Below are 122431 nucleotides of genomic sequence, written 5' to 3'. Positions count from 1 at the left end.
TTGAGCACTGTAAATTCTATGATCTAGGAACATTCTGAAAAGTCCGAGCCTCCATGCCGAAATTGAGATCGGCGCGGGGGCGGAGAACGGGTGTCAAACAAGAGATCGGGTCCGACGCCGCCGCCAATCGCGCGCGCGCACGGTCGACCGCCCCCGCCGCGATTCTCCAAGGTCAACTGGCCGAGTTCCCGCCGGTGTGGTGCTCTCACGGTTCCACCCGGCGGGTACTCGGCGTGGCAGCTGCAGACTCAGTCCGCGGCTGCCCTGGTGGGGGGGCGGGGGGATCATTCACCAGGGTGGGGCCTCCAGGATGGCCAGGCTACTGATCGGGGGCCACCGATGCATGGGCGCGCGCGATCTGGGGGTAGCCTATGTTTTCAGTGCCGGTCTGCAGTGTGGGCCGGCCATGCCGCGCAGGGCGGGTAACACAGGCCGCGCCGCGTGCATGCGCAGACCCCCGACCGGAAGTGCAGGGCCCTGTATCGGAGCCGGAGCTGCGAGGGCTACTCTAGGGCCCTGCCAGCCCCCTGCAAATCGAAGAATCACCCTGGACTTTGAAAGCAGGTACAGGTTTTATAAAGTGACCAATAAAACGCATCAGTAAACAGAAATTTAATCCAGTCGGATTTATGATGGCAGCAACTTGGCTGAGTTAGCCATGGGCCAGTAGTAGCAGGCATGCCTCCAGGTTAGAAAGTTAGGTGCTCTGGTCCCACCCCAAAGACTTGAATGAAAAACACAGACTGACTGTCTCAATGACATCTTTCAGATGACATGATAAACCACAACCCCATGTGCTCTCTCACAAAGTTGTAAAAGATCTTACATTACCATTTTACTCAATGTCCCAGTCAATGTTTGCACTTTAACTAAAACAGTGGGCGCAATTCTCCACTCCCGCGCCGAAGTGACCGCGCCGTCGTGAACGCCGTCGAGGTTCACGACGGCGCGAAACGGTCCCGGTCCCGACCGATTCAGGCCCTGACAATGGGCCAGGATCGGGGCCGCGTCATCTACAAGCACCAGGCCTTGTCGCCCGCGTAAAAGTGGTGCCGCATAGATGACGCGGCCGGCGCCGCATAACGGGCATCACCCGCGCATGCGTGGTTGCCGTCCTCTCTAAATCCGCCCCGCAAGGAAATGTCTGACGGATCTTGCGGGGCCGCGGAAGGAAGGAGGTCCTCCTTCAGAGAGGACGGCCCGACGATCGGTGGGCACCGATCGCGGGCCGCCCCACATCTGAGGTACCCCCCGGTGCAGGATCCCCCCTCGCCCCCCCCCCCCGCAGGCCGCCCCCCCCAGCGTTCACGCACCGCTCACGACAGCAGGGACCAGGTGTGGACGGCGCCGGGGGGGAACCCGCCGTTTTGGCCTGAGAATAGCGGGGGTGCCGGAGAATCGCCATTTTGGGTGTCTCCGGCGATTCTCCGGCCTGCGGCCCGCGAAACTCGACCGGGCCGTTCCCGCCGCTTGGGAGAATCGCGGGAGGGCGTCGGACCGGCGTCCCGGGAAATTTTGGCGGCCCAGGCGATTCTCCCAACCGGCGTGGGAGTGGAATCGCGCCCAGTATATTTGGTCACTAACTCATTACGGTTTGTGATCCTCTCTGTGCACAGATAGGCTGCTGCAATTCCAGGTTACTATAGTCGCTACTCACCGGGCACAATTAACGGAAATTAAACAGAGTCCCATGTCGGGGCCATTTAGCCGCGTTTCCCAGCGCTGGAAACTGGGACTCCACTTAATTTCTGGGCCTCAGCAAGGAAGGCCCCGCCGACGCTACACTTCATCCCATTTCCTGCACTAACAAACTATCGCTAGACCCCCCCCTCATCTGTCCTCCCGCATCACACCTCATAAGGGTACGGTCTGATCCCAGGTACAGGATAGATGTCACCTGGGCGCCTTGGTGGTGCTGCCACAGTGCCCAGGTGGCATCACCTGGGTGGCAGGATACTACCCTACATACAGCCTGACCACCCAGGGGCCCCCGATTGTCTGGAAGACCCCCAAGTGCCAGTACGTCCGGTCCACGCTTGTGGAAACCAGAGCTAAACGGCGCTCAGTCGGAGTCTCTAAGGCAAGGCTGTTTGATCCTAGGTGCTGGGTAGATTCGTCGTAGACTAACTACTCACTTGAATATGCTAATCTAGATCCCGACTTCAATGGGATCAAGATCGCTGCGCCTTGCACGTCGGGTGCGACCAGACCGATAGATGACGCCAAGCAAAAATATTTTCCTGGCTATAAAGCATGTGACTCAAGGTCATGAATGGTGCTGTATACAAATGCAAATTCTCTCTTTCATTCTTCGCCCATCAGGGGAAGTAAAATAAAACAGTTAGCAGTTTCTTCATCTCAATCCAGCCGCTGCTCCTTCTTTCAGAGTGAGAGATGGACATTCTGAATTCCTGTTGCCTTGAAGGTTGAGAATGCACTGTTATTTAGATAATGCCATCACTGAGATATGGAGTAGGGTCACCTGTCGAGCAGCAAACAGGCGGTCCACTCTGCCTCAAAGTGCTGAATATTGAATGGCATTATTTTTAATACAGTAAGCAGTCTTACAACACCAAGTTAAAGTCCAACAGGTTTGTTTCGATGTCACTAGCTTTCGGAGCGCTGCTCCTTCCTCAGGTCCACATCATTATTTTTAATAATAGTTATTATGTTTACATAGGCAGAAAATGCCCATTTGTCCACAGCATGGTCCCACAAACAGCAAACGTATGAAAGCAGTGCTTAAACTCTGCCTGCAACGAACAACCTTGCCTCAATGCTTCATTTGAAAAATGGCTCCTCCACCAATGCAGCACTCTTATAGTACTGCACTGGAATTTCAGCCCAAGTTATGAAATAGCTGATTGGCTAGATGTAAAATGAAGTGTCAGAAACTGTACTAACTGCTCCAAAACACAATGGGAATAAATTTGTCTTCAGCGGTAGCACAAATGGGCAATAGCAAATCAGTAGAAAATAAATTCAGGCAGGATTTAAAACCCCGTTTGTCACTTCTGGCTTTCTGTACAATTGCCATGGGAGTGGGTTGACTTTTGGAGGAACAAGGTGCCAATGTAGCAATTAAGAATGTAATTCAATACTTGCTATCCTTCCTCAGTCTACCCTCTACGTGACTCCTATCCCAAATTACTGTGGTTGACGCTTAACTGCTCAACAAAATAGCCTAGAAAGCCATTGAGTTCTACACCACCTTATGGCGGTAGCTACATTTTGGAGATAAATGCCATCTTCACCCACAGCAGCCACATCGCAAGAAAGAATAATAAAAAAAACAGTTCATGACACAGAACTTGAAATGAGAACTAGGATCACAGTCTTCAACAAGTCAACTGATTCAATAATGCCAGCCCTAACGGCACTGTACTTGCTGTGCTCCACAGGACATTTCTGCTCCTGCTGTGACAGCTGATCTCACTAGATCCATACATGTGATTAGAATATGATTCCTGCTGCACCTTTTTCATGGCATGTTGACTGCTATAATAATTGGAAGCAGAGGGAGAGTAGTGCTGATGGTGGTGGTGGGGGGGGGGGGTGGATGCTTGGGAGGGGTATCTGGAAACGGTTGTTTTTAAAAAAATATTTTTATTAGGGTATTTGCAAGTTTTTATAACAATATCAATGACATAAACATGGTACAATAAACATTTCCACCCCCATCCCAATCTTCACACACCCCAACCATAAAACAACAATCCGGCCCTCCCCCCCACCATCCCTTTGGAATACTGCATCTGCTGACATTTTAATTTTCCCCGTGAACCCTAACATTGACCCTCTTAAGGCGAACTGTATTTTCTCGAGACTGAGAAACCCAGCCATGTCACTAACCCAGGTCTCTACACTCGGGGGCTTCGAGTCCCTCCACATTAATAAGATCCGTCTCCGGGCTACCAGGAAGGCAGAGGCCAAGACGTCGGCCTCTTTCGCCCCCTAAACTTTCGGCTCTTCCGACACTCCAAAGATCGCCACCTCCGGACCCGGCACCACCCGTGTTTTGAGTACTGTGGACATTGCCTTCAGCTTCGGGCATGTGGACATGGTTTGCTGGGCTTCCCGTGTACCTCGCACACCTGTCCTCTACCCTGAAAAACTTGCTCTTCCGAGTGAGCGGTTGTTTTTTAATGAGACTCTTTTACGCGCAAAATTAAATTGGCAGTTCATCAGTGGAAGCTGGGCATTGAATCTGGCCACAGCTAACCCCTCTCGATGAAGACAACTTGGATTTTTTTTCTGGAAGAGATGGAGAAGGGGACGAAAATTTTTATATGAGGCTGAAAAGAAATAAAGATGGTAGGAGGTTGCTCACCGAGCCACCAGCAACTCCCTGCCTGTGAGCTGTGGGAGTCAACGTGGGAAAGATGCCCTGGTCCGAGGAAGAGTATCAATTAAAATGAAGCCTCTGGTAATATCACACATGCTACAAAACATTGTGATCCATATTATATTACTACTTCTGATAGCAATGTTATATTGCTTTGTGCAGTTTACGTTGCTCATTTACTTCTTGCCAGGATGATCTTTAACTCGATGCTGATTTACACTCGTAGTCTTCCAGAGCAAATACTTTATTCAGCGATGTTGACAAACTAACTGTGAGTTTGTTGTCTCTCCAATGCTTAAACTAGATTAAATAAGAAGCACTTATGATTGACTACACCTGCGCTGAGCTGTCTTTGTCTACCTGTGCTCACTAGTCCCTGTCCTTGCGAAGGGGCGGATCTTGGCTTCAGTCTGTCTCTTATACCCGTCTCTTGTGCTGCCTTTTGTGATTACTTAGCTGTTATGTCTATACATTAACCCCTTGTGTACATACAGATATGCAAATCACTACAATCCAGACATAATGTATCAATGAAGGAAGAATGAATGGTCTTTATTTTGGCCCCCTCATGAAGATACCACAATCACAGGCACTAATTCAAGTTTTTTTTATTATTCATTTACGGAATGTGGGTGTCACTGGTTATGCCAGCATTTATCCCCATCCCTACTTGCCCTTCAGAAGGTAGTGGTAAGTTGCCTCCTTGAACCGCTGCAGTCCTTGAGCTGTAAGTACACCCACTGTGCTGTTAGGGAGGGAGATCCAGAATGTTGCCCCAGCGACAGTGAAGGAATGCGATCTATTTCCAAGTCAGGTTGGTGAGTGGCTTGGAAGGGAACCTCCAGGTGGTGGGATTCCCAGGTATCTGCTGCTCTTGTCCTTCTAGATGGTAGCGGCCACGTGTTTGGAAGGTGCTGCCTAAGGAATCTTGGTGAGTTCCTGCAGTGCATCTTGTAGATGGTACACACGGCTGCCACTGTTCATCGGAGGGTTTGAATGATTGTAGAAGGTGGTGGTGGTGGTGGGGGACGGGGGGCAATCAAGCGGGCTGCTTTGTCTTGGATGGTGTTGAGCTTCTTGAGTGTTGTTGGAGCTGCACCCATCCAGGCAAGTGGAGAGTATTCCATTACACTCCTGACTTGTGCCTTGTAGATGGTGGACAGGCTTTGGGGGGGGGGGGGGTCAAGAGGTGAGCTACTCGCCGTATGATTCCTTGCCTTTGACCTGACCTGGTAGCCACAGTATTAATGTGGCTAATCCAGTTCAGTTTCTGATCAATGGTAACCCCAAAAATGTAACTCCACAAGACATCAAGAACAGTTGAGTGCACTGGCCATCGCAACGGTTATGGATCCTGATGATATTCTGGCTGCTGTACTAAAGACAGGTGTTTCAGAACTAACCAGGCCTCTAGTTAAGATGTTCCAATACACCCAGTGGTGGAGAAGATTATCCTGATTTGTCCTGTCTAAAAAAAAAAGCAGGTCAAATCAAATTTGGAGAATTACTGCCCTATCAGCCTACCCTCAATCATCAGCACAGAGATGGAAGAAATGTTAACAGTGCTATTAAACACTACTTATTCACCAATAACCTGCTCACAGATACTCAATTTGGGTTCCACTAGATCTATTTGACTTCAAAATGGTTACAACCTTGGGTCAAACATGGGTCGAAGAATGAAATTCCCCAGTTGAGGGAAGAGTGACTTGCCCTAGGCATCAAGGTGGCATTTGATCAGTTATGGCATCATCATTAAAACTGAAATTGGTTTGAATTCAGAAGCAAAACATTCTGGTTTCTGGAGCTGCAACTAACGCGAGGAAAGGTGGTTACGGTGACTGGGGACGATAGTCTCAAAACATTGCTGCAGAGATGCCTCAGGATAACATCCTAGACGCTAAAATGTTCCGCTACTTCATCCATCCCTCCTTCATAAGGTTCAGAGTGTTTGCTGTTGATTACGCAGAGTTCAGTTCCATTCATGATTCCCCAGATGATGAAGCAGTTCATGACCATGTGCAGCAAGAATCTGGACAACAGCCACGCTCAGGCTGGTAAGTGACAATTTTCACCAGGAAATGATCATTTCTAACCACCTCACGTTGATTTTCACTGGCATACCATTAATCAATCCCCCAGCAAGTCAAGTCATTTGGCAAGTCAACTGTTTAAGGGAATCTGGATGGACATGTGACGGAGAAAGGAATATAACGTGAGTGAGCAGGGCAGCAGGTGCGTGAGAATACCATCACATCTAAGTCATGCACCATCTTCACTTATATATTACCATCTTTTGACTGAGCTAAAATCCTGGACATCCCGATCTAATAGCTCCGTGAAAGCATCTTCACCATGCAGACTATTGCTGTTCATGAAGGTCCACCACCGCTTTCTCAGCTGGACTTGCCCAGATGTGCAAACATCCCAAGAATGAATCATTGAACAGCAGGTTGAAAGCAGGCTTATGACTGGTACAGTTAGAGTTGTAAAGAGCATCGCCTGTTCCTTTTGCAGCTTCAACAACCTTGTAGGTAAGCTGATATGTGGTAACATTATGACCACAAGTGCAAATGAGTGAAGGTTATGGAACTCGCCCATTCATAGCTGTGAGATAGTGAGCACATGGAATGCTGAGCTGACCTAAGTTTACATAAACTGGCAGTAAAGGCAACGGAATGCTGGACAGCAGTGCTGCTGAGGGTTAAAAACCCAGACTTGTAACATGAAGTTAGGGAAGACCAGGGCTCTGTGGTATTATCATACATGAAGGCAATACAAGGGTCAATGAAATGTATACAGACAGCCACTAGAGGGAGCTAGTCCTATCATTTGTTTATTTATTTATTTAAGTATACAAGGGATGATGCAACGCCTGGTGGGTCAGATGATAGAAAAGATGGTAACAGAAGCTTAGAGACGATGATGAGGTATGAGAGAGAGCAGTTGTGTATTTGAGAGTTCTGCAGTTAGAGATAGCATAGTTTAATGTAGAAACCTTCTACTTTAGGAATGTGAACAAATCTTAGTTAGTAGTGTAATAAATAAGTTTTGCTTGTTAACAAAGCTTTGTGTTCTTTATTCAACACTGTGCATCCGAACCATCCAGGTAAAGCAAAGCAGAGAACAACACAGGCTCATCACCGGAGCCTCTGCTGAGCTTAGCAACTGTAATGTGAGGTTTCCCCACAGTCCAGGCGTCTGTAACAATCATTCTCTGGAACAAATACGTGAGATAAAGACACTGCACCCAAAATCCTCTTTCCTGGCAGCATATAAGGCAACAATTCCAAGCTTATCTCTTCAGCAGCATATCCAACAGAACATCTCACCGCATCTAATAAAGTCCCATAGAACAATGGGCGATCTGCGAAGTTTGAAACTGCAGTGGGAGATAGAATGTGCCGGAGTCATGGTTCTATTGCATAGGCAACATCCAGATCCATTCAAATTATTGCCAGCACAAGATTCACTATTGCTTTGAAAACGGATAACCAAATAAAACAGCCCAAGGTATTTTCCAAGAGCATTATTAAACAAAACGTTACACTGAGCTCCTTAGGGAGGTGTTCGGCTGAAAGCGTGAGGAAAGAGGTCCATTTTAAGAAGTATCTAAAAGGACGACATGTGTGAAGGTGGAGCTGAAGTTTAGTGAAGGAATTCCAGAGCTTAGGTCTTTGTGACCTGAAGGCAGGGCTGGCCATGGGTGCAACGCTGACAATAAGGGATGTATGTGCAAGATGGCAGAATTGGAGCAGGGCAGAGATTCTAAGGGGTGCAATGATTGAATGAGATTGGAGATAAAGAATAGTGATGCCATGAGCGTCCATTCAAATGTAAATTAATTCCAGGTCAGAGGGTATAATGTTAGGAATGGGTTAACAGACCTTCCAATGAAATACTAATTTGATGTCAATTATCCAATAGAAGTCACTGATATATAAAGGGGTTACAGGTGGCATGGTGGAGTTTGTATGTGAGGAAGGAAGGAAAGGAAAGGATTGGATTGGATTGGATTGGATTGGATTGGATTGGATTGGATTGGATTGGATTGGGGCCCAGAGGGCGACTGTCCATATCAGCTGCCCAGTGTCGGGAGCGCAGGGTGCACGAGGCGCTCTGTAGCGGGTTGCGGGGCTCACTCGCGTATGTCGCCCCTCACCCCCTCTGGGGGCTGCCGGAATCAGTCACATCATAATTGAAGGTTCTTTTGTTTTTCTGGCTTCGTAGATAGTTCAGGCAGTGCCCTATTGGGCCCCCTCTTCACCAACCCTCCGACTCCCTCCCTCCCCACCATCCTCCTTCCTTTCCCCTCGGTTGGTACAGAGGTGAGGGTATCTGGTCTCTCCAGCGCAAGGTTTAGTGCTTGTACCATTTTGGTTTTTTTGTAGCAACGTGTTGTGAACTGTTTGAATAATCAGAGTATCCACCCCCCTCCCCGTACATTGGTACTGAGGGGAGGGTACCCTGTTTCTCCAACACAAAATGTGTGTTTGTACCGTTTGGCCTTGTATATATTTTTTACTGTTTTAATAAAATGATATGGCTAATCCACCTAACCCACACACCTTTGGACTGTGGGAGGAAACTGGAGCACCCGGAGGAAACCCATGGGGAGAACGTGCAGACTCTGCTCAGACAGTGACCCAAGCTGGGAATCGAACCTAGGACCCTGAAGCTGTGAAGCAACAGTGCTAACCATTGTACTACTGTGCTGCCCACTTTGACTCCAGCTTAATAATAGTGCAGCTATTCTTTCATCAAGAAAACAAAATGGTAACATATCGAAGGGGATGAGAGAAATTGAAATCTATAACCAGCTCAATGAAAAGGAACTTACCCATGATACAGGACAAGAACAGGGAGAGAAGAGTAAAAGCAGAGAATGGTTTCATTCCCCTGCAGCGGACGCACTGGGTCAGTTGCAGGCAATCGTCTTCTTGTATCGACACTTGTCTCTCAGTGTTACACTGCACATGGTGGAGCTGCTTTATATAAAGGGGCGGATGGTCACTGACTCATTCAGCAATGTGAAACACAGGAGGAAAACATGGACTAAGGATGGCCAAGTGTATGTGTGAGGCAACAGTCATTGGTACTAAACTGGGACAAGTGCTACAATGTTGAACAATGCACAGGTCCAGGACAGGAAGAACCTACAAGGATACAATCACTTGAAGGCCACCCAGAGTTGCCATCCTTTTACTGACGTACACAAGCCCTTTCTCTCACTCCCCTCCTCCCTGAGGCTGAATGTAACAAATACTGGCAACTAGTCACATCCTTTTGTATAAAGGTTCGGTGAAGTTCTCCTGCCTCCCCACAGCACACTGTGTACTGGGAGGGAATGGCAACAGTCATGACACGAGAGCTGTGACTATCTTGTAGTTTGCTCCAGGAATCTTACAGTGGCTAACTGTACATAAACTCTAGAAAGAACTTGAATTAATAAACTAGGTTACAGAATGTACACCCATTTTCCCCTGACGGCCGAGGCACAGCAGGCCTTCGCCCGTATCAGAGCAGATATCGCCACGGCCGGGATGCACGCAGTGGACAAGACACTGCCCTTTCAAATAGGACGTCGCCCTAGCCGTCACATGAAGGCTACCGACCGTTGGTCAGTGAGGACAGTCACCCTCGTCACCCTAGCCGTCACCCTCAATCAGGCAGGCAGACCCGTGGCATTCTTTTCCCGCGCCCTTCATGCCTCTGAAATTCGGCACTCATCCGTCGAAAAAGAGGCCCAAGCTATCGTTGAAGGCATTGGAGGCATTACCTGGCCGGGAGGAGATTCACTCTCCTCACTGACCAACGGTCGGTTGCCTTCATGTTCAATAACACACGGCGGGGCAAGATCAAAAACGATAAAATCTTGCGGTGGAGAATCGAGCTCTCCACCTATAATTTCGAGATTTTGTATCGCCCTGGCAAACTCAACGAGCCCCCAGGCTCCCTATCCCGAGGTACATGTAGACAGACTCCGGACCCTGAACGACAGCCTTTGTCACCCGGGAGTCACATGGTTGTCCCATTTCATAAAGGCCCGCAACCTGCCCCACTCCGTCGAGGAAGTAAGGACAGTCACCAGGGACTGCCAGGTCTGTGCGGAGAGCAAGCCTCACTTCTACCAGCCGGACCGTGCGCGCCTGGTGAAGGCCTCCCACCCTTTGAACGCCTCAGCGTGGATTTCAAAGGGCCCCTCCCCTCCACCGACCGAAACACGTATATTCTCAGTGTGGTTGATGAGTACTCCAGATTCCCCTTCGCCATTCCATGCCCCGATATGACGTCTGCCAACGTCATCAAAGCCCTAAACACTATCTTTACTCTGTTCGGTTTCCCCGCCTACATCCACAGTGACAGGGGATCCTCATTCATGAGCGATGAGCTGCGTCAGTTCTTGCTCAGCAAGGGTATAGCCTCCAGCAGGACGACCAGCTACAACCCCCGGGGAAACGGGCAGGTAGAGAGGGAGAACGGGACAGTACGTAGGGCCATCCAACTGGCCCTACGGTTCAGGAACATCCCAGCCTCTCGCTGGCAGGAGGTCCTCCCTGATGCACTCCACTCCATTCGGTCACTGCTGTGCACCTCTACCAACAACATGCCCCATGAACGTCTTTTTGCCTTCCCCAGGAAGTCCACATCGGGAGTGTCACTCCCGACTTCCAGCTCCAGGATCAGTCCTGCTCCACAAGGCGGACCCGTTGGTGGAAAGGGTGCAGTTGCTCCATGCCAACCCCCAGTATGCCTACGTGGCGTACCCCGACTGTCTCCCTCAGGGACCTGGCACCAGCAGGTTCCACACACGCACACCCTTCCGGCCCGGCGCAACCCTCCCCTCCCCCGGCGCTCCCAGCATTAACCCCACCAGGACCATCTGTCCTTCCCCTGCCCACGCCCGAGGATGAAGAGGATTTCGGCACGCTCCCGGAGTCACCGAACATCAGGCCAGCATCGACATCGCCGCCACCGCTACGTCGCTCCCAGCGGAACATCAAGGCACCAGACCGGTTAAATCTCTAACTGGCACCGGACTTCAAAAGACATGTTTTTTCTGATCAAGTACTGTAAATATAAACTCATTGCTGTATATAGTTCTCCACCACCCCCACTGGACTCAATTTTAACAGGGGGTGAATGTGGTAAACCACTGTTGCACCTGTAAGGTAGGACCTGTATTACAGGTTCGCCGGTAGGCCCTGCCTGCTGGCTCCGCCCAGTAGGCAGAGTATAAATATGCGTGTCCTCCATTCAGCAGCCGTTTCGCCAGCTGCTGTGGGAGGCCACACATCTTAGAGCAATAAAGCCTCAGTTGTATCCAACTCTGGTCTTTGTTGAATTGATCGTGCCTCACCCGATAGCATGTTTCCTGATCCGGCGGAGAGTGTAGCATCAGTCAAAACCTGGGTTCGGCACCGGGTGCCTTTCCTGTTCCGATGCTCCGGTCCCCCACTGGCGGTGGTAACATGCTAAACGCCATGGATGCAAATGGGCTGGAAACCTGAGTCTTCACCACCCCTGTTGTGCACCGATCCCCACAAGGGATCTCCTCCCAGTGAGAATTGGTGCAAGGTTTCCCATGCTTGGCCCTGTCACAGTACTGTGGTGTGTCAAGGGGGTCTGTGCATAACTGAGGTGCCCCCCCCCCCACACCCTGAGGCAGCAGATGTAAGAGAAGGGTAGGTGAAAATGCAGTGATATTTTACTATACTGCCTGGACTGCTCTTCGGCTTTCAGGAAGGGTCTCTGATGGGGGGGGGGGGGTCTGATCGGGGTTCCCTGATGGGGGAGACTGGTGGGGGTCTCTGTTGGAGGATCTCTGGATGAGGAGCTGGGGCGGGGGGGGGGGGGGGGGGTCAGTGGAGGGGGGGTCGGGTCACCCTCATTCATGTATGCTGTCGGAAGGGGGGGGTAACCCCAACATGTCAGTGGAGGGGGCAGGATGTGCATTGTGGGGGTGAGGGGGACTACTGCTGGACCTCGATATCGGGTCACCCACTCAAAATAGTGGCTCAATACTGGGATTACAACGCAATCAAGTGAGCTCTCCTCAATGCATGAATTAGTATGGTAAAGGAGAGAGACTTACACCTAAGCGCTGCTCCTAGCACTAGCGGAGACCAGGGGCGAGGCTGCACTTAGTCTCCAGAACGGAGAGTCCAGCCCACTATCTCACAGAAGCCTGCAGCTTTGTGGCTGCCAGTCATTGACAGGAATTGATCTGAGGGAAAAGCCCGTGCTTGCTCGGGTGAACCCTCACCCTTGTCCCCAGATTGTTTTTTCCAGGTCTTGTGACCCTATCGTCCAATCGCCCCTTAAACACCATGCAAACCATTGATTACTGGTTCTTTAGTAATAGGGAGCTGTAATCACTGATAATACGTGCAAGGGCAAAAGTTAGTCCACCCAAAGAAATCTAGCTATAAATATATTTTTAATTAGGCTTTCTGGGGAAGAGGGCATTAGCTGCTGTTGAATGATAAGAGTCAAAGTCACGACTTCCGGGTGCGGCGATGACCAGCTGAGTCGCACGTTTCGGCAGCTCCCTGTGAAACGGACTTTTGGGCTCTTGATAGGAGCCCCAACGGCAATTTTAACGGCTGAAAACACCGTGCGGTAAACCAGAAGGGTGTTCCCCCTGGACACGGATGGAAAAAGGAGAGGAAAGTGGCCGGATTGCAGCGGATCCTTTGGAACAACGGCAAGGAAGGCAAGCAGAAACCAAGATGGCGTCGGAAGGTGGCAGTTTAACATGGGGCCCTGAACAACAAGAGTTTTTGAAACGCTGCGTGGAGGAGATAAAAAAGGAAATGAAGAAAGAGTTGTTGGCCCCGATACTACAGGCGATTGAAGGGCTGAAAGAGGAACAAAAGACCCAGGAGCAGGAGCTTCGGGTCGTGAAGGCGAAAGCAGCAGAGAATGAAAACGACATACAGGGCCTGGTGGTGAAGTCGGAGATACAGGAGGCACACCAGAAACGATCTGTGGAGAGGTTGGAGGCACTGGAAAATAACGCAAGGAGGAACAACTTGAGGATTCTTGGCCTTCCTGAAGGTGTGGAGGGGGCGGACGTCGGGGCATATGTGAGCACGATGCTGCACTCGTTAATGGGAGTGGAGGCCCCGACGGGTCCGTTGGAGGTGGAGGGAGCATACCGAGTTATGGTGCGAGGACCGAGAGCAGGAGAAGCTCCCAGAGCCATAGTGGTGAGATTTCTCCGTTTTAAGGATAGAGAAATGGTCCTTAGATGGGCGAAGAAAACTCGGTGTAGTAAATGGGAGAACGCGGTGATCCGCGTCTATCAAGATTGGAGTGCGGAGGTGGCGAGAAGGAGGGCGAGCTTTAATCGGGCCAAAGCGGTACTTCACAAAAAAAAGATAAAGTTTGGAATGCTGCAACCGGCAAGACTGTGGGTCACATATCAAGGGAGGCACCACTACTTTGAGACGGCGGATGAAGCGTGGACTTTTATTGTAGAAGAAAAATTGGAATGATTGGACTACGAAAATGAACGTTTGGACAAAGTGGTGGGACGAGTGGGGGGGGGGGCGAAGAGGGATTGTATGATTAATCCTGCGGTATGGTAACTTTTCTTTCTCCCACAGGTGGTGAGGGGGGGAGGTGGGGAGGGAGAGGAGATGGGGCGTTGGCCATGGGAGGCGGGGCCGAGGGAGAGGCGCGGGCTTGGTTCCCGCGCTATGATAATTATGGCGGGAATAGAGAAGCAGGAAGGAGGGGGCGCCGCACGGGGCGAGCCGTGATCACGGGGGGAAGCCGAGGTCAGCCAGAGTTTGCTGACTTCTGGGAGCAACATGGGGGGAGTAATTACGCTAGCGGGGGGTCTAGCGGGGGGGGGGGGAGGGGGGAATTACTGGGTTGCTGCTGCTGGGGAAAGGGGGGAGTGGGTGCGGGAAAGGATGGGCGGGGGGGCACCGTCTGGGAGAAATACAGCCGCGTGGGAACTGGGCGAGAAGCTGGAAAAAGATGATGGCTAACCGGCAAGGGGGGGGGGTGGGAAGCCCCCCAACTCGGCTGATCACGTGGAACGTGAGGGGGCTTAACGGGCCGATAAAGAGGGCACGAGTACTCGCACACCTTAAGAAACTTAAAGCAGATGTGGTCATGTTACAGGAAACGCACCTGAAACTGATAGATCAGGTTAGGTTGCGCAAAGGATGGGTAGGGCAGGTGTTCCATTCGGGGCTGGATGCGAAAAACAGGGGGGTGGCTATATTAGTGGGGAAGCGGGTAATGTTCGAGGCAAAGACTATAGTGGCGGATAACGGGGGCAGATACGTGATGGTGAGTGGCAAATTACAGGGAGAGATGGTGGTGTTGGTAAACGTGTATGCCCCGAATTGGGACGATGCCAATTTTATGAGGCGAATGCTAGGACGCATCCCAGACCTAGAGACCGGAAAGCTGATAATGGGGGGAGACTTTAACACGGTGTTGGAACCAAGGCTGGATAGGTCGAAGTCCAGGACTGGTAGGAGGCCGGCAGCAGCCAAGGTGCTTAAGGATTTTATGGAGCAGATGGGAGGGGTGGACCCGTGGAGATTCAGTAGACCTAGGAGTAAGGAGTTCTCGTTTTTCTCCTATGTCCATAAAGTCTATTCACGCATAGACTTTTTTGTGTTGGGTAGGGCATTGATCCCGAGGGTGAGGGGAACGGAATATACGGCTATAGCCATTTCGGATCATGCCCCACACTGGGTAGACTTGGAGATAGGGGAGGAAACAAGAGGGCGTCCACCCTGGAGAATGGATATGGGACTAATGGCGGATGAGGGGGTGTGCTTAAGGGTGAGGGGATGCATTGAAAAGTACTTGGAACTCAATGACAATGGGGAGGTTCAGGTGGGAGTGGTCTGGGAGGCGTTGAAGGCGGTGGTTAGGGGGGAGCTGATATCAATAAGGACACATAAAGGGAAGCAGGAGAGTAAGGAACGGGAGCGGTTGTTGCAAGAACTTTTGAGGGTGGACAGACAGTATGCGGAAGCACCGGAGGAGGGACTGTATAGGGAAAGGCAAAGGCTGCATGTGGAATTTGACTTGCTGACCACAGGCACTGCAGAGGCACAATGGAGGAAGGCGCAGGGTGTACAGTATGAATATGGAGAGAAGGCGAGCAGATTGCTGGCACACCAATTGAGGAAAAGGGGAGCAGCGAGGGAAATAGGGGGGGTGAGAGACGAAGATGGAGAGACGGAGCGGGGAGCGGAGAGAGTGAATGAAGTGTTTAAGACATTTTATAAAAAATTGTATGAAGCTCAACCCCCGGATGGGAGGGAGAGAATGATGGAGTTTTTGGATCGGCTGGAAATTCCCAAGGTGGAAGAGCAGGAAAGGATGGGATTGGGAGCACAGATCACGGTAGAAGAAGTGGTGAAAGGAATTAGGAACATGCAGACGGGAAAGGCCCCGGGACCGGACGGATTCCCAGTTGAATTTTACAGAAAATATTTGGACTTGCTCGCCCCGCTACTGACGAGGACCTTCAACGAGGCAAAGGAAAGGGGACAACTGCCCCCGACTATGTCAGAAGCAACGATATCGCTTCTTTTAAAGAAGGAAAAGGATCCCTCCTCAATGTAGATGCCAAGGTCTTGGCCAAGGTAATGGCAATGAGAATAGAGGAATGTGTCCCGGGGGTGGTTCATGAGGACCAAACTGGGTTTGTGAAGGGGAGACAGCTGAACACGAACATACGGAGGTTGTTAGTGGTAATGATGATGGCCCCACCAGAGGGTGAAACGGAGATAGTAGTGGCGATGGATGCCGAGAAAGCATTTGATAGAGTGGAGTGGGATTATCTGTGGGAGGTGTTGAGGAGATTTGGGTTCGGAGAGGGGTATGTTAGATGGGTGCAGCTGTTGTATAGGGCCCCAGTGGCGAGTGTGGTCACGAATGGACGGGGATCGGCATATTTTCGGCTCCATAGAGGGACAAGGCAGGGATGTCCTCTGTCCCCATTACTGTTTGCACTGGCGATTGAGCCCCTGGCGATAGCGCTGAGAGGTTCCAAGGGATGGAGGGGAATACTTAGGGGAGGAGAAGAACACCGGGTATCTTTATATGCGGATGATCTGCTACTATATGTGGCGGATCCAGCGGAGGGGATGCCAGAAATAATGCGGATACTTGGGGAGTTTGGGGATTTTTCAGGGTATAAATTGAATATGGGAAAGAGTGAGCTGTTTGTGGTGCATCCAGGGGAGCAGAGTAGAGAAATAGAAGACCTACCGTTGAGGAAGGTAACAAGAGACTTTCGTTACCTGGGGATCCAGATAGCTAAGAATTGGGGCACATTGCACAGGCTAAATTTGACGCGGTTGGTGGAACAGATGGAGGAAGATTTCAAGAGATGGGACATGGTAGCATTGTCAATGGCAGGGAGGGTGCAGGCAGTTAAGATGGTGGTCCTCCCGAGATTCCTTTTTGTGTTTCAGTGTCTCCCGGTGGTGATCACGAAGGCTTTTTTCAAAAGGATAGAAAAGAGTATTATGGGTTTTGTTTGGGCCGGGAAGACTCCGAGAGTGAGGAAGGGATTCTTACAGCGTAGTAGGGATAGGGGGGGGCTGGCACTACCGAGCCTAAGTGAGTATTATTGGGCCGCTAATATTTCAATGGTGAGTAAGTGGATGGGAGAGGAGGAAGGAGCGGCGTGGAAGAGATTAGAGAGGGCGTCCTGTAGGGGGACCAGCCTGCAGGCTATGGTGACAGCCCCATTGCCGTTCTCACCAAGGAACTATACCACGAGTCCGGTGGTGGTAGCTACACTGAAGATTTGGGGACAGTGGAGACGACATAGGGGAAAGACCGGAGCACTGGGGGGGTCCCCGATAAGAAACAACCATAGGTTTGCCCCGGGGGGAATGGATGGGGGATATGGAATGTGGCAAAGAGCAGGTATAACGCAATTGAAAGATCTATTTGTGGATGGGAAGTTTGCGAGTCTGGGAGCGCTGACCGAGAAATATGGGTTGCCCCAAGGGAATGCATTCAGGTACATGCAATTGAGGGCTTTTGCGAGGCAGCAGGTGAGGGAATTCCCGCAGCTCCCGACACAAGAGGTGCAGGACAGAGTCATCTCAAAGAAATGGGTGGGGGACGGTAAGGTGTCGGATATATATAGGGAAATGAGAGACAAAGGGGAGACTATGATGGACGAACTAAAAGGGAAATGGGAAGAAGAGCTAGGGGAGGAGATTGAGGAGGGGATGTGGGCAGATGCCCTAAACAGGGTAAACTCGTCGTCCTCGTGCGCCAGGCTAAGCCTGATTCAGTTTAAGGTATTACACAGGGCACATATGACTGGAACACGGCTCAGTAAATTTTTTGGGGTGGAGGATAGGTGTGCGAGGTGCTCGAGAAGCCCAGCGAATCATACCCATATGTTTTGGTCATGCCCGGCACTACAGGGGTTTTGGATGGGGGTGACAAAGGTGCTTTCAAAAGTAGTAGGAGTCCGGGTCGAACCAAGCTGGGGGTTGGCTATATTTGGGGTTGCACAAGAGCCGGGAGTGCAGGAGGCGAAAGAGGCCGATGTTTTGGCCTTTGCGTCCCTAGTAGCCCGGCGCAGAATATTGCTAATGTGGAAAGAAGCCAAGCCCCCGGGGGTGGAGACCTGGATAAATGATATGGCGGGGTTCATAAAGTTAGAGCGGATTAAGTTCGTCCTAAGGGGGTCGGCTCAAGGGTTTACTAGGCGGTGGCAACCGTTCGTCGAATATCTTGCGGAAAGATAGATAGGGGAGAACAAAGAAGGCAGCAGCAGCGGCCCAGGACTTGGGGGGGGGGGGGGGGGGGGGGGTGGCCTGAGACAAGGCAGGGGGGGGGGGGGTGTGGCCTGAGACAAGGCAGTTGCCAATTAGGGCTAGTTTTTATTTTTATTTTTTTTTGTTATTTAATATTTATTTATTTGTTGTTGTTTTTGTTTAAATTTAAAAAAGGTCATTATTATCTGTATTGTTACAATATTGTGTAAAGGATGCACAATGTACTGTGTTGGTTGACCAAAAATTTTCAATAAAATATTATTTAAAAAAAAAAAAAGAGTCAAAGTCACACTTCTAATTAAAAGCTTCACTTGGTGGAATAGCCGCATGCATGAAATCTGTAACAAGGGGCAGGATTCTCCCCTACCCGGCGGGGCGGGGGGTTCCGGCGTAATGGAGTGGCGGGAACCACTCCGGCGTCGGGGCCTCTCCGCACCTTTAGGGGCCAAGCCCTCACCTTGAGGGGCTAGGCCCACGCCGGAGTGCTTTCCGCCCCGCCGGCTGGCAGGAAAGGCCTTTGGCGCCACGCCAGCCGGGGCCGAAAGGACTTCGCCGGGCGACGCATGCGCAGGAGCGTCAGCGACCGCTCACGGCATCCCGCGCATACGCAGCGGAGGGGTTCTGTTCCGCCTCCGCCATGGTGAAGACCGTGGCGAAGGTGGAAGAAAAAGAGTGCACCCATGGCACAGACCTGCCATGGATCGGTGGGCCCCGATCGCGGGCCAGGCCACCGTGGGGGCACCTCCCAGGGCCAGATCGCCCCGCGCCCCCCCCCCCAGGACCCCGGAAGCCCCCCGCGTCGCCTGCTCCCGCCATTCAAAAGGTGGTTGAATCCACGCCAGCGGGAGAGGGTTGGCAGCGGCGGGTCTTTGGCTCATCGCGGGCCGGATGAATCACCGGGGGTGGGCCCGTCGACCGGCGCGATTCCCGCCCCCGCCAATTCTCTGGTGGCGGAGAATTCGGGACACGGCGGGGACAGGGGGCGAAATTCTCCGTTATCGGCGGAAACTCCGCCGATCGGCGCAAAAAACGGCGCAAATCCCACTTGCGTCACGTCATAAAAATGGGCCGATAGTCTGCGGCCCGAAATGGGCTAGCAGCGACGTAACGGGATCCGCGCTTGCGCAGTGGTTCACGCCGTGCAGCGTCATACGCGCTGCACGGCGTGACGGCTCATAAGGCCGCGCAGCTCCCCCCCACCCGACCGGAACAGCCGACCGCAACACCCGACTTGATGGCTGGCCGTCGCTCAGCCCCGAGATTCGAGTCACGCGATGTGGAGGCGCTCCTGGATGCGGTGGAGCAGAGGAGGGACGCCCTGTATCCCGGGCACGGCCGCAGAGTTGCCCCACGCCACAGCCGGCGTCTGTGGAGGGAGGTGGCAGAGGCCGTCACCGCTGTGGCCCTGACACCACGGACAGGCACCCAGTGCCACAAGAAGGTGAACGACCTCGTCAGAGCAGGCAGGGTGAGCCTCCCCCATATCCCCCATATCCCCCATATCCCCTCTCCCCCAAATCCCCCCCTCCCCCATATCCCCCCCTCCCCCATATCCCCCCCTCCCCCATATCCCCCATATCCCCCCTGCCCCCATATCCCCCCCTCCCCCATATCCCCCCTCCCCCATATCCCCCCCTCCCCCATATCCCCCCTCCCCCATATCCCCCATATCCCCCCTCCCCCATATCCCCCCTCCCCCATATCCCCCCTCCCCCATATCCCCCATATCCCCCCTCCCCCATATCCCCCATATCCCCCCTCCCCCATATCCCCCCTCCCCCATATCCCCCCTCCCCCATATTCCCCATATGCCCTCCTCCCCCCATATCCCCCCTCCCCCATATCCCCCATATCCCCCCTCCCCCATATCCCCCATATCCCCCCTCCCCCATATCCCCCATATCCCCCCTCCCCCATATCCCCCCTCCCCCATATCCCCCCTCCCCCATATCCCCCATATCCCCCCTCCCCCATATCCCCCCTCCCCCATATTCCCCATATGCCCCCCTCCCCCATATCCCCCCTCCCCCATATCCCCCATATCCCCCCTCCCCCATATCCCCCATATCCCCCCTCCCCCATATCCCCCATATCCCCCCTCCCCCATATCCCCCCTCCCCCATATCCCCCATATCCCCAAGTGAATCCAGCCCTAACCTTAACCTCTGCAATGCACGCGCAACCAATGGCGTGCATTCATATACCTGCCTAACACTGTTGCCTTTTACCCCTGCCACCACCACCCCCCCAGGAGAAGCGCGCACACAACAATAGGGAGCATGTGAGGACTGGAGGAGGGCCCGCTGATGAGAGGCCACTGACCGTACACGAGGAAAGGGCCCTGGAACTGGCTGGCGGACCTGACGACCGGGAGGTTGCTGATGCAGAGGTCGGGGCCCCACGAGCAAGTGAGCCACCAACAGCCCGTCCCCATATCCCCCCTCCCCTATATCCCCCTCTCCCGTATCACCTGATCACTGCCTGATGTCTAACCATGCATGCTTCATTGTGTATCGCAGGACCAAACGTCCAGGCACCCATCCCCGCAGATGCAGACCGCCCGCAGGATGCCCCTCCGAGACCACGGGAGACGGAGAGACCCGCACCCTCCAGCATGCGACGCCCGCAGGATGCCCCTCGGAGACCACGGGAGACGGAGAGACCCGAACCCTCCAGCATGCGACGCCCGCAGGATGCCCCTCGGAGACCACGGGAGACGGAGAGACCTGGAGCAACAGGGAGACGACACCCCCGTCACGTGCGGGAGCGACCACCCAGCGATGAGGGGGGCAGCCACAGGCCCCCGTCACATCCGAGCCAGGACACCACTACCCAGGACACCACTATCCAGGACACCCCTACCCGGGACACCACTACCCAGGACACCCCTACCCGGGACAGCACTACCCGGGACAGCACTACCCAGGACACCCCTACCCGGGAAGACGAAATACCGGACAGTGACTCAGAGTGGAATGGGTGGAGACGAACCCCCACCCCCAAATGCCATGGACTCAGAGTGGGACGAAGAGCACGACACAACGCCACTGCTGTCACCAACACCCTCCACCATCGCAGAAACACTCACCACGGTTGGGCACTTTAGTGATGAGGCGTCTGGTACACTCACTGGTGCGCACAACACAGCCGTCCCGGTACAGCAGGTGGAGGTAGGAGCAGCAGAGGGACCGGGCGGTCGGAGGGCAGCCCAGGCCAAGCGAACATCTGCCCGCCCAGATGGATCCCGGGTTCCTGCAGTTACCACACCCACACATAGATCCGATGCAACCACCCGACACGGAGACGAGCGAATAGGGTGACGGGTGGCTTGCGGCGGCTGCGGTCGCAGGTGGAGGAGTCCACCCGCGTCCAGGAGCTGGGAGTGGTCCCGGTCATGCGTGCCACCCAGGCTGACACCGCACGGGTGGGCGTCCGCGTGGAGGCAATGGGTGCGACGGTGTCAGACATGGGGAACGGTTTGCGAGGTCTGGGGCCTTCCGTGCAGGCGGCGTCTGTGGCCCAGGAAATGGGCTGCCCTCTCACAGGAGGCCATGAGCCAGTGCCAGCGCCAGATGGCAGAGGCGCTCAACGCCATAGCCCAGTCTCAGCAGGCCATGGCCCAGTCTCAGCAGGCCATAGCCCAGTCTCTGCAGGCCATGGCCCAGTCTCTGCAGGCCATGGCCCAGTCTCAGCAGGCCATCGCTGAGGGCATCGGCGCCAGTGGCCATGTGCGAGCTGGCGTCGCACTGTCGCAGACAGGGTTCGACAACCCCCTGGGCTCCATGGCTGCAAACCTGCAGACCCCTGTCGATACCAGCACGGGCCTCCAGGACTGGCAGCGCCAGATGTCGGGGGCGCGTCGGATGGCCAGTCCGTTCGCATCCCCCACCCATGTAGAGGCCTGGGGGCCATCGGGCACCCCGAGGGAGGAGGAGGTGGTGTGGTCCGTCCCGGCTCCCTCTGTAGGGGAGGTCCCGGTACACCGCGACACCTCGGGACTCCCCCCCTTCCGTCCCAGGTGCATCGGGTGGGCAACGGGCAGGACAGGCTGGCAGCTCGCCATCCCAGTCGCCCGGGCCGCAGCCTGGCCCATCTAGGCCAGGACGCCCCAGGAAACGGCCGCCAAAGGGATCCAGTGTCAGAGGGCAGGAATCACAGGAGTCCACCTCCAGTTCTGCTGTACCGTCTGGGGAACCACGTAGACGTAGTCAAAGGGCCCGTAAGGCCAAACAATTAGACACTGAGTAAGTTGGCACGGGTGCAGGGCACAGATGAGTTTTAGGCGCTAGGGCACGTGCATGAACTCCTTTGGTTATTAAAGTCAATGTCACACCTACCGAAGCTGCCCTTTGTGCTCTGTCCAAAGTGTGCGGGGGTGTCATGTACGTTGAGCGCAAGTGTGTGTGTGAGGGGTGGTCTTACCTCAGCCCCAGGTGAGTCTGCCCCCTTCCCCCTGGGCCGCCATCAACATCCCCCGGGCAGAGGACGGGACCGTGCGCTGCAGTGTCACAGCCGCATGCAGGGATGGTCCCGGGTGGATGGTGGTACTGTGGCCATGGGTCAGACATAGTCCAACGTTGTAGAGCCAGGAGCTCATCGGAGGCGGGCTGTCATCATTCTCCATGGCCTGCGATAGACACGCGTCCACCCGCAACTGGGTGAGCCCGGCCCGTTGTGCCGCCGGTGGATCGGCAATTGTTGGTGGGGGGGTGGTGTGCATGCGGGTGGGGTGTGTGGGGTTGGGGAGGGGGGTGATGGTGCTGGGTGGATGGATGGGTGGTGGGTGTGGGTGGTCGGCTGTTGTCATGGTGTGCGGTCTGTGGCCATACTACCCGATTCCCACGCCCATCTAGTCAGTGAAGGCGGGCGTCTATCAGTCTGTCCCGTGCCCCGCTGGGCCAGCCGGTAACGGTGGACAGCCACCCGTCTGTGTCTACCCCGTCTGCCCTGACCATTGCCCCCCATCCCCCTCATCTGGGGAGGACTGGGCCTCTTCCTGCTGCTCCTCCACCTCCGCCCTCCTCTGCCTGCGGCACATCGCCCCTCTGCTGGGCTATGTTGTGCAGGACGCAGCACACCACAATGATGCGGCCGACCCTATCTGACCGATACTGGAGGGCGCCCCCAGAGAGGTCCAGGCACCTGAAACGCATCTTCAGCACGCCAAAGCACCTCTCGATCACTCCCCTTGTCGCTACATGGGCATCATTGTAGCGGTTCTCCGCCTCATTGCGTGGCCTCCGTATAGGCGTCATCAGCCACGATCGCAATGGGTAGCCCCTGTCGCCCAGCAACCAGCCCCTCAGCCGGGGATGGCGTCCCTCGTACATGCCGGGGATGGATGACCGCGACAACACGAATGAGTCGTGTACACTGCCTGGGTAACGGGCGCAGACGTGCAGGATCATCATGCGGTGGTCGCAGACCACCTGTACGTTCATCGAATAGGTCCCCCTTCCTATTAGTGAACACGGCCCTGTTATCTGCAGGTGGCCGCACGGCGACGTGCATCCCATCGATCGCACCCTGGACCATGGGGGAACCCGGCAATGGCAGAGAAGCCCACGGCCCGGGGCATCTTGCTGGCCCGGTCCACGGGAAGCGGATGTAGCGGTGCGCCATGGGCATAAAGGGCATCTGTCACTGCCCGGATGCACCGATGCACCGATGTCTGCGATATGCCGGACAGGTCCCCCACTCGGTGCCTGGAATGACCCCGTTGCATAAAAGTTCAGGGCCACCGTAACCTTGACGGACACGGGGAGAGGGTGTCCCCCGCCAGTGCCACGCGGTGACAGGTGTGCCAGCAGGTGGCAGATGTGTGCCACGGTTTCCCCGGCTCATCCGGAGTCTCCTCCTGCATTCCCGGTCCGTGAGGTCCTGGTATGACTGCCGGGGCCGGTACACACGGGGCGCCCTCGGGTGCCTCCGTTGCCGTGGGGCCGCGACGTCCTCCTCCCCCCCTCCTCGTCCTGTCGGTCAGGTGTCCCTCCAGCCTGGGCGGCTGCCGCCTGCCCCTCTGCGGCAGCCTGCGCCGCCTCTCTGCACGCTCCTCCTCCTCCTCCTCCTCCTCCTCATCCAGGCAACATAGACATGAGCGGCTGCCACCACGGCGGCCAACATCGCTGGATGATCTGAAAACATGACGACCTGGTGGGGGGGAGGGGAACGACGACATGTCATCATTGCCCATATCCCCTCCTCCCCCCAGCCAGGTGGCATGGACCGCATGGGTCCAACTGTTGGAGGCTGGCACCTGGCCAGGTGGACCAACTCATTTGCCCTCCCATCACCCACCCCGGCACGGACCCCCGTCCCCAACCCCCACCCCGGCACGGACCCCCTCCACAACCCCCAACCTCCACCCCGGCACGGACCCCCTCCCCAACCCCCAACCTCCACCCCAGCACGGACCCCCCCCCCCCAACCTCCACCCCGGCACGGACCCCCCCCCCAACCTCCACCCCGGCACGGACCCCCTCCCCAACCTCCACCCCGGCACGGACCCCCTCCACAACCCCCAACCTCCACCCCGGCACGGACCCCCCTCCCCAACCTCCACCCCGGCACGGACCCCCTCCACAACCCCCAACCTCCACCCCGGCACGGACCCCCTCCCCAACCTCCACCCCGGCACGGACCCCCTCCACAACCCCCAACCTCCACCCCGGCACGGGACCCCCTCCCCAACCTCCACCCCGGCACGGACCCCCTCCACAACCCCAACCTCCACCCCGGCACGGACCCCCTCCCAACCTCCACCCCGGCACGGACCCCCTCCACAACCCCCAACCTCCACCCCGGCACGGACCCCCTCCCCAACCTCCACCCCGGCACGGACCCCCTCCACAACCCCCAACCTCCACCCCGGCACGGACCCCCTCCCCAACCTCCACCCCGGCACGGACCCCCTCCACAACCCCCAACCTCCACCCCGGCACGGACCCCCTCCCCAACCTCCACCCCGGCACGGACCCCCTCCACAACCCCCAACCTCCACCCCGGCACGGACCCCCTCCCCAACCTCCAACCCGGCACGGACCCCCCCCCAACCTCCACCCCGGCACGAACCCCCTCCCCAACCCCCACCCCGCACGGACCCCCTCCACAACCCCCAACCTCCACCCCCCACCCCCTCCCGGCACTCCCCCGGAGCCCAGCCTACTCTAACCACCCCCCACCCCCCCCCCCCCCCCCCCCCCCGCCGCACACACACACAAGCCGAGACACACCTCTCCTCAGGCAATCAGTCTGCGGCCACGCCATTTCCTGCCCAGAGCCAACCCCCCAGGCCGTCACTCACCTCCTCGCTGGTCGGCGTGAGCCTGGAGCACCGGGTCACGCCGATGAAAAGGAGGTTTGATTCACGTCGACGTGAACGGTCATCACGTCGACGGACTTCGGCCCATCCGGAAGGGAGAATATCGGCAGGCCGAAAATCGGCTGCCTTGCGCAGACCCGTGACATTCTCCGCGGCAGCGGCGCCATTAACGCCCCGCCGACTTTTCTCCCTTCGGAGACTTCGGCGGGGGCGGGGGCGGGATTCACGGCGGCCAACGGCCATTCTCCGACCCGGCGGGGGGTCGGAGAATGACGCCCAGGATTCACGCCAGCCCCCGGCGATTCTCCGACCCAGTGGGGGGGTCGGAGAATCGTGCCCAAGATAACAAAGTAACACTGATCCTGTTAGCCTAACTGAAAAAGAACTTGCCAACTGCAGCTATTTGAAAAATAAAAGTCCAGTTAGATTGCCCTTGTATGGATAAAAGCAAATTACTGCGGATGCTGGAATCTGAAACGAAAGAGAAAATGCTGGAAAATCTCATCAGGTCTGGCAGCATCTGTAGGGAGAGAAAAGAGCAAACGTTTCGAGTCCAGATGACCCTTTGTCAAAGCTAACAGAGTGTGGTAGTATGACTAGGGGTATTACGGTACCTTCAGAGGTGAGCTGCCATTGGTGCAGAGGACTCGCTGCCCATTGGCCCAGGTAAGTCATGTGCCTCCTCGTGTTCCCCGGCAGTCGGCCATTCTTCTGTACGTCTGCTGTCGGGCACACATCTTGTGTATTAAAGCCTTTTGTTTGGATCGCGTCTTCGCCTCGTGTCCAATTGATGGTGCATCAATTGAATACAAAAGTTTTAAAAGATGGAGCTTCGTATCAAGCTGGAGTGCCTTCGGCTCAGCACGCACGCAGCAAACGCAACAGCTGAATTTAAACACTGGCTGGCGTGTTTTAACAGTTATTTAAGCACAGCCGAAAGCCGCCCATCGAGGGAACAAACTTCATACCCTCCACTAATGCCTGGGCACTGCCGTGTACACACTCATAGAGGACAAACCAGACTTTGACGCAGCTATGGACTTACTAAAAGGACATTTCATTTGGCCGGTTAACCAGGTCTGCGCATGGCACTTGCTGGCCACGAGACAGCAGTTCCCCGGTGAGTCCTTAGATGAATTCTACCAGACCCTCCTTGTTCTGGGGAGGAACTGCCCCTGTCCACAAGTTTCTGCGGCAGAGCACACCGAACTTTTAATTCGAGACGCTTTCGTAGCGGGTATTCAATCTACCCAGATCCGCCAGAGACTCTTGGAGAAGGAAACTTTAAGCCTCGCTGAGGCGCGGGCACTCGCCTCCTCTCTCGATATCGCAAACCGCAACGCCCGCGCCTACGCTCCCGACCACGTGGCAGCCCCCTGGGCGGCATGGAACGCCACCCCCCCACCTCCGCAGACTCTGACCCCCCCCCCCAGGCCTGCGCTGTTGGGCACCCCGATAAACCCAAGGGGCCTCGCTGCCACTTTTGCGGCCAGGCCAAGCACCCCCGCCAACGCTGCCCAGCCCGCGCAGCAACCTGTAAAGGCTGCGGCAAAAAGGGCCATTACGCGACTGTTTGCCAGTCCAAGGCGGTCGCTGCAGTCCCGAGCAGCGACCACGGGTCTCTCTCTCCCCCCCGGGCTCCTCACACGCCCCGTGCGGCCCGCGGACCTCGCTCCCCCCACCGCCATGAGTGACCACTGGGCACCGCCATTTTGGGCCCCCGACCCCACATGCAATCCCAGGGTGCTGCCATTTTGTTCACCCCCCCCACCATGTGCAGCCGACGGGCGCCGCCATCTTGGATCGGCACCGAGGACCCCGCAAGTGACCACTCGCTGCCGGATGACGACTCGGAGTTCCTGCCTCGACTCGCCTCAGTAACGTTGGATCAGTTGGATCAGCAAGCTTTCCACGGCGACCACAAATTTTCCTCAACGGTCACGAAACAAGCTGCCTGTTGGACTCAGGGAGCACGGAAAGTTTTGTCTACCCCGCCACGGTAAGACGCTGCGCACTTCCCGTTCATCCGGTTAGACAAAGAATCGCTCTGGCCTCCGGTTCGCACTCGGTCCAGATCACAGGATGCTGCATAGCAGACCTCACGGTCCAGGGGAGGGTGTTTAAAAATTATAAGCTCTTCGTCCTTCCCCACCTCTGTGCGTCAGCACTCCTGGGGTTAGATTTCCAGTGCAACCTCCAGAGCTTAACTTTCAAATTCGGCGGCCCTATGCCCCCCCCCCCCCCCTTACTGTCTGCAGCCTCGCGTCCCTCAAGGTCGATCCCCCATCCTTGTTTGCAAACCTCATCCCGGATTGCAAACCCGTCGCCACCAGGAGCAGACGGTACAGTGCCCAGGACCGGATCTTCATCCGGTCTGAAGTCTAAAGGCTAGCAACAGCCCCTGGCGAGCACAAGTGCTGGTGGTTAAGACAGGGGAGAAAAATCGGATGGTCATAGACTACAGTCAGACCATCAACCGGTTTACGCAGCTGGACGCGTATCCTCTCCCACGTATCTCCGACCTGGTTAACAGGATCGCGCAGTACAAGGTTTTTTCCACAGTGGACCTTAAGTCCGCCTACCACCAGCTCCCCATCCGCACGAGTGACCGAATGTACACTGCGTTCGAAGCGGATGGGCGACTCTACCACTTTTTAAGGGTTCCTTTCGGTGTCACGAATGGGGCCTCGGTCTTCCAAAGGGAGATGGACCGAATGGTCGACCAACACGGTTTACGGGCAACCTTCCCGCATCTCGATAATGTCACCATCTGTGGCCACAACCAGCAGGACCACGACGCCAACCTCCGCAAATTCCTCCGTACCGCAAAACTCCTTAACCTGACCTACAATAAGGATAAGTGCATGTTTAGCACCGACTGTCTAGCCATCCTAGGCTACGTAGTGCGTAACGGAGTGATCGGACCCGACCCCGAATGCATGCGTCCCCAATTGCACAGACAAAGCCCATCCCCTCATCCAATCAGCCACGTTCCCCCTGTCGATGGAGGCCCGCCAGGCCTTTAACCGCATCAAAGCAGACATTGCAAAGGCCACGATGCGCGCTATCGACGAGTCCCTCCCTTTTCAGGTCGAGAGCGACGCGTCTGATGTTGCTCTGGCGGCCACCCTCAACCAAGCGGGCAAACCCGTGGCCTTCTTCTCCCGGACCCTCCACGCCTCCGAAATCCGACATTCCTCGGTCGAGGAGGAAGCACAGGCCATAGTTGAAGCTGTGCGACATTGGAGGCACTATCTGGCCGGCAGGAGGTTTACCCTCCTCACAGACCAATGGTCAGTAGCTTTCATGTTTGATAATGCACAGAGGGGCAAGATAAAGAACGATAAAATCTTGCGGTGGAGGATTGAGTTGTCCACGTACAACTACGACATCTTGTATCGTCCTGGGACGCTGAACGAGCCTCCTGATGCCCTGTCCCACGGCACCTGTGTGAACGCACATGTAGACCGCCTCCGAACCCTCCACGCGGACCTCTGCCACCCGGGGGTCACCCGCTTTTTCCATTTCATAAAGACCCGCAACCTGCCCTACTCCATCGAGGAGGTCAGGACAGTCACCAGGGACTGCCACATCTGCACGGAGTGCAAGCCGCACTTCTACCGCCCTGAATGAGCGCACCTGATAAAGGTTTCCCGCCCCTTTGAATGCCTCAGCGTGGACTTCAAGGGTCCCCTCCCATCCAACAACCGCAACACGTACTTCCTCAACATGATTGACGAGTACTCCCGCTTCCCGTTCGCCATACCCTGCCCCGACATGACCACAACTACAATCATCAAAGCCCTGCATACCATCTTCGCCCTGTTCGGTTATCCCGCATACATTCATAGCGATCGGGGGTCCTCCTTTATGAGCGACAAGCTGCGTCAATTCCTGCTCAGCAGGGGCATCGCCTCCAGCAGGCCGACCAGTTACAACCCCCGGGGTAACTGGCAGGTCGAGAGGGAGAACGGTACGCTCTGGAAGACCATCCTGCTGGCGCTACGGTCCAGAAATCTCCCAGTCTCCCACTGGCAAGAGGTCCTCCCAGACACCCTCCACTCCATCCGGTCACTTCTCTGAACCGCCACTAACCCAAACGCCTCACGAACGTCTTCTTGTTTTCCCCAGGAAGTCTTCCTCAGGGACCCAGCTCCCGACCTGGCTGGCTACGCCCGGGCCCATTCTGCTCCGGAAACACGTGCTGGTGCATAAGTCGGAACCGTTGGTCGAAAGAGTCCAGCTACTCCACGCGAACCCGCAGTACACGCATGTGGAGTATCCCGACGGCCGACAGGACACGGTCTCCCTCCGGGACCTGGCACCCGCCGGATCAAGGCCACACACCCCCAGCACCAGCCACTCCCCCCCCCCCAACCCCCCAACACCCACTGCCCCCAGCAACGACGCACCCACAGCTCAGCGGACAGGGACCCCCTCCCCCGGCCTGGCCCCCGCTAGCTCCAACTAGGGGTACGGACACAGAAACAAGATCATCGCTCCCGGAGTCACGGACGACCACCGCTCCGACGTCACCTACCACTCCGACGTCACCGGCACCACTATGCAGGTCAAGCAGGACATCACGGGCGCCCACTCGACTGATTGAATCAATGTGACCTACGGGTGGTCTTGGGGTGGACTTCTGGCTGCGGGTGGACTCTTGTGATTTTTTTGTTCTTTAACTATTCACCCATTTTTCCCCCCCCTGATTATTGCACACTGTACATAGTTATTGTTCTGTTCTCCACTTGAATAGTGGTTACGGGTCAGTGGGCAGCCATTGATGCAACGGAACGGTGTAAACATCTCTAGTCATACTACCAGCCTCACGTACTCACGCCCCCCCCCCCCCCACCCGCCCGATGCATTTTATTTTCTCTCTCCCCCCTCGGCTTCCTTTTCAACAAGGGGTGAATGTGGTAGTATGACTAGGGGTATTACGGTACCTTCAGAGGTGAGCTGCCATTGGTGCAGAGGACTCGCTGCCCATTGGCCCAGGTAAGTCATGTGCCTCCGCGTGTTCCCCGGCAGTCGGCCATTCTTCTGTACTTCTGCTGTCAGGCACACATCTTGTGTATTAAAGCCTTTTGTTTGGATCGCGTCTTCGCCTCGTGTCCAATTGATGGTGCATCACAGAGAAAGTGGGAAATATTTATACTGTGGAATGAGAATGAAAGATGAGTCATAGCCACAGAAACCTAGGGAAATGGGGTGCTAATGGCCACAGAAACCAAGGGGAAAGAATACCTATGGCAGTCCCCAGAGAGAACAAAATATGTGAAAGGCCAAACAGCAGAGAAACGAACATCAAAGGGTGAACTGTAGATGTGGGAAGTCTTACAACACCAGGTTAAAGTCCAACAGGTATGTTTCAAATCACTAGCTTTCAGAGCACTGCTCCTTCCTCAGGTGACCTGGAGGTGAGGAAGGAGCAGTGCTCCGAAAGTTAGTGATTTGAAACAAACCTGTTGAACTTACTGTGCTCACCGCAGTCCCAACGCCGGCATCTCCACATCATGTAGATGTGGGGGGAGAGGAAGGGGGAAGCAAAGGGGAGAAAGGGTAAGGAAAGGTGGATAAGATGGTGGGGAGGGAGGGGGGGGGGGTTAATATACATTAAGAAAGAAAGAAATGGTAAAAGACAGTTAAAATGAAATGGGATGAAAACAAATGGGTCGAGGTGGGGTAGAGCTAATCATCTGAAGTTGTTGAATTCGATGTTGAGGCTGGAAGGCTGTAGCGTGCCTAACCGGAAGATGAGATGCTGTTCCTCCAGTTTGCGTTGAGCTTCATTGGAACATTGCAGCAGGCCCAGGACAGACATGTGGGCATGGGGGCAGGGTCTTTTGGTAAAATGGCAAGCAACGGAAGGTCAGGGTCCTGAATGCGCAACCTTGTATGTCCTTATATGTCCTTATATTAACATATAGTACCATTATGTAATCCAGAAACATACACATTATCAAAGACAGGATGAAAAAAATGTATTAAATGTGGCAGATTGCAATCAGTATTTGAGTTTGTAATGGTTTGATTTGAAGTGCTGAACTCAACTTGAATGCATTTCTTTTGTTGGGGTAACAAAAAATGTGGGAGTCTCACATACCAAACTTAAAGCAAGAACATACATTTATATTCTCATCAACCCAAAATATTAACTGCTTCTCTCTCCGCACCTGCTGCCAGACTTGCTGAGTGCTTCCAGCTTTTTCTGGTTTAATAATAATAATAATCTTTATTGTCACAAGTAAATGAAGTTGCTGTGAAAAGCCCCTAGTCACCACATTCCGGCGCCTGTTCGGGTACACAAAGGATGAATTCAGAATGTCCAAATTATCAAACAGCACGTCTTTCGGGGCTTGTGGGAGGGAACCGGAGCACCCGGAGGAAACCCACGCAGACACAGGGAGAACGTGCAGACTCCGCACAGACAGTGACCCAAGCTGGGAATCGAACCGGGTACCCTGGAGCTGTGAAGCAACAGTGCTAACCACTGTGCTACTGTGCTGCTCCTTTCATTCATAAATTCTAGATTCAGGAAAGGCTGACATCTGATTTGATTTGACTTATTGCCACGTGTACCGAGGTACAGTGAAAAGGATTGTTCTGCGTATGGGCCAGGCAGATCCTTCCATACATGAAAAACATAGGGCTTACGATAAATACACAATGTAAATACATAGACACAGTCATCGGGTAAAGTATACAAGAGTGTAGTGCTACCCAGTAGAGAAGATGTGTGAAGAGATCAGTTCAGTTCATAAGAGGGTCATTCAGGAGTCTGGTAACGGCGGGGAAGAAGCTGTTTATCGACAGGGCCATTTATACTGACATCTGTTGTTAGCAAATTGCTCGAACCTCGAATTCAGGATTACAAATGTGTATCTTTGTTTACAGAATTGCATGGATAAATTCAGCAACTACAGACCAAACAGTTTAACCTTGGTGGTGGGTAAACTTATAGAAAGAATAATCTGTGACAAAATTAAAAAATTTGACAGTGTGGCTCAGTTGAGGAAAGTCAGCACAAATTTGTTACTGCAAATTTTGTTTAACTAACTTGATGAGTTTTTTTGATAAGGTTTACAGAGAGTTGATGAGGGTAATGTGGTTTAAATGGAGCACATGCATTTGTGTTTAATGAAGTGCTGCATAATGGGCTTGCCAGCAAAGTTGAAAGCCCTGGAATAAAACGGGCAGTAGCAGCATGAATACAAAGTTGACTAAGTGACAACAAATAGTGATATTTCTGGAAAATATTTTTTAGACTGGGGGGGAAAATACAGAGGGGTTCCTTAGGGGTCAGTACTAGGACCACACTTTTCTTATATTCACGTCTTGGACTTGGATGAAAAGGGCATAATTTCAAAATTTGCAGATGACAAAACCTAGAAATATTTTGAATTGTGAGGAAGTTAGTGATGGACCACACGGCCATTAATCCTTCATTCACCCAGCGCCCGGGATGGGTGGCCAAAAGAATGGCCGCCGTAATGGGGCTCCCCGACTGCACGGCCTGTTCCCCCCCCCCTCCCCCACCTTCCACTCCCCTCTGCTGACCCTGGCAGACCGCACCTCCCCCCCCCCACACCTCCCCAGCCTTCCCACTCAACTGGCGATACCCACGGGGGGGGGGGGGGGGGGGGGGGGGGGGGGAGGAAACACCCAGGACCACACCAATAGCAGGCCCTGGTGGCCCTGGCAGCAGGGATGACTGCCAGGAGCGGGGGCACCGGCGGGGTGGGGGGCATGTGTGGCTGGGCTGTGCGATGCCAACCGGGGCAACCATGTAGCCCATGACACCTGGTTGTGCACAGGGGCATGGCCATGATAACTTTTTCTCCCCTCACCCCCTGCAGATTATCACGTTTGGGAACCAACCAGCGATGTTCACCGCTGTGGCGGGGGCTGCTGCATGCAGCCCTGTGGCAGCGTCAGCGGAGGCAGCGCAGAGAGGAGGTGGAGGCAGCAGCAGAGGCCCTGTCGAAATCACTGGGGATGGGGTGATGGGGATGGTTGCGGAATGGGGTGGGGCTGCATGAGAGGGGGAGTCCGAGGTGCGGCCCTGTTCCGGAATCTCACCTGCAGGAGTCACCGGCAAGGGTCCCAGCTCCTCCTCCTCCTCCCTCGGGGTGTCCGATGGCCCCCGGGCTACTCCATGGGACTGGGGTGTGAGTGGAGACAAACCATGAGGCCCACGCCTGCCGCTTCCAATCCTAGAAGCCCGCTCTGGTATCGACCAGGGTCTGTATGTTTGGGGCCATGGAGCACAGGGAGTGGCCCATCCCTGTCTGGGACTGGGCCACCTCCTTCTGGGTCTGTGAGACGCTGGCCAGCATCTTGGCAATGGCGCCGATGCTCTCAGCAATGGCCTGCTGTGACTGGGCCACACTGAGGAGCGCCGCTGAAATCTGCAGCTGGCTCTGGCTCATGGCTGCCTGTGAGAGGGCAGCCCTGTCCTGGGCCATGGCCCCCGCCTCCACAGAATGACCCAGGCCTTGCAAAACTTGACCCATGTCCGACATCATCGCCCCCACTGCCTCCACCGCGGACGCCACCCGTGCGGTTTTGACCTGGATGGCACGCATGACCGGTACCACTCCCTGCTCCCACAGGCAGTTGGACTCCTCCACCTGCGTCTGCAGGTGCTTGAAGCTGGGCATCATCCCCTCCTCTGGTCCCTGGGTCCCTGACTGTACCTGAACTATGGGTGGGAATGGATATTCTTGAAACCCGGGACCCACCTGGGCGGCAGCTGGTTGCTGGGGCTGGGCTGCCCTCCGAGCGTCCGGCCCCTCGGCTGCTCCTACCTCCACCTGCTGTACCGGGACGGCTGTGCGGTGTTCACCAGTGAGTGTCCCAGAAGCCTCCTCACTAAATAGCCCAACCGAGGTGATAGTCTCGGAGATGGTGGATGGTGTTGGAGACAGCTGAGATGGAAAGTCCATGTCTTCATCGGACCCGAAGTCCGAGGTCTTTTGTGTCGTGGTGTGCTGTGTATCTGTCCCCTATGTCATGGTGTCCTGTGTGTCTGTCCCCTGTGTGAGGGGTGTGGGGGGGGGCACACGTGTCATGCAGAGCCCAAACAGGCAAGGGGGTCTCAGTTCGTGGCGCGCCTCCGACCTCCGCATTGGCAACCTCCCGCTCCTCCGGCCCGCCAACAATGTCTAGTGCCCTCTGCTCGGGCCCAGTGAGGGGACGCAGTTCTGGTGGTCCCCCTCTGGTCTTCTCCCGCACCCGGCGGTTATGCATTGACTATCCTTGGGGGGTGAGGGGGGGGGGGGGGGGGGGGGGGTGGCAAACACAAACAACAACAATGTTAGACGGTCTGCCGCATGCAGCCCAAGGGTTTGATCTCTGATGGCATTGGTGCACAAGGCACACGGCCATTGCGGCTGGCATGGGTGGGTGCAGCCATGTGGGCCAGGGTCGGGGTGGGAGCGTCCCATGGGGGAGGGGGGGGGAGGGGGGGTAGGGAGAGCGGGCCACATACGTGTGGGGGTAGGGTGTAGGGTGGTTTGTGCCAGGGGCACAGTGCTGGGTACTCACCCTGGCCACTCTGAGGTTGTGCAGCTTCTTTCGGCACTGGTCTGCGGTCCTGGCCACTGCCCCGACGCCACTGACAGTGTCTGCCACCTCCACTCAGGCACGCCGACCTCCATCCTGGCGCGGGGTACAGTATCTGCCTCCTCCCCTCCACGGCATCCAGGAGGGTGTCCAACTTGCTGTCCCTAGCGACGCTGAGTGTGTGTGTGGGGGGGGGGAGAATGGTTATGAGCAGCCGCAGCGTCGCATCAATGACGGACCCGGTGAATCGGCTGCCGCTCCTTCACATTCCGCCAGTGCTAGGCCCTTGTGGCCCATTGAATAGCTCCACCTGGGGGCCCAATGATGCCGTCGTGAAACTCCACGGTTTTCACGATGGTGTCAACATCTAGCCTCATTTTGGAGAATCCAGCCCCAGATTTAACTTCAAATCGTGATTCCATACAATGCCAGGATGCACTCAAGCTGTATCATTGATGTATCAACACATGCTTTTGTGTGTGTGACAATGTGTGGAAACAGATGGACATAGATAAGGAAGTGACCCTCGGAGTCGTGAAGACTACTATTCTTGCCCTGTTAGCAGTTTTCAGAATGCACTACAATTATGGCCAAGTATCCCATCATGCCTTGGTTATAGTTAGCCAGAAATCTACATTTCTACACTAGTAAGTCACATATCCAAACTTGCCAATGGCACAAAGATACACAGCATTACAAACAGTGTAGACAGAAAAGACTGACAGGCAAAATAAAGGGGAATCCCAAAGTCTTCTATAGACATATAAATGATAAAAGGGTGGTAAAAGGAAGATTAGGGCCGATTGTTCAGAAACCAGCCTCTGTTTGGACATGACAAACGCCCTGGATTCCACGGATTACAGTTTAGGAACCCCTGGCTTATGGAATAAAAGGGGCAGTAGCAATGTGGATACAAATTTGGCTGGAAAATAGGAAACAGTAATGGCCAATACATATTTTCCATGCTGAGGGGAAGTTTGTCATGGTGTTCCCCAGGGGTCGATATTGGCACCCTTGCTTTCCTGATATATATATTAATCTAGATCTTGATGTGCAGGGAACAATTTCAAAGTTTGTGGATGATACAAAAATTGGAATATTGTAAACTGTGAAGAGGACAGTGTAGAACTTCAAAAAGGACATAGGCAAGTTGGCGGAATGGGTAGATTAGTGGCAGATGAAATTCAATGAGGAGAAGTGTGAGGTGATGTATTTTGGTAGGAAGAACAGGGAGAGACAATATAAAAAAGGGGCAAAATTCTTAAAGGGGTGCAGAAGCAGGGAGACCTGGCTGTATATGTGCATAGATCATTGAAGGTGACAGGACAGATCGAGAGAACAATTAATAAAACATACAGTACCCTGGGCTTTATTAATAGGGGCAGAGAGTAAACGGCAAGGAGTACTTAATGCTGAACTAGTACAAGACACGGGTTAGACCTCAGCTGACCTAGTGCGCGTTAGGAAAACAAAGGTAGTTTTAAGGAATTTATATTAGTAAACAGTAGAACGAGATCGCAAGAAACTGCAGAGTGTGGTGAACTCAGCCCAATGCATCACACAAGCTTGCCAACCTCCCGTTGATTATGTCTACACCTCCCGCTGCCTCAGGAAGGCAGACAGCATTATCAGAGACCCCTCTCATCCAGGCTTTGCCCTCTTCCAGAACCTTCCATCAGGCTGAAGGTACAGAAGTCTCAAGACCCGCACATCCAGACATAGGAACAGCTTCTTCCCCACAGCTACCAGACTCCTCAACGACTCCCCCTCGGACTGATCTGTTCCCTGTAAGAACACTATTCACAACGCCCTATGCTGCTCTTGTTTGGCCCTTGTTTCGCACTGTAACCAATCACTATTTGTTGATGTGCCATTGTCAATGTACTCTGTCGATTATTCTTTTGTCTACTATAATAATAATAATCACTTATTGTCACACGTAGGCTTCAATGAAGTTACTGTGTAAAGCCCCTAGTCGCCACATTCCGGTGCCTGTTCAGGGAGGCCGGTACGGGAATTGAACCCACGCTGCTGGCATTGTTCTGCATTACAAGCCAGCTGTTTAGCCCACTGTGCTAAACCAGCCCCTATACGTACTGTGTACATTCCCTTGGCCGCAGAAAAATACTTTTCACTGTACTTTGATACATGTGACAATAAATAAATATCAATAGAAATAATGTATAGTTTTAAGTGGGTTTAATTTAATGTTGAGATGGTTATTTGAATAGAAGCATTGTGCAGGGGGAGGGGGGAAAGGCAGGGGAATGGCACTAAGCCATGATGCTGTTTGGAGGGCCAGTGGAGACATAATGGGCCAAATAGCCTCCATCTGCTCCGCAACAGTTCTGTTATGGGACAAACGAGCTGATTTCCAAAGGTGATGTGAGAGTGACAGTTCTTGACATCAAGACAGCATTTGACTAATGTGGCAACAAGGAACCTAAGCAAAAATGAAGTCAATAGGAAAGAGGGTGAAAACTCTCCATTAGTTGGAGTTAGTTTAAGGGCAGCGCGGTAGCATTGTGGATAGCACAATTGCTTCACAGCTCCAGGGTCCCAGGTTCGATTCCGGCTTGGGTCACTGTCTGTGCGGAGTCTGCACATCCTCCCAGTGTCTGCGTGGGTATCCTCCGGGTGCTCCGGTTTCCTCCCACAGCCCAAAGATGTGCAGGTTAGGTGAATTGGCCATGATAAATTGCCCTTAGTGTCCAAAATTGCCCTTAGTGTTGGGTGGGGTTACTGGGTTATGGGGATAGGGTGGAGGTGTTGACCTTGGGAAGGGTGCTCTTTCCAAGAGCCGGTGCAGACTCGACGGGCCGAATAGCCTCCTTCTGCACTGTAAATTCTATGAGTTGGAGACATAGCTAGCACTAAGGAAGATGGTTGTGGTTCTTGGAATTCAATCGTTTCAGTTCTGGGACATCGCTACAAGACTTCCTCAGGGTAGTGTCCCGGACACAACAATCTGCAGCTGCTTGATTAATGATCTTCCCCCTTCATAAGTTGAGAAGTCGGAATGTTTGCTGATGATTGCACAATGTTCAGTTCCATTCGCGACTCCTTCGATACTGAAGCAGTCTGTGTCCACATGCAAGACCTGGACAACATTGGGCTTGGGCTGATAAATGACAAGTAACATTCATGTCACACAAGTACTAGGCAATGACCATCTCCAACAAGAGAGAACCGCTTTGACATTCAATGGCATTACCATCGCTGAATCCCTCTCAAATTAATATCCTGGGGGTTTCCATTGACCTGAAACTGAAACAGCTTTATACATACATGACTATAGCAGCAGGTCAGAGACTGGGAATTCTGCTGCAAGTAACTCACTTTTTGACTCCTCAAAGCCTGTCCACAATCTACAAGGCTCAGGTCAGGGGTGTGATAGAACACTCTCCACTTGTCTGGATGAGTGCTGCTACATCACTTACGAAGCTTGACACATCCAAGACAAAACCATCTGTTTGATTGGCACTCCAACCACCACCTTAAATATTTGGGCCCTCCACCATTGATGCACAGTGGTAGCAATGTGGACCATACAAAATGCACTGCAACAACTCGACAAAGCTTTTGACTCAAAAATAATTTTATTACAAAATAACTTTTCATTATTACAAAATAAATTCACAATAACAGCTTAATATATAAAAATAACATACATGAATATTACATTCCAACCATTTTCAACCTTACTAACACCCCCCTATCCCCACGCCCAACTGCTGACGGTGACTAACTCTTTGAAAAAGGAAATGAATGACTGCCACCTCAAGTAAAGCCCTTCCACCAGCTCTCTAATGGTGTACTTGATCGTCTCAAGATGTAGGAAATCCATTAGATCATCCAACTGTGCCGAGGTGCTGGGCGGAATGGGAGAACGCCACCCCGGCAGAATGCGTCTCTGGGCTATCAATGGGGCGAGGACATCCGCCTTCACCCCTGTCTGCTGCACCGTCAAGTCCCGAGACCCCGAAAATGGGCACCAGCGGACAAGGCTGCAGTTTGATTTCAAGAAACGCTGTCATGGTGTTAAAGAAGGAGACCAAAAGCCAACAGGTTTAGGACACAACCAGAACATACGGGTATAATTTGTCGGTTCCCTGAGGGCACTGTTCGCACCTGTCTTCCACCTGAATAAAAAAAAACACATTCTAGTAAGGAAGGAAAACGGCAACAACACCACCATTTGCAAGTTTTGCCCTAAAACACATACAGTCCTGACTTGGAACTGTTTCTTTATTGTCGCTGGATCAACATCCTGGAACTCACTTCCTAACAGCACTGTGGGTGTACCTAAACCACATGGGCTGCAGAAGTTCAAGAAGGTGCAAGGACAATAGATGTTGCCGTAGCCAGTGATGCCCGCGTCCTATGAATGAATAAGAAAGAAGATTGATATTGGTAAGATTACCCCCTCAATCTTCTATATTGAAGGGTATAAATTCTCAGGACCATCCGCTGAACTGTGTTGTCATTGTTTGAGGGATTAAAAGGAAGAAAGATTTGTATTTTCTCATCAATTAAAATGTTGCAAACTTTTTTCGAATCACTTGTGGTCAATTGTTCAGTCAATTTGTGTACAGAAAAGTCTCTCAAAGAGCATTATTTTTTGCTGTTGTTGTTTGGAAAATGAGTAGCTCTTGGTGACCTTCAAGTAGATGTGACCTTCTCAGTTCATTCTGTACCTGGATCTACACTTCGTTCCAGTGATCTGTTCCTTCACATACCCTTGGCCAGTGTGCGATTCACATTGTCTAGTGAGTCACTAGGCAGCCATCCCCTTGAATCCCAAGATGGCGCCGGAGTGTGGCAGCTTTCTCACACAGATCCTCTTCCTACATCTTTTCTAACTGTACCATCCCTTTAAAATGTTATTCTAACATTAACTCTATCTCTAACCTTTCTCTTTTATATTCCCTTGCAGGTCTGAAGATCGTCCGACATCCGTGGGTCTACCCACATGATCGAACCTGACCCGGCAGGACTCCTCCAACGACCCAACCCTGGCCTTGACCTGGAAGCGGATGAGGCCCGACTGGGAAATCCAACCCCGACCTCGCGTAGGACCTAACCCAGCTCCTTGGAGCGCCCGACCCGGACTGGGAAGTGAGGGAAATGCGGTGATCTTCAGGTGAGACTGAAGTAACACAGTTTCAAGTCTCCTCTACCCAGCATGCTCCTGACAAACGTCCCAGCTAGCGAAAAAAAGCTTACCTCTCAGAGGGAAATAAGAGATGGCCGTGTGCTTTGTTTCACGGAGACATGGCTCACCCCTGCCTCACCGGACTATGCCATACAACTGGATCCACCTAATGGACTGCACGGCGTCATCGGGCAAGGCGAAGGATGGAGGGGTTTGCCTCCTCATCAACTCCTCCTGGTGCTCGGACGTGGAAACCCTGGTGAACTGCTGCTCCATGAACCTGGAACACCTGACTGAGAAGTGAACCCATACTACCCTCCACGGGAGTTCACTTCTGTCATTATCACGGCAGTCTACATCCCACCCCAGGCGGAAGTGAAGAAGGTGCTTGATAAATTGTACACTGCTGTAAATAACAATGAAACAGAACACCCGGAGGCTTTGTTCATCATGGCTAGGGACTTCAACCAGGCCAACCTCAAGAGTGTACTGCCAAACTTCCACCAACACATATCCTGTCCCACCAGGGGCCCCAACACCCATGACCACTGCTACTCAAACATTAAGGGCGCCTACCAATCCATCCCCTGGTTGCACTTCAAACAATCGGACCAGAAGACGGTGCTCCTTCTCCCGGGATACAAGCAGAAGCTTAAGCAGGAGAATCCGGTTAAGATGGTCGTGCAGTGCTGGTCCAAGGCAACAGAAGAGCTCCTATTAGACTGCTTAGAGTCAATGGACTTGTCCATATTCAAGAACTCAACGGCCAACCTATGCCACCACCATCACAGACTTCATCAGCAAGTGTGTAGAAGATTGCGTGCCGAAGAAGGTAATAGGTACGTTCCCTAACCAGAAACCATGGTTTAATCGGGAGATCCACTCCCTACTGAAGGCCAGCTCTGAAGCATTCAAGGCAGTTGACCCTGACCTATACAAGAAATCCAGGTACGACCTCTGCAAAGCCATCAGGGACGCCAAGACACAATACCAGACTAAGCTAGTCACAGACTAACGACATGGACTTTCGTCAGTTGCGGCAACTTATAGGGCAGCACGGTGGCACATTGGTTAGCACTGGGTCACTGTATGTGTGGAGTTTGTATGTTCTCCCTGTGTCTGCGTGTTTCCTCCGGGTGCTCCAGTTTCCTCCCACAATCCAAAGAAGTGTGGGCTAGGTAGATTGACCATGCTAAATTGCCCCTTAGTGTCCAGAAATGTGCAGGGTTACAGGGATAGGGCAGGGTGGACAGGGGAGTGTAAATGGGTAGCTCATTCAAAGGTCGGTGCAGACTCGATGGGCCTAATGGCCTACTTCTGCACTGTAGAAATTCTATGATTACATGGTGACTATTACCTGATGCTTTATCATGGCACAAGAGAGAATTGGGTGCAATTATTCATTGTTCAGAATGCAGTTGGTGTAAATTTGTCAAGAAGATGGAGCACTTGGTGAATGATCATGATTATGGCATAAAACCTGCATGGCAGAGCTCATTTAGGAGGCTATGTTTAGAATGCTTCCAAAGGTTTCCCTGCTGCTGCTGCTCCCATCTTCCAACTTCTTTTTAATCACCCTATTTCACCCATTTATTTATCCTGTTCTCCCCCTCATGCTGATTGATCACAGTCAAACTGCAGGAAAGAGTTATATTTTTGGCCAAGTTCCTGACTCCCTAAATCTTTTCTTCATCTACAAGGCACAAGTCAGGGCGGTAATGGGATATTTTTCACTTGCTTGAATAAGTGCAGCTCCAACAACACAAAAACCTCAACAGCATCCAGGAAAAAGCAGCCTGCTGGACTAGCACCAAATTTCACCTTCAACATCCAATCCTTCCATCACTGATGATCATAGCTGATCTCTTCCTGGTCTCAAAGCCTCCCTACCTGTTCCACATATTCCTTGCGCCTGTTTTTTAAAACAATCAAAATATATCTATCTCCCTCTTGAAACCATTTAATGATTCGAACTTCACCAGCAAGTTCCACAAGTTCACCACCCTCTATGAGAGGTATTCCTCCTCGTCTCAGTTTTAAATCTACCACCTCTCACTCTATATCTCTGACCTCTTGTTCTAGATTGCCCCACAAGGGGGAACATTTGGTTTACGTTTACGTTATTGTGTTATGCTTCTTCACGTAGCATAAGCTGCTTCCTTGATGTATACTCTGACAAAGGAAGGTTCAGACTTGGAGATAGATTTAACACATTTATTGAACAGTTAACAATTCTCCTACTTGGGTTCGACTCTCCTGCTAATCTATCTATAGTAACTCAATCTAACTAACCAGTCTGCTCTAATCCATGCAGTGGGTGTGATGCTTCCCTGATCTGCCCCTGTCTCTCCGAGTGTCGCCTATGGAAAGAGAAAGAGCATGTGTGCCCTGTCCTTTTATATGGGGAGCCCCCTTGTGGTAGTGTCACCTCTGGGTGTGTCTTGACTGCCCATTGGTCGTGTCCTGTCTTACTGACCTATTGGTTGAATGTCTGTGTGTCATGATGTCTCTGGTGCTCCCTCCAGTGTTTATTTAGTTCTAGTGTATTTACATTAATACATGTCCTTCACAGTTACTCGTGTCAGCGTCCTTTGTGGCATCTGCTCTTTCCTTGAGCGTGCCGTCATTGAGTCCGCAGCGCTCCCCGTCTGGAGTCATGTCCGGCTGACTTGAATCAGCTTTGGCTTGTCGATGCTCCCCGTCTGGAGCCCTTTCTGGTTCAGCTGTGTCCGCTGAGGTTTCTTGACGCTCCCCATCCGGAGTCATTTCAGGCTCACTTGAGTCAGCTGTTTTTTGATGCACCCCGTCCGGGGTCAAAATGTTCAGAAATGCATTTGCTTGTGGAGAGGCTCGGGCGGATGAGGTTTGAATTAACGTGCTGTCACCAGTAGTCTCACTGTGATTGTCAAGTGCCTCTGTACACACTAGCTGAGGTCTGTCACGTTACACATCTGGTATGGGAAGTGGGATGCTGTCGTCACTTGTCGTACATACAGTGGGTAGAGCCTCAGTGTCTTCTTGTCGTTCACTTGAGCTGGGTAGACTGTCCAAGTCTTCTTCAGGTGACTCAAATAATCTGGGTGGACTGTCATAATCTTCTTGCTGTGCACTTGAGCGTGGTAGACTGTCATAGTCTTCGTGCTGTGCACTGGAGAGTGGCAGGCTTGCATCATCTGCTGCTGGTTGCTCAACCAAGGTTGCTAGACCTTCATGGTCTTGTTCATGCAAGGACTGCACGCTGGAGTCTTGCGTTGCTTCCATCGTGGAGTCTGTCCACGAGCTCACGGTGGAGTCTTGTGTCACTCTCTGTGGAGTCTTGCAGAATTCAGTGTGTGGAATCGTGCATTGGTCTCGCTGTGGGGGCTTGTGTCACTCTTTCTGTGGAGTATTGCAGCGTTCCGCGTGTGGAATCATGCATTGGTCTCGCTGTGGAGACTGTCATCGCTTTCTGTGTGGAGTTGGGGACTCTTCATGGTGCGTGGACACCACACTGTGCGGCAGCAGGCCGCGCTCTGTGGGCTTGTACCGCTCTCTGTCTCTTGGCGTCAGGCTGCAGCATAATCCTGCACTCACGAGTCGGGATGTCATATATGCTGGGCTGAAGATCCTCAAACCCGAAGAACTCGTCCATATATGTGTCGGATTCTTCACAGTACAACACAGCGCGTCACGGTTCGGATTTGGTACTGGGGTCGCCATTTCCAAAGATGAAATCTTCGTCTGAGTTGTAATCTTCAAGGACCATATCATCACTTTGTGTCGGAGCTGTCATTGTGCTTGCGATGTCCAAAGAAGTAATCAACGTCTGAGTCGTAGTCGTCAAGGACTAAATCATTACTTTGGGCGGTGCTAACTGCTTGTTGCAGGGTTCTGCGGAGGTTACTTTCAGCTACTGGCCGAATTCCGGGCATTATGCTGTCGTTCCAGGTGAAAGAATTGTGTTTTACGGCGTAAAGTTTTTTTTCTTCTTGATTTGGGACATTTCCCCTATAAGTGGGCGTGGTCCGATGCCTCTGACGTCATGACGCTTGTGACGTAGAGCGTAGGATGGACTGGGCATGCGCAGATCGTTGTTCCTTCACTTGGTGCCGTTTTTGCAACTGCGCTCGTGCAGCTCCTTTCCCAAGATGGCTGCAAATCAAAACTGTTGTTTTCTGCATTTGCATGCCTACCTTCACCTCGTGGTGAGTGTTGGCACCTCCTGAGCTGCTGTAGAACCGGAATCTCGAACATCTTGCCTAGGTGCTGTTGCTGGTAGTCACGGATTTGTTGAGTTGAACTATAGGGATTCAACAGGTCACTCACTGGTACCATGTTGTGTTATGCTTCTTCACGTAGCATAAGCTGCTTCCTTGATGTATACTCTGACAAAGGACGGTTCAGACTTATTTATTGAACAGTTAACAATTCTCCTACTTGGGTTCGACTCTCCTGCTAATCTATCTATAGTAACTCAATCTAACTAACCAGTCTGCTCTAATCCATGCGGTGGGTGTGATGCTTTCCTGATCTGCCACTGTCTCGGAGTGCCGCCTATGGAAAGAGAAAGAGCATGTGTGCCCTGTCCTTTTATCTGGGTAGCCCCCTTGTGGTAGTGTCACCTCTGGGTGTGTCTTGACTGCCCATTGGTTGTGTCCTATCTTACTGACCTATTGGTTGAATGTCTGTGTGTCATGATGTCTCTGGTGCTCCCTCTAGTGTTTATTTAGTTCTAGTGTATTTATATTAACGCCTTGTGTATTTACAGTGCCCTAGTGTATCTACATTAACCCAGTGTATTTACAGTGATGCATATCACCAGTTATCAATCCCTTTTAGCATTTTGTATACCTCGATCAGATTCCCGCTCATCCTTCTCAACTCTAGCGAGTACAAGCCCAAACTGTTTAATCTCTCCTCATACGTCAACCCCTTCATTCTGGAATCAATCTGATAAACATCCTCCGGCCTGTTCCAGTGCCACCACATGCTTCCTCAAATAAGGGGAGACGAAAACTGGACACAATACTCCAGATATGGTCTCACCAACACCCGATACAATTGCAACATTTCTCTCTTATACTCCAGTCCTTTTGCAATAAATGCTAACATCCATTTGCCTTTCTTAGTACATTTTGTGCCTACATACAGACGTTCTGTAAGACACCCAGATCCCTCTGCCCAGAATCTGCTTTCCATTTAGATAATAATTTGCCTATTTCTTTCAGCCAAAATGGATAACCTCACTTGTATCCACATTATACGCCATCTGCCAAATGTTGGCCCAATCTCCTCGTTTATCCATATCCGCCTGTAAAATTTGTACCTGTTCTTCACTGCCTGCTTTCCCACTTATTTTAGTATCATCTGCTATGTTACACTCTGTCTCTGCTTGCAGATCATTTATATAGATTGTAAACATTGAAGTCCAAGGACTGAACCTTGCGGCACCCTGCTAGCTACAATTCGCCAGCCAGAGAAGGGCCCATTTATCTCGACCCTCTGCTTTCTGTCAGTCAGCCAATCCTCAATCCAATCTCGTACTCTACCCCCAATCCCCTGCAATCCCGCCTTCTGGATCAGTCTTTTATGCAGCACCTTATCAAAAGCCTTCTGGCAGTCTAGATGTACCACATCCACAGATTCCCTATTATCCACCTTGCTTGTTACATCCTCAAAGAAAGTTTGTCTACCCTTCAAAAACTGTGCTGACAATGGTGGATTGAGCTTTGTCTTTCCAAATGTTCAGTCAACTACTCCTTAATGTTTGATTCCAACAACTTCCCCCAGAGGTCAAGTTAACCAGTCTAGTTTCCTACTTTTTGCCTCTCTCCCTTTTTGAATAGGGGAGTTACATTAACGCGTTTCCAATCCACCGGGACCTTTCCAGAATCCAGAGAATTTTGAAATATTATAACCAATGCATCCACTATCTCTGCTGCCACCCCCCTTAATACCCTAGGATGCAGGCTATCAGGAACTTATCCTTTGGTCCCATTAGTTTATTTAATACCTTCTCCCTAGTGATGGTTATTGCACAAAGTTCCTCTGCATTAACTGCAGTTCTTCGAAAACGTTTTATTATCTTCTACTGTGAAAACAGAAGCAAAATATTGGTTCAGTACCTCCGCCATCGGTGTTCACCATTATTACCTCCAATATTGTCCTCTGAAGGCCAATATTTACTTTAGCTATTCTCTTCATCTTTATATACTTATAGAAGCTCTTGGGATCACTAGCTTTTGCAGTATGGTATGTCCCAAGTGTTTGCCTTTATGCCCTCCTCGGCTTCCTTGTTTAGCCATGTTTTTCTCCCCTTTACAATTGTTATTCCTCTCGAGAATAGACTTTGAGAGGTGCTTAATATCTTTCTGAACATCAATCATTGTTCCTCAATTGTCTTCCCCTCAATTATTTGTGCCCAGTCTTTCTTCAGGTCTCTATAATTATCTCTGCTCAATGCTAAAACTCTAGTATGGCACTCTGTCCCCTCACTCAATCCGAATTTGAAATTCTAGCATGCTGTGATCACTTCTTCTGAGAGGATCCTTAATGACAAGACTATTTATCAATCTAAAATAGCCTACTCCCTGGTTGGCTCCATAACATATTGTTCTACAAAACAATCCCTCATGCACTCTATGAAATCTCCCTTTAGGCTACCCTTGCCAATTTGATTCATCTGGTCAATATGCATCACCCATGATTACAGTTGTGTGCCCTTCTCACCAGCCCCCATTATTTATTGGTTTATACTGTGCCTCACTTTGGAAGTATTGCTCGGGGCCTGTGAATTACTCCCACCAAGGATTTTTTTTCCCTTGTTTTTTTATTTCCAGCCAGATCGATTCAACATCTTGGCCCTTCGTGCCAATATCATTTCTTAATACTGCCTTGATGCCACCTTTAACCAATAAAGCAACTCCATCTTCTGTCCCATCCTTTCGGAATACTGAGTACCCTTGGACATTTAACCCCCAGTCCCAGTGCTCCTGCAACCATGTTACAATGATCCCCACCAAATCATATCCAGTTGTCTCTATTTGTGCCGTCAGCTCATTGACCTTATTCCGAATACTGCATGCATTTAGGTATAAGGTTTTTAAATACGTCCAACTGATTTTGTCTTTCCCTTGTAGGATTTTCTTGTACACACTTTTCACACATTCCGACCTCCTTCATTAATCTCTGATAAAACTCAGCCTCATCCCCAACTTGTCGCTCCACCAGTAATTTTGCATTAACATTTTTTTGTTTTCTTACCTCTCCGTAGTCATTAGATTGGGCCTGTCTGTTCATCTCATTAATCTCTACCTCCTCCTCACATGCTGACCTGCTGCACCGATTCCCATTAACCATTATACTTCTTGTTATTTTATCCTTCCCACTTCACCCCCTCCCCCCCAATTTGCTAGTTTAAAGTCTTTGTGACCACCCTATTTATCCTTTCCGCTAGTTCAGCCAGAGACCATCCCAACGGTACAGATCCCTCCTATCCCAATACTGGTGACAGTGCCCCATGAAATGGAACCCCTCCTTCCTGCACCATTCCATTAGCCGCACGCTTACTTCCCTAATTTTCTCAATCCTATGCCAATTTATGTGTGAATCAGGTAGTAATCCAGAGATGAAAACCCTTGAGGACATGTTCTTTAATTTTGTTCCTATTTCTTGATAATCCCCAAACAGTTCCTCTCGTCTAGTTATTCGTCCCAACATGGACCACAACTGGATCCTCCCTCTCCCACTCCAATATCCTTTAAAGCCGGTTAGAGACTTCCATCACCCTGGCACCGGGCAGGCAACATGCCAAGAGGGACTCTTGGTCCTGTTTACAAAGGATGCTATCTTACGAAGGATGCGATCTGTCCCTATAATTATAAAAACCCCTACAACTACCACTTGTCTTTTTGCTCCCCTGCTTGAGTGGCCTCCTGTACCACAGTGCAGTGGTCAGCCATCTCATCCTCCCTACAATCCTTTTCCTCATCCACATCGGGAGCAAGTACCTCGTACCTGTTGGACAAGGTCAAGAGCTGAGGCTCCTCCATGCCTGAATTTAGGATTAATTTTTAATTTGTTTTTTTTAAACTTTCTACAACTTTTTTTTTTTTTATATGCCTCCCTATTATCTCAATCTGAACACAATTTATAACCAGTAATCTTAAATGGATTTTCAAATTTGTAGATTCCTTATTAGCCAATCAAATCACAACCTACCTGTGATGCCAGTTTTCAGTCCCCCCCCCCCCCCAAATGTTGGAACACTCAAAGTCAGTGAAACCATTTCCCTTTCCAGGCTGTTCACAATCTCCCGCCCAACTCTGCTCCCAGTTTCACCTAACTCCCCGTTTCTCACGTAACTCTAAAGCACTCTCGTTCAGCCAGGTAGCACTCACAGTACTGTCAAAGCCCACGACCTCTACCACTCAGAAAGGCAAGGGCTGCAGTTGCATGGGAATGCCATCCCTTGTAAGTTCCCCTCCAAGCCACACTCCATCCTGACTTGAAACCATATCATTGCTCCTTTACCATCATTAGATGTCCAAAGATGTGCAGGTCAGGTGGATTAGCCATGATAAAATTGCCCTTAGTGTCCAAAAAGTTTAGGTGGGGTTGCTGGGTTACAGGGATAGAGTGGAGGTGTGGGCTTAAGTGGGGTGCACTTTCCAAGGGCCGGTGCAGACTTGATGGGCTGAATGGTCTTCTTCTGCACTGTAAATTCTATATACTATGATAAGGTAAAAATCCTGGAACTCCCTCTCTAACAGCATTGTGGGTGTACCTACACCACATGGACTGCAGCAGTTCAAGGCGGCAGCTTACCATCACCTTCTCATGGGCAATAAATGCTGGCTTAGCCAGCAATGCCCGTATCCCATGAAACAAAAAGATAACGTGCCAAAGCTTCTTTTACAGCTCTTCCAAATCTGAAGCCTCTGCCACACAGGACAGGGCAGCAGGTAAAGGGAACACTACCATCTCCAAGTTTCCTACCATCCTCTCTTGGAAATATGTTGCCGTTCCATCATCACTGGGTCAAAATCCTTGGATTGTCTCCCTAACAGCACTGTGGGTGCATCTTCAACAGTGATTTATGAACATGGCTCACTAGCGCATTCGCAAGGACAATCAGGATGGGCAACAAATGCCACTCTTGCACATATCACGCAATGAATAATAAACAGGGCAATTTACTTTCTCTTTAAATGACCATGTGTCCTTGTAATCTATAACTTTAAATGATTATTTAATAGGCTGTGACTGATTGGTAGCAGCAATCTACTGCTGTGTATTAACAAAACAGCAATGTTTTTATTGAATAGAAAAATGTCTTTATTTATTAAGAAAACTTCAATAGGAGAAATTTTTTGCATAAATTTTTAGTATAAAAACAGTGTAGTCATTCATAACATAGAAATTTAATAACGGTTACTGAAAATTTCAGTTTGGTGAAAAAGTTGTTGAAACATTGCTGGACAGCATTTTCCAGGGCAACATTTCGTACAATTAAATACCAAAACGATTGCCTTAGCCCATTTGGCATGAACGTCGCTGCTACATATATATTTGCAGCCAATGATAGACGCAGACATGTTTTTCAAAAATGCAACATTTTCCAAATGTGGGTACACAGCATTTCTTAGTCAGATTTACCAGTTAGATTCAGAACAAACTTTTTATCCTCATTTGACAACACCCAGTGCATCATTGTGACAATGTGAATCAGAGCCAGCTGTCCTGTGACCTCTGCAAGTGACATTAGAGGGAAAGAAGATTAACCAATAGAGCTGACTGGTTTCAGCAAAAAAAAAAAAAAAAAAAAAAAAAAAAAGTGTACAGTTCATTTAATCATTCAATGGATCAGCACAATAATAATTCCAACCGTGCCTCAGCGAATACATTTAGTGGATTTTAATTATTCCGTTTCCCCCAAAATTAACTTTCACTGCATTTTACATTCCGAGTCAGCAGCAGGTTTGGACGACCAACCATTGTGTTCATTCTCATCAGATTTAGGTTTCTTTTGAGGACTTTCGGCTAAAGACAAAAAGAAAAATTTAAAATTAATGCAGATCTAAAGCATACCTACATTTTTCTTCATGTCTATTTCAACACTTTTATTTGCAAACATTAATTTCCGAGTTGGTGACCTGAACAAATTTACCAGGATGAGAAACATCAAAAGGTTTACTACTTTCTGTAACATTGAGATTAGAGGTTATTGCTTCTTTAATTTAAGCCTGACTTCTGATCTAATGTCATAAAATAGGAAAATTTTAAAAAAGGTTGTTCTAAAGTAAGCTTGTCTATACACTTACAGGTGTTCTATGGTGAGAACCTGTCTGCAAAATTGACTTTTGTATACAGTGTTCTATGCCAAGTACTCATCTCTGATTACCTTTTTTTATAGGTCATTGAATTGGAGTGCAGACAAGGCCTGTGAGCTCTTTGTCAACGCTACGCAATTGGTCCCACTCCTCTGTTCTTTCCCCATAACCCACCCTGCAATTCTAATTTTTGAAATATAGATCTAATTCCCTTCTGAAATTGCTTCCAACAGTCTATCTGGCAGTGCAAACATTGCAAATCTTACACTGCCAAGAAATATTTCTCATATCCTGTCTGGATCTTTTCTCTGATTTCCGTACTGATATGATTGACTGAAATGTTGCCTTTTGTGCAGTGTCATTCTATCAAAACCCTTTGCAATTCTGAAAACTTCCATCTTAAATCTTTGGGCTTTTTTTGTTAAATATGTTTATTCAGATTTTTCCAACAAAAAGAACACAAACACAACAATCAAAAGTAATACAGAACTTATACATTGGGTTTCCCACGTACACAGTAACCCCCCCCATATGACTTTCAAGGGTACCCTTGGGGAAGCCCCCCCCCCATATGACTTTCAAGGGTACCCTTGGGGAAGCCCCCCCCCCCCCCCACATACCCCCCGCGAAACAGACACCCCCCCCCCCCCCCCCTCGGGTTGCTGCTGCTGATCTCCTCTTAACACTCCGCGAGATAGTCTAGGAACCGTTACCACCGCCTGAAGAACCCCTGCACAGACCCTCTCAAGGTAAACTTTATCCTCTCCAGCTCAATGAACCCTGCCCTGTCATTTATCCAGGCTTCCACGCTGGGGGGGCTTTGCGTCCTTCCATAATAGCAAGATCCTCCGCCGGGCTACCAGGGACGCAAAGGCCAGGATACCGGCCTCTTTCACCTCCTGCACTCCCGGTTCATCCGTTACCCCAAATAGTCCCAACCCCCAGCTCGACTTGACCTGGACTTTCACCACCTTGGACATAGTCCTCGCGAAACCCCTCCAGAACCCATCCAGTGCCGGGCACGACCAGAACATGTGGACGTGATTTGCTGGGCTTCCCGAGCACCTCCCAAACCTGTCCTCCATCCCAAAGAACCTACTCAACCTCGCCCCTGTCATATGCGCTCTGTGAGTAACCTTAAATTGTATTAGGCTGAGCCTGGCACAAGAGGAAGAGGAATTAACCCTACTCAGGGCATCAGCCCACAGACCCTCGTCTATCTCCTCCCAGTTGCCCTTTAACTCGTCTACCGAGGCCGCCTCCTCTTCTTTCAGCTCCTGATAGATCGCCGAAACCTTGCCTTCTCCGACCCATACATCCGAAATCACCCTGTCCTGAATCCCGTGCCGGGAGCAACGGGAATTCCCTCACCTGCCGCCTCACAAATGCCCTCACTTGCATATACCTGCGTGGAATATAAGGAAAGTAGGAAGGAACTTAAGCATTTCCCGGGGGTAACCCAAACTTCTCCTCCAGCGCCCTTAGGCTCGCAAACGTCCCATCTATAAACAGGTCCCCCATTCTTCTAATCCCTGCCCGATGCCAGCTCCGAAACCCCCCATCCATCCGATGGTTCTCCCGATTCGGGGACCAAACGGAGGCTCCCACCTCGCCCCTATGCAGTCTCCACTGCCCCCAGATCTTCAACAGAGAACAAAGAAATGTACAGCACAGGAACAGGCCCTTCGGCCCTCCAAGCCCGTGCCGACCATGCTGCCCAACTAAACTACAATCTTCTACACTTCCTGGGTCCGTATCCTTCTATTCCCATCCTATTCATTTTTTTGTCAAGATGCCCCTTAAATGTCCCTATCGTCCCTGCTTCCACTACCTCCTCCGGTAGCGAGTTCCAGGCACCCACTACCCTCTGCGTAAAAAACTTGCCTCGTACATCTACTCTAAACCTTGCCCCTCTCACCTTAAACCTATGCCCCCTAGTAATTGACCCCTCTACCCTGGGGAAAAGCCTCTGACTATCCACTGTGTCTATGCCCCTCATAATTTTGTATACCTCTATCAGGTCTCCCCTCAACCTCCTTCGTTCCAGTGAGAACAAACCGAGTTTATTCATATCGCTCCTCATAGCTAATGCCCTCCATACCAGGCAACATTCTGGTAAATCTCTTCTGCACCCTCTCTAAAGCCTCCACATCCTTCTGGTAGTGTGGCGACCAGAATTGAACACTATACTCCAAGTGTGGCCTAACTAAGGTTCTATACAGCTGCAACATGACTTGCCAATTCTTATACTCAATGCCCCGGCCAATGAAGGCAAGCATGCCGTATGCCTTCTTGACTACCTTCTCCACCTGTGTTGCCCCTTTCAATGACCTGTGGACCTGTACTCCTAGATCTCTTTGACTTTCAATACTCTTGAGGGTTCTACCATTCACTGTATATTCCCTACCTGCATTAGACCTTCCAAAACGCATTACCTCACATTTGTCCGGATTAAACTCCATCTGCCATCTCTCCGCCCAAGTCTCCAAACAATCTAAATCCTGCTGTATCCTCGGACAGTCCTCATCGCTATCCGCAATTCCACCAACCTTTGTGTCGTCTGCAAACTTACTAATCAGACCAGTTACATTTTCCTCCAAATCATTTATATATACTACAAAGAGCAAAGGTCCCAGCACTGATCCCTGTGGAACACCACTGGTCACAGCCCTCCAATTAGAAAAGCATCCTTCCATTGCTACTCTCTGCCTTCTATGGCCTAGCCAGTTCTGTATCCACCTTGCCAGCTCACCCCTGATCCCATGTGACTTCACCTTTTGTACTAGTCTACCATGAGGGACCTTGTCAAAGGCCTTACTGAAGTCCATATAGACAACATCTACTGCCCTACCTGCATCAATCATCTTAATGACCTCCTCGAAAAACTCTATCAAGTTAGCGAGACACGACCGCCCCTTCACAAAACCGTGCTGCCTCTCACTAATACGTCCATTTGCTTCCAAATGGGAGTAGATCCTGTCTCGAAGAATTCTCTCCAGTAATTTCCCTACCACTGTAGTAAGGCTCACCGGCCTGTAGTGCCCTGGATTTTCCTTGCTACCCTTCTTAAACAGAGGAACAACATTGGCTATTCTCCAGTCCTCCGGGACATCCCCTGAAGTCAGCGAGGATCCAAAGATTTCTGTCAAGGCCTCAGCAATTTCCTCTCCAGCCTCCTTCAGTATTCTAGGGTAGATCCCATCAGGCCCTGGGGACTTATCTACCTTAATCTTTTTTAAGACACCCAACACCTCGTCTTTTTGGATCACAATGTGACCCAGGCTATCTACACCCCCTTCTCCAGACTCAACATCTACCAATTCCTTCTCTTTGGTGAATACTGATGCAAAGTATTCATTTAGTACCTCGCCCATTTCCTCTGGCTCCACACATAGATTCTCTTGCCTATCCTTCAGTGGGCCAACCCTTTCCCTGGCTACCCTCTTGCTTTTTATGTACGTGTAAAAAGCCTTGGGATTTTCCTTAACCCTGTTTGCCAATGACTTTTCGTGACCCCTTCTAGCCCTCCTGACTCCTTGCTTAGGTTCCTTCCTACTTTCCTTATATTCCACGCAGGCTTAGTCTGTTCCCAGCCTTTTAGCCCTGACAAATGCCTCCTTTTTCTTTTTGACGAGGCCTACAATATCACTCGTCATCCAAGGTTCCCGAAAATTGCCGTATTTATCTTTATTCCTCACAGGAACATGCCGGTCCTGTATTCCTTTCAACTGCCACTTGAAGGCCTCCCACGTGTCAGATGTTGATTTGCGCTCAAACATCCGCCCCCAATCTATGTTCTTCAGTTCCCGCCTAATATTGTTATAATTAGCCTTCCCCCAATTTAGCACATTCATCCTCGGACCACTCTTATCCTTGTCCACCAGTACTTTAAAACTTACTGAATTGTGGTCACTGTTACCGAAATGCTCCCCTACTGAAACATCTACCACCTGGCCGGGCTCATTCCCCAATACCAGGTCCAGTACCGCCCCTTCCCTAGTTGGACTGTCTACATATTGTTTTAAGAAGCCCTCCTGGATGCTCCTTACAAACTCCGCCCCGTCTAAGCCCCTGGCACTAAGTGAGTCCCAGTCAATATTGGGGAAGTTGAAGTCTCCCATCACCACAACCCTGTTGTTTTTACTCTCTTCCAAAATCTGTCTACCTGTCTGCTCCTCTATCTCCCGCTGGCTGTTGGGAGGCCTGTAGTATACCCCCAACATTGTGACTGCACCCTTCTTATTCCTGATCTCTACCCATATAGCCTCACTGCCCTCTGAGGTGTCCTCTCGCAGTAACGTTGCCGCCACCACCGGACTCGTGGTGTACCTTGTCGGCGAGAGCGGCAGCGGTGCCGTCACCAGCGCCCTCAGGCTCGTGCCCCTGCAAGACGCCATCTCCAACCTCTTCCACGCCGCCCCCTCTCCCTCTATTACCCACTTTCGGATCATCGCCACGTTGGCTGCCCAATAATAGCCGCACAGATTTGGCAGCGCCAGCCCTCCCCTTTCCCTGCTACTCTCCAGAAACACCCTCTTTACCCTCGGGGTCTTGTTTGCCCACACGAAACCCATGATGCTCCTACCTACCCGTTTTTAAAAAGCCTTGGTAGTCGTAATGGGAAGGCACTAGAACACAAAGAGAAACCTCGGGAGGACCATCATTTTAACCAACTGTACTCTGCCCGCTAGCGAGAGTGGCAGCACATCCCATCTTTTGAAATCCTCCTCCATCTGCTCCACTAACCGTGTCAAATTGAGCTGGTGCAGGGCCCCCCAACTCCCAGCCACCTGGATCCCCAAGGACCTAAATTTCCTTTCCGCCCTCTTCAATGGTAGGTCGTCTCTCCCCCTTCCCTGGTCCCCTGGATGCACCACAAAGAGCTCACTTTTCCCTAAGTTGAGCTTATAGCCCGAGAAGTCCCCAAACTCCCTTAGGATCCGCATGACCTCCACCATCCCTTCCACTGGATCTGCCACATACAGCAACAGGTCGTCCGCATACAGTGACACCCGATGTTCCTCTCCCCCTCGGACCAATCCCCTCCATTTCCTGGACTCCCTTAGTGCCATGGCCAAAGGCTCAATTGCCAATGCAAACAACAAGGGGGACAGAGGGCACCCGAAAGTACTCCGACCTCCGCCGATTTGTAGCCACACTCTCCACCGGGTCTCTATATAGCAGCCTGACCCAGCTGATGAACCCCTCCCCAAACCCAATCCTCCGCAACACTTCCCAAAGATACTCCCACTCCACCCGGTCGAAGGCCTTCTCCGCGTCCATAGCTGCCACTACCTCCGCTTCTCCCTCCACCTATGGCATCATAATCACGTTGAGGAGCCTCCGCACATTAGTGTTTAACTGCCTGCCCTTTACAAATCCCGTCTGGTCCTCGTGGATCACCCCCGGGACACAGTCCTCAATTCTCGTAGCCAGCACCTTTGCCAGCAACTCAGCATCCACATTGAGGAGCGAGATCGGTCTATATGACCCACATTGCAGTGGGTCCTTGTCCCGCTTCAGGATCAGAGAGATCAGCGCCCCGGACATTGTCGGGGGCAGGGTCCCCCCCTCCCTTGCCTCATTGAAAGTCCTCACTAGCAACGGGCCTAGCAGGTCCACATATTTCCTATAAAACTCGACCGGGAACCCATCTGGCCCCGGGGCCTTCCCCGCCTGCATGCTCCCCAATCCTTTAACCAGCTTCTCCAACCCAATTGGCGCCCCTAAACGAGCCACCTCCTGCTCCTCCACCCTCGGGAACCTCAGCTGATCCAAAAATCGTCGCATCCCCTCTTCCCCCGCTGGGGGCTCAGATCTGTACAGCACCTCATAGAAGTCCTTGAATACCTCATTTACTCTCACCGCACTCTGCACCGTATTCCCCCCGCTATCCTTAACTCCACCTATCTCCCTCGCTGCCTCCCTCTTACGAAGCTGGTGTGCCAGCATCCGGCTCGCCTTCTCCCCATACTCGTACGTCGCCCTCTGTGCTTTCCTCCACTGTGCATCTGCTTTCCCTGTGGTCAACAGGTCAAACTCCGTCTGGAGGCTTCGCCGCTCCAGAGTATTCCCTCCTCGAGGGCCTCTGCATATCTCCTGTCCACCCTTAAGATCTCTCCCACCAACCTCTCCCTGCCCTCTCTCGTCTCCCTGTGGGCCCTGATGGAGATCAACTCTCCCCTGACCACCGCCTTTAACGCCTCCCAGACTACCCCCACCTGCACCTCTCCATTGTCATTGGCCTCCAAATATCTCTCGATGCACCCCCGCACACCTCCTCATCTGCCAATAATCCCACATCAAGACGCCACAGTGGGCGCTGATCCCTCTCCTCTCCTAACTCCAGCTCCACCCAGTGCGGGGCGTGGTCCGAGATGGCTATGGCCGAATACTCCATTCCCTCCACTTTCGCGATTAGCGCCCAAAATAAAAAAATCTATCCAGGAGTAGGCTCTATGTACTTGGGGAAAGAATGAGAATTCCCTGGCCAGGGGCCTGGCAAACCTCCATGGATCCACTCCCCCCATCTGGTCCATAAACTCCCGAAGCGACTTGGCCGCAGCCGGCCTCTTCTCCGTCTTGGACCTAGAGCGATCCAATGCTGGATCCAGCACCGTGTTGAAATCCCCCCCCCCATTATCAAGCTTCCTACCTCCAGGTCCGGAATCCGACCCAGCATGCGCTTCATAAATCCCGCATCATCCCAGTTTGGGGCATATACGTTTACCAGTACCACCCGCATCCCCTGCAACCTACCGCTCACCATCACGTATCGACCTCCATTATCCACTACAATATTCTTTGCCTCAAACGACACCCATTTCCCCACCAGTATTGCAACCCCTCTGTTCTTCGCATCCAGCCCCGAATGGAATACCTGTCCTACCCATCCCTTTCTCAGCCTGACCTGATCTGCCACCTTCAAATGTGTCTCCTGAAGCATGACCACATCTGCCTTCAGTCCCTTTAAGTGCGCGAACACTCGGGCCCTCTTAACTTGGAATGTGAGGGGCCTGAACGGGCCGGTCATCAGCCGGATTGGGGGGCTACCCACTCTCTCCCTCCCCCTCCCCCCCCCCCCCCCCGACTAGCCATCTCCTTTTCTAGGCCAGTCACGTACCCGCGTCTCCCGCACCCTCCAGTCCCCCAGACGGCGGACCCCCGCCCCGACCACCTCTCCTATTTCCAGTTCCCCTTTGGCCAATGCAGCAGCAACCCTATACACACCCTCTCTCTCTCTTCCCCCCCCCCCCCGCTAGATCCATATCTAGCTCTGTTGCTCCCCCCATAACACTCCCGTAAGTCAGCTGACTCCTGCTGATCCCGGCCTCTCCCACATTCCCATCTATCCCCCCAGTGTGGTGGGAATCCCTCCTTCCCCTCCTCCCTGGCAGTCAGTGCGCACTCCTCTCCAGTACACCCCCCCCCCGACCCCCACCTCTGTCCTTCCCTAGCGCGGGAAAAAGCCCGCACTTTCCTGAGCCAGCCCCTCCCCCTCTGGCGCAGCTCCTTTTGCGGCCTTACCTCAATTCCCCATCCCCGGGCCTCCCCTCCCTCCAACACCGACGCCCACACTCTCCCCATCAAATCCCTTCACCCGTCCCCATCCAGCACCCAACCAAGGGAACATTCCCTACACGTAGTTAAAACCATATATACAGCAAACATCCCCCCCACAACAACAAACCCTCAATTTGAGTCCAACTTTTCAGTCCGTATAAAACTCTAAGCCTCCTCAGGCGTTTCAAAATAGTGGTGCCGATCCTGGAAGGTGACCCACAATCGCGCTGGCTGCAGCATACCGAACTTCACCCCCTTCCGCTGGAGCACCGCCTCAGCCCGATTAAAGCCAGCTCTCTTCTTGGCCACCTCTGCACTCCAGTCCTGGTAGATTCGGATCTCCGTGTTCTCCCACCTGCTGCTCCGCTCTTTCTTGGCCCATCTCAAGACACACTCTGTCCATAAAGCGGTGAAACCTCACCACTACAGCCCTTGGCGGCTCGTTGGCCTTGGGTCTCCTTGCCAGGTCCCGGTGCGCCCCATCTAGCTCCAGGGGCATCGGGAAGGCTCCCGCACCCATCAGCGAATTGAGCATCGTGCTCACATATGCCCCGGCATCGGGCCCCTCCACTCCTTCTGGGAGACCCAGAATCCGAAGATTCTTCCTCCTCGACCTATTCTCCAGGTCCTCAAATCTTTCCGCCCACCTCTTGTGCAGCGCCTCGTGTGCCTCTACCTTCACCGCCAGGCCCAAGATCGCGTCCTCATTCTCCGAGGCTTTTTGCCGCTCCTCTCGGATCTCCGCCCCTTGGGCTTTCAGGGTCTCCACTAGCTTCTCAATCGTCGCCTTCATTGGCACCAGCATTTCGGTTTTCAGCTCCTCAAAGTAGCGTTTAAGAAACCCCTGCTGCTCCTACGACTACTGCGCCCTTGCTGCTTGGTCTCCACCCGCCGCCATCTTGCTTTTTCTCCCTCTCACTTTTCGCTGCTCCAAGATCCCTTTTTTCACCGCTCCACTCCTGGTCCAATCCATATACTGTCGGGGGGACCTTGCTGTCACCTTCCCACACTGGAAGCCGTCGAACAAGTGCCGTTGGAGCCCCTCGAGAGAGCCCAAAAGTCCGTTCCCGGCGGGAGCTGCCGAACGTGCAACCTATCCAGGCATGGCCGCAACAGGAAGTCCTTAAATCTTTGTTAACCTGTTATCAATTACTTTCCTTTCACCATAAGGTCAGAAGCAGGGCAGATGCTCGCTGATGACTGCACAATGTTCAGCATTATTCACGACTCCTCAGATACTGAAGCAGCCCATGTCCAAATTCAGCAAGATCTGGACAATATCCAGACTTGGGCTGAGAAGTGGCAAGTACATTCGCGTCACACAAATGCCAGAGAATGACCATCTCCGACGTAAAGATCTCATCATTGCCTCTTGACATTCAATGGCATAACCACAACTGAACGACTCCCACTATCAACATCCTGGGGGTAACCATTGACCAGGAACCTAATCGAACTAGTCATATAAATACCGTGTCTATGATACCACGTAACAGGATAGGAATCCTGTGGCAAGCAACTCACCGCCTGACTTCCCAAAGCCTGCCCACTATCGCCAAAGCAAAAGTCAGGAGTGTGATGGAATATTCTCCACTTACCTGGATGAGTGCAGCTCCAACAATATTCAAGGAGCTTAACACCATCAAGGACAAAGCAACCCACTTGATTGACCCCCCACCAACAAACATTCAAACACTCCACCATTGTCGCACAGTAGCAGTAGTGTGTAACATCTACAAGATGCACTACAGGAATTCACCAAGGCTCCTTGGGCAGCACCTTACAAACCCACAACCACTACTATCTAGAAGGACGAGGGCAGCAGATGCATGAAATGAAATGAAAAGAAAATTGCTTATTGTCACAAGTAGGCTTCAAATGAAGTTACAGTGAAAAGCCCCTAGTCACCACATTCTGGCGCCTGTTCGGGGAGGCTGTTACGGGAATTGAACCGTGCTGCTGACCTGCCTTGGTCTGCTTTAAAAGCCAGCTATTTAGCCCTGTGCTAAACCAGCCCCTGGGAAGATCACCTGCAAGCTCTCTACAAGTCACTCACCATCCTGATATGGTACAATGGCCAACAACCTGAATGTTAGGCCCATATACAGTTGGACACTTTAAATTATAAATTGGTCATTTTAAATTAAAACCAGTCAGAATCAGACAGGCCTGATAGGAAGTCAAACAGCCAAACCCAAATACACTGGCAGAGACAGACAGCCAGGCAAGTCTGGGCTTGTCCTGTAAATCAGAAGATAATCGGCCCCATGCAAATCAATTGTTGTGGATTGTCCAGATGAAGCCAGGATTTCTAGCACCTAGATTACCTTATATGGGATACGGTTATGTGCAGACAATGCACCCGAGGATGGACCTCTGGGGAGTTCCTGGTGTCCTGCAGAGTTGCAATCAGAAACTCCATTGGTGTTGTGGCCCCCGCCCAGTGACCACATTGGCTGAGGGCCAGAGAAGCTTTTGGAAGGATGCAAAGAGGGGGATAAGGATGCGTCCAGAGACCCTCCCCAGCGATGACCCCTCACAGAGGCAGCGGAGAAGACTCAATGACGGATCAGAGGACAGAAGGAAGCAGCGTGTGAGACCGACCTTCGCAGATGAAGGCCCTGACACAACTGAGACTTAGAAGATTGGACTCGCAGCTCGATCCAGTTCATCGGCAGAGGCAGTATTTAGCATCTTGGGCATATTTCAGTTGGGATAATTTTGAGCGATAACCGATTTTCGTTGGAAAATAAACTAGGGTTGAATTGTTAACTTGCATCTGTCCTTTGTTCATATCGCAAATAAGGGTAACTGGGTAAAACGTTTGAATAATAAACTGGTCGAAGTGTCTGAATTTTACAGACACCATGGGCTTGAAAATACACCGCTGATCCTTCACTATCAGTGGGTCAAAATCCTGGAACTGCTTCCATAACAGCACAGTGGGTGTACCTACATCACATGGACTGCAGGCAGCTCACCACCACTTTCTCAAGGGCAATTAGGAATGAGCTATATATGCTGGGCTAGACAGCAAAACCCACATCCCTTAAATTATTAAAAAATGGAGCAAGAATGGATCTGGGCTAGATAAATTGGAATAAAAAGGTTGGCAGGCAAAATGGTAATTGAACTAACTGCCTTTCAAAGGGGAAATTTTTCAGGCAACAAGATATATTCTCACAAATGGGAAAAGATATAGGAAACAAATCCAGAGCTCTCTATATATCAAAAGAGATGAAGATTAAGGTGAAGAAAAGGAGGTTTAGGTGGCTGTCTTAGGTACCAGGACCAGATGAAATGTAGCAAGGGACACGGATGGAATTGAAAGTGGAAATTGCAGAGGTACTGGTCATATTTTTCTCGTCTTTCTTAGACTCAGGGTTGCTGCCAGTGAACTGGAGAATTGAAAATGTTACAGCCTTGTTCAAGATGAGCCCAGGAATTTAAATTCAATGGTGGGCCAGCTTCTAGAGACAATAATTCAGGACAAAATGAATAGTTATTGGGGGAATGTGGGCTAATTAAGGAAAGCCAACATGGATTTATAAAGGGCAAATAATGTTGAACTAACTGGCTGCAGTCTTTTGATGATACAACAGAGGGTCACGGGGGATAATGTTGTTGATGTGGTGTACATGGACTTCCAAAAGGCATTTAATAAGGTACTGCACAACAGACTTGTTTGCAAAGTTGTAGCTCATGGAATAAAAGGGACAGCAGTGACTGAGACAAAATTGGCTGAGTGACAGGAAATAACAGTGATTAATGGATGGATTACAGACTGGAGGACAGCTTGAAGTGGAGTTCACCAGGGGTCATTGTTAGGACCGTTGTTCTTCCTGATGTATATTTTTAAAAAAATATATATTTTATTCAAGATTTTTGGCCAAACATAACAATACGTAGTGTTTCTTTTACACAACAATAAAGCAATATAAATAACAGTGGCCAGTTTTAAACAAATAAGTAATATATAAACAAAAACAAAACTAAATGGCAACTGCCTTGTCCAAAATAAATACTCTCCAATAATGCAATCCAATAATCCAATATACAATTACATATAACAAATACCTATACATATACAATAACATCCCTGAGAGTCCGTCCGATTCCTCCCCCCGCCCTCCCCCCCCCCCCCCCCCGGGTTGCTGCTGTTGTCTACTTCTTTTCCATCCCCTCTATCTTTCTGTGAGGTAATCGACGAACGGTTGCCACCGCCTGGTGAACCCGAGCCGAACCCCTTAACACGAACTTAATCCGTTCTAACTTTATAAACCCTGCCATGTCGTTTATCCAGGTCTCCACACCCGGGGGTTTGGCTTTTCCACATTAACAATATCCTGCGCCGGGTTACAAGGGACGCAAAGGCCAACACGCCAGCCTCTCTCGCCTCCTGCACTCCCGGCTCTTCTGCAACCCCAAATATAGCCAACCCCCAGCTTGGTTCGACCCGGACCCCCACCACCTTCGAAAGCACCTTTGCCACCCCCACCCAGAACCCCTGTAGTGCCGGGCATGACCAGAACATGTGGGTGTGATTCGCTGGGCCTCTCGAGCATCTCGCACACCTATCCTCTATGCCAAAAAATTTTCTAAGCCGTGCTCCAGTCATATGCGCCCTGTGTAGCACCTTAAATTGTATCAGGCTTAGCCTGGCACACGAGGACGATGAGTTTACCCTACGTAGGGCATCAGCCCACAGCCCCTCAATCTCCTCCCCCAGTTCTTCTTCCCATTTCCCTTTCAGCTTATCTACCATGATCTCCCCCTCGTCCCTCATCTCCCTGTATATGTCCGCCACATTACCGTCCCCCACCCATGTCTCTGAGATCACTCTATCCTGCACCTCCTGCGTCGGGAGCTGCGGGAATTCCCTCACCTGTTGCCTCGCAAAAGCCCTCAATTGCATATACCGAAATGCATTCCCTTGGGGTTTCCTGATGTATATTAATGACAAACTTTGGTGCACAGGGCAAGAGCTTTAGAATTTGCAGAAAAAACAAAACCTGGAAGCATTGTAACCAGTGAGAATAGTGTAGAAGTCGGTGGAATAGACGACAGGTAGCAGATGAAATGTAATGCAGGGAAGTATGATTCATTTTGGTAGGAAGATTGCAGAGAGAGAATATAACGGGTACAATTCTAAAGGGGGTATAGGAGCAGAGGGACCTGGGTGTATGTGTGCGTAAGTCATTGAAGGCGGCAGAACAGGTTGAGAGAGCAGTGAATGAAGCATACAACATCCCAGATTTTAACAATAGGAGCATATAGCACAAAACTAAGGAGGCTAAGTCAAACCTGTATAGAGCACTGGTTCAGCCTCAAGAGGAATACGGTGTCCAGTTCTGGGTGTCACACTTTCGGAAGGAGGTGAAGTATTAGAGTACAGAAAAGATCAATCAGAATGGTTTCAGGGATCAAGATCCTCCGTTCTGTAAATAGGGTGGAGAAGTTGGGATTGTTTTCCTGGAATAGAAGGTTGACAGGAGGCTGGATAGAAATATAAAAAATTATGAGGGGTCTGGACAGAGTAGATGGAGAAAAACTGTTCCTATTGGTGGAAGGATTAAGAACAGGAGGGCACGGATCAGAGTTAATTGGCAAAGGAAAGAATGGAGACTTGAGGGAAACCACTTTCATGCAGTGAGTGGTTGGAATCCGGGATGCACTATTGAGAATGTGGTGGAGAATGTACAGAACTACACAGAGAAGGTCAGGGAATGGCACTAGGTAAATTGCTCCTTCGGAGGGCCAGCACAAACATGACCTGCACAGGAGGCAATTGAGATTTTTAATCTCAAATTTATTTTGAAAATAGTCATTCAGCAAGCACAGGCTTTCTTTCCTGCTCAGAAATGGTATTGAGGTGTTGTGCAGTAAGGACACCTGTGTAGTTAACTCTTTGACAGACAATCTATTAATAGCCACAGAACCTCTACAGGGCAGAAGGAGGCTATTCAGCCCATTCAGTCTGGACCGACCCTCCGGAAGAGCACTCGACCAAGGTCCATTCCCCACCCTAGACCCGCAATGCCACCTAACCTACACATCTTTGGTCACCAAGGGAAATTTTTAGCATGGCCAATACACTTAACCTGCACATCTTCGGACTATGGGAGGAAACCGGAGCACCCGGAGGAAACCCACGCAGAAAAGGAGCGAATATGCAAACTCCACACCAAAGGAATTGAACACTGCTGCCTCACAGCTCCAGGTACCCAGGTCCAATTCTGTGTGGAGTTTGCATGTTCTCCCAAGGTCTACATGGGTTTTCTCCGGGTGCTCCAGTTCCCTCCCACAGTCCAAAGATGTTCAGGTTAGGTGGAGTTATGGGGATAGGACCGGGGAGTGGGCATGGGTAGGGTGCTTTTTCAGAGGGTCGGTGCAGACTCAATGGGCCGAATGGCCACCTTCTGCACTGTAGGGATTCTATGGTTCTAAATTCCCATCTTCATATCTCCTCCATTCCCACGTGCTTCGCTAATTCCAACCTCTCAGCTAGACCAAATTTAATTCACTCCACCTTTGTTGGCCAGGACCTCAGCTTCCCAGGCAATATGCTCTGGAGTTCCCTCTCACTTTCCCCTTTACAGACGTAACTTAAAATCGACCCCCTTTAATCAAATGATTGCTCATCTACACCAATATCTCATGTGGCTCAGTATCATTTGTTTTATAATGCCTCTGTAAAGCACCTTTAGACATTTTATTACATTAAAGACGAATCATAAATACAAATTGTTGTCAATTTCTTCCCCCATGTTGGGAACAAGACTAATTTTATGCTACAACTTCAGGGATATAACCAATTAGTCAAGGCTACAAAATGTACACTTCAGACCACACCTTTGCTCATGTTACGAAGAAACCAACCACTGAATTTAAAAGAAAGCACTCAGAATTTTATATCCTTAAATCATTGAGGAAAATCTGTTTACAATTCCATGTGGCTTGCAGCATGTTTTACGTTCTATTCAAATTTCATCGGCAGATGAAAGCTAAAGTTCGCCTTCCACCATTCAAATCGCAAGGCTTGTCTATTAATTTTGTTCTCGAGAAATAAGACTTTTCTGGTTTCTTATTTGCTCCCATATATTGCATATTACTAATCACCTGCTGCAAAAATGGAAGCGGTCAGAATATTTTTCATAAATGTTTTAATTTGAACACTTAGAAGATCTACTTTATCCACACAAATGCAAATTGATTTTTTACCTGCTAGGAAACCGAGTTGAGAGTTATCAAAAATCTTGGACTGAGGAAGTGGCCACGGTTGTGATTCCAAACCAAACAATGACATTTTAGAAGAATCAATGGGAAGCATTGTCTCCAAAGTCAGTGCAGTTTCATCTCGAGTGTCGGTAGCTTTACTTGCAGATGGAAATAATTCTGTCGATATCTCAACTTTTTGTGGCATTAGTGCACATTCTTTCTGTGACAGGGAAGTCAGACTTTCATCGGGACACAGAGTAAAAGTATTTTGAACATTTTCATGCTTCATTCGATGCTTTAATGGTGTTCGGTCCTTTTCTTGGTGTTCTGCAGCTCTTTCTTTCCATTTATTAATTTCATATTTTAGTTCAGACACCATTCTAAAATCAATTGAGATATCATTGCCCATCACCAAATGCAGCAGAATTTCCAGTTAATTTTCTCAAGATCTCAAAACACAACATTGACGTGCATATTTAAATAGCAAGGTGAAAAACAAAAGCATGCAACGTAGCACATCCAAGAGCAAAACTTCTAAAGCTCACCCACCTTTTACCGTAAATGAAAAATAGACAGCTGCATATGTTCAATTTATTTGATACTCGTGATGGAATAGCTTAATATCTCATTTTGATTTGTTCCAAAGTGACTAACATCATTGACTGGGGATGATGGGGCAGCAAAATGAGTGTACTTGGGAGATGTGGGTGTGAAAGGACCACGAGACGCAATTGATGCTCCTGTGAGTATAGCTGCCCTGAGAAACATGGGGCGAGATTCTCCACTCCCGCGCCGGTTGGGAGAATCGCCTGGGCCGCCAAAATTTCCCGGGACGCCGGTCCGACGCCCTCCCGCGATTCTCCCAAGCGGCAGGAACGGCCCCGTCGAGTTCAGTGGGCCGCAGAATCGCCGGAGACACCCAACATGGCGATTCTCCGGCACCCCTGATATTCTCAGGCCCGGATGGGCCGAGCGGCAAGGCCAAAACGGCGGGTTCCCCCCGGCGCCGTCCACACCTGGTCGCTGCCGTCGGGAACAGCGCGGGAATGCTGGGGGGTGGGGGGGGGGGGGGGGGGGGGGGGGGGCGGCCTGCGGGGGGGATCCTTCACCGGGGGGTACCTCAAATGTGGCATGGCCCGCGATCAGTGCCCACCGATCGTCGGGCCGTCCTCTCTGAAGGAGGGCCTCCTTCCTTCCGCGGCCCCGCAAGATCCGTCCGCCATCTTCTTGCGGGGTGGACTCGGAGAGGATGGCAACCACGCATGCACGGGTGACGCCAGTTATGCGGCACCGGCCGCGTCATGTATGCGGCGCCGCCTTTACGCGGTGACAAGGCCTGGCGCGTGTAGATGACGCGTCCCCGATCCTAGCCCATTGTCGGGGCCTGAATCGGTCGGGATAGGGGCCGTTTCGCGCCGTCGTGAACCTCGACAACGTTCACGACGGCGTGGGCACTTCGGCGCGGGAGTGGAGAATCCCGCCCATATTGTTGGATTTTTAAAACTTGGGCTTTGTACTTGCATTTGGTCTTTTTATGCCAAATACAACCAACCAAATGGTGTGCACATACTGTGAAACCAGTGTTTTATTTTAAATAAAGTAAATAAAGTCATATTGGAATATGAAAAATTACCTTGCAAGATGTGCATTTTCCTTCTTCAATTGATTTAGATCTCGAGTAAGTTTTGATTTCTCAGATTTTAAAATGAGTACCGTTACATTCTGAACAATACCGCTTCCAGCATTGTATACGAGGCATGCATCAGAAGAACGTCTCTCATCTTTACTTTCAATTGTAACTGAAATAAATTAGAAATTAAATATCAGTTGGATATTCTAAACACAATTCTACTTAACTTTCACAAAATATAACATAGAAAATACAGCACAGAACAGGCCCTTCGGCCCACGATGTTGTGCCAAACTTTTGTCCTAGATTAAGAACAAATTAATCTACACCCCATCATTCTACCGTAATCCATGTACCTATCCAATAGCCGCTTGAAGGTTCCTAATGTTTCCGACTCAACTACTTCCATAGGCAAGATTTGTGAAAATGAGGAACTGAAAGAAATTAGCATGAATAAAAAGAGGAAGTATTAAAAAATTGAATTGGATTGAAGGTTGATAAATCCCCTGGACCCGATTCGGAACAGAATCATTTTTTAAAAATATAAATTTAGAGTACCCAATCATTTTTTTTTCCAATTAAGGGGCAATTTAGTTTGTCCAATCCACCTAACCTGCACATCTTTTGGGTGAAACCCACGCAGACATGGGGAGAATGTGCAAACTCCACAAGGACAGTGACCCAGGGCAGGGATTCAAACCCGGATCCTCAGTGCCATAGTCCCAGTGCTAACCACTGCGCCACATGCTGTCCCTAGGAACAGAATCATGACTGATTGGTCAATTTTCTCAGTTATTTTGCTACAGTTATGTAAGGATAGAAATTACAGTCTCATTCTGTCTTTTGAAGGCATGATCGGAATACATTAGAAAGCCACCAACACAAGCATGTAGAAGTTCTGAAAATGTACAGCTCATCAGTTAGTGACAACTTGAAATGCATGACATTTGGCAGAGAACCTGGTCAATACACAGATAGTAAACTCCGGTATCCTTGGGGAAGGGAAGGGAGATTGGGTGCAAAAAGAATACGGAGAGAAGATCCTGCCCTCCAAGAGGCAACACATGGCACCAACCTACTCCATTTTTAACCTTTATGTTGATATACTTACCCAACAAAGTTTTGTATTCAAAGGAAGCAAACTGTTGTCTAGACATATCTAAAAGGTTAAGGCCTTAATTAACGTAATTGCTGAAAAGCAAAGAATCCGATTAGCCAAGTTTCCTTGATGACTTTGAGGATGTTATTAAATATAAAGGAACTTTCAATGATGGATGCATATGTGAATCTCCTAAAAGCTTTCAAGGCTCTGCGTGAAACAAGACTTTTAATAATCAGGTTGTAAAACTGATCTCGCCTGTTAAATTATCAAATTCTGAAAATATATTTATGAATTTGGGGAAGCTATAATGTATTCTGCCTAACAATGATCTGTACCTACCTTTGTTCTTCATTACTAATCTTAAATTTATGCCCTGGTGTCACCGACTCACTGGTATCTAACTCTCTCACCCATTCCCCCCACCCCCATCATTTATCTCAAAATTCCTCTATTTTGAGCACCTTGATTAGCTTTTCCCTTAATCTTTCACTCAGTGAATAAAAGTAAACTATTTCCCTAGTTTTGCTGGCTAACCAAAGCCGAATAATGTTAGTAAGCCTCTTCTATATTCTTGTTTTGGCCTCATCATTCCATAGTAAGACAGCTAAACAAGACAATATTTGAATTGTGGTGCAATGCTGTGTATAGTTTTAGCATGTAGACCCTATCTACAAAATATTTGAATCTATATACTTTTAAATCAAACACCATCAGCTTATTATCCAAATTTGAAGGTGTTTACATCTGAACACACTGTACTTTTTTTCTATACAAATAAAGTGTGATAATATCTATCACACATTAGATACAGCCATTTACTCTTCCCTCCCGAATGCTTCATATTTCTTAAAAGTTTGCTCGACATCAACTTCATTCAGGGCAGGGAAGACAAATCCTCTTAATGCTCATTTTTATTTTGTTATTTTCAAATTCCCTATGCAGAACCCAAAAAGTATGTGTACAATTCCAAAAAATAATGAAGTCAAATAAATTTGGATATATTTTCAAAACTAATTTCAGAATTTTGGTCAACGATATCAAAGGCTCAAACTGTTTGATTGCACAATGCTAAACAATTTTGTGTTTAATTTCTTGGCAATGATATTAAAAATACTAACTTGTGGTATCCTGCTCTTGCTGGTTTCTTCGAAGTGTTTCCTTAATTTGTCTTAGTAGCTCTTCTTTATGTTCTAAGGTGGCTTCGAGAGAACTAATTCTGAAAATAAATGGTTTGCGTTACTTCCAATACAATCTAAATAAAAACAGTTAATATTTCTTTTTAAATAGCCATCCTTACTGATTTTCAAAATGTTTAGTCTCGTTGTATTTTGCCATCTGTAGTGCAAGAAATTGATTCTTCAGCTCAATCAACTCCTCTTTGAAAGGTTGAACTCCCATGTCCAACTTAGCCTGTGTGCAACAAAAATAATGTTTAAAAAAATCATGTTTAATAATTCAGACATTACATACCTACGCAAAATTTTCATGCATCTGAACAAAATAGGAGATGGAGGCCATTAAGATGGCTGATCTGTTTGTGTTTTGAATTCCACATTCCAATCCAAGTCCAAAAACCTTTAATTCCCTTGCCTAATAAGATTTTATCTACCTTCACCTTAAAAATATTCAATGACCCCAAGTCATTTGGAACCTTCGAAGGCAGAACGTTCCAAATTCGCACAGCCCTCAAGAAGAATTTTTCCTCATCTCGGTCCCAAAAAGGGCGACCCCTAAATTTAAAAGGTTGCCCTCTAGTTCTAGACTTGCCCACAAGAGGAAACATAATTTTCATGTCCACCTTGTCAAGACTGTTCAGTATCTTATTATACACTTCAATAACGTCACCCCTCACTCTTCTAAACTCCAGTGGAAACAAGCCGTCTGTCCAACCTTTCCTCGTAGGACAAGCCGTTCATTCCATCTAATAATAGTTCCTTTGAACAGCCTCCAATGTAGTTGTTTTTAAAATCCTTTTTTTCTCTGATCAAACTATTTGCCTTTAGATTTCAGTACAATGAGAAGTGCTGCTAACATAATTCTTAAATTCAGGAGTACACAATTTGAAATTGCCACCAGTTGGGAACTGATTGGAAAGAACCTTCAAGCTGACTTTGCAGAGCTTAGAAGGAACCTCGTGTTTTAAAACTAACTGCCTTAAAAAAAAAAAAAAATAACATCGGACTTTCTTATGCCATATCTGGTGATATAACTTTCCATGTCCCATGAATCAGCATCAACTCTAAAGTGATACAATCAGATTTACCTCAGCAAACCAGTTATTCAACTGGGTAAAATTTATCATATCAAAGATAGGAACACAGGAAATGGGAGTTTAAAGTGCACATTGGAGTTAAATTGTGGACTTTCAAAATTCAATTAATTTGTCTATTTGGAAAAATTCAATTTGCATGATACAGTTAGCAGTGAGTGATTAAAATAGTTATATTTAGAACTTCCAAACCAAGCAAATGATAATCAGAGGTTAATTTAACATACATTGGATAAACTTAATTGTGTTTGTGAAATATTTATATTTTGGACTTTTTCTTTAATCCCTTATTTTTTATTTTGGAAAGGAGTTATTTTAGAAAAAATTAAAAGTGGGAAAAATAATACAGCACCATCTCATGACCATGTTGTGTAACTGAAAGATGGCAAATTTCCATCGACGGAAACCATCATGGAAAACGTTGGCAAACTTGTTAACCAAAACAAAATTCACGAGGAAGGTTTTAAAAAAAAAAGATTTAAGATACAAATTTACAGTGGACACCAGACAATACTCTTTGAATAGAGGAAGAATTATGCATTACATTTCTAAACTCCTAATTTTATACTCAATTCTACCTTTTTGAAAAAATGTTTATTGAAAACTTTATCATCATCAACAAAATAATAAAACAATTAATTCAAGTTACAATGACAAAGAACACAACAAATCAAAAACACAAATCAACATTAACCACCCCAACACGAAACTAAACCCCATAACAACGGACAGTGACTAACTCTTTAAAAAAGTAAATGAATGGCTGCCATCTCAGGAAGAACGCTTCTACCGACCCCCTAATGGTGTACTTGACCTTCTCTAAATGCAAGAACACGAGGTCACCCAACCAAGCTGAGGCACTGGGCGGAGTAGGAGACCTCCACCCTAGCAGAACCCATCTCCGGGCTGTTAATGGGGCAAAGGCGAGGACATCCACCTTCACCCCTGTCTGCAGCACCGGCGATTTGGATACCCTGGTGGACACCAGCGGATATGGTTCCAGATTGACATTAAGTATCTCTTACATGGTGTCAAAGAAAGACACCCAAAAGCTTACTAACTTGGGACAGACCAGAACATAAGAGTGTGGTTAGCCGATCCCCAAGAACAACACTCACACACCTGTCCTCGATTTGGGGGGGGGGGGGGGGGGGGGAGAAGAGAGAAAGGCCTTGTGTGAAAAATCATGAATCTGAAAGTATCTGAAAAGATTGGAACCAAGAGTTGAAATTTCTCTGCTAGCTCCTTAAAGCTGGCAAACCTTCCCTCCACAAACCAAGTCTCCAAACCTCTCCAAACCTCTCCAAACCTTCCCCTCCCATGACCGAAACGTCAAGTCCAAACCCGCTGGCAAAAAGAGATAATTATAAAAGATAGTTCCTGGAACTAAGTTTAAAATGCTGTCTGAACTGCTTCTAGATTCTCAGGGTGGACACCACTATCGGATTAGAGGAAAATCCTGCCGGAGAGAATGGCAGTGATGTGGCTACTAATACACCAAGGCTAGAACCCTACAAGAACTCGCTGCCATTTGCCAGCTTATGGACTCTGGATCATTAACCCACCTAAGTACCGTCTCAATATTGGCTGCCCAATAATAAAATGGGTAAAGCCAAACCTCCTGATAGCTCATCTCTGCCCATCTCTCCGGAGGAACGCCCTACAGATTCTTGGGGTCTTACCCGCCCAAAAAGAGGAGCAGCGTGTTAATAAAACCAGTATCATCCCAGTTTGGAGCCGAGATATTAACCAGGACAACTGAGATGCCCGCCAAATACCCACAGACATACGTCTACCATTGGGGTCAGCCAAGATCTTAACGGCAGAAAATGGAACCATTTTATTAATTAAAATTGCTGCACCTCGGGCCCTACTGTCAAATCCCGAATGGAAAACCTCTCCCACCCACACCTTCCTCAACCTCGTCTGATCTCTAACTTGCAATGAGTCTCTTGTAGAAACACCACATCGACTTTTCAGGTGAGCAAATACCCTCTACCTTTTCACTAGGCCATTCAAGGTGACCAAAAGAAATGGGGGTCTCCCATCCTCCCCTTGATCCGGAGTCAGCCATTTCCACCAAGTGAGATTATCTAACATTGACATAGAAATTACAACAACCAGGCCCACCCAAGATGCAGTCACAGTCAGCAAACTACCCCCGACTCCAGCCCCCTTTTCCCGGTGTTCAGATACTACTGCACCCAAATATGCATACAGAAAACAGTAACGCAAACATAAACCACTAAAACTTACTTCTAATAAACCTAACTCCAAACAGAACAAAAACACTAAGCTCATTATCTAAAATAGAACTAACATACTGAACTGCAATCAACACTTCAGCACCACTCCTGTTAGCTAACTTCGGCTAGCAGGGCAGCTCCCACCAAGGGTGAAGAAAAAATACTTACAGAAAAAAGACATTCCAACAAATTTGAATAGAGCAAAAACCTATCATTGAATCAGCACACTGGTTCTACTGCACCTTTGGTTCCTTACCCAAGAAAACTTTCCTGAAAGTGGAACAAAGGATTGTTTTAGCACAGTGGGCTAAACAGCTGGCTTGTAATGCAGAACAAGACAGCAGCGCAGGTTCAATTCCTGTACCGGCCTCCCCAAAGAGGCGCCGGAATGTGGCGACTAGGGGCTTTTTACAGTAACTTAATTGAAGCCTATTTGTGACAATAAGAGATTATTATTAAATATTTCAACCATATGAATTCAGACTAGAACTATGCAGCTGGTTTTTAAATGTATTTTCTTACAGTGACTAAATTAACTAATGCCGAAACCTCTTTTTTGATCTTGCAAAAATTATTCAAATGTTTAGTTCGCAGATTAGAAAAATGTTACCTTTGTTGTTCTGAATCAACTTCCTGCAAAATAAGGTTAAGGGAATACAATTCCTTTTATTTTCTCAAAATATTTAACCAAAATATTTTCACTAGTGCATGCATTTTTGAAATTCACATTCAGCAACTTTATTTCAAGCACCATACCTGTAGTTGTTTCAAACTTTCTTCAACGGTTTTTATCTGGCTGTCCTTCTTCAACAATTTTGTCTGAAGGTCTTCAAGTTTTTTATCCTGGAGTTTATCTTCCTGCTGTTTGTAAGCTTCTTGACTTGCTGTCAGTTGCTGTTTGTAAGCTTCTTGACTTGCTGTCAGTTGCTGTTTGTAAGCTTCTTGACTTGCTGTCAGTGTCATTTGCAGATCATGAATTTTTATTCTCCTTTGCTGAAATTGTAAAATTAGGATTTAAATATACCGTACCCAGTCATTTAACATTACATTTCAAGATCAGTGTGCTTCTGTTCGTGTCATGGGGGGGGGGGGGGGGGGGGGAAGAGAGAGGGGGGGGGGTTCATCCAAATGATGTCTAGTAAGCTTTAAGGGTCCCATTGCACTAGTGAAGTGGTAGTCCAATAACATTCAAAATGTGCTCTGATCTCATTGATGCTCAGTGGTCAGATCAGGATTGTGCATGGATAATCACGGTAGCACAGTGGTTAGCATTGTTGCTTCACAGCACCAGAGTCCCAGGGTCGATACCTGGCTTGGGTCATTGTATGTGTGGAATCTGCACGTTCTCCCCGTGTCTGCATGGTTTCCTCGGAGTGCTCCAGTTTCCTCCCACAAGACGTGCTTGTTAGGTGAATTGGACATTCTGAATTCCCCCTCAGTGTATCCGAACAGGCGCCGGAGTGTGGCGACTAGTGGATTTTCACAGTAACGTCATTGCAGTGTTATATGTAAGCCTACCTGTGACACTAATAAAGATTATTGTTACGTAACAATGCAACAATCACACAATATTAGTCGTTGTGCATGCGTGTGCACTTTGCCTTCTCAAATTTACAAAATAGGAATTGGACAGAGGTGGTTACATCTTTAAATTTTAATTAGCAAACCACAACAGTATAGCAAATTGGGTTGCTTTTTTTTCCCATTGCAATTTAATTTTGTGTCAGAGGATATTTCCTCTAACCTAGAAAAAGTTATTCTGAATAAGCATTTTAGTTACCTGCAGCAACTGTTCAGCTGCCTTCAACTTTTTGGACAGCTTCTGGTTCTCCATAGTTAACAAAGGATCACAACCATTTTTGGTGAATGAATCCTGTCGGAGAGCTTTAATCTCTAACAGCAGTTCCTCATTCTTTCTCTTCTCGTTAATCATTTCATCACAAGAATTCCGGAGGTACGTTGAATACTCAGTTAGCATTGATGTACAGAGGTGACCTTCACTCTAAGGACACAGGAGGATGAAATGAACCATTTCTAGCACTGCAGTGTACTGCTCAGCAACACAATAGGAATTATTTCTCATTAATAAACTTAATATAGATCTATGGTTGAAATACTTAGATGGAGTGTAAGAGAAATTTGGTCTCTACAAAACTGACAAATATTCTGTGAACTCCAGAAGACCTGAGAAATTTGAGCTGTCCCACTGGATTTTCAAAAGGTAACATAAATTAATAGAATTCTTCATCTGTTATGCTATACAGAATGGATATATTTTTCAGTATACCTCACTGGAGTTGAGGCAAATAAAATGGAACAAGGAGAATGCTTGATGATTATGCACCTATGACATCAGGTAATGTTGATAAGGTAGATCGTGGCTGAACCATGATCACTGAAGTGTACTGGCTGATGCAGTGCAATAGTTGTTTTGGGTGGAATCATGCAATTACCGGTATCAAACAAGAACAATCTATTTATTTTAAATAAATCAGACGGAAGATTGGAGATGTGCAGTCGTATTTGGACATGCAACCTTCCAGATCCATGTCCTTCTCCCTTTTGTAGTCAGTTTTCTAGCACTAAAATAGACCTCACCAAAAGTCTCAGATCACATTCTCAGTGACTGCAGTGCATAATCATCCTCAACAATGTTTCAGCATTCAATACAGACGATCATAACACCCTTGTTCCAGCTCAGTGGTATTGCCAACACTGGGTTTCACTCTTATAAATCCAATGGCGGAACTCTTTCTCTTCCTGCCCTATACCATTAATTGGGAAATCTCCCAAAGATTAATCTCAGACTTCCCCCTCCTCAATGTGTTGCCATTTGATAACATTGGCCACAGATGTAGGTTAGCTTCCATCTATTAGCTGATGGCATCCTGTTCCATCTCTCTCTCCCCTTCGCAGGCTCCAAGTCAAACTTGTTAGAAATTCAGTTTTGGGCAAGCTACACTTCTTTCTAATTAAATATTGGAAAGATTGAAGCTGGTCCACATCACAAACTCTGCATCCTCGCCAATGGACTCCATCCCCACTGCATCCTCGCCAATGGACTCCATCCCCAGTCCAATCAGACTGTATACAGTTTCAGTATTCTATTCAGTCCGGAGTTGTGCTCTTGGTATCTCAAATTTTATATCACAAGATCACTAACTTCCACCCCTCACTCATCATATTTGCCATTGAAACCTTCTTCCATGTACAGGTCCCAGTGCTTTCCTAGCTTCTCCCTTCTTCAATCTCTGCAACATTCAGCTCATTTAAAATTCTGTTGTCCATATCCTATCCTCCACGAAGTCCCGCATATTCATCCTCTCCCTCCAATTCTTCACCGACCTACGATACATTCATTCTCAGTGTTTTATTTAAAATACTCATCTCCTGTTTAAATCCCTTCATGGTGTCATGTCTTTCAATCACTAACCTGTAGCAATAGTCCCCCTAAATTTGCTGCAACTCTGACTCTGGCTTTTTAATGCACCACTCCCCACTATCAATGGCACTGGCCCTTCAGCTGTCTCAGCCCCACACTTTTGAAGTCCATCCTTAAATCCTCCCGTCCTTAAAACCTCCCTCCAAGACTAAGCTTTTGGTCACCTCAAGTACTGAATGCTTTAGATTAGTCCTCATTATTCCCTGTTCACCAGAGTGTCATGAGAAGTAATTTCAAAGACATTTTTAGCGGTAACTTGTATTTGGTAATACAAGGAGTGTTGTTTGGAACAGGGCTCCAAAAGCAAGAAAAACAATTTCTGCACTAAATCATTTGAATATGAAGAAAGCATAACATGGTTCTCAACAGAACTATTGTTTTATGTGACGTGAAATGGAGTAATGATTTCATGTTGGTGAAAAGCTGCTATTCCAATGATTATGTGGCATTTTATACATCAATTGTTGCCACAAGTATCACTATAACTAAACTCTTTTGATTGAAAGTAATTCCAGAGAGTCATACCGATTTGACTTGGAAGTAATTATTTAAATTATGATCATGCTCTGAAGCTAGATTCAATTTATACAAAATTAACTTCCAGACTTACACAAGTGATCTAAAGAATGTTGATGAGAATGATGAAGTAGAATTGTAGGTTAAACAATTTTCAAAATTTGCCTATTACACAAGTTTAAGACAATGGAAAATCATGTCCCAGAGCAGCTAGTACCCTTAATACTAAAATAGTTTTAATTCACCTGGAGGAGTTGAGGTCGGGTAGGTCTGGGGTGTGGCAGAGAATGCAATTTTCATGAGCTGTAGATAGCAAATGAAGAATTGAAACTAGTTGCACATTTCTGTTAAGTGTTGCTTTGGTGCTTTTTCCTTCCAATTGTGACATAAATGTAGCCCTGAACTTGCAACACGAATGTGCATGTAAACTTTGATGTAAGGTGAAAATCAAATATCTGTACAAGTGTACATTTTAGACAACATTCATAACTGAAATTTTGGGGCATGGAAGTTGGAACATAATTACAATTCTCTTTTATCCACATGTCATTGTAGTATCTACCTGATACACATGCCGTCTTTAGAAGGAATGTTGAACTTGAATCAAGGCAATTGTAAGAGTTTGTTGCAGTATAAATTAGGGGCAGAAATGACTGGAATAAATCATTGGAAACATTACGGCTGATTCCAACATGGAAATTTCAAGTACATTAACACCGTAGCAATAAACATACCTGAGCTGCTTTCCATTGAAGCTGACATTGTTGATCTAGCGTTTGATTTTCATTTTCAATTATCTTCAAAATATTTGTGCAGGACAGATTGGAAATTCTTTCCATAAGACACTTTCGGGCTTTTGCCCTGGAAAGTAATCCATTCTGTGAGCTGGTCAAGAAGTTTGGATATTTTGACTTCAATTTCAACAAATTCTGATGGACATTCTAAATGAGAAAAATAACATTCAATAAGGATGAAAAATTCAATGAACATTAGACTATCAAAATAGTTAGATTAGCTACTGTTGGCGCTGAACTACTGGTGTCCGGGGGGATGGGCATTTTCAGTTAGTTCAAATAGCTGGACAGCTGGGGTTCGTAATGGTGTAACACCGTGGGTTCAATTCCTGTACTGGCTGAGGCTATCTCGCCTTCTCTCACCCTTGTCCCTTACATGAGGTGTGGTGACCCTCAAGTTTAACCACCAGGCAGCTCTCTCTCCTTCAAAGAGAAGAGCAGCCCATGGTCCTCTGGGACTATTGCAACTTTCTCTAGTGTCTGAATTGATGAGCTTTAACCCTAGTATAGTAGATACATAATCAACTTGCAGGATCCTTTAATATGGTTCAATTTTCAAAATTTCGGGATGGTGAATTTAAAAAAAAAAAAAAAAAAAACCTCCTCAAAACAAGGGAAAAAATACTTCTCATTATTAAATAAAAGTTGGAGATATAAGTGATTGGCTTCTGTAGTTTAAAGATGCACACTGAAGTGACTTGATTGTTACTGTGATGTGATTAACAAAACGGAAACGCTGCATATAATAGCCCAAATCTTCTGGTATTGGATCATTGGAGACTCATTGGAGCACTTCTTTCAGGCGAAGCAACATTTTACTTCCGTCGCCTTCAATTTGGTCAACTGTATCCACTACTCCCAATGCAGTCTCCTTTACATTGGGAAGACTAGGTGACCGTTTTGCTCAGCCACCAACCTTCCTGTTGTGCACCATTTCAACTCAGCATTTTGCTCTCATGTCTGTCCTTGGCCTGCTGCAATGCTCCAGTGAAATCCAACACAAACTGGAGGCGCAGCACCTCATTTTCCAGTTAGGCATGTTACAACCTCAAAGTTCAATGCTGAGTTCAACATTAGACTGTGACCTTCCTCCTCCATATTTACTTTTAATATTCCAAACATTTTTTTTGTTCCAATGCAAAAACCCTCCTTCACGTTGCCATCTGTCACTTGTTCGTTGCAATCTCCCACAGCTCCCACTAATCAATGTGACAGCCCCTCTAATAATAATAATAATCTTTATTAGTGTCACAAGTAGGCTTACATTAACACTGCAATGAAGTTACTGTGAAAACTCTAGTTGCTACACTACAGCGCCTGTTCGGGTACACGGAGGGAGAATTCAGAATGTTCAATTCACCTAACAAGCACGTCTTTCGTGACTTGTGGGAGAACGTGCAGACTCTGCACAGTCACTCAAACCGGGAATTTCCCAGGTTCCCAGTGCTGTGAAACAACAGTGCTAACCACTGTGCTAAAGTGCCACCCTCTTATATATAAAGCACATTTTTAAATCTTTAGTTCTGAAAAAGGTTCATGCAGACTTGAAATGTTAACTCAAGGTCCTTCCCTTCACAGGTTAGACAGATGTTAGGTGTCTAAGATGTTAGGTGTTTAAGGCGAGTGGCTAGGATTTGAGTGTGCGTTTGGTTGGGGGAGCGGTCACACCTTGGTGGCTTTACAATAGTTACCTAGAAGTTAGAAGAGGTTTTAATTCTAACTTTTTCTAAGTAACTATTGGTGTAACCCTGTCAGAACCATCCGAAGTTTACGATTTAAAATCGCATTTTTGGATGGTTCAATAGCTGCATAAACCCTTACTTGTGAAATTCCGAGGAGGATTCCCCAGCACATCTTTGGGGTACTCCTACAATCTGGCACTGGGTCCTGTATATCTAAGGATAGTAATCGATTTTCCCGCCGCAGATGAGCCATTCAACCTTCACATAGCCTTTCTTGTGACAAGAAGCATGTCGGTCCCATCGAACTAAACCTGTGCTCTGAACCTTCATTAACCTGAGAAAGACCTGAGTTTCCACCAGCATCATCCCTCTAAGGAAACAAATTATGTTCCATATCGGCCACTATAGCCTTTTTCATGGCAAATTCTGCACTAGCCTGGCCCACTCTCTAACTCCATTCTTTTGCTGTAGACCTCTGGCACCAACTTTTAAGTGTTGAATATAGCAATTTTGCTTCCTTGTAATCACGAATGCTCTGTTGAAAGAGACAAGTACACCCACAAAGCATTCCCCACCATAATGCTTTGTAAGAGGATATCCACTGGTTTTTTTCCAGCTAATTTAGAAATGACAATTTTCTCATAGGGCATAAAGTGCATCTCCACTCTTTTCTAGGTACGAAGTGAACATTCTTCACCAAATCAAAATTAAGGGCAGTTCTTTAGCCTACTTTGCTGTACCAATTCAAGTTCGCAAACTCAGAACTCTCGTTTCATTGAGGTTTTTATTTCTTTCTCATTCCTCTGTTGAGAATGTCTCTTCAAGTTAATCTTGCATGATTCTATTTATTTGTCAATTCTGGCCAGTTGTATTTGGTCACTAGCGGAGCCAGCTGCTCCTTCCTGGAACCCAGATGCCAAGCCAATTCTTAAAGGATTCTATTCTCCTAGCTCCTGATCGAGCATTAATCTCCAAGTACCCTGTTCTGCTACAGCCTATAAATCGTCTTTTCTCAACTGTTAAGTCAGAGTCCTCTCTTTCAACAAAGGCTGATTCCCCAATACAATACAGAAAAAGCAAACATGACATTATGTTTATTTAAATGCTGGAAAGCTCCAGGGAGCCTCGGATCCAGCCTCTGGGATCAATCCCAAAATGGAGCTCCCAATTTTGTTAATGTCCCTGTGGGGGAAATGGAAACCAAAAATAACCAAACCAAATAACGCCCAAATAAAGCAATTATGAACAGGATTTCATTTTTTGTAATTTTTGCTACGAATCAGAGCCAGCTCAAATTTAAACATGAATAGGCAAATTATATACAACACATGAAAGGGTCGATGCAACAAAGATGTCCTTCAATTCCATTGATTCAGCCCTCAGGCTGCTTTCACCAGCAGGCATATTCCATCAGTGGTCCCTGGATATGGTTAGCACCATTGGGTGCAAACCAAGCCTTTTGCTTCCTTCTCCGCACACAAATTCTACGTTCCTTCTTCTGTCTCTGCATTTGTGCACCGATTGCCTTCACCGTCCAACTCTCCAGCTCCTAGTTCTCCTTTTGTCTGGCCACAGAGCTGCTGTCCTAACTTCCTTCCTGTTGGCACTGCTTCCAGGTCACTCAGTCATGACCAGTGTATATTATCCAAGAAAATTTAAATCCATTCCTTTACAGTTGATGCAAACTCAAAAGTTCTTTTCAAACATTATTATTATTATTATTTTTTTTTTTTAAAACTGAAATGGGCATTTTATTTTTCAATTTGCACAAATATGGACATAAGCACGAAAAGATAGCTTCTTGCAGATATCAAATTAGATGAAAACTGACGGGAGGATCAAATTTCAGAAATCAGATTCACATTTGACCCAGATAGGTGGTTGACAGTTCAATGCAGGGAAGTATTACTTTAGGAAAATCGTGAATGGAAATTTACCAGGGATATTAAGTCAGGCATTCAGGAGTGGAGAAGCAAAGAGATCTAGGGGATACGAAGATTAAAGACAGAAGTGTTGCTGGAAAGGGCCAAAATAAAAATGAATTAGAAGTCAGGAAGCGATGTGGAATACGTAGATGACATTGTTGAGGTCAGTTAGAATACCACATTCAAAACCAGACATTCCTTCGAGTATTGGAAGCATGGAAAGAGTATAGCAAGGATGTATTGCTATGTCCCCAGGAATTAGATGAAAGCTGGTTTGAAATATGCTGACACTTCTTTGTATTGGAACAAAGAAGGAACAAATTTTTAAATTTGAAAAGATTCTAAAAACAAATCAGTGAAAACGTGCTTCCACTAGCTGACAAATCATAAGAGGACTTCAAGTCAATTATTCAAATGAATGCGGAAAGTTGGAAGAATTTGTTTCACAAAGCATAACTAAAGAATGGAATGAATTAGCAGAAGTACCCATTGAGACAGATAATTATCTACAAGGTAACTGATTAAGTGGCGGTGGTACAGTGGTTTATCAATGCTGCCTCACAGCGCCAGGGACCCAGGTTCAATTCAAACCTGGGTGACTGTGTGGCGTTTGTACATTCTCCCAGTGTCTGTGTGGGTTTCTTCTGGGTGCTCTGGTTTCCCCCACACAGTCCAAAGATGTGCAGGTTAGGTGGATTGGCTTTGCTAAATTGTCCCTTAGCGTCCAAAAGGTTAGGTGGAGTTACAGGGACAGGGTGGGTGCATGGGCATTGGTGGGGTTTTCCTTTGGCTAGACAGCTGGTTCGTGATGCAGAACAAGGCCAGCAGCGTGCGTTCAATTCCCGTACCAGTTGAGGTTATTCATGAAGGTCCACCTTCTCAACCTTGCCCCTTATACGAGGTGTGGTGATGCTCAGGTTAAACCACCACCAGTTAGTTTTCCCCCTCAAATGGGAAAGCGCCCTATGGCCATCTGGGACTATGGCAACTTTACCTTTCACACAGTTTAAGTAGCTAAACGGTGTTTTATGCCATTTGAGCACGTCTGCACTTTTTTCTATGCTTCGGCCAATAACCAAAAGTATCCCAATATACCTTCTTTGCTGCATGATCAACTCCTTCAGGGATCTGTAGACGTGACCACTGGAAATAGTCTTCCAATTACCAAAACATCTATTATCCTTTGCTTCTGCCAGAGCCAATTTTGGCTCAAACTTGCCACTTTCTCTTGGACCCCATGGCTTTTTCTTTTGACCACACTTGTCAAAAGCTTTCTTTCCATAGTTATCCTCTTGTTCTACATGTATTCATTTCAGAGCTTACACTTTTACAAAATCACATCTCAGCTTAGTAAAATTTGCCTTCCCCAGCTTTTACTCTTGATCCACCTTTGTCCTTATGGAGACAATGAATGCTGAATCTAAAGGAATTACGGTCACTGCCACCAAGATGTTCTCTCTCACTGACACCATTTATACTTGCCCAGCTTCATTTTCTAAAATGAAGCCCAGGACTAGTTGAGCTCAGTGTAATCGCTAAAAAAGTTCCGAATATATATTTTAAGAATTCTGCATCCTCTGCTGTAACTGTTACACTGATTTTATCTCAGTAGTTGAAATTCACAACACTACTACCCTATTGTTTCTGCATTTCTCTAAGGGGCTGGTTTAGCACAGGACTAAATCGCTGGCTTTTAAAGCAGACCCAGGCAGGCCAGCAGCACTGTCCAATTCCCGTACCAGCCTCTCCGAACAGACGCTGGAATGTGATGACTAGGGGCTTTTCACAGTAACTTCATTTGAAACCTAATTGTGACAATAAGTGATTTCCATTTCATTTTCATTTCTTAGTAATTTGATGAAATGTATCTCCCTTACTTTTTGGGTATATATATTCCCAGCAATGTGATTGCTCTTTTCTTCCATTCAACCCACAAGGTCTCATTTGATAAAAGCAAATTACTGCGGATGCTGGAATCTGAAACCAAAAAGAAAATGCTGGAAAATCTCAGCAGGTCTGGCAGCATCTGTAGGGAGAGAAAAGAGCTAACGTTTCGAGTCCAATGACTCTTTGTCAAAGCTAATAGACAGAGAAAGTGGGAAAAATTTATACTATGGAGTGAGAATGAAAGATGAGTCATAGCCACCGAAACCCAGGGAAACGGGGCGTGAATGGCCACAGAAACTAAGGGGAAAGAATACTAATGGCAGTCCCCAGAGAGAACAAAGATGTGAAAGGCCAAACAGCAGAGAAACTGACATCAGAGGGTAAACTCTGACAGATGTAGATGTGGGGGGAGGGAAAGGGGGAAGCAAAGTGGAGAAAAGGTAAGGAAAGGTGGATAAGATGGTGAGGGGAGGGGTTTAATGTATATTAAGAAAGAAAGAAATGGTAAAAGAGAGTTAAAATGAAATGGGATGAAAACAAATGGGTTGAACTGGGGTGGAGCTAATCATCTGAAGTTGTTGAATTAGTGGTTGAGACCGAAAGGCCTCGTCTTAATTTTTCTGCCCCCCTCACCCATTCCCACCTCTCTCCTTCCGAACTTTCTGCTCTTCACTCCGTCAGGTCTAGCCCCGACTTTGTCATCAAACCTGCCGACAAAGGGGGTGCTGTTGGCGGCTGGCGCACTGACCTCTACCTCGCAGAGGCCAAGCGCCAACTCTCAGATACTTCCCCTCACCTCCCCCTGGACCATGACCAGACCACTGAACATCAAGCCATTATCTCCAACACCGTTAGCGACCACATTTCCTCCCGATGCCTTCCAACCTCAGTCTCCCACCCCGGACAGCCTGCTTTTACCTACTTCCCAAAATCCACAAAAAGGACTGTCCCGGCAAGCCCATTGTGTCAGCATGCTCTTGCCCCACCAAACTTATTTCCTCTTATCTCGACTCCATCCTCACTCCTCTGGTCCATTCCCTCCCCATCTACATCCAGGATTCCTCTGATGCACTGCGTCATATTGACAGCTTTCAGTTCGCGGGCCCTAACCGCATTCTATTCACCATGGATGTACAATCTCTCTACACCTCCATACCACACCAGGATGGCCCGAGAGCTCTGCGTTTCTTTCTCGAAAAGAGGCCCGGACAATTCCCATCCACCACCAGTCTCCTCCGCCTGGCTGAACTCGTTCCATCTCTCAACAACTTCTCCTTTAATTCATCCCACTTTCTCCAAATCAAAGGTGTAGCAATGGGTACCTGCATGGGTCCTAGCTACGCTTTCCTTTTTATGAGGTATGTGGAACATTCCTTGTTCCAGGCCTACCCGGGTACCCTCCCACAACTCCTTTACAGATACATTGATGACAATTTTGGTGCCGCTTCATGCCCTCGTCCAGACCTGGAAAGATTCATCAACTTTGTTTCCAGTTTCCACCGCTCCATCACTTTCATCTGGTCCATCTCAGACACTTCCCTTCCTTGATCTTTCTGTCTCCATCTCCAGCAATAGACTATCTACTAATATCCACTACAAGCCCACTGACTCCCACAGCTACCTGGACTACAGCTCTTCGCACCCTGCAAGGACTCCATCCCTTTCTCTCAACTCCTTCGCCTCCGTCGCATTTGTTCCGATGATGCCACTTTCCAAAATGGTGGTTCGAAAATGTGTTCCTTCTTCCTCAACCGTGATTTCCCACCTACAGTTGTTGACAGGGCCCTCAACAATGTGCGGTTCCTTTCCCGCGCCACTCCCCTCCCTCCCAGAACAGGGATAAAGTCCCTCTCGTTCTCACATTTCATCCCAGCAGCCTCCGTATGCAAAGCATAATCCTCCGCCATTTTCACCAGCTCCAGCGTGATGCCACCACCAAACACATCTTCCCTTCACTCCCTCTGTCAGCATTCTGCAGAGACCGTTCCCTCCGGGATAATCTAATCCACTCCTCCACCATACTCAGTACCTCTCCCATCACCCATGGCACCTTCCCATGCAATCGCAGAAGGTGTAACACCTGCCCCTTTACCTCTTCCATGCTTAACATCCCAGGCCCAAAACACACAATTCCAGGCTAAGCAGCGTTTCACTTGCATCTCTTCCAATTTGGTCTATTGCATTCGCTGCTCCAAATGTGGTCTCCTCTATATTGGAGAGACCAAACGCAGACTGGGTGATCGCCTTGGTGAGCATCTCCGGTCTGTACGCATTCAGGATCCTGACCTTCCCATTGCTTGCCAGTTTAACAAAAGACCCTGCTCCCATGCCCATATGTATTTGGCCTGCTGCAATGTTCCAGTGAAGCTCAACGCAAACTGGGGGAACAACATCTCATCTTCCGGTTAGGAACGCTACAGCTTTCCTATCTCAACATTGAATTCAACAACTTCAGATGATTAGCTCCACCCCACCTCGACCCATTTATTTTCATCCCATTTCATTTTAACTGTCTTTTACCATTTCTTTCTTTCTTAATATAGTTTAACCCACCACCCCTCCCCTCCCCCCACCATCTTATCCACCTTTCCTTACCCTTTCTCCACTTTGCTTCCCCCTTCCCCTCCCCCCACATCTACATCGGTCAGTTCACCCTCTGATGTCAGTTTCTCTGCTGTTTGGCCTTTCACATCTTTTCTCTCTGGGGACTGCCATTAGCATTCTTTCTCCTTGGTTTCTGTGGCCATTAGCACCCAGTTCCCCTGGGTTTCTGTGGCTATGACTCATCTTTTATTGTCACTCCACGGTATAAATATTTCCCACTTTCTCTGTCTGTTAGCTTTGACAAAGAGTCATTGGACTCGAGACATTGGCTCTTCTCGCCCTACAGATGCTGCCAGACCTGCTGAGATTTTCCAGCATTTTCTTTTTCGGTCTCAATTGATAATGCTTCTAGACTATCTTACCTCGTCAAAGCTGTGATTATTTCCCCAACCAATACTGCCACCCTAACTTTTTATTCCCCCTTCTATCCGGTCTGAAAACCATTTCTTCAGCCATGGATTCATCTGCATTCCCCTCCTATTTCAGTACTGACCAATAAGTAACAGTAATCTGGAAATGACCACCGTTGAGATCCTGCTTTCCTAGCATACTTTCTTACCTACCTCCCCAAGTCTTCCTGCAGAACCTCAACTGCTTTCTACCTAGATCTTTATTATGGACCATTCTTCCATATGATTCACACTCGCTCTCTATCTCCCCCCACTTCCAGAATATTCTGGGAAGCAACATACCATTATAGGGTCAGGTTTGCAGCCACATGAATCATTTTTGTGTAAAATTCAGTTAAATAGTCAAAGCTGGAACACGGTCTTGGGATGATAATGTTCTTGTCCCCTGATCATTAACTATTCGGAAGGAAATGATACAAACCTGCAAGTGGTGTTCTTTATTTGCAATTAAAGTTGAAATTCTTCTTATTTCAGCATTCTTCTCGTCCGATATCAATTCCAGTTCAGCTGGATCAGATACTTGCTTCTTCAGAATCTGCAACTGCAAGCGCAATTCTTCACTCCTCTTTTTCTCTTCGGCTAGGTTTGCGTCACATGCACGATTACGCTCCTGAAACTGCGCCTCACGACGAGGTACAGCGTTCAGCATTCTCTGTTGCATAAACATGAAAAAAGGCATAGCCGTGAAAATGAATAGGATGGAGCTGAAACCTAGCATTCACCTACTGAAATACTTTTGCACCTTAGAATAAGTCAGATTAGACCCTTTTATTTCTTGCTTTTCTCAAGCTTTCCATTTTGATTAAGCTTTTGATTAAGCTACAATACAATAAAAAATCTGCTAACACCAATGAATACACTTGATACCACAGAATTGTTTTCCACGGCAATTATATATGGATTGAAGGTAGGATAATAAACTTCAGCTTGCTGCAAATAGGCAAGTGGTCAGGTCACCCAAACAAGCAACCAACTGCTAGGCTGCAAACCGCCCAAGCCATTGTGACTTTAGAGCCACGGTACGGTGCAAATCTTAATTCAAATGCAGTTGTTTTGTTGCAGGTGATCTCTGAAACCACTCTGCAATATTAATGATCAGAAGTTGGATTAAAGCAAAGGGCAGAGACAACAGGATAACTGCACGCAAGGGATATTTTAAACAATAGAAGGAACATAATACCAGCCCCATTATATTTGATAGGATCTCCATTATTATTGAAGTAAATTCTACATGGAACATTATTGTAAAATATGAAGACTTTGCAGAATTCTTTCCAACAAATTAACTACTCTGCTGTTCAATTTGAATCTGTCACACACTCTAAAATTATACTTTATCAGCTATGCAGAGTCCAAGCATTTATCTAACTTAATACAGAGGGATCAATTTAAAAGCAATAGAATTTACAGTGCAGAAGGGGGCCATTTGGCCCATCGAGTCTGCACCGGCTCTTGGAAAGAGCACCCTACCCAAGGTCAACACCTCCACCCTATCCCCAGAACCCAGAAACCTCACACAACACTAAGGGCAATTTTGGACACTAAGGGCAATTTAGCATGGCCAATTCACCTAACCTGCACATCTTTGGACTGTGGGAGAAAACCGGAGCACCCGGAGAAAACCCACGCACACACGGGGAGAATGTGCAGACTCCGCACAGACAGTGACCCAAGCCGGGAATCGAACCTGGGACCCTGGAGCTGTGAAGCAATGGTGTTAACCACAATGCTACCGTGCTGCCAATCTTCACAATATATTTCAATCTATGGGATTACCCTTTACCAGTTCATCTTTATTTGAACAACCACTGCGGCAGCAAATACCAATGAAGTTTCACCACATTTAAATTCAGAAACAACTAAAGTTAAAAATTTATAAAATGAAATCACTTTCCCCTACTAAACAACTAGATTACAAAAAACATCAAATTTAGATCGCAATAGAAATTTACTGGAAACACTCAGCATCTGTGGGAGAGGAAAGTAGAGTTCACGTTACAGATCCAGAAACACAAATTCTGACAAAAGTTGCTAAGACTTGAAACATAAACCCACCCCACCTCTCTCTACATTATGCTACATGATCTGCTCAGTGTTTTTGATTTTATTTCAGTCTTCCATCTGCAGTATTTTATTTTTCAAATTTAGACCATAATGCAGACAGTAGATCACAGAATTCCTACAGTGCAGAAGGAGCCATTCAGCCCATCAGGTCTTCACCGACCCTCTGAAAGAGCACCCGATCTAGGCCCACCCCCCCACTATCCCCGTAATCTAACCTGTACATCCCTGGACACTAAGGGGCGATGTACCTGCACATCTTCGGACTGTGGGAGGAAACTGGAGGAAACCCACACAGACAAGGGGAGAAAGTATAAACTCCAGTCACCCAAGGCTGGAATTGAACCCGGGTCCCTGGCTTTGTGAGGCAGCAGTGCTAACCACTATGCCATCATTTATAAATTTACTAAGAAAAGTATTGTCATTACAAATTCTATTGCATGTAGTACCTTATAGTCACTTCTCCACAACACAAGATTTTCATATAGTTGCTGATTCTCTTTCTGTAGCTTCCCAATGCCTGTTGATTCAGTTGATCCTTCAGGCACTTCAGAACAAAATCTGATCAGTAGTTCTTTCCATGCTTCCGCCTCTATTAACAACTCCTGGTCAGTTTTAGAAAGGCTGATCTGGTATTCATTTTTCAATTGAAATAAACTCTGAATTGCGTTCTGAATAATAAATACATGCAGTCAAAATGAGGGGTAATGAAACAAACATTAGCCAGGTCGATTGACCAAATAAATCATTTCCCCAATTGGCACAAAGGAATATAAATTACGCACCAGCTCCAATACTGCTAGCAGTCAGCAGTCATCACATAGCAAGGACAAACTTCAGTTGCAGCACATAGATTGCTAATATGTGACACTGCAATTCTATTTACTAGGTTTGTGTAATTTTGTTTAGTCACTGTTGAGATAAGTTTAAATTTATATAAGAGTCTGCAATTCAATTCTGGAAGTGACACTTCAAAACAGGACATATTTTCAAACTCTGAAACAGGGCAAAGCTTGTACTGGCCTTAAAGGTGCATTAAATTTCCAAGCAAAGCCTATCTATTTTTGAAAGATTAACAATCTAATCCAACATTAATACAGGAAAAAAATATTTGCCCTCTAGTTTGTTCCTCTATTCTGATGCTAATTTTTGGCTACCAAAGTCTTTTTTTTTTTTATATAAATGTTTTTTTAATTCTCCTCCTTTTTCACATTTTCTCCCACATTTACATCCATCAACAATAAACAATAATCAGCAAGATATGTCAGTCCCCATAATAACAACGATCCCATCTACCCACCAACCCCCAAACCTCAACCCGCATGTTTACATAAACAAATGACAAAAACAAATCAGGGATTACCCGTAGTCACCCTTAATCTCACACAGCTCTTCTCTCCCCACCCCCCCCCCCCCCAAGGTCTCCAGCCCCCCAACCAACGCCATCCAACCTCTAAGAGAGTACCGTACATGATACCCCAAAGTTGTACCCCCCCCACCAAATCTCCAGCTCCTCCCGTCCAATGCCTCTTGTAAAACTCCTCCTCCCAACCTCGGTTCCCTCCCCCAACCTCGGTTCCCTCCCAACTTTCCATCCCGGCTAGACCACTCGGACCCAGTTCAGTCAGGCTCCGATGGCCACAGCCCCTCCCCCCACCTCACTCCCGTTCACTGGCTGGCTTAAACCAGCCAGCGTGGAGGCCCCCGCCCGGGTCCCTTTCCCCCTTGCCCGGCCCTAGGAAAGCCCAAAGATCCCCTTTTAGCAGACAAACCCCGCATATCCACCTACACCCCAAAGAGCCCTCCTTTCGAGTAAAAGTCCCGTCCCTTCCCTTGTCCAAATATATGCAACATTGGCTCCTTTAGCCTCTATATACCCACGCGCAGTGATACAAAAAAAAGAGAAGAAAATACAGTCATGAGGTTACTTCGGCACATGACCAATCCTCAATTTGTCAGTTCTGCCACAGTCCTTCTGCCTTCGCAAACTCCTCCACTGCTTCCGCCGTTCCAAAATAAAAGTCCCCGAGCTTGTAAGTCACCCTCAGCTTTGCTGGATATACAATGCCGCACTGCACCGTGCCAATGTACAGTGCCCTCTTCACCCGGTTGAAGGCAGCCCGCCTCCTCGCCAGCTCCACCGTAAAGTCCTGGTATACACGTATACCAGCTCCAGCCCACTGCACCACCCGCTTCTGCTTAGCCCAGCTCAGGACCTTCTCCTTCACACTGTATCTATGGAAGCACAGAGTCACTGCCCTTGGCGGCTCACTCGCCTTTGGTGCAGGCCTCCACGACCGATGAGCCCGATCCAGTTCATATTGGGAGGGGTCCTCCCCCCTCCCCCAGTAGTTTTGCCAGCATCGCGGCAAAATACTCAGTCGGCTTCGGTCCTTCAACTCCTTCGGGCAGCCCCACGACCCTCAAATTCTGTCGCCTGGATCTGTTTTCCAGATCTTCCATTTTTCCTTGCAGATTCTTGTTCGTGTCCATCACCTTCCGCATCTCCTTCCCCATCGAGGCAAGTTGATCACCGTGCTGCAATACCGTCTCCTCCACTTCCTTCAGCGCCTCCCCTTGCTCTCGCACCTCCGCCACTGCGCTCGCCACCGCCGTCTGCACCGGGGAAACCGCCTCCTCCACCAGCACATTCAAAACCTCCCTCATCTCCTTCCTCACCATCTCCATACATTTCTCAATCTGCACCAACTGCTTTTGGAATTCCGCAGCCATCACCTTAGTTAGTTCTTCAGCCGTAAGCACTGCGGCCTCCCCTGGTGCTCCACACTCCATTTCCTTTGTTGACCCCGCGGTGACCTTTCCCCTCTCCAACGGACTTTCAGCCGCTTTTTTCCCGGCCGTTTTTGGGGTGATTTTCGACATCCTTCTTCTCCTTGCGCTATCTCCAGACTTTTACTTCCGTCGCTGGCCCTAGGACCGGGCGGTACTCCGCGAAAATGCCGTTCCCGAACGGGAGCCCTCCAATGTGCGGCTGCCTCCCGCCGCCGTCATCGGAAATACCTTGGCTACCAAAGTCGATGGAGGACTTTGTCCAAATGGCCGTGCTTCACATATAATCTCAGACTGGGTGTACTCAAGCTACTCACCGATGGGAAAGGAATGTGACAGCTGAGTCAGACCTATCATAATGACTGCCTTTGCTCCCTTTACATCAAGGATCACTAAATAGCAATCAGAGGCAGTAAACATATCCAGCCAATTGTTCATTTTAGTTTGGAAACTGCCCATCTTAAAATGGTGGATTAAAATTGGTACTCTCCAGGTTTAGTTCTTTATGACTATTTTTTTTAAAAACTGGGAACCATCAAACTGCCATTTTCCATGATGCTCAAAAAATTGTAATATGCCAAACGAAGAGAGATGTTTTGCTGCAATTTAATACCACTGTCTTAGTCCTGCAGTATCCCAGTACAAGAAAACAAATTTACTGACTTGGCCTGTCTCATTAATGATAACAAGGGGAGATCTTTAGCAAAACAAGCATATTGAAAATCTTACACAGGACACAACACTGCCTTTGCAAGTGCATTGTGAGCTAATGGAAAAAGAAAGACATGGAGAAAGGTTTTATAGAAATTAGGATATATAGACATGCATTTGCAAGGTTTAATTTTCCAGATATTTAAACGGTGCTAATAGATCATATTTTGAAAGGTTGAGAACTATTAAATTGGAACATACTGTACCATAACTGAAATCATGGAGTATACTAGATGCTGTAACAAAGTACTAATGCTTTGAACTTTATTCTTTCATGGGATGTGGACATTGCTAGCAATGCCAGCATTAGTTGCCCATCCTTAAATCTTCCTGGATTTGGTAAGCCATTTCATGACTATATAATACCCTTCCATGGCATCTAACACATAGCAGTTTCAGCCTCCACTTTTGGAAGAGATCCCGAAGAGACTGTTGTCAAGGGAGACACTTTGTTAACATGGTGGATATTGAATTGAACTCAATGGGGAATGCTTCTTGCTTTTTATATGAAACAATTTGGTGATGTTGATGGATGACAATGAGGAAATCTATTTCTTCAAGATTTGCAATAACAAGACAGTCTCCAGGGTAAATTGCATCAAATCTTCCAGAAAGTGTCTAAACAAAAGAAAAGCTGGCAACTACCTCGATTCCACCAGATAGGATTCTAAATAATCTAACTTCCTTCCTCACTTTGTTAATCTTCAATACATCAATAACACGAGTTACAATTGAAATTGCTAGTAGAATATACTGTATCAAACATACCTGCAACAGTAAATCTTTCTCCTGCAGATGATTACAAAGCTTATTAATTTCAGCTTCAACAGGATCAGTTTCTGAATTAGTGGGTACAATTTGAGCTCTCTCTTTATTCAAAGTAATAATTTGTTCCTCTAATGTTGTGACAGATTCTTTAAGTTCTTTGTTCTTTCTTTCCTCCATCTTAAGCTGTTGATAATTATTCAAGAATAAAATCCTGATTAAAGACAAATCCTTTGCATATATACCTTGATTAATAAGGGGATCAGGGGTTATGGGGAGAAGGCAGGAGAATGGGGATGAGAAACACATCAGTCATGATTGAATGTGGAGCAGAATCAATGGGCCGAATGGCCTAATTCTACTCCAATACTTATGGTCTTATACCCAAGGATTTCAGAAATAGTTTTAATAATAATCTTTATTAGTGTCACAAGTAAGCTTACATTAACACTGCAATGAAGTTATGGTGAAAATCTCCTAGTCGCCACAATATGGCACCTGTTAGGGTACACGGAGGGAGAATTCAGAATGTCCAATTCACCCAACAAGCACGTCTTTCGGGACTCATGGGAGGAAACCCACACAGACACAGGGAGAATGTGCAGACTCCGCACAGACTCAAGCCTGGAATCGAACCCATGCCCCTGGCGCTGTGAAGCAACAATGCTAACCACTGTGCTGCCGATTGTATTTGGTGCATCTGCTGTAAATTCACAAATTGGTGATTAAGAGCAGCGATCAGACCCCCTGCAGTAATAAAATGACGAGTACATAGTGTCCGAATATGGAGGGGGAAACAATAAATAGAAGAATTGGGCAAGCAAAGAAGCAAATTAACATTTTTGGAAAAGCAATAATGGTTTCATTCCCAGCACTACAGTAATCACCCTCATCTCAAAACAAACGGTTTGTGGGTTACAGCAAATTAAATTTAAGAGCATTTTCAAATTTTAACTTCTACAGAATTTAAAGTACCCAAGAGTTCAAAACCCCAATACTCACCATGTCAGCCTTTTCACAGAGAACTTTCTGGGTTTTTTCCATTTGCAATTTCAGCTGCTCTTTCTCCATCAATATAGATATTTTCTCTTTCTCCAGTTGATCACTAGATACTCTCTGCAAGAGTTCCATTTCCTGCACCTTGGACACGTGAGCTTTCAGTTCCTCCCTCAATTGTTTGATCTCAGATAGCAGCCGGTCACGGTGATTTCTAACGCTGTTAAACTCATCTGTCCACTTAAGCAACAATTGGAAAGATTCCACAAGGTTACACACAAAATTCTGCAACATTATAAATGCTGAAATATTATTCCAATTTCTATGAGATTTGATTAACGTCCTCACTGAATGAGGAAGTATGGCCCTATTTCAGGTTCCCACATGCTACATTCTGAACTAGGACCAGGAAAAAGCTGCTAAATCTGACACCCGATGTTTTCAATATCCTAGTGAAATTAGTAAAGTTGTGACTGCATTCCTAAAATAGTGACTAAGTGAACCATAGGTTCCCACAGGAATCACTTCTAAAGCCAGTCAGGTTTCTTCAGAGATTTGCTGCCCGTAAAAAACAAAATATTTTGTAGCAGAGAACACGAGTATCATGAAAAAAAAAAAGACATGTAAAAGCTTTTCCACTTGTACTCATGAGGACATCACAGAATACCAAATGAAAAGGGAACAACAATTTATACTTCATGAGAGGAGTGTGTTGATTGGTTGGCAAGCAGACTGATTGGTAGATGCGTTACCATGGAAAATGGACCAGTTAACTAATGATTGAGTTAACTGTCAAGTTTTGTTTAAATTCAAACCAAGCAGGTTGACTTTGACTGATCACGGCATTGCCTTGGGGAATGAGCCAGAGAACGGCTGTCTCCTATTTTGTTTGCGTACATGTTGTCTGCAAATAGAACTCTGTATTAATATATATTGCTCCTAGCACATGCAAGTGCTCATGGCCACAACTGATAATCTTAATATTGGGGTTGGTCACTCGACCCTTCAAGTCTGTTCTGCTATTCAAAGAGATCGTGGCTGATCTGATTGCAACCTTAACTCACATTCCCACCTACCTCTGATAACCTTTCACCCTCTTGCTCATCAAGAATCTATTTACTGCTGCCGTACAAATATTCCAAGACTATGCTTCCATCGCCTTTTGAGGAAGAGTTCCAAAGATTCACAACCCTTTAAAAAAAAAGATTTCTCTTAATCCGTCTTAAATGGGCGACCCCTTACTTTTGAAATGAAAAATGAAATGAAAATCGCTTATTGTCACAAGTAGGCTTCAAATGAAGTTACTGTGAAAAGCCCCTAGTCTTTAAACAGTGACTCCTAGTTCTAGACTCTCCCACAAGAGGAAACATCTCGCCACATTCACCCGGTCAAGACCCCTCAGGACCTTGTATGTAGCAATCAAATCGGCTCTTACTTTTCTAAACTCCAGCAGATACAGACCTAACCTGTCCCAACATTTCCTCAAAAGACAACTCCCTCATTCCAGATATCAGCGTAACTCTTAGAACATTCAGGATTGTTTGTTTAGAAAATATGTCCAATTATCGAATCACATCTAATTTAGACATCACACTTTGAATTTTGCAAACATGAGCTGGTTAGTTCATTCCCCAGGGCAATGCTTTGACCAGTGAATCTGCTTGGTTTGAATTTAAACAGTCATTAGTTAACTGGTGAAGTTCCCATGCCAATATATGTACCAGAGTCCACTTGCCAAACAATCAACACTCTCTTCTCACGAGTATAAATTGTTGTTCCCTTGATATTTGGTATTCTTGCAAACGTCTTGATGAGCACAAGATGAAAAGCGTCAATATGTCGCTTTCTCAGCGATATTTAAATATGCACCATACACGTACAGTACCACAGTTCGAGCTGGGCAACATACAAAGTATAAAAGAAATACAGTGCATGATATTTAAAATTACAGCAAAAGCTAGACCCTGACAAAATCCTGGCAACAAGGTTTGTGCTTCAAAATAATCAACACACCTAGCCAAGTTGTTCCAGTGCAACTACAACACTGGCATCTCCAATACAATCAGCTCTGTTTGGACTGATGTGGCAAATAATTTGGGCAAAACACAAGCCTCAGGCAACGATTATCTCCGGAATAAGTAAAAAATCTTAAAATGTCTTCATGACATTCACAGGATATTACCATCACAAAATCTCGATCAACACCACCCTGGGGGTTACCACTGACCAGAAACTTAAATGGTTAGTCATATAAGCACTGTGAATAGAAGAGGCTGGGAATTATGAGGCAAGTAACTCCTATTGTGTTGCCAAAATTTGTCCTCTTCAGTTCCAGAGTTGAAGTGACACTTACTACCGTAGATATCAAGCCTGTGGCATCAAAAAGCACTAGCAAAATTGAAGTCAATAGGAATCAGGAGAAAAACTCTCCACTGCTGGGAATCAACCTTAGCACAAAGAAAGATGGTTGTGTTGTTGGGAGGCCAAACATCTCAGCCCCAGCGCATTGTTGCCAGAGTCCTCAAGGGTAGTGCCCTAGGCCCAACCATCTTCAGCTGCTTCATCTGTGACATTGCCTGCATCACAAGGTTAGAGCCAGAATGTATGCTGATAAATGCACAGAGTTCAGTACCATTTGTGACTCCTCTGATCCGAAGCAGTCCATGTCCCCGTCTACATGCAGTAAAACCTGGACAACATTTAGGCTTAGGCAGAGTAAGTGACAAGTAATAATCATGCCACATAATTGTCAGGCAAAACCATCTCCAACCAGAGAGAATATAACCATCACCCCATTCAATTGCATTCCCATCACCGAATTCCCTGCCACCAATATCCTGTTTTTTACCATTGACCAGAAATCCGACTGGACCAGCCATATAAATATTGTTGCTACAAGAGCAAGTCAGTGACAGGGAATTCTGTGGCAAGTTACTTACCTCCTGACTCCCCAACTACAAGGCACCAGAAGTGTAATGGAATAGTCACCGCTTGCCTGGATGAGTGTGATTCGAACATTCAAAGCCTAGATTCCAACCAGAACAAAACAATCTAATTGATTGACACCACATTCACCACCTCAACCATTCACTCTCTCCATGACCAGCATAGTGGTAGCAATGTGCATCATATAAAAGATGCACTTCGGCAACACACCACTCCCTCCTTCAACAGTATCTTCAAAGCGTGCGACATATACCACAGAGATCTATATCACACAAAAGGACAAAGGCAGCAAACGCATGGAAATAGCTGGAAGTTCCTCTCCAAGCCAAACAACCTTGAAACGAAATCATCGCCGGTTCCTTCACTGTCGCTGGACCATAATCCTGTGACTCCTGAATAGCACTGTGGGTGTTCTCACACCTGATGGAATGCAGCTGTTCAAAGTGGCAGCACAGCACCTCACAAGGGCAATTAGGAATGGACATCAAATGTTGGCTTAGCCAACAATGTTCTCATCCCACGAAAAGAATAAAGATGTTCCAATTTTGTGACTACAACAAAAAAGTACAACAGTTATATGATCTGTTTCTCACCATTTTAGTAGTTTCTTGCAGGGTGCTCTTCATTTTATCTCTCTGAACTTCAGCACTCTCCAGGATTGCCTGAAGATTTTCATTCTCCTTTACTATGGTTGACTTTTCATCCTCCAGTTCCTGGAGTTTTTGGTTGAATTTGTTTGCCTGAATTTCTGCTTTCTGTTCATTAGAAACACGAGCTTTCAACTCTTCAATCTCACTGAGCAGCACATCACGCTGAGACATCACAAGGTGCATTTCCTTAGCTCGCTCTTGCATCTATTGGAAACAGTAAAAGTTACAAATGAAACCATACTGCTAATGTTTGCCACAGTAATAATGAGAATAATAATAATCGCGTATTGTCACAAGTAGGCTTCAAGAAAGTTACAATGAAAAGCCCCTAGTCGCCCTGTTCGGGGAGGTAAGTTTTACCTCCATATTTTCAGATCATGTACATAACATACAGCTGCAAAATTGGCTAATAGATTTATTGAATGAACAAGGTCCCTTCATCATTAAAATTATTTTTCATTCATAGATCTAACTTTAGAACTCACTGCAGTCGTGTTTTCTTGTCGGGTATTCATCAGTTCATTATTCTGAGATTTGACAATCTCCAATTGCTCCTGGAGAGTCTCCTTCTCCTTGGCTATGGTTAATTTTTGATCCTCTAGTTGCTGGAGTCGTTGGTTGAATTTCTTTTCTAGGAGCTCGGTGTTCAGCTCTTTGGTAACACGAGTTTTCAGCTCATCAATCTCACCGAGGAGCACATCACGCTGAGATACCACATGGTGGAGTTTCTCACTTTGTTCTTGCATCTAATAAAGACAAAAAAAATCATAAACATAATCATATTGTCGGATGCATGCCATCATGACTTCCTCCACATTTGTGTGAGGCTATCCTGCACTTGGAAGATACGGAGTGCAGCGAACCCGGCTAATAAATTGAAGTGAAAATATAGTAAATTTGCCAGAGTCCCAGATGACCCTTTGAAGGGGGGGTGGGGGCACTAAATGGCGGTGATTTAACCTGAGGATCGCCACATCTCAGGTGGGGGGGGCAAGGTTGAGAAGGTGGACCTTCATGATTAACCTCAGCCGGTATGGGAATTGAACCCACACTGTTGGCCTCACCCATGAACCAGCCACCCAGCCAACTGAGCTAAACCTGTCCGAGTGACAATACAAGGACTGTAACATGAAAAACTATTCGACCAGAGGTGCTCGTCAGCTAGACTTGCTTTTCCACATTTAGGATCGGAAATGCTTTTCCAACAAAGATGTTGGATTGTGTGCCAATAATGGCAGAGCAAGGTCAATGGGGTTCTGACACGTTAACAACAGGCCAAAGTCCTTATCTCCTTCCATCAACAGGATTTCAGCGTTGAAAAGCAGACAAAGGTCTGAAAAGTAGGGCGACTTGGGGGGATTAATTTTCGTCAAATTAGGTGTAGAATATGAACAAAATTCAATTAAAGCAAAAATTAGATTAAACAAACTCTGTCAACAACAATTATCAAGTCATGAAAAGGGATTTTGCACAGCTAATTATTGAAAATCTGTTTGGCTAGCTTGATAGGGAACTAATACACAAAAGCAGCAACTTCATTAAAGTCATGGCAAGATTAAGTGCCAAATGCCATTTTGCAAAGCTGAAGGTAATACAGTGTAAATGAGCCAACAACATTGCAATTCACGGGATATCTCATCCTCACCAAAAAATTGCTGAACAATTTCTGCATAACAGGCCACATACAACATTCAGATGACATCATCATTCCAGCAAAAATTGGCCCACCATATTTATCCTTCCAGTTAATAGAAAACATTTTCTCACCATCATAGTGTTTTCTTGCAGGGTGCTCTTCATTTCATCCCTCTGCACTTGAGCACTCTCCAGCATCGCCTGAAGATTTTCATTCTCCTTTATTCTGGTTGACTTTTCAGCCTCCAGTTGCTGGAGCCGCTGATGGAATTCCCTCGCCTGAATTTCTGCTTTCTGTTCATTGGAAACACAAGCTCTCAGCTCTTCAATCTCACTGAGCAGCACATCACGTTGAGACATCACAACGTTCATTTCCTTAACTTGTTCTTCCTTCTAATACAAACATTGAAAATTACAAGTTAAACCCTATTGCTAAATTATAAAGTCATCCTGCATATTTTCTGTAGATTATCTTATACACAGCAGGAGACATATCGCTCTGAATCTTGCTAACACATTTATTGGAATCTCCAAGGTCCCCATCAGGGCAAAATTACATTTCCTCCATAGTTCTAACTCTGAACTCACTGCCTCAGTGTTTTCTTGTTGGGTATTCATCAGTTCATTGTTCTGAGATTTGACATTCTCCAGTTGCTCTATTAGATTCTCCTTCTCCTTCACTATGGTTAATTTTTCATCCTCCAGTTGCTGGAGTCTTTGGTGGAATTCCTCTTTTAGGAGCTCAGTGCTCAGCTCTTTGGTAACACGAGTCTTCAGCTCATCAACCTCACCGAGTAGCACATCACGCTGAGATACCACATGGTGGAGTTTCGCACTTTGCTCTTGCATCTAATAAAACATTAAAAATTATAGATGTAACCACGTTGCCAGATGCAACCCTGGTTTGTTTTCCTCCACATTTTCTCGAGGCTAACCAGCATGCAAGATACACACAACAAATCTGGTTTATATAACCGCTGACAATACAAGAATTGTAACATGCCAAACTGTTGCACCAGATTTACTCAATAGCTGGACTTGCTAACACATATTTAGGTTTTAAAATGCTTTGCCACAGAAGTTGGATTATGAGCCAATAATGGCACACAAGGGCAACTGGGGTTCTTTTTTTTATATGTTTATTCAAATTTTTCCAACAAAATTTTTAACAAACCCCCCCCGCCCAATAGCAAAAAGAAAGAAACACAAACACAACAGTCAAAAATTATACAAAACTTATACATTGTGTTTCCCCCATATACAGTAACACCCCCATATGACATTCAAAGTCACCCTAAGGGAAGCCCCACCCCCACCCCACCCCCCCAGGGTTGCTGCCGCTGACCTCCTCCTAACGCTCCGCGAGATAGTCTAGGAACGGTTGTCACCGCCTGAAGAACCCTTGCACAGACCCTCGTAAGACAAATTATATCCTCTCCAGCTTAATGAACCCTGCCATGTCATTTATCCAGGCTTCCACACTAGGGGGCTTCGTGTCCTTCCATAATAGCTAGATCCTCCGCCGGGCTATCAGGGACACAAAGGCCAGGATACCGGCCTCTTTCGCCTCCTGCACTCCCGGCTCGTCCGTTACCCCAAATAGTGCCAACGCCCAACTCGGCTTGACTTTCACCACCTTGGACATAGTTCTCCCAGTGAGCCAGAGAAGACAGAGCCAGGAGTGAGACACAGCTAAGAGTGAGTTTGGGAATTTGAATCTAGGTGGGAATTCGAAGCTGGGTGGGGAGGAAGTGCTTTTTATCCCTGGTAAGTGACTGGTAAGTAGCGTTTCTGTTTTTCTGTTTCTTTTCATTGGTATATTTATTTATTTTTTCGTTGTTTTTTTTGTTGAAATTGTAGTTGTTGAAGTTAACCGAAGGTTTAAGACATGGCAGGAGATCTCAGACCCGTGTCATGCTCCTCGTGTGCGATGTGGGAGCTCAGGGACACGTCCACTGTCCCTGGCTCCTTCACGTGCAAGAAGTGTGTCCAGTTGCAGCTCCTGTTAGACCGCTTGACGGCTCTGGAGCTGCGGATGGACTCACTTTGGAGCATCCACGATGCGGAGGACGTCGTGGATAGCACGTTTAGCGAGTCGGTCACACCGCAGGTGAAAGGTACCGAGGGAGATAGAAAATGGGTGACCAAAAGACAGAGCAAGAGTAGGAAGGCAGTGCAGGTGTCCTCTGCGGTCATCTCCCTGCAAAACAGATAAACCGCTTTGGATACTGTTGAGGGAGATGGCTCACCAGGGGAAGGCAACAGCAGCCAGGTTCATGGCACCGTGGCTGGCTCTGCTGCGCAGCTGGGCAGGAAGAAGAATGGCAGGGCTATAGTGATAGGGGACTCAATTGTAAGGGGAATAGACAGGCGGTTCTGCGGACGCAATAGAGACTCCAGGATGGTATGTTGCCTCCCTGGTGCAAGGGTCAAGGATGTCTCGGAGCGGCTGCAGGACATTCTTGGGGTGGGGGGGGGTGAACAGCCAGCTGTCGTGGTGCACATAGGCACCAACGATATAGGTAAAAAAACGGGATGAGGTCCTACAAGCTGGATTTAGGGAGCTAGGAGTTAAACTAAAAAGTAAGACCTCAAAGGTAGTAATCTCAGGATTGCTACCAGTGCCACGAGCTAGTCAGAGTAGGAATGTCAGGATAGATAGGACGAATGCGTGGCTCGAGAGATGGTGCAAGAGGGAGGGATTCAAATTCCTGGGACATTGGAACCGGTTCTGGGGGAGGTGGGACCAGTACAAACCGGACGGTCTGCACCTGGGCAGGACTGGAACCAATGTCCTTGGGGGGGGGGGGGGTTGCTAGATCTGTTGGGGAGAGTTTAAACTAATGTGGCAGGGGGATGGGAACCGATGCAGGAAGTTGGAAGGTAGTAAAACAGGGACAGAAATAAAAAGCAGTAAGGGGGAAAGTGTATGGCAGAGAAGCCATAGTCAAAAATCAAAAAGGGCGACAGTACAAGGTACAGTGACTGAGGGGAGCCCAGTGAATAGGACCAGGAATACTAAAAGAAATAAAACGGGAAGTGAAAACATTAATGGTAAGCGACGCGGCAGGTTGTTACATGAAGATATGGGTTCAACAACAAGGAAAATTAGGAGAAAGGTTAAGAGGAAATATAACTTAGGAGAGGTTACTGATTGAGGTGTTAAGATTCAGAACAGAGGTAAAAAAGCCAACATAAGTGTACTTTACCTGAATGCTCGTAGTATTCGGAATAAGGTAAATGAGTTGATGGCGCAAATCATTGTGAATGACTATGATTTAGTGGCCATTACTGAAACATGGTTAAAGGATGGTCACGACTGGGAGTTAAATATCCGAGGGTATCAAACCTTTCGGAAGGACAGAGTGGATGGTAAGGGAGGTGGTGTAGCTCTGTTATTTAAGGATGACATCTGGGCAACAGTAAGGGATGACATCGGTGCTATGGAGGATAAGGTTGAATCCATTTGGGTGGAAATCAGGAATAGTAAGGCGAAAAAGTCACTGATAGGAGTAATCTATAGGCCACCAAATAGTAACATTATGGTGGGGCAGGCAATAAACAAAGAAATAGCTGATGCATGTAGAAATGGTACAGCAGTTATCATGGGGGATTTTAATCTACATGTCGATTGGTTTAACCAGGTCGGTCAAGGCAGCCTTGAGAAGCAGTTTATAGAATGTATCCGCGATAGTTTCCTAGAACAGTATGTAATGGAACCTACAAGGGAACAAGCAGTCCTAGATCCGGTCCAGTGTAATGAGACAGGATTGATTCAGGATCTCATAGTTAGGGATCCTCTCGGAAGGAGCGATCACAATATGGTGGAATTTAAAATACAGATGGAGGGTGAGAAGGTAAAATCAAGCACTAGTGTTTTGTGCTTAAACAAAGGATATTACAATGGGATGAGAGAAAAACTAGCTAAGGTAGACTGGGAGCAAAGACTTTATGGTGAAACAGTTGAGGAACAATGGAGAACCTTCCAAGTGATTTTTCACAGTGCTCAGCAAAGGTTTATACCAACAAAAAGGAAGGACGGTAAAAAGAGGGAAAATCGACCCTCTTTACCCTCGAGTAAGATAGATTATGAGAGTAAACTTGCTCAGAATATAAAAACAGATAGTAAAAGTTTGTACAAATACATAAAACAAAAAAGAGTGGCTAAGGTAAATATTGGTCCTTTAGAGGATGAGAAGGGAGATTTAATAATGAGAGATGAGGAAATGGCTGAGGAACTGAACAGGTTTTTTGGGTCGGTCTTCACAGTGGAAGACACAAATAACATGCCAGTGACTGATGGAAATGAGGCTATGACAGGTGAGGACCTTGAGAGGATTGTTATCACCAAGGAGGTAGTGATGGGCAAGCTAATGGGGCTAAAGGTAGACAAGTCTCCTGGACCTGATGGAATGCATCCCAGAGTGCTAAAAGAGATGGCTAGGGAAATTGCAAATGCAAGAGTGATAATTTACCAAAATTCACTAGACTCTGGGGTGGTCCCGGCGGATTGGAAATTAGCAAACGTGACACCACTGTTTAAAAAAGGAGGTAGGCAGAAAGCGGGTAATTATAGGCCAGTGAGCTTAACTTCGGTAGTAGGGAAGATGCTGGAATCTATCATCAAGGAAGAAATAGCGAGGCATCTGGATGGAAATTGTCCCATTGGGCAGACGCAGCATGGGTTCATAAAGGGCAGGTCATGCCTAACTAATTTAGTGGAATTTTTTGAGGACATTAACAGTGCGGTAGGTAACAGGGAGCCAATGGATGTGGTATATCTGAATTTCCAGAAAGCCTTTAACAAGGTGCCACACAAAAGGTTGCTGCATAAGATAAAGATGCATGGCATTAAGGAGAAAGTAGTAGCATGGATAGAGGATTGGTTAATTAATAGAAAGCAAAGAGTGGGGATTAATGGGTGTTTCTCTGGTTGGCAATTAGTACCTAGTGGTGTCCCTCAGGGATCAGTGTTGGGCCCACAACTGTTCACAATTTACATAGACGATTTGGAGTTGGGGACCAAGGGCAATGTGTCCAAGTTTGCAGATGACACGAAGATGAGTGGTAAAGCAAAAAGTGCAGAGGATACTGGAAGTCTGCAGGGGGGATTTGGATAGGCTAAGTGACTGGGCTAGGGTCTGGCAGATGGAATACAATGTTGACAAATGAGAGGTTATCCATTTTGGTAGGAATAACAGCAAAAGGGATTATTATTTAAATGATAAAATATTAAAACATGCTGCTGTGCAGAGAGACCTGGGTGTGCTTGTGCAAAAAGTTGGTTTACAGGTGCAACAGGTGATTAAGGAGGCAAATGGAATTTTGTCCTTCATTGCTAGAGGGATGGAGTTTAAGACTAGGGAGGTTCTGCTGCAATTGTATAAGGTGTTAGTGAGGCCACACCTGGAGTATTGTGCTCAGGTTTGGTCTCCTTACTTGAGAAAGGACGTACTGGCACTGGAGGGTGTGCAGAGGAGATTCACTAGGTTAATCCCAGAGCTGAAGGGGTTGGATTACGAGGAGGTGTTGAGTAGACTGGGACTCTATTTGTTGGAATTTAGAAGGATGAGGGGGGATCTTATAGAAACATAAGATTATGAAGGGAATAGACAGGATAGATGCAGGCAGGTTGTTTCCACTGGCGGGTGAAAGCAGAACTCGGGGGCATAGCCTCAAAATAAGGGGAAGTAGATTTAGGACTGAGTTTAAGAGAAACTTCTTCACCCAAAGGGTTGTGAATCTATGGAATTCCCTGCCCAGTGAAGCAGTAGAGGTTCCTTCATTAAATGTTTTTAAGATAAAGATAGATAGTTTTTTGAAGAATAAAGGGATTAAGGGTTATGGTGTTCGGGCCGGAAAGTGGAGCTGAGTCCACAAAAGATCAGCCATGATCTCATTGAATGGTGGAGCAGGCTCGAGAAGCCAGATGGCCTACTCCTGCTCCTAGTTCTTATGTTCTATCGTCCTCGCGAAACCCCTCCAAAACCCATCCAGGGCCGGGCACGACCAGAACATGTGGACCTGATTCGCCGGGCTTCCCGAGCACCTCCCATCTGTTCCAACCCAAAGAACCAACTCAACCTCGCCCCTGTCATATGCGCTCGGTGAGTGACCTTGAATTGTATTAGGCTGAGCCTGGCGCAAGAGGAGGAAGAATTAACCCTGCTCAGGGCATCAGCCCACAGACCCTCATCTATCTCCTCCACAAGCTCCTCCTCCCACTTGCCCTTTAACACCTCTACCGAGGCCTCCTCCTCTTCTTTCAGCTCCTGGTAGATCACCAAAACCTTGCCTTCTCCAACCCATACACCCGAAATCACCCTGTCCTGAATTCCGTGTGCCGGGAGCAGCGGGAATTCCCTCATCTGCCGCCTCACAAACGCCCTCACTTGCATATACCTGAAAGCATTTCCCGGGGGTAACCCAAACTTCTCCTCCAGCACCCCTAGGCTCGCAAACGTCCCATCTATAAACAGGTCCCCCATTCTTCTAATCCCTGCCCGATGCCAGCTCCGAAACCCCTCATCCATCCTTCCCGGGACGAACCGATATTTCTCCCGAATCGGGGACCAAACCGAGGCTCTCACCTCGCCCTTGCGGCGTCTCCACTGCCCCCAGATCTTCAACGTTACCACTACCGCTACCACCGGACTCGTGGTGTACCTGGTCGGCGAGAGCGGCAGCGGTGCCGTCGCCAGCACCCTCAGGTTCGTGCCCACCCAGGACGCCATCTCTAACCTCTTCCATGCCGCCCCCTCTCCCTCCATTACCCACTTACGGATCATCACCACATTGGCAGCCCAATAATAGCCGTACAAATTTGGCAGCGCCAGCCCTCCCGGTCCCTACTACGCTCCAGAAACACCCTCTTTACCCTCGGGGTCTTATTTGCCCACACCAAACCCATGATGCTCCCTACCTACCTGTTTGAAAAAGGCCTTGGGAATCATAATGGAAAGGCACTGGAACACAAAGAGAAACCTCGGGAGGACCGGCATTTTAACCGACTGTACCCTGCCAGCTAGCGAGAGTGGCAGCACATCGCATATTTTGAAATCCTCCTCCATCTGCTCCACCAACCGCGTCAAATTGAGCTTGTGTAGGGCCCTCCAGCTCCCAGCCACTTGGATCCCTGAGTACCGAAAGCTCCTTTCTGCCCTCTTCAATGGTAGCTCGTCTATCTCCCTTCCCTGGTCCCCTGGATGCACCACAAGGAGCTCACTTTTCCCTACTTGAGCTTATACCCCGAGAAGTCCCCAAACTCCCTGAGGATCCGCATGACCTCTGCCAACTCCTCCACTGGATCTGCCACATATAGCAACAGGTCGTCCGCATACAGCGACACCCGATGTTCCTCTCCCCCTCAGACCAGTCCCCTCCATTTCCTGGACTCCCTTAGTGCCATGGCCAGGGGCTCAATTGCCAATGCAAACAACAAGGGGGACAGGGGGCACCCCTGCCTCGTCCCTCGGTACAGCCGGAAGTATTCCGACCTCCGCCGATTCGTAGCCACACTCGCCACCGGGGCTCTATATAGCAACCTGACCCAGCTGATGAACCCCTCCCCGAACCCAAACCTCCGCAGCACTTCCCAAAGATACTCCCACTCCACCCGGTCGAAGGCCTTCTCCGCGTCCATAGCTGCCACTACCTCCGCTTCTCCCTCCACCTATGGCATCATAATCACGTTGAGGAGCCTCCGCACATTAGTGTTTAACTGCCTGCCCTTTACAAATCCCGTCTGGTCCTCATGGATCACCTCCGGGACACAGTCCTCAATTCTCGTAGCCAGCACTTTTGCCAGCAACTTCGTATCCACATTGAGGAGCGAGATCGGTCTGTACGACCCACATTGCAGTGGGTCCTTGTCCCGCTTCAGGATCAGAGAGATCAGCGCCCCGGACATTTTCGGGAGCAAGACCCCCCCCCCCCCTTGCCTTATTGAAAGTCCTTACTAGCAACGGGCCTAGCAGGTCCACGTATTTCCTGTAAAACTCGACTGGAAACACACCTGGCCCCGGGGCCTTCCCCGCCTGCATGCTCCCCAATCCTTTAACCAGCTCCTCCAGCCCAATTGGCACCCCTAAACCAGCCACCTCCTGCTCCTCCACCCTCGGAAACCTCAGCTGATCCAAAAATCGTTGCATCCCCTCTTCCCCCGCTGGGGGCTCAGATCTGTACAGATCCCCATAGAAGTCCCTAAATACCTCATTTATTCTCACCGCACTCTGCACCATATTCCCCCCGCTATCCTTAACTCCACCTATCTCCCTCGTTGCCTCCCCCTTACGAAGCTGGTGTGACAGCATCCGACTCGCCTTCTCCCCATACTCATACGTCGCCCCCTGCGCTTTCCTCCACTGTGCCTCTGCTTTCCCTGTGGTCAACAGGTCGAACTCCGTCTGGAGGTTCCGCCGCTCCCTGAGTAGTCCCTCCTCGGGGGCCTCTGCATATCTTCTGTCCACCCTCAAGATCTCCCCCACCAACCTCTCCCTGCCCTCTTCTTCCTGTGGGCCCTGATGGAGATTAACTCTCCCCTGACCAACGCCTTCAGCGCCTCCCAGACCACCCCCACCTGCACCTCCCCATTGTCGTTGGCCTCCAAATATCTTTCAATGCACCCCCGCACCCGCCCGCACACCTCCTCATCCGCCAATAATCCCACATCAAGACGTCACAGCGGGCGCTGGTACCTCTCCTCTCCTAACTCCAGCTCCACCCAGTGCAGGGCGTGGTCCGAGATGGCCAAGGCCGAATACTCCATTCCCTCCACTTTCGCGATTAGTGCCCAAAATAAAAAAATCTATCCGGGAGTAGGCTCTATGTACGTGGGAAAAGAATGAAAATTCCTTGGCCAAGGGCCTGACAAACCTCCATGGATCCACTCCCCCCAGCTTGTCCATAAACCCCCCAAGCACCTTGGCCGCAGCCGGCCTCTTACCCATCTTGGACCTAGAGCAATCCAGTGCTGGGTCCAGCACCGTGTTGAAATCCCTCCCCCATTATCAAGCTTCCTACCTCCAGGTCTGGAATCCGACCCAGCATGCGCTTCATAAATCCCGCAACATCCCAGTTTGGGGCACATACGTTTACCAGTACCACCCGCACCCCCTGCAACCTACCGCTCACCATCACGTATCAACCTCCATTATCCACTACAATATTCTTTGCCCCAAACGACACCCGTTTCACCACCAGTATTGCAACCCCTCTGTTCTTCGCATCCAGCCCCGAATGGAATACCTGTCCTACCCATCCCTTTCTCAGCCTGACCCGATCTGCCACCTTCAAATGTGTCTCCTGAAGCATGACCACATCTGCCTTCAGTTAAGTGCGCGAACACTCGGGCCCTCTTGACGGCCAGTTCAGGCCCCTCACATTCCAAGTTATCAGTTGGATTGGGGGGCTACTCACACCCCCCCCCCGCCGACTAGCCATCTCCTTTTCTCGGCCAGCCACGTGGCCACGCCTCCCGCACCCTCCAGTCCCCCAGACGGCGGACCCCCGCCCCAACCACCTCTCCTACTTCCAGCTCTCCCCCCCCCCCCCCCCTTGATCCACATCTAGCCCTTTTGCTCCCCTCATAACACTCCCATAAGTCAGCTGACACCTGCTGACCCCGGCCTCTCCCGCCATTCCATCGACCACCCCCAGTGTGAGAATCCCCCCTCCCCCCCACCAGTCAGTGCGCGATCCTCTCCAGCGCCCCCCACCCCCACACTCCCGTCCTTCCCTAGCATGGGAAAAAGCCCGCGCTTTCCTGAGCCGGCCCCGCCCCCTCTGGTGCAGCTCCTTTTGCGGCCTTACCCCAATTCCCCATCCCGGGGCCTCCACTCCCCCTCTTCCTTCATGGGGGTCTGCCCCTCCAACACCGACGCCCACACTCTCCCACAGTCTCCCCATCCAATCCATTCACCCATCCCCATCCAGCACCCAGACCAAAGGAACATTCCCGAAACGTAATAAACACTATATATACACACAGTAAACATCCCCCCACAACAAACCCTCAATTTGAGTCCAACTTCTCAGTCAGTATAAAGCTCATCAGGCGTTTCGAAATAGTGGTGCCGATCCTGGTACGTGACCCACAATCGCGCTGGCTGCAGCATACCGAACTTCACCCCCTCCCGATGGAGCACCGCCTTAGCCCGATTAAAACCAGCTCTCTTCTTGGCCACCTCTGCACTCCAGTCCTGGTAGATTCAGATCTCCGCATTCTCCCACCTGCTGCTCCGCTCTTTCTTGACCCATCTCAGGACACACTCTCTGTCCATAAAGCGGTGAAACCTCACCACTACAGCCCTTGGCGGCTCGTTGGCCTTGGGTCTCCTTGCTAGGACCCGGTGAGCACCATCTAGCTCCAGGGGCCTCGGGAAGGCTCCCGCGCCCATCAGCAAATTGAGCATCGTGCTCACATATGCCCCAGCATCGGGCCCCTCCACTCCTTCAGGGAGACCCAGAATCCGAAGATTCTTCTTCCTCGACCTATTCTCCAGGTCCTCAAATCTTTCCGCCCACCTCTTATGCAGTGCCTCGTGCGCCTCCACCTTCACTGCCAGGCCCAAGATCTCGTCCTCGTTCTCCGAGGCTTTTTGCCGCACCGCTCGGATCGCCGCCCCTTGGGCCTTCTGGGTCTCCACTAGCTTCTCAATCGCCTTCATTGGCGCCAGCATTTCGGTCTTCAGCTCCTCGAAGCAGCGTTTAAGAAACCCATGCTGGTTGGTCTCCACCCGCCGCCATCTTGTTTTTCCTCCCTCGCACTTTTCGCTGCTCCAAGATCACTTTTTTCACCGCTCCACTCCTGGTCCAATCCATATAATGTCGGGGGGACCCTGCTGTCACCTTCTCACACTGGAAGCCGTCGAACAATTGCCGTTGGGGCCCCTCTAGAGAGCCCAAAAATCCGTTCCCGGCAGGAGCTGCCGAACGTGTGACCTACCTAGGCATAGCCCCATCCGGAAGTCCCAACTGGGGTTCTTACACCTTGATGAACAACAGGTCAAACTCCTAATCTCTTTAACCAACAGTTTCCAAAGATGAGAAACAGACATAGGACTGAAAAAGAGGATGATGTAAGCGGTTAAATTCACGTCAAATCAGAGGCAGTGCGTGAACCAAAATCAGTTTTTAACAAGAGCAAAAAGACTAAAAAAAAAGAGAAAAATTTCAAGAGGTCAATAACAATTATCAAATCACGAAAAAGGGATCTTTCTTGCACTGCTGATGACTGGAATAATCTGAAGACCCACCATACAGGTTCAAAACGTTAACCCTTCCACAAACCTGCCAGACCTTTCCAGCTATTTTTTGTTTCTATTTCAGTATCCCTGTATTTGGAATAATCTGTTTGATTAGTTTAACAGGCAACTACACTAACTTCATTAAAGTCATGGCAAGGTTAAGTGCAAAATGCCATCTTTGCAAAGCTCAAGGTAAAACAGTATAAAGGAGCCAACAACATCTGGTGATTTGCAATTCACAGGGGATCGCATCCTCACCAAAAAGATTGCTGAACAATTTCTGCATAACAGGTCACATACAACATTCAAATGACATCACCATTCAAGCAAAAATTGGCCCACCGTATTTATCCTTCTAGTTAATGGAAAACATTTTCTCACCATCACAGCGTTTTCTTGCAGGGTGCTCTTCATTCCATCCCTCTGCACTTGAGCACTCTCCAGCATCGCCTGAAGATTTTCATTCTCCTTTATTATGGCTGACTTTTCATCCTCCAGTTGCTGGAGCCTTTGGTTGAATTCCTTCACCAGAATTTCTGCTTCCTGCTCATTGGAAACACGAGCTCTCAATTCTTCAATCTGACTGAGCAGCACATCACGCTGAGACATCACAAGCTGCATTTCCTTAGTTCGTTCTTCATCCTAATAGAAACGTTAAAAGCTACAAGTTACACCCTATTTGCTAGATACATACCATTGTAAAGTTATCCTGCATATTTTCTGTAGATTATCTTACACATAACAGGAGACATACTGCTATGAAACCTTGCTAATACATTTACTGTAATCTACAAGGTCCCCTTCAGGACAAAATTCATTTCCTCCATAGTTCTAACTCTTTAACTCACTGCATCAGTGTTTTCTTGTCGGGTATTCATCAGTTCATTGTTCTGAGATTTGACATTCTCCAGTTGCTCTTTTAGATTCTCCTTCTCCTTCACTATGGTTAATTTTTCATCCTCTAGTTGCTGGAGTCTTTGGTTGAATTTCTCTTCTAGGAGTTCCGTGCTCAGCTCTTTGGAAACACGAGTCTTCAAGTCATCAACCTCACGGAGTTGCACATCACGCTGAGATACCACATGGTGGAGCTTCGCGCTTGACTCTTGCATCTAATAAAACATAAAAAATTATAGATGTAACCACGTTGCCAGATGCAATTCTCATTTATATTTTCCTCCACATTTTCTCGAGGCTATTCTGCTGGCAAGATACTGTTGTCGATTAGTCTCTACTACTTTGTCTTTTCTGTGGCTCTGTTCCGATTAGGACAATCAGTGGATTTGCCTTCTTTCTATATTGTCTATGTCCAAATGCTTAGCGTCGCCAGGTATCAAATGATACCACCACAAGTTTCAACCAGCTATCGATTAAAGAGCCAAACACCAGTTAGTTAGATCAAGGGTACTTTATTTACAATCAATCATGTAACATAAACACTACTAGTTAACTACACCTATTACTAAGACAACCTGTACTTAACTTCGGGCACCCGGTTTAGGTCAGGAAACAGTGGCTGCTGTTCAATTCTGGATCTCTTGGGCTCGAAGGGGTAACTGCTGCTCAGCTGGGCTCATCCGTCTGGTAGTGGGCGTTGAACTCGAACTTGCTTCTGGTCTTGCAGCAGTTGGCGATGGCCGTGACCGGGGTACCAAGGCCAAAAGAGAGCGAACATATGGCGAACTCTTCCTTTATACTCGGGGGGGCTTTCGCGCTCTTTTGGGCGGTCCTTGGATTTGGGCCTTACTAATTGGGTGATCCCTGATCATTCTGTTCGATTCCTTAGCCAATAGGTGGGCAGGGATCTGGATGACTGGGCGTGTCTCAAGCGGTCATTGACCCCGTTGTTTGCGTTTCCCTTGGGCAGGGAGTGGCGCCAAAATGTCTGGGACTGTCCCGGTTGCTGGAGTACCATTCCTTTGTGTTGGGGGAGATGGGCCATCACCTGCTAATCGGCCTGATTAACATGCTAATGGGACAGAGTTTCGATGCCGTCTGGACTTTGCTGACAAATATGCATTTCAGGCTCGGAGCTTGCCCGACTCTTGGCTTGTCCATTTTACCCATCAGTCTTTGAGAGTTGCTCTGTACTTAGTTGCAAGTGGCCATCCCAGATGGCTACAATATGTACAACAAATCTCGTCAATATAACCGCTGACAATACAAGAACTGTAACGTGACAAACTGTTGCACCAGATTTGCTCGATAGCTGGACTTGCTCCTACATATTTAGGTTTGAAAATGCTTTGCCCACAAAAATGTTGGATTATGAGCCAATAATGGCACAGCAAGGACAACGGGGTTCTTACACCTTGATGAACAACAGGCCAAGCTCCTAATCTCTTTAACTAACAGTTTTCAAAGTTGAGGAGTAGACATAGGACTTGATGTAAGGGGTTAAATTCATGTCAAATCAGGTGCACAGTATGAACAAAAAAAAAAAAAAAAAAAAAAAAATCAATTTTTAACAAAGCAAAAAGAATGAATTCAAAAAGTCAGTAACAATTATCAAATTACGAAAAAGGATTTTTTCTTGCACTGCTTACGTCTAGAATAATCTATTGAACCTCCATACAGGCTCAAAACGTTAACCTTGTTTCACTCTCCACAAATCTGCCAGACCTTTCTAACTATTTTATGTTGTTATTCCAGGATCCAGTGTTTGGAATAATCTGTTTGGTTAGTTTAACAGGCAACTAATATGCAAATACAGCAACTTCATTTAAGTCACGGTAAGGTTAAGTGCAAAATGGCATTTTTGCAAAGCTAAAGGTAAAACAGTACAAATGACCCAACAACATTGGGACATTCCAATTCACAGATTGAAGATCAATTTCTGCATTAAAAGTCACATACAACATTCAGATGATTTCATTTTCCCATTCCAGCAAAATTTGCCCTGCCATATTTATCCTTCCAGTTAATAGAAAACATTTTCTCACCATCACAATGTTTTCTTGCAGGGTGCTCTTCATTTCATCCCTCTGCACTTGAGCACTCTCCAGCATCGCCTGAAGATTTTCATTCTCCCTTATTATGGCTGACTTTTCATCCTCCAGTTGCTGGAGCCGCTGATTGAATTCCTTCACCTGAATTTCTACTTTCTGCTCATTGGAAACACGAGCTCTCAATTCTTCAATCTGACTGAGCAGCAAATCACGCTGAGACATCAAAAGCTGCATTTCCTTAGTTCGTTCTTCATCCTAATAGAAACGTTAAAAGCTACAAGTTACACCCTATTTGCTAGATACATACCATTGTAAAGTTATGTATATTTTCTGCAGATTATCTTATACATAACAGGAGACATGCTGCTATGAAAGCTTGCTAATACATTTATTGGAATCTACAAGGTCCCCTTCTGGACAAAATTCATTTCCTCCATAGCTCTAACTCTGTAACTCACTGCATCAGTGTTTTCTTGTCGGGTATTCATCAGTTCATTGTTCTGAGATTTGACATTCTCCAGTTGCTCTTTTAGATTCTCCTTCTCCTTCACTATGGTTAATTTTTCATCCTCTAGTTGCTGGAGTCTTTGGTTGAATTTCTCTTCTAGGAGCTTCGTGCTCAGCTCTTTGGAAACATGAGTCTTCAAGTCATCAACCTCATGGAGTTGCACATCACGCTGAGATACCACATGGTGGAGCTTCGCGCTTGACTCTTGCATCTAATAAAACATTAAAAATTATAGATGTAACCACATTGCCAGATGCAATTCTCATTTATATTTTCCTCCACATTTCCGCGAGGCTATTCTGCAGGCAAGATACATACAACAAATGAATGAAATGAAATGAAAATCGCTTATTGTCACAAGTAGGCTTCAAATGAAGTTACTGTGAAAAGCCCCTAGTCGCCACATTCCGGCGCCTGTTCTGGGAGGCTGTTACGGGAATCGAACCATGCTGCTGGCCTGCCTGGGTCTGCTTTCAAAGCCACCGATTTAGCCCTGTGCTAAACAGCCCCTGATCTGGTTAATATAACCGCTGACAATACAAGTACTGTACCGTGACAAACCGTTGCACCAGATTTGCTCGATAGCTGGACTTGCTCCTACATATTTTGGTTTGAAAATGCTTTGCCCACAAATTGTTGGATTATGAGCCAATAATGGCACAGCAAGGACAACGGGGTTCTTACACCTTGATGAACAACAGGTCAACTCCTAAATCTTTTTAACTAACAGTTTCCAAACTTGAGAAATAGACATAGGACTGAAAAAGTGGATGATGTAAGGGGTTAAATTCATGTCAAATCAGGTGCACAGCATGAAAAGAAAAAAAAAAAAAAATCAATTTTTAACAAAGCAAAAAGAAAGAATTCAAAAAGTCAGTAACAATTATCAAATTATGAAAAAGGATTCTTTCTTGCACTGTTTACGACAGGAATAATCTGAAGAACCTCCATACAGGCTCAAAACGTTAACCTTGTTTCTCTCCATAAATCTACCAGACCTTTCTAGCTATTTTATGTTTTTATTTCAGCATCCAGTGTTCGGAATAATCTGTTTGGTTAGTAACAAGGCAACTAATATGCAAATGCAGCAACTTCATTAAAGTCATGGCAAGGTTAAGTGCAAAATGCCATTTTGCAAAGCTAATGGTAAAACAGTATAAATGACCCAACAACATTGGGACATTCCAATTCACAGATTGCAGATCAATTTCTGCATTAAAAGCCACATACAACATTCAGATATTCATTTTTCCATTCCAGCAAAATTTGCCCCGCCATATTTATCCTTCCAGTTAATAGAAAACATTTTCTCACCATCACAGTGTTTCCTTGCAGGGTGCTCTTCATTTCATCCCTCTGAACTTCAGCACTCTCCAGCATCGCCTGAAGATTTTCATTCTCCTTTATTCTGGTTGACTTTTCATCCTCCATTTGCTGGATCCGCTGGTTGAATTCCTTCACCTGAATTTCTGCTTTCTGCTCATTGGAAACACGAGCTCTCAATTCTTCATTCTGACTGAGCAGCACATCACGCTGAGACATCACAAGCTGCATTTCCTTAGTTTGTTCTTCCTTCTAATAGCAGCATCAAAAATTACAGGTTAAACCCCATTGCTAGATACATACCATTGTAAAGTTATCCTGCATATTTTCTGTGGATTATCTTATACATAATGGGAAACATTCTGCTATGAAGCTTGCTAATATATTTATTGTAATCTACAAGGTCCCCTTCAGGACAAAATTACATTTCCTCCATAGTTCTAAATTTATAACTCACTGCCTCAGTGTTTTCTTGTAGGGTATTCATCAGCCCATGTTTCTGAGATTTGACATTCTCCAATTGCTCTTTTAGATTCTCCTTTACTATGGTTAATTTTTCATCCTGAAGTCGTTGGTTGAATTTTTCTTCTCGGAGCTCGATGCTCAGCTCTTTGGAAACATGGGTCTTCAGCACATTAACCTCACCCAGGAGCACATCACGCTGGGATACCACATGGTGGAGTTTCTCACTTTGCTCTAGCATCTAATAAAAACATTAAAAATTATAGATGTAACAATGTTGCCAGATGCAACCCTCAGTTTTGTTTTCCTCCACATTTCCTTGAGGTTACTCTGTACGCAAGATGGTTAATAAATCCATTGGCAATATAAGAACTGTAGCATAACAAATGGTTGCACGGTGGTTAGCACTGTTGCTTCACAGAGCCAGGGTCCCCGGATTCAATTCCAGTTGGGTCACTGTTTGTACAGGATTCTGCTAGTTCTCCCAGTGTCGGCGTGGGTTTCCTCCGATGCTCCAGTTATCTCCCACAAATCCGAAAAGGCATGCTAGTTAGGCGACTTGAACATTCTGAATTCTCCCTCAGTGTACCCGAACAAGCGCGGGAGCCAGGGGATTTTCACAGTAGCTTCATTGCAGTGTTAATGCAAGCCTACTTGCGACACTAATAAAAATTATTATTAATTATTGCACCAGATTTGCTTGTTAGTTGGACTTGCTCGTACATGTGGGTTTTAAAATGCTTTGTCCATAAAAATGTGTGATTACGAGCCAATAATGGCACAGCACGGCCAACTGAGGTTCTTGCACCTAGATGATTGGATTAGATTATTGTCATGTGTATGTACCGAGGTACAGTGCAAAGTATTTTTCTGCGGGCAACTCAAACAGATCATTTTGTACATGAAAATAAAATACATAATAGGGCAACACAAGGTACACAATGTAAATACCTAGACACCGGCATCGGGTGAAGCATACAGGAGTATAGTATTAATCAGGTCAGTCCTTAAGAGGGTCGTTAGGATTCTGGCAAGAGCGGGGAAGAAGCTGTTTTTGAATCTGTTCGTGCGTGGAACAATAGGTCAAACTCCTAATCTCTAACGGTTTCCAGAGTTGAGAGACAGACATAGGACTGAAAAAGAGGATGACATAAGGAGTTAAATTCATGTCAAACCACTTCCAGTACCGGCCATGAGCTGAGCGGTTGCACAATAGGTGGCTTTCTCCTCGGAATGTCTGATTAGACCTTCTCAACCTGCCAAACTGTCACTAAAAGTGTAAAAGGGTCACCCGCTTAAATACCACCCCCATCCACCGCTTAAATCAACCAGGCTGCTGACGAGCCAGCAACCAGGACGTATAAACAGTAAAAGCAGGGAGGGGAAAACCTTCACCCCTGAAAAGGAGACTCGCGTGGCGGCCTGAAACGGAATATGACAGACCCAACGGGATCGCCAACGTGATCCAGGCGACGATAGAGAAACTTACGAGTTCAGCACAACGGAACTCCAGAAACACAGAGGCAATGAAAGAAGGCCTCATGGCAGCTGTGGGCTCAGCAACAGAGCTCACGTTGGAGGAGACAATGGACAGAGTGGAGACTGGGGGCCCCAAGAGGCACTGGTGCAGGACCTAGAAAAGGCAGGCTGGGCCAGGAAGAGCGGATCACATCGTTCAAAGCCGAGATGGCAAAGTCGGTCACGTCCCAGAAGGCACTGAAGGGGAAGGTCGATGACCAAGAAAACAGGTCCTGGTGGCAGAACCTGCAGATCGTCGGGCTACCGGAGGGCACCAAGCAGAGGAACCTGACATAGCTTCTGGCATCGATGCTCGGGTAGCTGGTCGGGGAGGAGGGCTTCAAGCCCCGAGATAGAGCAGGCACCACAGGTCACTCCAGCAAAGACCCAAGTCGGGGAACCACCATGGGCAATGTTGGTGAGGCGGCAGATTCCAGTATAAAGAGAACATCCTGAGGTGGGCGAAGGACAAGCGGTCGTGCGAGTGGGAAAGACACACCACTCGCTTGAACCAGGACATTGGAGCAGACTTGGCCAAGCGCCGGGCAGAATATTATGTGGCCTAAACCGTGCTACTCTGTTCAAGAGTAAGGAGTGGGACTTCCGGTGGCGGCTATGGTCTGATCGGATGCACACAAGATAGCTTCTGCTTGGAGGTGTGGGTTTTGGCCATTTCTGTCCACTTAGTGATGACCTTTGTGGATAAAGTTTGAAGTGAGATGAGGGTGGTGGTTTCTCCCCCAGAGTGGAATGTCGGTGTGTATCAGGCCAGCAAAAGTCGGTGAGAGCCCCAGCTTCGGAGTTGGAAAACGCTCGCGGCACTGCACCATTGGGAAAAAAAAAATAGCCGGTGGAGCAGTTGACTTTATTAAGGGGGAATTTTGGCAACAACGAAAGGAGATGCAAGAAGGCTGGTCTGGAGCGATTGAGGGAGCAGTAGCCCCGCTTCGTGGTACTTTTGGATTGTGTGACGAATTGAAAGGTGCGACTATCCAAGAGGTGGAAAGGGCGGAGTTGGACCACAGTAACTGGATCTTTTAGTTGGAAGCGGAGATGGCGATGCTGGGGGAGGGCCGCAATGTGCTGCATGCAAGGGTGGATGACCAGGAGAATCAGTCCAGGTGACAGAACGTGCAAATTGTGGGTTGGCCGAAGGGAGTAGAGGTAACGAGTGCCACGGGCTACGTCTCGAGGATATTTGAGAAGTTGGTGGGGAGAGGATCTTTGATAAGGCCCCAGAGGTGTATCGTGCCAATCAGTCCTTGAGACAAGCCGAGGGCTGGAGAGCTGCCTTGGGCGGTGATCGTCCAAATACACAAATTCCAGGACAAGGAAAACATTGAGGTGGGGTACGATAACGTGAGACTGTAGCTGGGAGGGGAATCGGATCCGGATCTATCAAGACATTGGGGGTTGACCTGCTCAAGCGACGGGCAGGGTTCAACAAGGCCAAGGCGGTGCTCTTCCGGAAAGGCTCGGTTTGGGTGAAATTTAAGGGTAGGAAACATTACTTTTTGACGCCGGAACAAAAGAATGACTTTGTCAAGGGGCACGTGTTGGAGCAGAGCTATATGTTGGGACTTCTGTTCATGCCAGTTTTATTGTTTGTAATTGTTATGTGGTGTTTTCTTGCATATGTGTGCTTTTCACAGCTGTTTGTGGTCGGTTGTTTTTTTTTGTACAGGGTGTTTGGGTATTGGGGTGGGTCAATGAGGGGAAGTATGGAGTAAGCGAATGGGAGGCGGGGGGTAGTTTGGATGGGGTCCTTTTGTTTGTGAAGATAGTAAATTTATGAACGCTATGGACGGGATTCTCCGACCCTCCGCGCCGGAATTGTGCAGAGAATAGCAGTTCACGACGGAAATCTGGCGCGACGGCGCTTCTCCGCGGACCCGCCAGTTGCGCAATCACCGGCTGCTGAAAGAGGGCCCCGCAGCGATTCTCTGCAGTCAACCGGCCGAACTCCCGCCAGCGTGGTTCCAACCTGGTACCACCCAGCGGGAGCTTGGACTCGTGGCCGCAGTGGACATCCTGGTTGTTGGGGGGGGGGGGGGGGGGGGGAGAAAATCGGACTCCACGGGAAGGGGGGTTCCACAGCATCCAGGCCCGCGATCGGGGGGCAACCGATTGGTGGGCACCCGCGATCTAGAGGGGGCCTACCACCTTCCGCGCGGGCCCACTGTAGGTTTCCACCATGTCGCTCGGTGCCAGCGCAGAGACGGCAACCATGCGCAGAGACAGCCGGCGCACACATGCGCGGACCCCCGCCGGCCGTGCAGGGCCGCCTTTTGGCGCCAGAGCAGCGCACATCACTCTGGCGCCGTGCTGGCCCCCTGAAGATCGCTGAATTGCTGGGCCAGGAGGCCTGTTGACACCGGCGTACACCACTCCGATGTTTACACCGGCGTCAACACTTGCCCGGGATTTCAGAGAATCCCAGCCTCTGTTTAGATCACGTTTACAGGTGAATCCATCGGCCATTTCATCACTGACTTAAAATTAAAGTGAAAACCTGTAATTTTTCTGCGGTGGAATCTTCCATGATTCGGGACCAAATTGTGTTTGGTGAGAATGAAAACAAGCTGAGAGAGCGGTTGCGGAGGGAATCAGAGCTGCTTTTTGAACAAACAGTTAAGATTTGTCAGGCTCATGACCTCGCAGCACAGCATTCTAAAACGTGTCTCAGTAATGGCGGCGTCCTCTTGGAAGAAAGCACACTGGTTGCCGCCCTTTTTCAAAAAAGATGGGAAACTTCCAAAAATAAAGGAGAGAAAGTTCCTGCAGCATGGCAGCAGTGGTTAGCACAGTTGCTTCACAGCTCCAGGATCGATTCCCATTTGGGTCACTGTCTGTGCGGAGTCTGCACGTTCTCCCTGTGTGCGTGGGTTTCCTCTGGGTGCTCCGGCTTCCTCCTGCAGTCCAAAGATGTGCAGGCTAGGTGGATTGGCCATGATAAATTGCTCCTAGTATCCAAAAACAATTAGGTGGGGTGAATGGGTTAGAGGGATGGGTTGGAGGTGTGGGCTTGGGTGGGGTGCTCTTTTCAAGAGCCTGTGCAGATTTGATGGGCCGTATGGCCTCCTTGTGCACAGTAAATTCTCAGAGCTCCTCCCACACCAACAAACAGGTTAAAGATCAGGACAAGGTATTTCTGTGTAATAGATATGGTCAAAAGCGCAAATTAAGGCAGTTTCCAGCATTTGGCAAGTTTTGTTCCAGATACAAAGGGGGAAAAAAAATCACTTTGCTTAGAATTGTTACTCTATGCTCAACACAGATCAGTCAGGCACAGTGGACGACAGTCTCCAGTGATGAAACATCATTGTTTGTTGGAGTAATTATAGAGAAGAGTAATTTTTTTGGAGACATCAAAAAAATTCTCCAGCACTTATATGTAAACTGATACTCCATTTAAAATAAATGCAGTTGATGAGGACAAATGTCTGCTACCACTTGAAGTGAATGATACAGTGGTCCAATTGATGTTAAAGACTGGTGCCAAAGCCAATTTGATTAGCATGACTGATTTAAAAAATCTAAAATTCAGCCGATTAGAAGAAATCACAAGATATCTCAAGAGATTATAATGGTTCAAGCATTAACTGTTCTGGTGCTTGTGACCAGAGTGTGGTGGTGAAGAACAGAGTATATTGCGTCCTATTCTGTATTGTTTCCCAGGGCTTGGATTAATTATTAGGTGATCAGTTCTGTGAAGAATTAGGTCTAGTGCAGTTGGCATATAGCATCCACAGAGGATTAGATCAACGATTCTGACATTATCAGCAAATTCAGCAATGTGTTCACTAATTTTAGTGCACTATTATTTGCCAATGAGAAGAATTTGAAGACGATGTATTTCTAAAGCACCAATACAAAATATTAGGAGTGAAATTGCTGAAGGTGTAGATCTGCATATTAATCTAATTTCTACCCTACCACCTGTATCAGATACAAAACCACAAGTTATCAAGAAGATCGAAGAACCTACCAATGGGGTAAATTCCATGGTATGTGTGAAACAAAAAAATGGTGATGCTCGTATAGGCATGGATCCCAAAAATCTTGATGAAGAAAAAGTGTACATATTGTAAAACACTTACAGAAAGCAATGGACAGCCGATCTAATCCCTTTCTCCAAAATCACATTACAAAGCATTACCATTGCTGGCGATCTACCACGTGACAGAGTTATTCATGACTGGAAGGCTGCGCATCACACTTCCATACTTGGAAAAGGAGAATGCAGTGGTACTACAGGAAATGCGAAACATTAAAGCAAAACAAAAGCAATTCGATGATAGAGTGTCTAGAACTTTACCACCTCGGAGTAGTGATGACATTGAGAGATAAAAGATTCAGGCAAGTGGTCGAGAAAAGCCATTGTACTTGAAGCAGCAGCACCTCGTTCCTACAATGCACAGACAGAGGAAGGGTTGGTTTAGAAGAATTTGTCGCGCACACTTGAAAACCAGAGGACGACTTTCACAGCAATGTGATGGTTGAGAATCTACGTTAGAATCAATTGTCAGCTGCAGTGTTAGACAATTCAGCAGTTCCTGAGCATGAGATGTCATGGAGTACATTGAATCTACAGGATCTGAGAAGCAAGGTCAAACTCTGAGAAGATCAACCAGTCAGAAAAAAACCTAATCCACTCAATTTGTAGATTTGAACTATTTATACATAGAATGCTTGCTTTTGTTAAACCAGTTTTAAAAATGTTAAAGAAAAAATACTGTTAGATTCACAGGCTAACGACATCACATGTAAATACACTGATGATAATGTACTAATTTATTCCTTCAAAGGAAAGGGGATGGAGTGACAGCATGGCTGCGTTGTAATTCACTGACTGACCACTGGGAGTCTCATTAGTATATAAACAAATGTTAGCCAGGTGACCTCAGACTAACTCGGGAGCTGAGAGAGAGAGAGATTGTTTATGCATGTTCATTCTGTTATTCATCTGTTGTTATATTTGGCCCACAGTGTTGATAACTTGTTTATAGCTTTAGCTGCAAGTGTTCTTGTAATATAAAATCAGGCTATCCGACAAGAACATTACAGAGATCAGACCAGTCCATAAGAGGGTCATTCAGGAGCCTGGTAAAAGCAGGGAAGCAGCTGTTTTTTGAACCGGTTTACAATAATAATCTTTATTATTGTCACAAGTAGGCTTACATTAACACTGCAATGAAGTTACTGTGAAAGTCCCCTAGTCGCCACATTTCGGCGCCTGTTCAGGTACACGGAGGGAGAATTCAGAATGTCCAACAAGCATGTCTTTCGGGACTTGTGGGAGGAAACCGCAGCACCCAGAGGAAACCCACGCAGACATGGGGAGAATGTGTGGACTCCACACATAGTGACCCATGCCGGGAATCGAAATGGGACCGTGTGCGCTGTGAAGCAACAGTGCGAACAACCACCTGTTAAGTGCGTGTTCTCAGACTTTTGCATCTACTGACCGAAGGAAGAAGTTGGAAGAGAGAATAACCCGGGTGGAGGGGTCTTTGATTATGCGGCCCACTTTCCCTTTCCCAAGTCAGCGGGAGGTATAGACAGAGTCAATGGTCGGGAGGCAGGTTAGTGCGATGGGCTGGGCGTTGTTTTTTGCGGTCTTGCGCCGAACAGTTGCCATACCGGCTGTGATGCAGCCAGATAGGATGATTTCTATGGTGGATGCTTTCTACGGTGCATCGATAAAAATAAGAGTCAATATGGACATGCCAAAAAGAGAAACACCCCATCAGAATAGTCACCGGGGACGTGAGGGGACTCAACAGACCAGTGAAAAGATGCAGTCTTTGCCAATCTTGAAAGCCTGAGGGGTTCATTTACTCTTCCTGCAAGAGTCACATTTAAGAGAGAGGGCCAACTGAGGGTAAGGAAAAGCTGGGTGAGACAGCCATATCAGGTGTGCTTTAAAACACGGGCAAGGAGGGTGGCCATACTATTTAACAAAAAAATAACATTTGCAGGGACGAACACGGTGACGGACCCCAGGGCAATGATAAGTAACGATTAGCAGGATCCTGGAAGGGGCCCCGGTTGTACCTGTAAATATGTACACCCCAAACAGACTGCCATCATTGGGGG

At 48.0% G+C, this 122431-nt stretch overlaps 1 protein-coding gene across 1 annotated transcript; it reads right to left on the bottom strand.

Annotated features, from left to right (window-relative positions):
• Nucleotides 1-49504: 49504 nt before the first annotated feature.
• Nucleotides 49505-115055, bottom strand: LOC140406560 (uncharacterized; the record flags this gene model as incomplete). The annotated part of the gene is made up of 22 exons (XM_072494556.1): nucleotides 49505-50198; nucleotides 65273-65649; nucleotides 66903-67068; nucleotides 69120-69217; nucleotides 69299-69411; nucleotides 73273-73509; nucleotides 74297-74518; nucleotides 77209-77415; nucleotides 86198-86428; nucleotides 88287-88508; nucleotides 92107-92289; nucleotides 93106-93339; nucleotides 96639-96899; nucleotides 97181-97441; nucleotides 98463-98723; nucleotides 98919-99179; nucleotides 109958-110218; nucleotides 110425-110685; nucleotides 112516-112776; nucleotides 112980-113240; nucleotides 114344-114604; nucleotides 114810-115055. Coding segments are annotated over 22 exons (4980 nt in total), but the record flags the coding sequence as incomplete, so codon positions are not given.
• Nucleotides 115056-122431: the final 7376 nt, after the last annotated feature.

This window comes from Scyliorhinus torazame, unplaced genomic scaffold (assembly GCF_047496885.1).
Source record: "Scyliorhinus torazame isolate Kashiwa2021f unplaced genomic scaffold, sScyTor2.1 scaffold_621, whole genome shotgun sequence".
NCBI classification, from domain to species: Eukaryota; Metazoa; Chordata; class Chondrichthyes; order Carcharhiniformes; family Scyliorhinidae; genus Scyliorhinus; species Scyliorhinus torazame.
Note: the sequence above shows the minus strand (reverse complement) of the source record. Positions and strands in the feature narration are given on the sequence as shown.